The sequence below is a fragment of the Sciurus carolinensis genome, unplaced genomic scaffold, assembly GCF_902686445.1.
Source record: "Sciurus carolinensis unplaced genomic scaffold, mSciCar1.2, whole genome shotgun sequence".
Classification (NCBI taxonomy): Eukaryota; Metazoa; Chordata; class Mammalia; order Rodentia; family Sciuridae; genus Sciurus; species Sciurus carolinensis.
The window spans coordinates 4,624-140,773 of record NW_025920209.1 but is presented as its reverse complement, the minus strand read 5'-3'; the positions used below and the strand labels follow the sequence as shown (position 1 = coordinate 140,773).

The 136,150-nt window shown below is 35.1% G+C and overlaps 6 protein-coding genes and 5 pseudogenes across 6 annotated transcripts; all 11 read right to left on the bottom strand.

The window, feature by feature from the left end:
- Positions 1-11,248: 11,248 nt before the first annotated feature.
- On the bottom strand, positions 11,249-12,181 carry LOC124975067 (olfactory receptor 8J3-like). The gene has a single exon (XM_047537947.1). The coding sequence runs from the start codon at positions 12,179-12,181 to the stop codon at positions 11,249-11,251; it is 933 nt and encodes a 310-aa protein (XP_047393903.1).
- Positions 12,182-21,478: 9,297 nt separating this feature from the next.
- On the bottom strand, positions 21,479-22,462 carry LOC124975028 (olfactory receptor 8K3-like). Its single transcript, XM_047537925.1, has one exon. The coding sequence runs from the start codon at positions 22,460-22,462 to the stop codon at positions 21,479-21,481; it is 984 nt and encodes a 327-aa protein (XP_047393881.1).
- Positions 22,463-28,194: 5,732 nt separating this feature from the next.
- Positions 28,195-29,163, bottom strand: LOC124975064 (olfactory receptor 1086-like). Its single transcript, XM_047537943.1, has one exon. It carries the CDS (start codon positions 29,158-29,160, stop codon positions 28,195-28,197), a length of 966 nt encoding a protein of 321 aa, XP_047393899.1. The 5' UTR covers positions 29,161-29,163.
- Positions 29,164-48,071: 18,908 nt separating this feature from the next.
- LOC124975058 (olfactory receptor 8K3-like) lies at positions 48,072-48,998 on the bottom strand. Its single transcript, XM_047537939.1, has one exon. It carries the CDS (start codon positions 48,996-48,998, stop codon positions 48,072-48,074), a length of 927 nt encoding a protein of 308 aa, XP_047393895.1.
- Positions 48,999-61,504: 12,506 nt separating this feature from the next.
- On the bottom strand, positions 61,505-62,444 carry LOC124975071 (olfactory receptor 8K3-like; annotated as a pseudogene).
- Positions 62,445-78,002: 15,558 nt separating this feature from the next.
- LOC124975057 (olfactory receptor 8K3-like) lies at positions 78,003-82,277 on the bottom strand. The gene is made up of 2 exons (XM_047537938.1): positions 82,250-82,277; positions 78,003-78,934 (listed from the first exon to the last, which is right to left on the bottom strand). Exons 1-2 carry the CDS (start codon positions 82,275-82,277, stop codon positions 78,003-78,005), a joined length of 960 nt encoding a protein of 319 aa, XP_047393894.1.
- Positions 82,278-86,477: 4,200 nt separating this feature from the next.
- LOC124975027 (olfactory receptor 1086-like) lies at positions 86,478-87,428 on the bottom strand. The gene has a single exon (XM_047537924.1). It carries the CDS (start codon positions 87,423-87,425, stop codon positions 86,478-86,480), a length of 948 nt encoding a protein of 315 aa, XP_047393880.1. The 5' UTR covers positions 87,426-87,428.
- An 8,357-nt stretch (positions 87,429-95,785) lies between these two features.
- LOC124975026 (olfactory receptor 1086-like) lies at positions 95,786-96,735 on the bottom strand (annotated as a pseudogene).
- A 10,534-nt stretch (positions 96,736-107,269) lies between these two features.
- LOC124975025 (olfactory receptor 5D18-like) lies at positions 107,270-110,379 on the bottom strand (annotated as a pseudogene).
- A 3,349-nt stretch (positions 110,380-113,728) lies between these two features.
- Positions 113,729-114,676, bottom strand: LOC124975024 (olfactory receptor 5L1-like; annotated as a pseudogene).
- A 5,223-nt stretch (positions 114,677-119,899) lies between these two features.
- LOC124975059 (olfactory receptor 5L1-like) lies at positions 119,900-124,677 on the bottom strand (annotated as a pseudogene).
- Between the last annotated feature and the right edge of the window lie 11,473 nt (positions 124,678-136,150).

Below are 136,150 nucleotides of genomic sequence, written 5' to 3'. Positions count from 1 at the left end.
TCCAGAGTGGCTTCACCAATTTACAACCCCACCAGCAATGTAAAAGTGTGCCTTTTCCCCACATCCTCGCCAACATTTATTTATTTGTGTTCTTGATAATAGCCATTCTAATTGGAGTAAGATGAAATCTTAGAGTTGCTTTAATGTGCATTTCTCTAATTACTAGAGTTGTTGAACCCTTTTTCCTATATTTATTTATCTGAAATATGAATCAAACAGAAAGTCTAAGAGAGTTTTTAACTTCCTTTTTCTGGGAAAAGTGGCAGAATGATTTCATGTTCCACAATGTCAACATTTGCACAAATCAGGTTCTCTTATTACATTCCAAAAATACATTTAATTCCCATCCCAGTGTAAAGAGTAATACAACATTTTTATATAATTTCTTGATAACAGGTTGCCATTATCCAGTTAGAAAACATTGAATAACATAAATATCAACCAAATTTCTTATTTCTGCATAAATCTGAAGGAGACTATTGCTATAGAAAATCTTAGTTCAGAGAACACCAACTTGGTAAAGTGTTCTCTTAAGTTTTACATCTTAAAAGACTTGTGTACTTGAAGAACATGAATACACCTAGTATACAAAGAAGTCAGTAAGGATTAGCATCACAGCTAAACAGATGTCCTTATATTGTCTAACTTGAACTTTCTAACTTAACACTATACAAACTTGTGAGTCCATACCTTGAATCAATTGTTCTTATGGTTGTGCAAATATCAATAACCTTATAATTTAGTATTATAATCTATTATATCTTTAAGCAATATGGTATAAATTATTTGTAATCATCAGTAACCTATTCATATTACTATTCATTATTCTTTTGTGTCTAGCATTTCTTTTAAAGAAGTAGATTTTTGAAATTTCCATATTTAACCCAAGTCCATCTACATTTTTGAGAGGAAGTAAAGAATTTTCTAACACAACTACCACACCAGCAAAACTATTCCAATTCAGACAATTGGTTGTTGTTTTAAAAAGTATCTTAAGAATTACAGTCAGCAGTAGGGTGTGGAGGTGAACTCCTGTAACCTCAGGGGCTTGGGAAGATGAGGCAGGAGGATATCAAGTTCAAAGTCAGTCTCAGCAACTTGGTGAGGCCTTAAGCAACTCAGCAAGAACCTGTCTATAAAAAAAAAAATTAAAAATAGGGCTGGGGAAGTGGTTCAGTAGTTGATCCCCTCTGAGTTTAGTCCATGGTACAAAAATAAATAAATATTAGTGTGTCACCACCAATGCTGAATGGTAACATGGAGCGAAAGGTAATACCTGGAGGAATAACTTGGGAAAGGACCTTGAGCTTCATAATGGAATCTCTTTGTGCAATAAAAGTTTGGAAAATTTCAGATGCAGAAGGAAAAGAAAGGAAATGGAGAAGAAGAGCAAGAAAGGAGTCTGTATAATGACTTAAACTGGAAGAAGGTATAAGAAGCGTAGTGGGAATTTTGCTCAGTCACTCCAGGATTATGAAGGCTTGAGGTTACAATACAAATCTTACTTTTCTCTTACCATCAATAGCTATGATTTTCTTCAAAGCACATTCCTATACTAAATGATTTGGTTGAAAGAATGTTTTCTTGTCTTTGAAGGTATGTCATGTAAATAGGCCTTTGAAAAGTACAGATTATAGGTATGACATTAAATAATATTTACTCGATCAGATTATCATGTAATACATGTGAATCAAGTATGATGTGGTGTTTCAATTCTGGTACACATCAGGTCATGATCAACTCATGGCAATTAGCATATACATCACCTATATTTCATCACTGTTTTTGGTACTGACATTCAAATTTCCCTCTCATAACAATTTTGAGATATTTAATACATGATATTAAAATAGTATAAAATTATATTAATTATATTCACCTTTCTGTGCCATAGAATACCAGAATCAATTCCTCCTATGAAGCAATGTCATTTATGCATTGATGAACTTCTGCACCTCCTTCCTTCTCATAATCTCTCCAGACTGGTAATCACTATCACTCCCAACTGCTACAGCCTGCACGGCTGTTAATTCAGATAACCAGATGAGGGGTGAGGAAGGGATAAAGAAAAGATTAACAAACATATAAGGAGAGAAAAAGTTGGGGCCTGGTGGATCACTAAACCCTGGTGGGAGAAAGTGACCAAGAGCCAGCTCAGCAGGTTTATTATGTAGATTTTATTATTAAAAAGATTATTGCAAAGATTTGGGCCTACGTTTTCTTCTATTAGGTGCAGGGTGTCTGGTATAATTCTTAGGTCCTTGATGCATTTTGAGTTGAGTTTTGTACAGGGTGAGAGATGGGGGTTTAATTTCATTTTGCTGCATATGGATTTCCAGTTTTCCCAGCACCATTTGTTGAAAAGGCTATCATTTCTTCATTATATGTTTTTGGTACCATTGTGTAGTATGAGATAACTGTATTTACGTGGGTTTGTCTCTGTGTGTTCTATTCTGTACCCTAGGTCTACCTGTCTATTTTGGTGCCAATAACATACCATTTTTGTTACTGTTGCTTTGAAGTATAGTTGAAGGTCTGGTGTTGTGATGCCTCCTGCTTCACTCTTCCTGATAAGGATTGTTTTTGCTATTCTTTGTCCCTTATTCTTCCAAATGAATTTCATGATTGCTTTCTCTGTTTCTATGAGGTTACATCATTGGGATTTTAGTTGGAATTGCATTTAATCTGTAAATAGCACTTTTGGTAGTATGGCCATTTTGACAATATTAATTCTGCCAACCCAAGAACATGGGAGATCTTTCCGTCTTCTAAGGTTTTCTTTAATTTCTTTCTTTAGTGTTCTGTAGTTTTCATTGTAGAGGTTTCTGACATCTTTTGTTAGATTTACTCACAAATATTTGTTGATTCACAAATATTTTATTTTCTTGGGACTATTGTGAATGTGGTAGTTTTTCTAATTTCTTTTTCAGAGGATTCATCACGTGTGAATACAAATGCATTAGATTTATGAGTGTTTATTTTACATCCTGCTACTTTGCTGTATTCATTTACTAGTTATAGAGGTTTTCTGGTGGAATTTTTTGGATCTTCTAAATTTAGAGTCATGTTCTCAGCAAGTAGTGACAGTTTGTGTTCTTCTTTTCCTATGTGTAATCCTTCAATTTCTTTTATCTGTCCAATTGCTCTGGCTAGAGTTTCAAGGACAATGTAGAATAGAAGTGGTGAAAGAGGGCATCTCTATCTTGTTCCAGTTTTTAGAGGGAATGTTTTCAGTTTTTGTCCATTTAGAATTACATTGAGATATGTTCCTACTATCCTTATTTTTTCTAGTATTTTCAGTATGAAGAGGTGCTGTATTTTATCAAATGCTTTTTCTGCATCTATTGAAATGATCTATTCTTAACTTTAAGTGTGTTGATGTGGTGTATTAGATTTATTGATTTCCAGATGTTGAACCAACCTTGCATCCCTGAGATGAAACCCACTTGATCATGGTGCACTATCTTTTTAATATGTTTTTGTTTACAATTTGCCAGAATTCTGTTAAGAATTTTTGCATCTAGGACCGATCTTCCTTAACAAGATTCCCAAAGCACAAGAAATCAAAGCAGAAATCAAAAAATGGTATAGATAAAAACTAAAAAGCTTTTTCTCAGCAAAGGAACAAAACAATTAATAATGTGAAGAGAAAGTCTACAAAGTGGGGGAAAATCTTTACCACATCCACTTCAGATAGAGCACTAATCTCCAGAATTTATGAAGAACTCAAAAACTTTACAGCAAGATTACAGATAACCCAATCAATAAATGGGCTAAGGAAATGAGCAGACACTTCATAGAAGATTTACAAGCAATCAAAGATATATGAAAAAAAATGTTCAATATCTCTAGTAATAAGAGAAATGCAAATCAAAACTCTCCTAAGATTTCACCTCACTCCAATTAGAATGACTATTATCAAGAATACCAGGAACAATAGGTGTTGGTGAGGATGTTGGGAAAAAGGTACACTCATACATTGCTGGTGGGGTTAAATTGGTGCAACCACTCTGGAAAACAGTATGGAGGTTCCTTAGAAAATTTGGAATGGAACCACCATTTGACTCAGCTCTCCCACTCCATGGCCTGTACACAAAGGACTTAAAATCAGCATACTACAGGGATATAGTCACAGCAATGTGTATAGTAGCTCTATTCACAATAGCTAGATAGTGGAACCTAGATGCCCTTCAACAAATGAATGGATAAAGAAACTGTGGTATATATTAACAATTAAATATTATTCAGCCATAAAGAAGAATAAAAGTATGTCTTTTGCAGGTAAGTGGATGGAATTGTAGAATATCATGCTAAGGGAAAGAAGCCAATCCCCAAAAACCAGAGGCTGAATGCTTTCCCTGATGAGTGGATGATGATACATAAGTGGGGTCGGGTGGTTGGTAAGTGAAGAATGCAGCGACTTTGGATTACACAGAGGGAAATGAAAGATGGTGGAAAGAGACAGACATCATTACCCTCTGTACATGTATGATCACATGAATGGTGTGAATCTAGTCATTTACAACTATAGAAACAAAAAGTCGTACCTCATTCATGTAAAATGAATCAAAATGCAATCTGTAAAAAAAAAAGATGATAAAAAATAAATAGGTGTACACACATACACAAAACAGACAAGAAACAAAATTTTGTGACTTTTTGTAAGTGGTGCTCCACAGTTAGGAAGCAATGTTACAGATGTTTATTGAAGCCTCTATTAGATTTACCTGTTAGAAATTAAAATAGAAAAACCTGTCAGATTTTTACATTATGATTTAAATATAATGCAGGCCTACAGTTGAAAATGCCAGGTGTAAAACCTAACATCCAGGAAAAACATTGAAAGCAACTGTTTCAGGTGGCCACCTGTGCTGAAGACTAACACATTTGTCCCAAAAACCACCGTACCTTGTACATTTGGGATCTATGCACTTTTCCTTCCAGTACTGTAGCATTAGAGAAGAGCCTGTTAATAAAATGGAGTAGAAAAGATAGCCAGCCAGGCCAGAAGGGATTTGGATTTAAATGTGACACTTTTTTTTTTTTCCTTTTGACTTAACCAATTCTCTGAAGACTTTGTAAATCTTGTATGTTTTGTAGGCCTTCACAATTTACATTTTAAATGCAAACCTAGGAAAGACAGAGATCTAACAGAAACTAAAAAGCAAAGAGGTCTGTTGTTTTATAACAATTTTTTCTTCTGTAAAATTATTTTCTTAAGATGTGTTGTGATAGTGCATGTTTATTCTGGAAACCCTGTTTTAGCAGTGATAACATTACTGGAGGCCTCAGATGGGGGAGGAAGAGGTGTTATTGGTGGAGAACTTGTTGTTAACTATTTAGAACTTTAACAGTGTTTTTAAGGTCAGAAAACTTATCAGAAGTCCACCACTTGACACCTTCATGAGATGGGTGTAGACAATCACATACTAAGACAACAAAGTGAAATTCCTCACAGGGATTTTGTCAAGACCCTCAGATGCCTACTTAGCATGGTGTTGTTTATCAAGTTCTCCCAGAAACTTGGGTACCAGGGGCAAGTTTTGGTGACAAATTCTAAAAATCGTGACAACTGTGTCCTCTTTGATTGAAATATAGTCTTAAGCAAAACAACGTGCAGATCCCTTTCTTCAGATCCTAGTCGTCCCATGTTTTACACCAAGCTATAAAGTCACTCCTCATCTTCTTTTATCTGACACTCATCCTCAGGAGCATCCCAATTATCTGACAATTTGGAGAAGTTCCCCTGGATCTAGTCCTTGTTCAGGAGCCAACTGCCATGACCTGCAAGGCCATTAATCCAGTTAACCAGAGGAGAGGCAGTAAGGGGATGAAGTAAAGACAAACAGACACACCAAGAGTGAAAAAGCTGAGTCTTGGTGGATCACTAAACCCTGGTAGGAGATAGGGACCAAGAACAGCTCAGCACTTTATTATACAGGTTTTATTACTAAAAGGAATTGTGAGGAAATTTCTTCAAAGAACTCAGAGTGAATGACAAATTTCTGTGCAGCCCAAATATAATTATCTGCTTGCACCCATAATTCTCTACACCTTCAGCATCTGGTGTCTGAACTTGAATTCAAGAACTGATAATTCCATGGCATGAATGGAACCTCCTTTTGAATAAGGTTCCACCATAGCAACTGGGCATTCTTATCAGCAGCTTGGTACTGAACGTTTCCAGAAGAGGCATCGCTTCTGTAGCTGGAAAGTTCAAGGATCATAATTCAGTCACTACTCCTGACACAAAACCCCTGTGAAATCAGATTTTTAGATTCGTCTTATGAGTGTTTGCATAAACTGCTTATTATTGGTGCCTGACTTCTTTCACCTAACATAATGTCCCAGGACTGATCACATTGTCACAAATGATAGGATTTCAAGCTTTGTTATGGCTAAATAGTATTTCCTCATGTAACTACATTTTCTCTATCCATTCAATTATTGATGAGCATTTCAGTAGATTCCATATCTTGGTAATTATGACTTGAACTTCAGTAAACAAAGGAGTACAGGTGTCTTTTCAACAGTTTGGTTTACTTTTCCCTCTATATGCAATGGGTAGTACGATTTTTGGATTGCATGATAGTTTGTTTTTAATTTCATAAGCAGTTTCAATACTGTTTTCCACAAGGACGGAACTAATTTATATTACCATCAACACTGTATGGCAATAGTCTTTCTCAACAGGTTCACCAGCAGTTGATAATTGTTTGTCCTTTTGATAATAACTATTCCCACTAACATGTGGTAGTATCTCATTGTGATTTGGATTTGGATTTTCCTAATAATTAATGGCATTGAGCATCTTTTCATGTATCTTTTGGACACTTGTATTTCTTCTGAGAAATGTCTATGCAGATCTTTAGCCAACTTTTTCACTGGATTATTTTTATATTTCTGCTCTTAATTGGTTGAGTTCCTATATATTCAGGATATTAACCCTTGCAGAAGAATATCTTGCAAATATTTTCCCCATTCTATAGGTTGTTTTCTTCCTCTATGTATTGTTTCCTTTGTTCTACAGAGCTTTTTGGTTCAACGTAGTCTCATTTGTCAGGTGTAGTTTTATTGCCTGTTCCTTTGGGGACATGTCCAAAACACCTTTACCCATTACAATGTCCTGAAGTATCTGCCCTATGCATTTTTCTGATAATGGTGTGGCTTACCAAATGTGGACAACCTGAGGGAAAGCCTGAGGATTTCCAGGGAAAGAGGAATCAAACATAAAAGGCAAGAAAATCTTATTGGAAATGTTAAAATCCCTCAACATTTTTGAATTGTAAAAATTCTGATGTATGTCAATTAAAATCATATTTTCAGGATTATTAGTATAGTGGAGAAGCTATTAAATCTAGAGAGTCTTGGTATTTAAGCAAAGTATTGAGATATATGTTCATAGTCTTTCAAAACAATGAATTCCTTAAAAAAAGTATTGTGTCCCTCTAGCCAATGTTTAGGTTTAAATTTGTAAAATGGAATTTACTAGTCTTCTGAATTTGGAGACATTTGATGGCTTGTGTTATACTTAAGTTTTTGAGAGGTTTTGATGTTTGCTCCACCTGAGATTTTTATACTTGTGATGCTTTATGTACAGAGCATCCTTCAATAATGGTATTAAGTCAGAGCTACTACTCTGCTACAGATATACTGTGAAGAACTTCTATGAATTCCTTTTCAAGTCTTCCTGAACTATCACAAGTATGCTCAGAAAGTACCTCACTTCATGAAAGTATGTTATATCTCCTATCTCCTCTAGTTCTCCAAAACACTAGGACTCACACAGGATATGCCATAGAACCTTCTGGGCACCAGGCACAACCTCAAAGATCAGGGGAGTTAATGGTATAATCTCGCCTTGACCAATAGGGAAATCAGAACTGATCAACTACTTTCTTATCTTGTTTCATTAAATATTTGTGATTGGCAAGCGTACCTGCTTGGGTTGATGGAGTTGAATTCATCACATCTGAATGAAAAGTTTGACAAATATGTGAGTGTGTACCTATGCTTGTGCATGCATGCAGGACCTTTGAATTAAATGATATTTTGTTTATTCTTTATTTAAGCAAGGCTCTGTGTATGGTGTTTTTTTGGCAAAAGTTTTATAGGTAAACAATATAGAAAGTGTAGCTGTAGGTAAACATTTGTGAGCTAAAATATTGAACACTAGTTGATAAGATAGCTACCAAATTTTAGGATGTCTAGTTTCATAAAACACGTCAAAAGAAATGTTCTGGGGAAAATAAAACTCCCATCCAAAAAGTCCATGTTCTGATTTCCAGAACCTTTGAACATGTAACCTTGAATGGAAAAAGAAATTTGATGATGTGATAACACTAAGGATCTTGAGATTGGGGGTGGTCTCATGGATCACCTGTAATGTATAAAGCTGCTTCCCCGCCCTTTCTGTTGCAGCGATTTTCCCCACCTCCCAAACACTTGTCAATCTGTGAACATCCTAGCTAGCTATTGGTTCATCAGTCAGCTTGCAAGTATCCTTCTCCGATATTGGTCCCCTGTTAGCCGGGTGGGGCTTCACTGTAGCTACCCTGCTATCTCTCCTCATCTTTCTCTCTTTCCTACTCACTTTCTCTATCCTCCTGGCTTTCACACTTTCTTGCGTGCACCCTTTCTAGTTCCCTTTCTTTCCTCTCATTTTCTCTCTTACCTTGCAGGGAGACACTCTGTTTGCTTAATAAACTCCCTTATGTAATTTCCCATGTCCAGCGTGGTTTCCATGGGATTCCTTACAACCTACCTGGGTTAATCATAAAAAAGACGTTGAGGGTCATAGGACATGTGACCACAGAAACGGCAATAAAATAGCTGGTTGCAAGTAGAGCAGAGGTCAAAGGGAAACTTCAAGAAGCCGAAAAACTATGGAAACAATCCCCTTGAATTTTCTGCAGGAAGAGACTTCTGTAAACTAGAAACACATATGCAAAATAAATAAATAAAAATGTCCACAGCTAAAACCATTAAGCTATTTCTACTGTTGTCCCTTGAGACCAGAAATAGTCATTAGTTGTGTATATTTTTTTCTTTCACTTCTTCTCCTTTAAGATTAGATTTAGATGATGACTCATTGATCTGAGTCTCAGAGCTCCTAGATTTTGTTTATTTCTAATTACCCCCAAATTCTCATAAATTGCGGGGGCATCTGGAATTCTATCCAGTGCTTGAGAAAGATCCTCTGGAGGATGATTGCAAAGGCTCATCCTAAAAGGAATTGCCACATGTTTTGCTCTGGAGCATAGTGTTTTTTCTGCTGTGTTTTTCTGATAATATATTACTCATTTCAGTCTGAACAGATTACTTAAGGGGATGAGGGGAATACAACAAAAATTCCAGAAAATATTACCTACAATCTGAAAAACAATGGGTCTTTACCCCTAACAAAGTCAAAAACAATTTTGCAACCATGCAATGAGTCCCTGAAACCCTCTGGAGAAAATAGTTATAGATCTGCCTTTGTCTCCAACAGGCTGGTTAAATTCTAATGATGGTTTTGTTTATGTGTGGTGGTGAGGTAAGAGAATAAGATTTCACAACATTCCTTCCTTCCTACAAAGAATAGGTCACCCCTATAATAAACGTTGGTGCACAATGCCCTGTTCTGGAAAAAAGAGCTACATAAGACAAGGTAATCTATTCAGTAAAAAACTTGGCCAAGAGAACCACTGCAACCGCTGCCCTCCTGTAGCCCTTAACTCAGCAATTTAGATATTAACCAGATGGACCTAGTAGAAATGGTCACATGAGATTACTTGTCTATCGCTTTAACCGTGAGAATAATGAGAATAGTCTTAGGTCACATAGAGTTTAGATATTAAGGAAATAAACATTGTATTAGCTCATCGATATAGTTAGATATTCTTAAAACAATTGTGATTAGGTAAGGATAATCTGTAAGGTTGCTGTTTTCTGCCTATGCTTTGGAAACTTCTTTAATATTAACCACAAGACTGCCATTATAGCCTGAAGAAAAATGTATATAAACCCAGCCTTCCCCAGAATAAAGTGGGATTGATTGCACCAGAACTAGAGTCTGTGTCTTTCATTCTCCATCCATCGCCGACGCTGTCTCCCCATACCCTGTTTACCTGTGTGGAACCCATGGACTCCTGCTAGGGCTGGACCCCGGCAATAAATGCAGTTTCTTTCCAGATACTACATTTACATCAGGTTTCTGGTTCTTTCTCCTTTACTCCATTGTATATTGGTAACATTTTACTCATACAGAGATTTGGCCCATGGCCGTATTAACCTCTTTTGTTGTTGTTCAGGGGAGCTCTTGAGAATATGTGACACTTGCAGAACAATAGGACAATGTCTTCTATGAGGGAGGGTATAATTTTATTTCATTCCCAATTACATTAAATGAAAGTATTAAAAGAAGTGATATTGAGTGTTATGGCTTCAACAAAAATAAAATCAACTTTAAACAATAACGTTAGCATGAGGTAGAAAAATTGGTCATACATTTTTTTGGGTGAATGACAGAATTTTGCTTTTTGTACATGCACCCAATGAGAGAGATGAAAGAAGAAAATGCTTATGTTGACTTGTTTTGGTTTATTTTTCTATGTGTTCTTTCCCATGTGTACTAAATACTTTTTGTTTAGTATATATCTTTTGCTAAAAATTTACTTTTTCTTTGATACACATTTATTACTAAAAACAAGATAAAATGATACCTCAAAAGTTGAGAACTCAATGAAGAAACTGCTGCACAAATAAAATATATCATCTTTAGTAATTCAACAAAGATGTCAGTGGCAAAGAGGGTAATCTCATATTGGACCCTTTCCCAAGAAATTATTTTCACAGACCTTCTAGTCCCCTGTTATAAGCCATCTCTTACTTAGAAATCTTAAGAACTCCTTGGTATCTCCCATTTTAATTTAATATGTCCTTCTTTTATAATTATTATCTAGTTTTTTGTTTGTTTGTTTGTTTTTGAGGAAAGGGAAAAAGAAGTTTTATTGCTTTGCTAGCAAAGGAGAAGCACAGTGGACTTCTGTTCCAGAGACTGTGATTCTCTTATAATTATTATCTATTACATGCATAGGATTTTCTCTAGTTTCAGTAATTAAAGTTGGAATGAGGACAATTTAAATTTGTCCTACTGAAATAAGTGGAGTTTCTAATCACTTACTGCCGTTTTGGAAAAGAGAAGAGATTTCAGGAGGAAACAAAAACCAGTAAGATAGTTGTAGTTTTAAATTTACATTGGTTTGAACTATTTGCATGGACTATGCAGGAATCCCTTCAAAACGTCTTTTACATCTTTATTCCTTAGACTATAAATTACAGGGTTTAGCATGGGTATCACTAGGGTGTAGAAAACTGAAGCCATTTTGTCCGTGCTTAATGAGTGGTTGGTCCTTGGTTGCAAATACATGAAAAGGAGCGTCCCATAGAACACAGTGACGGCCACCATGTGGGAAGCACAGGTGGAAAAGGCTTTTTGTCGTCCCTTGGAGGAACGTATTCTCAAAATGGCAAGGACAATGTTGAAGTAGGATATGAGAACGATAATCATGGAGAAAAACAAATTTGTCCCTGAAAAGATAAACACCACTGTTTCTGGTATGTAGGTATCAGAGCAGGACAGGGCTAACAAAGGGATGTTGTCACAGTAAAAATGGTTGATTTTGTTGGACGAGCGGTAAGACACAGAGAACACACAAGGCGTAACCACAGTAGCTGTACAAAAGCCATAGAGGTAGGTGAGGGACACCAGCAGAAGGCAGATCCTGCGAGATACCACCACCATGTAGAGCAGGGGGTTGCAAATGGCCACATAGCGGTCATAGGCCATCACCGCCAGCATGAAGATCTCAGCTACAATGAAAACCAGGAATCCTCCCAGTTGGGTGGCACATTCATAGTAGGAGGTGGTTTTCTTACTTACTAAGAAGTTGACCAGCATTTTAGGGGCAATGACAGTAGAGTTGCCAAGATTGATGACAGCCAGATGTCGGAGGAAAAAGTACATGGGAGTCTGAAGTCGAGAGTCGACACTCGTGAGGATGATGATGCCCAGGTTCCCTGTCACAGTCAGTCCATAGATGAGCAGGAAGAGCAGGAATAGGGGGATCTGCAGCTCTGGGCGGTCCGAGACTCCCATGAGAACAAACTCCGTCACGTGGGTGAGATTCCCAGAAACCATTTATAATGTTGTGTTTGTCTTTTAATGAGGAAAATGGAAAGATATCAAAGTCACTTTCTCTGTTATGTGCTAGGTTTTTAAGTGCATCATTTAAAATCAGTTTATTTTGATTGACAAACTTTTAAAATGTTTCAATACTTAATTGCTTTTCTCCCCTTCTTTTCACAAATCATGGAAACAGAAACCCACCAGAGATAATTGAGTTTCTTAGATATGTTTGGATAACAAATTTATTTGTTCATTGTGTGTGTATGTATGTATATATGTGTGTACATATGTATATATATATATAAACATAAATATATATATATATATATACAAAAAAAAATATATGTATATATACACACACACACCAGGGATTGAGCCCAGGGGTGCTTAAGCACCAAAATACATATATAAATATATAAGTGTGTGTGTGTATATATATATATATATATTTTTTTTTTTTTTTTTTTTTTTAATTTGCAGGCAGCATCTCTCTAAGATGCATAGGGCTTCACTGAGTTGATCAGGCTGGATTTGAAATTGCAATTCTCCTGCCTCAGTCTCCTGAGTCGCTGGGATTATTATAATATCAGTCATATAGGAACCAAACTTGATGAATATACATATGTGTGTGTATATGTATGCCCACACCTATGTGTTTTCCCAGAGTGCTCTTTAAGAAATCAGTGAACAGGCGTTACTTCCAGTTACCTTTCCTTGGCTTCTACAGGTGTCCTTTTCAGGCTACTTTTATCATCAGTCAACCTGGAGAATTTCAATATTTTCCTTTCTCCTTATAAATTGCAGCATCACTTTTTTTCAGCTGCCTAAAAACAGGCCTGAACCTCAATACTTCTTTTTTACAAAAAGTTTTATTCTATTACTTCTACTTTTAAAGTATCAAGCCCTTTTCAATATATTGGAAGAGAAGATGTTCCACATGAGAACTGCTCCACTATGCACAGAGCACTGTTAACTGAAATTGCACACCTAACAAAGTCCATCATCTGAGTTGTCTCCTAATGTTCTTGAAACTTTCCCTCCTCCTCACTTCCTTCTCTCTATTTTCAGCCCTGTGGACAAATTCAGGCATTTGTAATGCTCAGAAATGTTTGAATAAATTCACATCCAGAAGTCACTTACAGAGCACAAACTTTCCTATGAATTTCAACACAAAATTTGCAAAACACGCTGATTTTACTAACTATTTGGTCATACGCTGACAATCTCTTTAACATCTAAAGACTAAATATTTAAAAATTGTTACTCACTTTTCCATTATACACACTATATACACAGCAAATCAAAATGCATAAAGCATATAGAAATCTGATGTCTGAAAATGTCCAAATACGGACACACTAACAAATTACCTTTTGCAACTGCCTCCCTCCCACCTCCTCCACATCACTGAACAAGTACAACAGTACTGTACTGCTCACAGAGGTGGTTCAATTATTCCATTCCCCAAAGACCATATCTCATATGAATTTTAGCAAAAAGATATTTACAAGTGAAACTTTACTAACTCTAATGTCCTTACCTATTGCTAATTCCTTCCTCTACTGAAATATGACTGATAAATACACGGTTGCTTTACAGTAGCGGTGAGTACACCTGCTGAAATAGTTCCTATAGGACAGCACCAGTTTTCTCATTTTTTTCCCCGCCCCTCCAGTCTTATTTGACTTAGCATTTGTGCTTGAGTTAGTTTTATTTTCTGTATTCTTTTCAAATTACTCATTAGTACAAATATTTCATAAGTCTACTACTACAATAAAGTCATAGTAACAAAAAGTTTCAAAATATATAAGTAAAGTTAGTCATCTTAATGTCCTATTTTATTTCCAAATGTGACAAAATATGAACTAGGAATTATAATATGAATTATTAATTAACTTCTCAGATAATTTTAAAAATTATAGCCCATTGCTTTCTACCACAGAATGATTTCTTTTTTCACTGAGAATCAAACTCAGGACTTTATTCATGCTACATGAGTACTCTACCACTGAGCTATATCCCAAGTCCATGGAATTTGTTATAAACTTATTTAGACATGTATTGTATTTGGGATAAATACTGAATGACCTCATGTCTCCCAGTGCCCACTGTGAACACAGAGATTGACTATTGGCACCAGGGAATATTTCCATCTTAATTTTCTATCATGAGCAAAGCACAGATTCAAAAGAAGAAAGTTTATTTGTTCCTCTGCATACTCAAGCACTCTAATCTATCAATAGAGAAGTTAGACATAATTATTTAAGTTCTATCACCATATCTGCCACTGAGAAATCTGTAGGCAGACAGTTGAGTCACTTGGAAAGAAAATACACCGTTTCAGTCTAGAGTCTAATTTGAATGTCAACATTTCAAAGTAGTTGGACCTTATATTTAGACTAAGTGATAAGTAAAATATTTGATGTAACCTACCTGTGCAGAGAGCGCTGGTGAAGTCCCCAAATCAAGGTTGCTTTGGAGTATGATGAAGACTTACGAGGGTCCGGTGTCCCTGAAGACCTTCCCCCTCAATTATGTTTTCTACTGGGTTCAAATCCCTGGACATGAGAAATACATCTCTCAAATAAAGGCTTGATTCCAGAGGGAAAGCAACAAATAGAATGCTCATTAGTCAGGTAGGAATGAAAGATGAAGATCATGGCTTCCCTTAAGCAATCAAACTGGGTAACAAAAGGCGCAGTAATGACATCAATTTCTTTCTCCTTCTCTTGAACTGTACCCCTGCACCCTGTGTTAACTGGGAAGTGCTGCTGCTGGTCCTGGGATGAATAAAATTCAACAGTTAGAAAGCACAGAACTGTGGCACTAATGATCATATGTGAATATAGGAAGTAGAACTGAATATAAGCCGCCATTTTTATTTCAAGAGTAACTCCCCCATGAAGGTAAACTTGAAAACTAGATGATATGCAAAATAAATTCAAAATGTTAATTATTTTAAATAGACCCAATATCAATTGTATTGAAATTTTTAAGATACCCCTCATATACCTGGTCTCATTTCTAGTTTTTAATTAAATAATTAGGATGGAAAAATATTTTTTTCTTCCAAGTTAGCAATGTTCCCTCAAAGCATGTTATCTGTTGTAATTTAAATCCTTACAACATTTTTATGTTTCTTATTGTGTGAATTTTTTTATACTATGAACAAAATAAGTGAAAAAGTCATGTCAGTTCACCTATTATCAGTCTCTAAAAAAAATACTCAGTAAAGAGATATTCAAAATATTTTTGTTGACTAACTGATGCAATACATAATGGAGTAAAGGAATAAATAAAATATCTATTCTAAAATTCTGCTCCAATATGCATGTTTTATTCCCTATAGGATAACAAAAATGTAAATGTGTTTTTAACTTTGCATAAACAGTATTCATTTTCATGTCATTATCTATATTATTTACTCCTTTTTGGTAGAACAAGAGTGGTCTCTCTTCTTCTTGGTATTTTTTAAAAATATATATATGTGTGTGTGTGAGTGTGTGTGTATACACATATACATATACATATATATGTATATATATATTAACTCAGAATCTCAAAAAGAAATCATATGCTATCATGTGCACTTCCTCACTATTCAAAATGTCCAAGATGTAGATAAAACTTAAAGTCCATAGATGGATGACTAGATGCAGAAAATGTGAAAGGTTCAGAAATGAAATATTACTTAGCTTTAAAAGATAAAGGTAACTTGCAATATTTCACAATGTGGATAGATAAACCATGAAGACATCATCTTAGTGAAATAAGCTGGTCACAAAAGGACCAAATTACACCATTCCACTTTTATAAGTATCTGAAACAGTCATTCTCATAAAATCAGTAACTAAAATGGTGGTGTCTAGGGACTAGGGAAAGGAGATACATATCAAAAGGTACAAAGATTTTTGTTTTTTGTGGGGGAGCGGACCAGTGGTTGAAACTCAGGGACCCTAGACCACTGAGCCACATTTCCAGTTCTATTTTGTCTTTTATTTAGAAACAGGATCTCACTGAGTTCCTTAGTGTCTTGCTTTTGCTGAGACTGACTTTGAACTCGAGATCCTCCTGCCTCAGGCTCCCAAATCACTGGGATTGCAAGTGTGCACTGCCGTGTCTGGCTAGGTACAAAGTTTTAGTTGTGGAAAATTAATAAGTTGTGGAGACCTAGTGTCCAATATTGTGCATACAATTAATATTCTATTGTACACTTAAAAGTTTAAGGGTGTATATTGCATGATAATTTTTTCACTACAATAAAATAAAAATTTTAGAAAAGTAGTGAATAGTTATAAGTAGTATTAGAAATAAGTATGTATGACTATTTAAACTAAAATATTCAAAGTAAAAGATGCCATGCAAAATAAGCTAAAATTCAGTATGACTTCATTTTTATGAACTACCTAAAAAATACAAATCCACACCAACGAAACAAGTTTTGTAGTACCCAGGGCACAGAAAGGAGGAAAATTTGGAGAAAAATTAGTGGATATCTAGGAGTGATGATAATGTTGTAAAACTGTAGAGAAGTGTTGATTGAACAAACTATGGATATGATAATTGCTGCTAAATGGTTGTATTTAAGATAGTTAATAATATATTATGTGAATATTATCTCAATTTAAAAAGTGAATTTAGAAAAGTTCAATAATCAGATTACTGATCAATTTGTTCTGTGCTTTTAAAATGAAGTTTATTATTGAACTGTAACACTTGTATACATGCCTAAATAAATTTTGTTATTCTATATAATAAAATAGATTTTCATTTAGTTTATGATGTCTTTTGGGTTGTGGAAGATTTGCATTTCTCTGTCAAATATTAAAATTGCTAAATGTTTTCCTAAATTAAACCATACTTGATCTTCATAATGAATTTTAAATAGAAATAAAATTGAGTACATATTCACATTAGTGTTTGATTTACTATAATCATTAAAATTACATTTTATGAAATTGAAACTTAACACACTATTTCCTCTTCCTTTTAATACTGGCCCTGACCCTTACAAGTTATTAGCATTACCTGAGGAAAGTTCCAACTGCAATGTGTCATTTATGTGGAGGTTGTCATTGGCAACTTTACATTTACGTACTCATTAAAATTACATAGTATGGCCAGGCATACATGCCTGTAATCCCAGCAACTCCAGAGACTGAGTCAGGAGGATTAAGTTCTGGGTCTGTCTCAGCAAGAGTCTTAGCTAAAATATCAGGAACTTAGTGAGACCCCTTATCCCAAAATAAAAAAATAAGTTGAGTGTCCCTCTGTTCAAGCCCTAGCAAAAAAAACCAAACAAACAAAAAACCAAAAAAAAAAAAAAACAAAAATAGAATATGATTTTGCACATTTTAAGTTAATTTTTAAAACACTGAATGTCTGTGTAGTAGTGAAAATTTATTTCTTCTCTCAGATATGTATTTTGAACTTTTCCAAGTCATTCTATTTGGATATTAATTGTTCCTAGTTTTGCTGGATCTAGAAATACATTACATGTCTGCAAATTGTCTAACAATTTTGCACTCCCACTAGGAGAGTAGGAACGCTTTCCTTAATCCATCTCCCATCATTCTTTGGTTTTCCTTACTGTATACTTTTGTCAATTTTATGAGTTTGTAAAAGTATTTTATGTGCATTTATATTTTCACATTATTACAAAACTATATGCATAAGTCATAAGATACTATCATTTTGTGATTTTTCCGTGCATATACATCGTTTCTATGGATCTTAGGTCTATTGTTTATTAATCCAACAAATGAGCAATGGTACCTATTTTCCCTAGTCCATAGCTTCCTCTATCATTATATTTGCTATTATTTTTGTGCAAACTTCAGAAACTTTAAATTGCAAAATGTATCAATCTTTGTGATTTTCATTTGTGTTTAAGGATCTTTTCCATGCTCTGAATGATACACACACACACAAGAGAGAGAGAGAAAAGGGAGAGAGAGAGAGAGAAGCACAATTTGTTTGTCCTTGTTTGCATGTCCTGCATAAGCATGGATAACATGTGTCAGTAACCATGATTTAATTCTGACATTTGAAGAGGGAACTGTGTGAGATGTTCTGAATAGGAACCCGCCAAACAAAAGCAGAGACACTGTGGAAGGAATTGATGATAAGAAATATTCTGTTTATGTATTTTTTCATGTATTAGTTGAACATAATAACATTTTATGGATATCCTTGATAAAATTGTTTCATAAGGGAATTTTCCTGTTCAAATTAAAGAATAATGTTTCCCCTTCAGGAAGAAAGTAGAATTAAAAAAATAAATAAATAAAAATGATAAATGAAAAAGAAGGAAATGAGAGAGAATACTAACAGTCTTAGAAACTTTCATTTCAACATTAGGTGGTCAAGGGCTAGGGAGATAGTTCAGCTGGTAGAGTGCTTGCCTCGCAAGCACAAGACCCTGAGTTCAACCCCCAGTACTGCAAAAAAAGAAAAAAAAATTAGTTGGTCAAAGTTTATATACACTGGAACTTATAAAAAATTTCCACATCTATTGAAATGTGATAGACATGCGTTCTTTTTTAGTCTCTTATTAAGGTGAATGACAATATGATATTTGAATGTTAAAGCAATATAAAGAATCTGTAGAAATAGTTATTCCTTTCCTCCTTAGCAATTAATAGAACTCACCATTCAGGCCAACTGGACCTAATCTTAAGGTGGTGGTACAGTTATTTTCAGTATAAATTTCCATTTCGAGAGTCTTAATTTTTTCTCATTTATATCTTGGTATCCATATAAATGAAAAACACAATACTCTGCTTTTTATGATTTTAACTTCAAGTACAGATTGCTTTTATAAAGACATTCTAAATATCATGACAATTTTTGTATACTTCTTATTCTAAACTGCATTGAGCTTCCTGAATCATTATTGTACAAATGGTCGAACATTGTTGACACAAACTACCTTAGTAAAGGTTTTACCAGATTACAATTCCTGATTTTTAAAACTATATTTTATAGAAAAATATGTAACTGTCTGATATATCTTATACATCTACTTACCAATGAAAAACAGAGTAACTTTCAGAATGAATAAAATATTTTACCAAAATTTAAACCTCAATACATTTTGTTCTGTTTTCGATTTATCATTTGAGGGATTATGAAAAGTTACACTAAGGTCTGGGGATTCAACTCAGTGATAGAGTGCTTGCCAAGCATTCAAGAAGACCTGGGTTTGACCCCCCAGTACAGAAAAAAAAAAAAAAAAAAAAAACAAAGTCACACAAAATTTGTAATAAAAGCGAAATAATGTTTTAAATTAATTTGGAGTGTTTTTTCAAGCATAGCTATTAGAAATATGTATCTTTCTCATACATTTTATTCACTGAATTAATTTTAGAAACATAACATAATTTAAAATACAGTGAACATGAATTTGAGGAAACAATCGGTCCATACGTAGCATAAAGTGCCATGAAAACAAATCAATGAAAATAATGAAAAAGTGTTCCAGAGTTTAGAGAGGTTTACAATGAATTAGGTCCTGAAAATGACCAGTACTACTATCAATACGGAGCATAATACACTCTTATTAGAAGTAATTAGGGGGGTAGGGAAAAATAGAGGTACTTTGGATTAGGCTGGGGGAGTGAAGGAAGGTGAGTGGGCATAGGTTTAGAAAGGATAGTAGAATGAACCAGACATTATTACCCAGTGCACATATATGATTACATGACCTGTGTGATTCTACATCATGTACCACCAGAAGAATGAGAAGGTATACTCCATTTATTTTTGAACTGTCAAAATGCATTCTACTGTCATGTATAACTAATTAGAACAAAGGGAAAAAAAGAAAAAAAAAAAAGCAATAAAGCATAGAGCAAATTGTAGGATTACCTGTTTGATTTTTCCCAGGCAGAAAATCAAATCAACTCAAAGAATGGATCCTAAGTGACATATGGATCAAATGTGAGGAATGTCAGTCACAAGAAACAGCAGCAGACTTACTTTGTCATAAGAGTAAGCATATAATGAAAGAAAAATACAAGTAAAGTGTGACTTTTCAACAAAAATTTTTCTTTTACTTTACAGAGGTAAGGAAGAGTAACTAGGCATTAGGAATTATTTGCCATCAGAAATCAGTATCAACTCAGTAAGAAAAGTCAAAGGGCAAAAGTCTGGAAACTTCTTTGTCAGAACTCAAGAAATCTCTCTCAATGTGAGTATTCACTCACATATACACATGCACTGAAATAGAATCAGATGCTGTACTGAAGTCATGAGCTATTGATATTCAAATACAAATCATTAAAAAGACTGTGTTAGATTTAGACAAAAGTAAAGAAACTGTCAAGAAAAGAGTAAGACCCTAAGATGCCCCTGTGGATTATGGAATTTGAGCACATACATATGACTGATTTCAACAAATAACCATGTTATGCTGAACCTCCCAATTCTACAACCAACCCTGATTTTAACATAATCCATAGAAATGTATGAAGCACTGTATAGAGGGAAAAAAGGGGAGAGGGTTGGGGGGGAAGGGAAAAATGGCAAAATGAATCAAAAAACATTGCCCTGTGTAAATTTATGATTACACGAATGGTATGCCTTTACTCCATGTACAGAGAATCAAAATGTATCCCATTTGTTTACAATAAAAAAAAGAAAAAAAAAGAAATGTATGAAGCATAAAACACATGGAATGTGCTTACCTCCCCCCCAAAAAAGAAAAGCCAAATACACATGGAGATGCTGCAAATTTTACTGTAATAGTTGAGAATGTTGCAGAAACCACTAAGCTGCCCAGCAGTGCCTACTCTTCTTCCTCACTCCCATTCAGCAAACAACTCTGTAAATGCCCTTTTTGTCTTTAAATCTGAAGACCATACTATGGTACATTTTTTCAAGCATCACATTCAACCCTATGTACTTGTATGATTATGCAAATGGTATGAATCTACATCATGTACAACCATAGAAACGAAATGATGTACCCCATTTGTGTACAATGAATCAAAATGCCTGACTATAAAAAATAAATAAATAAATAAATAAAATAATTAAAAATATAAGTCATAAAATGTAACAGCATGTAATTCTATGATAAAACTAGAATAAAAATATGGGTACTACAAGAAAAAGAAAATTAAAAAACTTCCAACTGGTAAAAGAAAAAAAAAAAGATTCAGTTTTTGTCCCCAAAGAAAAATCTTTTAAATATTTTGTTTCACTGATTTTTATGGCATTCTGATGTCTGACTATTACTAAGACAGCCAGTGTTTTAATATGTTGAACTCATTTGTACTTGCTACAGATTCTAGAGGAAACAACATGTTAACATTCAAATCTTATTTGATGGGTCATAAGGTTTATGAACTTTAGTAAAAAAATATGTATTTTTTTCCATGTCCTCTGAAGAGCATACTTTACATCTTTGTTTCTCAGGCTATAAATCAAGGGATTTAACATGGGGATGACCATAGTATAAAATATGGAAGCCACTTTATCAGTGTCCAAGGAGTGACTGGACTTGGGCTGCACATACATAAATATCAAAGTCCCATAGAACACAGTGACCGCTGTCAGGTGGGACCCACAGGTGGAGAAAGCTTTGCGCCTGCCCTCAGCTGACTTCATCCTGAGAATGGCTTTGAGAATGAACAGATAGGACACAAGGACAATCAGAAGAGAGGAAATCAAATTAAAAGCTGCTAAAAACAGATTCATCACTTCAATCTCATGTGTGTTTGAGCAGAGCAAAGATAACAAGGGGAGACTGCCACAGTAGAAATGACTGATGACATTGTAGCCACAGAAGGGCAAAGTAAAAATCTTTGTGGTGATTAGAAGTGACACAATTGTGCAGTAGAGATAGGGGATTGCCACCAGAACCCAACATACCTTCTGTGACATGATGACAGTGTAGAGGAGAGGGTTACAGATGGCCACATAGTGATCAAAGGCCATTGCAGAGAGAATAAATAGCTCACAAGCAATGAACACAAGAAAGCAAGCAAGCTGTGCAGCACAAAAATAATAGGAGATTGTATTTTGATCCAGAACAAAATTTGCTAACATTTTGGGACCCACAGCTGTAGAATAACCCAGATCTGTAATAGCCAGGTGCCTCAAGAAAAAGGACATGGGTGTTTGCAGGCTGTGGTCCACCTTGATGAGGATGATCATGCCCAAGTTTCCCACCAGTGTGCTCATGTAGATGATGAGGAAGAACCCAAACAGTGGAGCCTGCAGCTCAGGGCGCGAAGTGATGCTCTTCAGAATGAACTCATGTACCACTGTGAGGTTGTATTTCTCCATCCAAGTTTATCACAAAACCTGTTCTGGACAGAGACATCATCAGAGTCAATAGATTTCAAATATTATCACCTGGGGACTTCTATTAAGCAAGGTTGATGTAAATAAGATAGATGGAAAGTTTTCCATTTAAAATTTTTGAAAATAAACTCACCTTCCTTAAAAGAGAAAGATAAATAGTGTTAGAGACAGAGGCGGATCAGTGATGCTATTTAGGGTTCTTTACTCACAATACTATTCACTGCTGAAGATAATTTGCCCCAGTTCGTTGGTGACAGGCTTTTGGCATCTAATCAGAAGCTAGTTAGGCCCTAAACATCCCACTGTATTCAATATCCACCCCCAAATTATCAATAGCTCCAAATGTAAAGATTTGAGAGAAAGAGAAAGAGAGAGAGAGAGAGAGAGAGACAATAACTGGAGATGATAGATAGCACATGTGAATATTATAAAAGAATAAACACAATAGTAACTTTGGGTGATAGGTATATCAGAAATTATAGCACTTCTTTAAGTTTTATATTTACCATTCATGTAATTTTAATTAAATAGTAACATTTATTAATCAAGTTCAGTAACATGGTACAAAAAACATATACCAATTCTGTAATAAGAATTTTGAATGATAAATATACATATAACTCTCTAATTCAAATATTGTTCTTTCAATCCTTGTACCTACAGGTATTATAGCAGAAGATGATAAAAACTTTGGTAGATATTACATAGATGTAAAAATAGGAAAATCTTAATGGATCACATTGCAAATTGTCTTTATGCCAAGAAAAAAACCAAAATATATGTATGTACATACGGTCTCAGTTATACTTGAACTTAGTGTATATACCATAGTAGTTTTTGGCAAATAATTTATCTAAAACTATTCCTTCACATATACAAACCCACAGGTCCTTGCAGGCTTTGGGGAAGATTAAAGGAGGATTAATTATTTTAGTATAAAATTTTAAAATAAAGTACATTGGGTATGATAATTATAAATTTTCATAATTGTGGAAAGATAAAAATGTTTCATCTGAATAGTGTATGAATTATTTTAAAGTAACAAATTGCTTTATCCTAGTTTATTATCTTTGCTGTACACTTGAATTTTCATTTTTGACACAATAGTTTTGAGAAAAATTTACTCAGATTCCACTGCAAAATGAGTAACATTTTATCATCACTTTAACAGCAGATACATAAAGTATCCTGATACTTAAATAATGCTGTGCAAACCTCAGTGTGAGGAGGACACTTCATTTCCTCATCAGGACATCCGGAATGGATCACATTTATACATTTATCTGCACAATCACTAAATGTTCAACTACTTTCTGTGGTATCAACAAAAGTGTCTAGATTTACTATTTGCAAAGACACCATTGAGTCTCAAGTTTTGCAAATAAAGAGGTTATGCCCCTTTATTTAATCTGTATCTCCTCTGAGTTTTGATCTCCATTAAATATAAAACTATATTTATATGAAATCAATTCTTTTGTGAAAACACACATTATGTGTGTTTCAAAAATGCTTATGAGAGTATAGATAAAATATTCACAAATTACTATGAAGGAAAAAAAAACAGGTTCTATTTCTGCAGCTGTTAAGCAGTTGTAGAAAGCACAGAATCAAAAATGGCCATTTAGTTACATGGCAAATCCATAGCAAAATATGACAATTCCTGAAAGTTCTGGTAACACATGGCACCACCTAAACCTCTGTCTTTATTACCTGCAATGAAACCTCTCCCTTGATTTTCAAATGTGTTCCTGAACATGGGGTTTTGAGAGCAATTTGTGCTTTTTTATTTTATTTTTTTTTAATTTCTAATAATCTCCCTGAGGAGATGCCAAAGTAATTTGTTCATTATATTTAAAGCATTTGAGAGCTTAATGAAATGCCTGGAGGTTATTCACTAATAATCAGAAACAATTTATAATTGAGTATGACTTTACCTCTGTATTCATTTAATTATTTATTTACATATTTATTTTACACTTAAATCTCACTTATAGGTTTTATCAAAAGTGTAGGTAATAAGATCTCAATGAGACTTTAGATTCTTATTTTCATTGCAGCATTTTTCTAAATAACCAATATATGCAAGCAACTTAATTATCCATTCATTGTTAAATGAATAAATTGAAAATAGTATATAGAAAAGAGGTAATATTATTTCAACCTTAAGAATTACACCCTGTAATCTATGACAACAAGGATGAACCTGTAGAACATTATGTAAATTAAATAAGCCACTCGCTGAAACACTGCATAATCTGCCTTACATGAGATATTTAAAATATTCAACCTTATTAAATCAGAAAATCTGTAATTAGTTGCAAAGAACTGAGGACTGGGAAAAATGAATGGTTGCTAATAGGTAGACTTCAAAGTCTCAATTATGTAAAATAGAAGAGTTCTAGAGATTTGAAGAAAAACATCATTGCTATAATTAACAGTATTGTATTGACAGAGTTGAAAATATTGAGAGGGTGTCACTCATGTTAAGCACACCAAACTTTTTTTTATATAAGTCATTAAGTGTCAATACATTCTACTAAAGATAAGAATCTTGATGATCATGTACTAATTCAAAGTACGTGGGCAACAATGATCATCTTTACTGTGAATCCTTTACATGAAATGTATGATTCAAAGAGATGGAAAAAATATTACTGGGGTGGAAAGAAGTGAGGATGGGGAAATTGCTTAGTGGAAATGTTGTAATGATGGAATCCTTGGTGCACTAGATAGAGGTGGCGGTTGTGTGGCACTCTTAATGTAAGAATTGCCACTAAACTGGTCCTTTAAAATAGCTAGTTTTGTGGCCTGTGAAATTTATCATGATGAGGTCTTTTTAAATTGCATATAATTTTATACTTTTGTTATTTGTATCTTATTTAGTAACAAGCCTAATTTTGCTTTTTGCCCATATAATTTGTATGCATTCTTAATAATAAATTGTGTATATTTTATCGATACAATGAATGTCTTCTCAGTTTGCCATAGATTTTGCTTTACTGAAGATTTGAATTTGGGGTACTGAAAAGTGTTTGTATCTGCAAATTATATAACTTAAAAATATATGTAATTAACTACCAGGATCATGGTAACCTTAAATTTCTGACAAATATTAACAATATTACTATACGTTTTTCTTAAGTCAAAACATGCTTTCTTTTCTTAATGAATATTAGGTCAGAGCAAAACCTACTTTAAATGTTCATCTTTGTCCTTTTTCTTTCTTCCTTCCTCCCCCTCCTTCCCTCTTCCTCGTCTGTCTTCCTCCCTCACTCCCTCCCTCTTCCTTCCTTCCTTCCTTCCTTCCTTCCTTCCTTTCTTCTTCCTTCCTTTTCTTTCGTTTTCTTCTTTCATCAGTGTATATGATTGAATCTAACTGTGCTTTACCATTGAGCTATATTCATAGCTCATTTTTATTTTATTTTATTTTGTTTATTTGGAGGCAGAATCTCCCTAAGTTGCCTAGGCTGACCTTAAGCTCAATCTTGCCTCAGCCTCCTACATTGCTGGGATAATACACAAGGCCACCATACCTGGCTTACCTTAATCAGTCTTCATTTTTACCATAAAAATCACATTTTTCAAAATTGAAACTATTGGACATATTTCCTCTTCCTATTAATCATGATTTTTAACCTGTCAGTTTCTTTCTGTGGTCTGAGGTGAGCACTGTCTACCATTTGTCATTCTCTTGCATTTATCATTGGTGAGTCATACATTGGTGTATTTATAAAACATACTTTAACATTATAGATATTTTAAGTGAAATTGTATAATATGCTACTGAAATTCTTATTCTACATATTTATTTTTTTAAATTTGGTCGTTTGATTTTGGAATCATCCATCTTAATTCTTCTAGCAGGATCATATTCTCTGCCATTCCTGAATATATAAATACTAGAAATTAATAGACTGTTCAAAACAACTTACTTTTACATTCCATAAGCAGAGAGGAAATGTTCCTTTAGTCCAACTTTGCATAATTACTTTGAAGTTTCCATCTTTCTAATTACTGTCAATTTTAAGTACATATAAAAGTATCTAATTTCATTTTACATTAACAGTTTCCAAATCATTATTAAAATGCATACACTGTAGACAAAAAGTTTCTTTTTCCATGAATTGTCTATATGGATGCTTGTTCATTATTTCCTTAGTCAATTATATATTTAATCAACAGATGTATCTATTTTCTCAAATAGTGATTTGTACTTTTAGTATATTTGTAATTAATTACTATAATCCAGATGAAATCTTTAAAGCATAAAATTCATCTTTTGAATTTTGAATTGTGTATAAGGAACTCTCCCATACTTAATTTTAAAACATGTATTTGCAGGTTCAATAAAAAATTATATGATTTAGATATGTGGAGATGATAGAAATCAATATCCATGATTTGGATTTGACATTTGAAGGAATGAGTCATGTGATATAACAAGGGAGAACCCTCTAAGAGATGAAAACAAATTCAAATGCATTAAGTAGGAATACATTGTATATGAGATGCTCTGTAGTTTTACCATTGTGTTATCATTTAAATTTATTAGTTACATATTTAGAAAGTATCCTTCATATAATACATAATAAAGATTTTGTTCTGCTATAATTAATAAATAAATGTGGTCTTGAGGGAGAAATTAATTCACAAAATAATTAGAAGTAGTGATAACGAAAGGAAAAACAGTATCATATAAACTAAAATTTGAGGCCCATATTTTCAAATAAAATGAGGTATATTGGAAGGAGGGTTAAATATGAGTTTACCAGAGTTCTTTTCTGTTCTTTTCTTCCAGGAACATGACAATAAGGAAGAGGTGCATTTGCAACAGACTCACAGAGTATTAGCAGTTAAAAGAAAAATAAGTCAAAACTGTGGGGAGTTTCCTAATGGTGGATGTGGGCTTAGTCCTAGGTAAAGCAAAATCTGTTAACCAGCAGCACACGACTCTGAAATGTGTTTTCCTTCAGTTATTCTTGTGTGAAAGTGTAATTTTGAAAAATGCAGATGTATACTTAACTGCAATTGGTGAGGAATTAGAGAATAGTCTTAAAACAGTGTTGTTGAAGATACCAAAAAAGAGAAAAAATAATTCACACTCAAAACAGGGGCCAGTGATGAAACCCTGGAATTTGATCCAGTTGCTTGTGGTGTCTGAACCACAAGCTGAGTAGTGTGCTGCATAGACATAAGGATGTAGCAGATTGCTTTGAACTAGAATCAGGTACAAATGACTATGCAAAACACCCTAGGATTATGAACACAAAATTATTTTCCTTGTATTAAATGGTGTTGGGTCAAGCCAGACAGATATTACTAAACAATAATTTGTAATTCCAAATATAAGAACCTAAAATATGATCTAGATGGAGGTTAAAGTAACATACCCAGAATTTTAAAACAAATATTATGTAAGTATTCACCAGCATGTGTGGATCTTTTAGCATTTCACTTAGTATCAGCATAGATGCTCATAGGTATGTATGCATATTCATATATTAGTATGAACATTGTAAAAAGCAAAAGGATGTTAAAAATTTTTCTGCATGTAAAACAACATAGTGGAGATCATCAATGAACTTTATTTTCAAATGTCTTCAAACAAGAAATACACTAACACATTAAAATACACACTTTCATTATATCCTCTTGACACTGACATACCTATCACACAAATTTTTTCAATATAATTTTAGAGGGAAAGATATACTTTAATGATAAACTAATTTTGCCCAAAAACTCTGCATTGCTTCTTTTACATCCTTGTTCCTCAAACTGTAGATGAGGGGATTCAGCATGGGAATAACAATGGTGTAAAATATAGACACTACCTTGTCGTGCTCCAAAGCATAGTTGGATGTTGGTCTCACATACATGAATACAGCAGTACCATGAGAAATGGACACTGCAGTTAGGTGGGAGCCACAAGTGGAAAAGACTTTCCTCTTCCCTTCAGCAGAGCGGATCCTCAGAATTGCCAACAGAATGAAACCATAGGAGATCAGGACGATTAGGATAGTGCATATCTCAATGGAGCCAGCAAAGTAGAAGAGCAGAAGCTGGTTGGGGCGGGTGTCAGAACAAGAAATGGCAAGGAGAGGAGGGATGTCACAGAAGATGTGTTTGATTACATTGGATCCACAGAAGGACAGGCTGAAAGTGGCAGTCGTGTGTGTTATAGCATGCACAATCCCACCAACACAGGAAGCCACCATGAGTGGCACATAGACCCTGGGTGACATGCTCACTGAATAGAGAAGTGGGTTGTAGATGGCCACATAGCGATCATAAGCCATGGCTGCCAAGAGAAAGCACTCTGTGGTTCCACAGGTTACAGCAAGGAACATCTGGGCTGCACATGCACCAAATGAAATGGCTTTCTCCCTTGACAGAAAGTCCACCAACATATTTGGAGTGATAGCAGAGGAATAGCAGGCATCTACTGAAGACAATACACCCAGAAAATAGTACATTGGGTTGTGCAGCTGGGAATCCACAATGACTAAGGCAATCAGTCCTAAATTTCCCATGAGAGTAAACAGGTAAAGTGCTAGAAACAGGAGGAAGAAGAAGATCTGCAGTTCAGGATTGTCAGTGAAGCCCTTCAGCACAAATACAGTTACTTCAGTGACATTCTTCATGCTGAAATCCCATGGAGCACACTTGAAGATGACCATAAAATCACACCAACATAACTAGGAAAGAATGAACAGCACAGTGAACCTAAGGAGCATGGACATGCACGTGTGTGTGTATGTGTGCTTATTTGTCTGCATAATTTCCAAGCAGTAGATCAGAAGACAGCCATGATGGTGAATGGACAGCTCCCAGTATTCCCTGGAGAGTCACGTAGAACACAAGGCTGTTTACACAGTGACTATACCCATGTCATTTCTTATGTCATCAGGTAAACTGATTAATATACCATTAGATTCTATTAACTTATTACAAAATTATTCACATTGAAACACAAGGTAAGTTGGAGAAAAAAAATTCCTTCTGACGTCTAAAAACATGAGTTTTTGGCTGGGGTTTGCCTCAGTGGTAGAGCACTTGCCTAGCAGGTGTGAGGCAGCGGGTTGGATCCTCAACACCACATAGAAACAGAAATAAATAAAATAAATTTATTCATTGTATCCATCTACAAATAAAAATATTTTTAAAATTAGCTATTATGTCAGGGACATAGCATTGGAATAGAATCAGAATTTTATATTGGTTATCAACCATGAAGAATGATTTGCTATAATCTACTCACCTATACAATGTTAAATTTAATATTTAATTTCAATATTACAGTTAATATTCAGTGACATTATGTTAAATTTAAATCTTCTGAATAACTTTAATTATAGAATGTGCTAAATTAGTTCATTCACAGGGTAACTTATTAGGATTAAATTCAATGAAACACATTTTGATATATGAATTTTTCCAATGAATACATTTTATATTTCTCAATTACTCTTTAGAGAATAATAAATTGTGTGAATTGAGTGATTTGGCAAAAACAACATATGTGAAAATTATTACAGTTCCCTTTTCTACATTATAGGGGCTTACTTTTGCTTTGAATATATAAGATATTTCAGATAAATTCTTCTTGGGACAGGCATTCCTATTAGATATTAAAAGAAAGTTATTCTGCACAGTAAGTCAATAATGACACATATTCAAAGACTTCAGAGAACTAAAGAGAAGATAACTATGATCAAGTTATAAAATAGTGTTCATTAATCCACTTTAAATTGAAGGTAAAGCCCACATATCTTGAGCTCCATGAGGAAGCACTATATTTGCAATAAAGGGGAGAAATCATAACATCCATTTGCTGCATGAACTTTCGTGAACATTACATTGTTTTACCTAATAGCAAATTTTCTAGGTACTGTTTTCCAGAGTTAAAAGGCAGTCCCAGTTCTCCTTCAGGAGTGCATGCTCTTTTCAGTATATTCAACTGGATCCCATTACACTGTGGCTCCCTTATGCAGCTGCACCCCTGCTTCTCAGGGAATTAAAGCAGAGACTGGGTCAAGATGGGTTTGGCTATTTTAGATCATTAAAAATAGAGGCATGTTAAGAGAAAGTCACAGATCTCATATCTAGGTTCTGCTTCTTAACTATTATATCAAAATACAAGAGCTCCAATGGTTCAATATATCAAACATTTTTTATAATCCAGTGATCAAATTCATAACTATCCTTACTTTGAAATATATAAATCAGAAAAATTAAAATGTGTACCTGATAAGGAACACAGTTATTTACTTATGGAAACACACAAATTCAGTATTTTCCTTTTTTATTTTTTCTTACCAAGAAGTTGGTTTAAAGTAATAAAACAGATTTTGTTGAATATATGTGATTTATATTTGTAAGAACTAATGTGTTTAGTACTTGAAGTTTAGCAGCTAAAATGTTAAATACAAAATAATATAGTTGTACTTGAAAGTCCAAAACATCTGTCAAATGATCTGAAATTTTCCCTTACCCAAGACACAGCAACACAGACTCAGGTACACTGTGATTACGGCTAATTTAGATTGCTTATATCCACTTACAGAACTATTGAAGAAGCCCACAGGGGGTGTCCCAAGGGGGATATGCCCCAGTAGTCACCTGCCTTAATACAGCAACATAATGATGTACTTCATAACAAAAAAGTAAATGTTTCCAGAATGGGTCTTACCTGCTGCCCATTCTGGAAACATTTTTTTTTTGTTCCCTGTTAGTTATTGTTCAAATGTTTCAGATTTGCATTTCCCTGATGATTAGTGACATGGAGTATGGAATATCTTTCAATATACCTGTAGGCCATTGTCTTCACTGAAGAAAAGTATTTTCAAGATGTTTGCCTACTTGTAAGTCAGATTTTTTTTCTTTTTTAGAAGTTTCTTGTATATTTTCAATATTGAGTTTCATATTAGAAATATGGTTTGCAAATATTTTATCCTACTTTTATAGTTTGCTTTTTTGCACTATGGTCACTATTTCCTTTGCTTTTCAAAATCTTTTAGTTGGATGCAGACCTAGACCCACTTGTCTAAGTTTTGTGTTGCTGTTTGTTTATTATGTCATTTCAAGAAATCATGGACACCCCACAGTCCTGAAGATTTTCCCTGATGATTTATTCTGGGCATTTTAGTCTCAGGTGTTTAGTATAAAATTTTAATGCATTTTTTCTTTTCTTTTCTTTTTTCACTTTTCCCCTGTAGACCTGGAGATTCAATCCCAAGGCACTCTACCACTGAGCTACAATCAGCTCTATTTATTTGTTTGTATGTTTATTTCTTATTTTTCCAGTCCTGGGAATTGAACTCTGGGGTGCTTTACCACTGACAACCTTAGCAGCCTTTTCTTTTTAATTTTTAATTTTGACAAAGGGTCTCCCTAAATTGAGGAAGCTGACTTTTAACTTTGATTTCTCCTGCCTCAGTCCCCCAAGGAGCTGGGTTTGCAGGAGTGCAGCACCAAGCCCAGCACCTTTGACCCATTTTAAGCTGATATTTCTGTATGTCCTTAAAGAACTGTCTCATTTCATTCTTTCACTCTATTGTTGAAGAGAACGTCCTTTCCTCATGTTTTATTTTCAACCCTTGTTGAAAACCGGTTGGCCATACGTGTAGGGTAATGTATTGGGGCTCTCAATTGTGCTTCATTGCCTAAAATGTCTTCCCTACACCCATTCCTTATGTTTTTATTCTGTTTTCATTATAACTTCATATTATCTGATATGTAAATCCCCAAATTATCCATATCAATGATGATAAGGTGGGCACCATGCACTGTTTCTATGCATGAATGCATTGTGTCGTGTTTCACCATGTTGAATGTGTTTTCCTCAAATACCTGTCCTTTCTTTATTATGCTATTCAAACTCTTTTACTTTTTGAAATATACATTAATTATTGCTATCTATCATCACTTTTCTGTGCAGTAACAAAACAATAAGTTTTATTCCTATGTAAATATAATTTAGTGCTCATCAGTCAACATTTCTTTTCCTTTCTCCCTCCTTCTGTTGTTCCTGGTCCCTGAAAAACCATTATTCTACTCTCAAAGTTTGTGAACACAAGTATTGTATATACCAACTATGATGAGGAAATGAGATATTTGATATTATGTACCTGATTTATTAAAAATATAAAGAAATTGCTTTAATAATGAAATTTTAAAATATTGAAAATAACAAAATTTTTAAAAAACATAATGAAATGTTGTCAAGAGTGACTGGATGTTATTCCTGTTTATAGCTAAATAGTGCTCCATTGTGTGTACATACCACATTTTCTCTATTCATCCCTCAGTTGATGGACGCTTAGTTTGCTTCCATTCGATGGCTGTTTTGAACAATGCTACAGTGAACATGGTGTGTAGATGTCTCTTCCACACTCGGACTTCTTTTCTTGGGATATGGAACTAGTAGTGGGGTTGCTGGATCAAGGGAAGGCTGTCTGGAGCAGCAAATAAATCATTGCTTTGAACTCTACAGCCTTGGACAGGAGACTGCTGCTTCTGGGAATCGAGGGGTGCCAAGGTGCTAAAAGACACACCCATTCGCAGGTGGTTGCTGTAAATGGGGCAGATTCCATGCCTGGTGTGACATTAATGGGTTCTATAGCTTTGAATTCAGATGCCTGCTGCTCTGGGGTTGAAGAAATATGGGTGCCCTCTCTGACCTTGAGGCACCAGCAGCCTGGAGCTGGAGAAGACATTATGCAAGTAGATAAGGTCCAATCAGCCTCTTCCTGCTCGACTTCCCTTTTTGTTTACCTTGAAAAAGTTTCTTTTCAAAATGAATCTTTTGATATGATTTCCTATACAATAAAGGACTGGGGCTTTTCTTCTTTGGTAGAAGTAAGACCCATCTGGCTGACCAACACACCTGGCCCTGCTTTTTAAAATATTTTCATGTCTTTTATCTTTATTCTTTATTATTCTTTCTGACCTTTATTTTCTCAGCTGGCTTACAACCTATGCGCAGTTAACTGCTCACTCGCTGTGCAGGCAAGAGGAACTCCAGAGGAACTTCTGTAAAATTTTTCATAATGATTGCATTAATTTAAATTCCCACCAATGCTATGCAAGTTTCCTTTTTTTCCACATGCTTTCCTGTACTAGTTTTATTTTTGATAATAATCCTTTTTACTGTGGTGAGGTGATATCACAATTTGGCTTTATTTTGAATTTCTCTGATTATTATCATATTTAAGCATTTTTTACATACCTCTTCTTCATTTGTATATCTTTCTTTGAGAATGTCTATTGATTGCCCATTTTTAATTGGGCTATTTGTTGTACAGCTTTAGACTTTCGAGATATTCTTATGTATTCTGGACATTAGACCCTTATTAGATAGATACAAATATTTTCTCTAATTCTATATATTGTATCTTCACTCTGATGATTATTTCCTTCATGGAACAGAAGCATTTTAGTTTGGCATAATCTTGTTTGTCTATTTATGATTTGCTTTTGTTATGTGCTTTTTTGTTTTTTGTTTTTTGTGGTCTTCTCCAAAAATCCTTGTCAATTTCAATATAGAGAAGCGTTTCTCCTATGTTTCTTTCTGATGGTTTCATAGTTTCAGGTCTTCCATTTAGGTCTTTAATCCATTTTGAATGGATTTTTGTTGCTAATGAGAGATAAGAATACAGTTCCTTTTTCTTCATTCTGGTATCCAATTTTTCTTGTTATTTTTTTAGTTATACATAATGGTAGAATATATTTTGAAATATGTATACAAACATGGAGTACATATTATTCTAATTAGTATCCCATAATTGTGGTTGGATGTGATGTGGGGTTTCACTGTGGTGTATTTATATATGTACATAGGAAAGTCATGTCTTATTCATTCAAATCTCTTTCCTATTCCTGTCCCCCTATCCAATTTTTTTTATTCATTTTTATTGTAAACAAATGTGATACATCTTGTTTCTCTGTTTGTACATGAAGTACAGGCATACCATTTTTGTAATCATACATTTACCTAGGGTAATAGTTTTTGACTCATTCTGTTATTTCCCCCACCACCACTCCCACCCTTCTTATCTCTCTATACAGTCCCTCCTTCCTCCATTCTTGCACCCCTCAAAACGCCATTATGTGTCATCATCCACTTATCAACAAGATCATTCATCCTTTGGTTTTTTGAGATTGGCTTATCTCACTTAGCATGATATTCTCCAATTTCATCCATTTGCCTGCAAATGCCATAATTTTATTATTTTTATGGCTGAGTAATGTTCCATTGCATATTTATACCACAGTTTCTTTATCCATTCATCCACTGAAGGGCATCTAGGTTAGTTCCACAATCTGGCTATTGTGAATTGACCAGCTATGAACAATTGATGTGGCTACATCTCTGTAGTATGCTGATTTTAAGTCCTTTGGGTATAGGCCAAGGAGTGGGATAGCTGGGTCAAATGGTAGTTCCATTCCAAGCTTTCTAAGGAATCTCCACATTGCTTTGCAGAGTGGCTATACTAATTTGCAACCTCGTCAGCAATGTATGAGTGTACCTTTTTCCCCACATCCTCACCAACACCTATTGTTGCTAGTATTCATGATAATCGCCATTCTAATTGGAGTGAGATGGAATCTTAGGGTAGTTTTGATTTGCAATTCTCTTATTACTAGAGATGTGGAACATTTTTTCATATGTTTGTTGATTGTTTGTAGATCTTCTTCTGTGAAGTGTCTGTTCATTTCCTTAGCCCATTTGTTGATTGGGTTATTTGTATTCTTGGTGTAGAGTTTTTTGAGTTCTTTATATATTCTAGAAATTAGTGCTCTATCTGAAGTATGAGTGGCAAAGATTTCTCCCACTCTGTAGGCTTTCTCTTTGCATTGCTGATAGTTTCCTTTGCTGAGAGAAAGCTTTTTAGTTTGAATCTATCCCAGTTATTGATTCTTGCTTTTATTTCTTGTGCTATGGGAGTCCTGTTAAGGAAGTATGATCCTAAGCCAACATGTTGAAGATTTGAACATACTTTTTCTTCAATGAGATGCAGGGTCTCTGGTCTAATTTCAAGGTCCTTGTTCCATTTTGAGTTGATTTTTGTGCAGGGTGAGAGATAGGGGTTTAGTTTCATTCTGTTAGGTATGGATTTCCAGTTTTCCCAGCACCATTTGTTGAAGAGGCTATCTTTTCTCCCTTGCATATTTTTGGCACCTTTGTCTAGTATGAGAAAAGCAAATTAAAGGGATAGACATAGGAAAAGAACTCAAACTATGCCTATTTGCTGGTGACATGATTATATATTTAGAAGAACCAGGAATTCTACCAGAAAACTTTTAGAACTCATAAGTGAATTCAGTAAAGTAGCAGGATATAAGATCAATGCTCATAAATCCAATGCATTTTTATACATAAGTCATGAATCTTCAGAAAGAGAAGTTAGGAAAATTACCCCATTCACAATAGGTTCAAAAAAAATAAAATACTTGGGAATCAATCTCACAAAAGAGGTGAAAGACCTCTACAATGAGAACTACAGAACACTAAAGAAAGAAATTAAAGAAAACCTTAGAAGATGGAAAGATCTCCCATGTTCTTGGATAGGCAGAACTAATATTGTCAAAATGGCCATACTACCAAAAGTTCTATACAGATTCAATGCAATTCCAATTAAAATCCCAATGACGTACCTTACAGAAATAGAGGAAGCAATCATGAAACTCATCTGGAAGAATAAGAAACCCAGAATAGCTAAAGCAATACTTAGCAGGAAGAGAGAAGCAGGGGGTATCGCAATATCAGAACTTCAACTATACTACAAAAGCAATAGTAACAAAAACAGCATGGTATTCACCAAAAGAGACAGGTGGATCAATGGTACAGAATAGAGGACACGAACACAAACCCAAATAAATACAATTTTCTCATACTAGACAAAGGTTCCCTATCCAATTTTTAAGCACCAGTCATTTAAGAAACTGTCCCTCTTCCTTTGTGTGTTCTTAGTGCTTGCTGACATTGAGTTGACTGTAGATGCCTGCATTGTCTTCTAGGGTTTCCGTTCCTCTGTTTTGTTTTCTTGATCACGCTTTATTCTAAACATGCTGAGTTTATTAATTTACATTTTAGTATGATTCAAAATAAGGTATTGTATATTCTCCTGTTTTGTTTCTTTTTTCTTGCTCGCTTTTTGGTTCTATGTAATTTTTCGTATTGTATTTTGTACTTCCATGAAGAAGGTTATTGGTATTTCCACAGGGGTTGGATGAAAATGTAGGTTGCTTGTGGTAGGATGAACATTTTAACAATTTTCACTCTAAGTGTATAAACAAAGGATATGTTTCCTTTTTGCAATCCTTTGAATTTTTCATTAATGGTTTTAGTTTTCACTGAAGATATTTTCAGTTTACCTCTTAGAATTTTTTCTAGATTATTTATTTGTTTATTTTATTTATTTATTTATTTATTTATTTATTTATTTATTTTGCAGTGTTGGAGATTGAACCCAGGGCCTTACCTACTGAGCTATATCCCCAGCCTGAGATATTTTATTTATTTTTCAAAACTCTTGTAAATCGGATTGCTTATTTTGGTAACTATTATAAATGGTCTTTATGAAGTTGAGGTACATTTTTTTAAACTTTATTTGTTCTTTATTTTATTTATGAAGGAGTATTAAATTTTATTAGACACTTTTTCATTCTCTACTGATTTAATCATACCTCATAACTATGAGGTGTAGCACATTTATTCAGTGGCATATGATGAACAATCCTTACATTCATGAGATGAATCCCACTTAATTATAGTGAATAATCTTTTGAATATGCTATTGGATTTGGTTTGCTGGAAGTCTACTGTGGAATTTGCATCACGTTGATCATGGATATTGGCCAGTACCTTTGATTTTTGTTTTCATCTTTTGTGATTTTTTTTTTTTCAGGGTGTTGCAGGCCTCAAAGAAAGTGTTTGGCAGTATCTACCTTCTTTTTTCTGCAATAATTTAAAAAGTAATAGTATTAGATATTCTGTAATGCTTTATAGTTCAGCAAGGAAATAGCTTGTCCTCCACCTTTCCCTAATGGGAGGCTTCATTATTGTTTTCAACTCGTTCAGATTTCTAATGTCTTCACAATTCAATCTTGGTGAGATGTATGCATCCATAATTGTCCATTTCTTTTAGGTTATAGAAAATATCATGCAGCATTTTTCAAAATAATCTCTCTCAGAAGAAACTTTATGTTTCTGCAGTGCCATTTGCAATCGTCCCCTCTCTTTATTTTATTTTATTTTTATTTTTTGATCTGGGAATTGAAATCAGGGTCTTGAACTTGCAGGACAATTACTCAACCCCTGAGCTCTATCTTATGCTACTTATCTATCTCTTATTTATTTGAGACTTCTTTTTCTCTTGTGGTTAATCTAATTAAGGGGCATTTTTATTTTGTTCATCTTTTTCAAGGTACTGTTTTATATCGATATTTTGTGTTTTTAAACTGTTTCATCTATTTCTCCTCTGACTTATGTATTGCATGTGTCTGTTGAATTGTTTTTTTTTCTTGGACTTCTAGATTCTGGAGATACAGTGATAGGCTGCTTTTCTGAGTCCTTTTTGGAGTCTCTTCCACTTTTTGGATGTAGGCTTAGCTAGCTATACACTTTTCTCCTGTTTTTTTTTTTTTTTTGTGTGTGTGTGTGTGTATGCCATATTTGTTTGCACTATTATCTCCATTTTCATGAAATTTTAAAATTTCCCTCTTGATTTCTACTTGATTCATTGGTTGTTACAGAGTAGGGTGTTTTAAAATTTTCCATTTATATGCATTCTTTACAAAATAATTTTTCAATTATCTAGGTTTACAGTATTGTTTCTGGAAAAGATAGTCAATATGATCCCATTTTTCATAAATTTGTTGACACCTGTTTTGTGGCCAATTGTGTGAGTATCTGAGGAATACTCTATATGTTTATGAGGAGGGTATTTATACTTTAGGTTTTGGATGGAATTTTCTGGAGATGTCTGTGCAGTCCACTTTGTGTCTGGATAACTATCATTGTTAAAAAATGGGGTGGTAAAGCTCCCTGTATATTCACGAATATCTCTCTCAACCTTTTGTTGTATTATTACTTGCTATACGTATTTGGGTTCTCCAATTTGGGGTACAGACATAATCAGAATTATTTTTTGTTCTTGCTGAATCATTATATAATGACATTTGTAGTCATTTTTATAGTTCTGTAATTAAAGTCTATTTGACTGATACAAGTATGGCTACTCCTGCTTTTTTGAGGATTCCAATCACATGGAATACTTCATTTCTTTCTCTTAATATCATCCAATTCACGTAAAGTGAGTTGTTCAAGAGCAATGTAATTATTGTTGTCTTTTTTTTCAGTCCACTCAATTACTGTGTCTTTTACTTGGAGAAGGTAATCCATAATAATTTATAATAAGTATCAGGAGGTAAGGTGTTACTCTATCCATATTTTAATGTATTTTCTAGTTTGGCTATAGATTCTTTTTTTTTTTTTTTTCAATCTCTCTCTCTCTGTGTCTCATATTCTTCCTTCAGGGTTAAGTTATTTGCTCAATAATGTGTCCCTATTCCTTTCTTTCTATACGGGGTTTGTAACTTTTATATTTGATATCATGCTTACCTTCCCAAAATTTTGAACTACCTAGAAATAATAGTAATATTACATGAATATAATGCTTAAATGAAATTAAATATTATATAGAAAATAAATTAATAAAAATGTCTCTGCATTTGAGCTATATTCCTCTCCACATTTTGAGTTTTTAATATCACATTTTATATCTTCTTCTGTTGCCTATACCTTAAACTAAAGTGTTATCATTACTGCTTTTCACTGTTTTTTTGGTCTTCATATAAGATATGAGTGGTTTATGCATCTGGTGTACAACACTAGAGCATTCTGCATTTGAGTGTTTTGTTATTACTAGTGAGTTTTCTGTTTTCCCATCTCTTCATCTTTTTAGTGTGTCTTTCAGTGTAAAAACATAGTTCAGTTACTATTGTAGGACAGGCCTGGTGGGATATATTCTCTCGGTTTTTGCTTTTCTGAAATATCTTTATTTCTCCTTCACTTATAAAGCATAGGAGTGCTAGGTGCAAGTTCATGTTTTGGCAGTTTTTCATTTTCAACACTTTGAAAACCTCCAGTCTCTCTGTCTTGTCCTGTAGGGGTCTGCTGATAAGTCCGCTATTAGGTGAATTGGAGCACTCCTCAGAGTTACTCAGTTTTCTTTTCTCTTGATGTCTGGGAATCTTCTTATCTTCACATGGGAGAGTTGGATTATAATATTTCTTGGAACAGACTTAGTTAATATTTATTTGTCTAGTGAACTTTAACCTTTTCAACCTGGTATTAGGCATTCTTCTTTAAGTGTGGTAAATATTTGTATGATCTCTTTGAATGAAGATTTGGGATTCACAGGTCCTCCTGAACCCAAATAACTAGAATAATTTCCTCACTCTTTTTTTAACTTAATTTTATTTTTTTAAATTAGGTCTGAGGACTGAACTCAGGGCCTTTCATATGCTGGGCAGGTGCTCTGCCACTGAGCTAAATCTCCAAATCTGAATATTTTGTCTTTTAATTTTATCCCAAATGGACTGAAAATCTCCCTCACTACTCCTCATTCTTTATTTTTCCTCCTCCAACTATGTATTTTCAAACATCCTATCTTCATGCATACTCTCTTACTGTGGATACCTTCTATAACACTTTTAATTTTATTTAATGTAGTTTTTAGTTCAAGGCTTTCTGTTAAATTTTTTAATTGTTTCAGTTTCTCTGCTAAAAGTCTGCATTAAAATATAGTCATGGAACCACCATTTGACCCAGCTATTTCACTCCTCCATTTATACCCAAAGGACTTAAAATCAACATACTACAGGGACACAACCACATCAATGTTTATAGCTACTCAACTTACAATAGCTAAACTATGGAACCAACCTAGGTACCCTTCAACAGATGATATATACATATATATATATATATAAATATATATATATATATATATATATATAAACAAGTATTACTCATCTTTAAAGAAGAATGAAATTATGCCATTTGCTGGTAAATGGATGGAGTTGGAGAATATCATGCTAAGTGAAAAAAGCCAAGTCCCCAAAACCAAAGGCCAAATGTTTTCTCTGATACGTGGATGCTAATTCTCAGTGGAGTGGTGCTAGGGATGAACAGAGTTACTCTATATTAGGTAGAGGAAAGTGAAAGGAGAGGAAGGGGTATGGGGGTAGAAAGAATAATAGAGTGAAACAGACATTATTACCTCATGTACATGTATGACTGCATGACCAATGAGACCTACAATATGAACAATCAGAAAAATGCAAAATTACACTTCATTAATGTATGAAAAATATATAGTAATTGATTTGTGTTTCCTTGAAGATCATTGGGTTAACTTTAATGGTTGTTTTTGGTCAGTTTCTGAAAACTTATTTTGACTATTAAGTCATTATTTCCTGAATGCTCTTGTCTTGTTAATATATGATGATATGGGGGAAAAATATGTATTCTAGCTTCATAAATTAGGCTTGTCTGTGTTTGTTTTTCTAGGATTCTAAGCAGTGTGCCAACTGTGATTGAGGCTATATTTCCTTCCAGTGCCTCACAAGTAGGTGGCAACCCAACTTCAGGTTTCCTCAAGTCAGCTATTGCTCTTTTGACACAAAGCTATATTGCACCCTTAGTCCAGAACTCACCAAAATCATCACAGCACTGAGGGAAAACCAAGTCCTACAATGATCTGCACTGTGTATTGATGAGATGTTCTCTCATGGCCCAAGTTTACTGAAACCAGACACATTAGAGCTGTCATGAATTAAATAATTTGGAACTGTATTTATTTTCTCATACTAGACAAAGGTGCCAAAAGTATGCAATGGAGAAAATTTAGCCTCTTCAACAAATGGTGCTGGGAAAACTGGAAATCCATATGCAGCAGAATGAAACTAAACCCCTATCTCTCACCATGCACAAAAATCAACTCAAAATGGATCAAGGACCTCAGAATCAGACCAGAGACCTTGCATCTTATAAAAGGAAAAATAGGTCTAAATCTTCAACATGTTCGCTTAGGATCAGATTTCCTTAACAGATCTCCCATAGCAAAAGAAATAAAAGCAAGAATCAATGACTGGGATAGATTCAAACTAAAAAGCTTTCTCTCAGCAAAGGAAACTATTAGGAATGCAAAGAGAGAGCCTACAGAGTGGGAGAAAATCTTTGCCACTCATACTTCAGATAGAGCACTAATTTCCAGAATATATAAAGAACTCAAAAAACTCTACACCAAGAATACAAATAACCCAATCAACAAATGGGCTAAGGAAATGAACAGACACTTCACAAAAGAAGATTTACAAGCAATCAATAAACACATGAAAAAATGTTCTACATCTCTAGTAATAAGAGAAATGCAAATCAAAACTACTCTAAGATTCCATCTCACTCCAATTAGAATGGCAATTATCAAGAATACAAGCAACAATAGGTGTTGGTGAGGATGTGGGGAAAAAGGTACACTCATACATTGCTGGTGGGGTTGCAAATTACTGCAGCCACTCTTGAAAGCAATGTGGAGATTCCTCAGAAAGCTTGGAATGGAACCACCATTTGACCCAGCTATCCCACTCCTTGGCCTATACCCAAAGGACTTAAAATCAGCATACTACAGAGATGTAGCCACATCAATTGTTCATAGCTGGTCAATTCACAATAGCCAGATTGTGGAACCAACCTAGATGCCCTTCAGTGGATGAATGGATAAAGAAACTATGGTATATATATGCAATGGAATATTACTCAGCTATAAAGAAAGATAAAATTATGGCATTTGCAGGCAAATGGATGAAATTGGAGAATATCATGCCAAGTGAGATAAGCCAATCTCAAAAAACCAAAGGATGAATGATCTTGTTGATAAGTGGATGATGACACTTAATGGGGGTAGGAGGGGGGTAAGAATGGAGGAAGGAGGGACTACATAGAGGGAAAAGAGGGGTGGGAGGTGTGGGGGGGAGAAAAAAATAACAGAATGAATCAAACACCATTACCCTATGTAAATGTATGATTACACAAATGGTATGCCTTTACTTCATGTACAACCAGAGAAACAATATGTATCCCATTTGTTTACAATAAAAAAATAAAAAAATAAATTAAAAAAATAATTTAGAACTGTCTTTCTCTGATAAACAATAGAATTGTTTTGGGCTCCATTCTCAGACAGGCCTGAGTTTGGAAGCTGTTAAGTTCTGATCAGCTTTCAGTTTCACCAGCCTAGTAAGAAGTTCCAAGCTGAATCCTGTGCTGAGTACACTGTCCTACTATGAGCAAATGGAGTCTTGCTCCAAGTTATGCTGCCCAAAGGTTAAAATAGTTTTGGTGAAGGCAGTCCCTTGACCTCCATGACTGATGTTATGTTGGGACTTGCCTGAGTTTCACAGTTACAAGGACCTGCACAATCTCAGGAGTGCATCAAGGCTCAGGACTCAGCTGGCACTGAAGTTGGCTATAATACCTGTGTATCCCTCTGAGGCACTGGTCTGTGCCTGGTGCTGAGCAGACCTGTAGGCTCCTTTGTACAAACACAAGCTTGAGATAGTTGTGCTGTCAGAACTTAGTGACACTCTTTCTTCTTCTCCTTTTTCAATTTTCTGGATATTATAACAAAATTAGGCTCAGTGGTCACTCCCCTGGCTTCCTTAGCTACCATGTAGGTAATTTGCTGCATGAAGAGCTATTGTAATTTATGTAACTTTGGGAAGAGGATGACAGGAACATCTTTTCTCACCTGCCATCTTTATCTTCTCAACTTTGAACATATAAGTTACCTAATTGATATTCTTAAATTCCTCTGTAAATTATTAACAATAGAGCCACATATTTTCTTGTATTAAGTCATACTGTTTTATAATGAATTTTATATAAGAAAAAATGACTTCACTTATTTAAATTAGTTAAATTTGTTTTACTTGAAACTTAATAATTTTTCATGCCAAATGAAATTAACCAGACTCAGAAAGTCCAAGGTCAATAGTTTTCTCTTATTTGCAAAAGCTAGAGAGAAATAATAAATTGGAAAGGGGAGGGGAATTTCATGAAAATAGAAAGGAGAACAGTGAATTAAAGTAAGGGAAATAAGAGAGAGGGAGGGGGGTGAGAAAGTGGAGGAACTGCAGAATGAAATTGACCAAATTATGTTATGTGCATGCATGAGTATATCACAATGAATTCCAATTTATGTTTAACTATAGAGAACCAATTTAAAAAAACAATAAATAAGCAAACATGAGGAAATTCAGTAGTGTAGAGGAAGGGAATTGAGGAGGAGGAAAAATGAAAAAAAACATAGAATGAAATTCACCAAATGATGTTATATTAATGTGTGAATATATTGCAAAGAATCCCACTTTTCTGTATGATTATAATGTACTAATTAAAATAAATAAATAAATGGAAGGAAGCACAGCAGAGTAGAGAAACGGGATTAAGGGACAGGAAGAAAGAAGGGGAAGAGGAAATTCTGGACTCGGAATGAGGCAAATTGTTACATGCATTAATAAATACGTGAAAACGAACCCACACTATTATTATGTATAAATATAACTAATAAAAATGTAAAAAAGTATATTTTTATTATCCAGTCTTTATGCACCCTTTCCTCTTTCTTTTTAATCCCTGTCTTGATACTAACAATTTACCTCCTTTACCAGAAGTAACCCCTATCTAACAGTTTTTCATTCATGTGGTTGTAGCCATTGGTAACGTATATGTATGTTCTCATGAATAATATGCCATATAGTTTTGCAGATACATTAAATTAATATTTTAAATGGTGACAGTTTTATTTGGCAATTTTTTTTTTTTTTACTTAGGTATGTTTTGGACGAATCCATGTTAACTCCTCCATAAACAAAAATTGTTCTTTGATTTTGCAGTATATCTAAACTTATTAGATTTTTGTGAGATGTTTCCCAAAGAGAGGACAACTTCTTAGACTCAGTGATTGAGTGGGAATATTGCCTTTACTCCAACTCATTGCTATTATTTGGTAGCCATGTACTTTTAAACTTTTATCAGTAATGAGCTTGTAATAGCACTTTATATAAATTTTCATTCATCTTTTTTCATTTTATTGAAGTATTATATTTTCTGTATATATAATTTTTCTTTGTTCTATGGATTTTAGATCTACCAACTAATTAATTGTGTATGTACACATTTGCATGTATTTTCTGCAGTCTGTGGCTTTTTTATTTTATTTATGATTATTTTCATTGTATGGACATTAGAAACATTAACAACTAAATGTATCAAACTTTGTGATTTTCAGTTTTTTGAGGGGGTGGGAGTGAGGTACCAGAGATTGAACTCAGGGATACTCAACCACTGGGCCCTCTTTTGTATGTTATTTAGAGACAGGGTCTCACTGAGTTAATTAGTGCCTCTCTTTTGCTGAGGTTGGCTTTGAACTTGCGATTCTTCTGCCTCAGCCTTCCGATTCACCAGGCATGCACCATTGTGCTCAACAAGGGACATTCTAATGCTGAGTCATACCCACACATTCACCCACACACATCTGCTTAGACACACATATAAACACAAGCACACACACATGCACAGGGACAGTCCTTGTTCACAAACCTAAGAAATGCACAGATAATGTGTAACTATCACCCTGATTTAACTTTGATATTTGAATAAGGAAATTTGATTAGTGGTAAAGACAGTCTGTGATTTAAAAACAGAAATTATGGTAGGATTTGTGATGGGTAAAAGATTCTCTTCTTATATAAATTTGAGGTATTATATAAACTTCTAAAAATCTAAACTTAGAGAAATATCATTTGATGGAATTCTGTCTTCTGAAGAGATTTTTCTGTGGAATTAAAGAATGAAATCTGCGCTTGAGAAAAAAAATGGCTCTACCATTATAATTATAATGAAAATTATTAATAAAAAAATGGAGGAGAATTGGAAGTAAACGAGATGTCATTACATGCTTTCTTTTTTAGTTGGTAGGTATGGTGAACGGCATTGTGTTTTTGAATGTTGAGACAATTAAACTGTATTATAGGAGTTTCATGTGATATTTTTTATCATATTAAGATATGATATAAAACTGTGCATAGTGCTCTGTATTCAGCAGTTAACCTTCGGTTTAGAGTTTTACACCTGTGATACCTTTAATATCAGGGACTTTTCACAAAAATGTTAGAAAGTACAGCTTCTCTTTACATTTCTGGAAGATTTTTCAGATAATGTTTGCTCTTTTTTCTCTAAATATGTATTAGAATTCTCCAGTTCAGCAGGGATTTGGGGCAGAAAAGGTGAGTTTTTTTTAACACAGATTTCATGATTGACATCCTCCTTACCATGATTTTCTCCTCATGCCAGTGCAAGTGAAAAATCACACTACTTACATCACTGGCAACCACAGAAAGTTTTTCCTTTCTATTTTTTTCTTTTTCTTTTTTTTTTTTGGGGGGGGGGCTGCTGGGGATTGAACCCAGGGCCTTGTTCTTGTGAGGCAAGCACTCTTCCAGCTGAGCTATAGCCCCAGCCCTCAGAAAACATTTTATAAACACTTAGCATCACCAAGATTTCTTTGAATTTTTTCTTTTTCTAAATGTGTTTTGAAGTTACTCCATAAAATATGAAAATACATTCACACAAATTATTTTTGCAAACAATAAAATCATAAGTCAGATTTTTTTTATATTCCATGAAAAATTTCCTGAAATAACTTTTAAATCCATATAATGATGTAAAAGAGAGCCACTGTGAAAATGAAAACATGTATCAAATATTAAATATTAACCCATTATTTTGTGGTTTTATCATTTGAGGACTATATAAGCTCCATGAAATTATTTTAGAAATGCTATATTGAGTTATGTTTATTGATATTTTTAAATTTATATATTAGAAGCTCTTACCTTCATCTATTATAAAAGTCAAATATTTTCCATGAAGTTAATTTGATATAACAAAAAATAGCTAATAAAAATTAATAAAAAAAATTTTAAAGCTATTACAATCTTGTGTCCTTTACCAAACCATATTAACATTTTATCTGACTTCTATCCAACCCCAATTTCTAGCCAATCCCAGAACTTTATATATGCATATGTGAGTAAATGCATAGCTAACAACTAGGTATATTAAGCTTTCACAGGGAACAAAAAATAAAACATGTACCCTCTGTAGTAATGTTTATATCCACATGAAAAATATTTGTATGCTTTTACTTTTCCAATTAATTATTTTTATGCATATGCTTAGATACATAGATAAATATTTTACTTGCGAGTGTAAAAAGGAAACAGATCAATCTAGATATGATGCAAATAAAATTCCATGAATGTTAAATGAAAAAAAAAAAATAAGAAAGAAAGCATGAATAAGTTTGGGGAGGCTTTTACATGAAATGTGCCAAAGCAACAAAAAAAGCATTTGTGTTGACACAGCCACAGTACACTCTCCCTACAAACACAGATCAGCTCAAGTCATGGTTTGTCTGTATTTGATTCTTTCAAGTCATGTTATCAAATCTATGCAAAGAACGAATACTAATGAAAAGACCGGACACTCTCTTTGGGACCAAATAGTAGGGAAAGCATTCACTGAACGAGGAGCAAGAGACTTGCTTCATCACACAACATGAGACATGGACAAGAAAACGTAAAATATAGGCTGCGTTTTAGACAAAAATTATTCTGTTCTTTTGGAAAGGTGAGGACAAGTAACCATTTATTAGACAAATATAGTGAGAAAAATTTAAAAGAAAAATGAAAGTGTTGGAAGCTTATAGTAAAAACAATATTATCTCTTAAATATGTATTCATCAGTGTCTATAAAGGACCAGATTAGATGGAATTGTATTAGCAGCACTGAACCTCTGATTTTCTGAATAGTAAGTTAGGTTAGGTAAATAGGCTCTTTTGAGCTCGTACATGAAAGAAAGGCCACTGATGAGGAAAAACTGGAGCCTAGAACCCCAGGTAGAAGAGGGCCGCTGAGTACTGGCATCTGACTCAGTCATTTAAATCACTGTGCTACAGTGAGCTCCTGATGACACATGCAGTTTGATTTTAACACAACCCATAGATCTGTATGAAACCTAGAGCAGAAAGGTTATGCTTGCACAAAAAGAGAAACACACAAACACATGCACTGTCATTGGAAGTTTATTACAATAGTTGTGACTATAAAAAAAAAAAAAAATCTTTTTCCACAGGTAATATTTTTTTCTCATTTCAGTACAGCATCAAACTCTGACAACTCCCTGTGTAGACTTTAAACCCTAAATTCATTCTACTTTATCATACAGTTTATTTAATATTTTTTCAATTCATCTTTCCCCATTCAGAAAAGCAGATCTTGCTGTTCTGCTCACTAATGTACTTTAAGCGTTTAGAAATTTTACCGTTGACTACAATAAAGGTAATTTTTTAAATATATGTTGTTTGCCGAACATGATAAACATGGGAAGACAGACCTGTTTCACAGTCAAACCATATTCATGCAATTCGTATTCTATGCCCTTTAAGAGATGACACTTCATATCCTTTTCCATGTGTTTTGTAGAGCATACTTTACGTCTTTATTCCTCAAACTGTAGATCAAGGGATTCAACATGGGGATGATCAGAGTGTAAAATATGGAAGCCACTTTATCAGTGTCCAAGGAGTGACTGGACTTGGGCTGCACATACATAAATATCAAAGTCCCATAGAACACAGTGACCACAGTCAAGTGGGATCCGCAGGTGGAGAAAGCCTTGTGCCTGCCCTCAGCTGACTTCATCCTGAGAATGGCTATGAGGATGAGCAGGTAGGACACCAGGACGATCAGAAGAGAGGAAAGCAGATCAAAAGCTGCAAAGCTCATAATTATTAGTTCAACATCATGAGTATCTGAACATAGCAAAGATAACAAAGGCATACAGTCACAGTAGAAATGATTAATGACATTGTAGCCACAGAAGGATAAACTAAAAATCTTTATAGTGACTGTCGGTGACATAAATGTACAATAGAGATAGGGGATTGCCACTAGCAACTGACATAACCTGTTCGACATGACGACAGTGTAGAGGAGAGGGTTACAGATGGCCACATAGCGATCGTAGGCCATTGCAGACAGAATAAAAAGTTCACTTCCAATGAAGAAGAGAAAGAAAGCCAGCTGGGTAGCACAAAAATAAAAGGAAATTGTATTTTGATCTGCAACAAAATTGACCAACATTTTGGGGCCCACAGATGTAGAATATCCAAAATCAGTGAAAGCAAGGTTTCTAAGAAAAAAGTACATGGGTGTTTGTAGCCTGGAGTCCACCTTGGTGAGGATGATCATGCCCAGGTTGCCCAGCACTGAAACCAGGTAGATGATGAGGAACAGCCCAAACAGTGGAGTCTGCAGCTCAGGGCGTGACGTGATGCCCTTCAGAATGAATTCATGCACCACTGTGAGATTGTGTTTCTCCATCCAAGTTTATTAAACAACCTGTTTCAGATACAGCATCAGTGCAATCAATGGATTGCAAATATTATTACTTGAGAAACTTTTATTATGGAAGGCTGGTATACCTAAGATATATTCAGGCTTTCCAAAGTAATAAACTTGAATTCATATGCATAGGTACATGTACAAATACATAGAAATAAATTATCAATAGTTCTAATCTACGGTGATTTTACTCACAATAGAATCCTATTCATTGTTTAATCATATTTGGGTTGTCCCAACCTGGAAGTCAATTGCCACTGACATTTACCAATTAGAGGCCAGTTAAGTTGCTAAACATTCAACTCTCTTCGATGTGCAGCCCAAACGATATTTGCATCACTTACCTTCTTCCAAGGATGAGAAACCCTGATGCATAGAGAGATGTACAGATGTATATAGATAGATATGTAAAGCAAGTAGGAAAATAATTTAAATTTTGTTAATTTTTTTGGTATTAGATAAAAGTACAATTATAGGTTTTTTTGTTTTTAAGTTTTTATTTTCATGTACTTAATTACACAGTCACATTTAAAATTGCATGAAATAATATCAGATAATGCACTACAGTTACACAGGAAGGATTCCTAAAGAGAAATTATAAGATTGTATACAACTCCCTACATTAAAAGTTACTGAATAATTTTCTTGAAATAAATGGTGGAAGAGGTCCACCTATTAACTCAGCTGGTTGATACTAGAAAGATGTATGAATAGACAATGTGCAATTGTTTTGGATTAATTATCTTCTAATCAAAACAACTATTATAAAAATAAATTAACATATACTATCATAATAGAAATTAACAACATATTATTCATCCCCTGTGATATTTTTATTTTAAATGAAATATGCTTACTTGTGTGTAACAAATTAGATTCACTTTATTGTGCTATAACATAAGGGAATATTAGGAAAATATGAACAAATGTGGAAAAAGAGATATTTCATTGATGTTGTACAATGAGGACATATAATCTCATTTAGATACTTTACAGAAAAAATGTTCAAATATTTTTAAAATAAATTTTAAAATGTTCTATATTGTACAATTTTTTGTGACATATAACACCATGTAGACAAAATAAACTATAATAAAGATGAAATAAAGATATTTGGATGTGTTTTATAGTGCTCTGTACATTTAAACTAAAATAATTTCTTCCAATATAATGTATCACACTTACAGGTGTATGTGTGCATCACAAAATAAAATGTATCTAAACTTTTCTAATAACCCGGAAATTACAAGGGGTGGCATAATAGCAGGTGTTTGGCAGGTACATCTTTAGACTGATGTAAAAGCTGTGAAGAAGCATTTTTTTTCCTTCATAAAGAAGGGAAAGGGAAATGACCAACTGTGCAGTGCAAATTTTAGTGACAGGCACTTTTTACAAGAAATACAAACTAACAATTTTACAATGGTCTAAATAAAACTGTCTACATGTAATTTACACTTAGCTCAAATATAATATTTCTTATATAGTTGTGGCTGCTGATATCTTACCCTTAATTAAAATAATAAACTCCCTCATTTTGTTAGAGAAAAACCTTCAATAAAAGAATAGGAAATAGATTGAACCATGTAATTTATTTTTTCTGTTTTGGTTTGGTTAGCAATCATGAAATACTACAACACAACATGAATAAAATAAATATTAATTAATAATCTTATAAGATAAAGAAAAGTATTATTATTAGCTTAGTTGAAACATTTCACATTATATTGAAAAGTCATAATGCCATTTTATGTCCATACATGTGTATACCTGTAATTGTCAATAAAAAGTGAAAAATAAAGAAAGTTTTATGTTCAACAGTTTTGAGGTTCCATGAAAAGAACCAAACTGCTTTTCACAGTTTACTCATCTTTACCAAATATTCAATTTTCCTTTTAATCTTATGCTCTGAGAAAAAATTAGTAAGATCTCACTGCAAAATGTGGAAAATTTTGCTCTTTTTATAAAACCAGGTCTCCTGATATTGAAAAAATGCTTTTTATATCTCAATGTGAAGCAGTAACTCCAATCTCTTAGTAAGAGATCTGGAATAAATCACATGTATTTAATTACATAATTTTAAATATTAAATTATCTTAGGGTCATAAGAGAGCCTAGAGCCACTAAATGCCTAAATATTTGGGAGGAAATAAAAATGTGGTTATTAATCTCTGTTGTTTCAATTTTTTGCCATTTTGTGGTCTTTTAATTTACATATCATCCTCAGGTTTTGGTTTTTTTTTATTGCTTTTACATATTAAATTGAATGTATGCACAATTAAATTATTTTATAAGCCCACACCTTGTGTACACACTTATGAGCTTTTAACTTCTCAGGTGTCAATATTCCAAAAAGATGAAGGAAACAGAGAGAGGTTCTATTGCTACTGAGGTATTAAGGAGCTGAAGAAAACTCAGAAACTGAAAGAGAAATGGTCACTTGCAAAAGATTACAATGTCACAGCAAAATGTATCTACTTCAGTAGCTCCTGCTAACACATACAAAACCTTCCATCTTTGTTACCTGCACTGAAGCCTCCCTCTTGATTCTCTCATGTGTTCCTAACATTGCATTATTGAGGACGATTTATGGATTTTTTTCATCATTTGAGACTCTCCCTCAGGAGATGCCAAGCAACTAGTAGATTATCCCTAAAGCATTTGAGAACTTAATGAAAGGCCTGGAGTTTGTCCATGAATTGTCAGGGACTATTTGTATTCAATATTTATTTATTTATGACAGGATGTAGCAAACTCTCTTTTGAGTTTTGTGCAGATTTGAAATTAGGATCTCAAATAAATGCCTGTACCCTCTTGTTTTTTGTAGCATAATTTGAAATAGATGAGATATGGGGAAACATTTAATACTATTTCTAGATTAATAAATTTGTAAAATGTGGCATAAACACAATGTGGAATATTAATTACCCTTAAGAATGATAACCTGCACTATGCACATGGATGAAACTGGTGAACATTGTTGTGCTGTATGAAAAAATCGACTCACAGAAAGACAATTCCCCATGCTCTCCCTTACATTAAATATGGAAAATAATCAAACTTATGGAATTAGTATTGGAATGGTGATTACCAAGGGCTAAGAGTTTGGAGGAAAGAGGAGATGCTCAAAAATAGAGATGAAATCTTGATTATACTAAATAAAAATTTCAAGAGATCTGTTTTAAACACAGTCTTGTTTTCTGCTTTGAAATTATTAAGAGTCTGAATCTTACATTAAGCACAACACAGTTATCTTTAAAAGGAACTGTTTCAATACATGCCAGATATGAATATAGAAATCAAGCTAATTCAAAGTAGAAAAGAAACAAAGCTACCTTTGCCATAAATCCTGTTTTAAGAAATATGCATAGTAGAAAAATACATAGAAATGGAAAAGAGTTAAGGAGGAACAGAAGGAAGTGAAGAAGGGGGAGAGGTAACTAAATGGGTCCTTCATAATAATAAGTGCATCAATTATTAACAAACCTTCAAAGGATTCAGTGTTATAACGAGTAAATAAGTATGAATGTTAGAGATTGAATATTACAGGATCAACTTCTAAAATTATATAAATCTACTTCTATTAATCCAAATAAATAGTACTTGGAAAACAAAATATCTTAGGTTTTTGTTTTTTGATGAAGTTCTAAGTTCACAAAAGATGAGAGAAATTATAGCGATCCTATTGAGCATGTGCTGCAGGAATGAGCTTTTGCTGTTTACTTCTTTTCATAATAAAGTCCTCAGTCTATTTATAAATTAAATTGTTCTTTACTATCGAAAGTACTTCAATATTAGTTCCATTTTAGATATATATTCCTGAAGATTTTCTCCTGTTTTGTAGCTTGCCTTTCACTTTGCTGATCATTATCCTTTGCTTTGCAGAGGATTTTAAGTTACATGTGGTGATACTTGTATGATTTTGTTTCTTTTGCTTGACTTTGGAGTTATATCCTTTTAGATTATAGCCAACCTCCAGTCTTGATTTAACTGACCATTCTTTCTCCATTATGTGTTCTCTGCACCCATTTGAAAATCAGTTGACCATATAAGATGGTGTTGCTTCTGGACACTCCATTTTGTTGCTTTAGTCTACCTCTGTCTTTAAGCCATTTCCAAAATTCTTAGTTACTGCAGCTTTGTAACTTATTTGCAATCAGAAAATTTGATTCCTGTAGCTTTGATCTTTTTCAAAATCATTTTGGAAGTCAATAAACCATATATGTGTGAGATTGTTTGTGGTACATATATTGAATTCCAGTACTCAAAATGTCTCCTTTTTGCCAGACCCACAAGTTTTTAAACAATTTTATTAAAGTTAAATTCATCTTAACTCACACATAAAATAATACAAAATAATGAAGCACTAGGTGATGTTTCTATATGCATATGATTGGGTAATGTTTAAATCAGTTGAAGAAAGTTCATCCTCTTTAACACATCATTTCTATGAACTGAAAATGTTCAAAATTCTTTCTTCTGGTTTTTGAAACCTACAGTAAACTGCTACCTACACCATCCCTACTATAAAATAGCACAACAAAAATTCTTCAGCTTATCTAATTGTAATTTAGCGCACAGAGATCAGTATTTCCTCAGTGCCAACACCTACCCTTCTTCCTGGCCACTGGTAACCACCAGTCTACTCTAAACTTTTATAAGAATAACTTTTTAACATGCCACACATGTGTGAAAAAATGTGGCACTTGACTTTATGTGCCAGGTTTATTTCAAACAACCTAAGTGTCTCCAGTTTCATTCAAGTTGTCAGAGAGGTCAGGATTTCATTCCTTTTGAGGTTAAACACCATCCATTGTGCATATGCACGTTTTTTTCTGCACATTCACCAGGGGATGGATGCTTAGGCTGCCTCCCTTGGTGACTGCTGTAAGTAATGATGCCGTGAACACAGGAGCACAGATGCGTTGTTGCCCAAATACTAATTTCAGTTTTTTGAATACCAACCTAGCCATATGATTGCTGGATCATGTGGTAGAGGGATCACTAACTTTTTGAGGAACCTCCACGGTTTTCCATAATGGGTGTGCTAATTGACATTCCCACCAACAGAGTGCAAGTTTCCCTTTCCCCCATGTGCTTCCTGATGTCTACCATTTTTTTCTGCCATCTGATCTTCATTTGTGTATCTTCTTTTGATAAATGTTGATTTTGGTCTATTGTCTATTATATTTTTGGGGCTATTTTGGTTTTTAAGTATTATTTGGAGTATCCTATGTCTTTGGGACATTGACCTTTGTTTAGTATATACATGGCAAATATTTTCTTCCTTTCTTTGTGTTGGGTCTTGATGATGTTTTTCCCTGAGAGCAGGAGGTTTAGTTCAGTGTAATCTAATTTGACTATTTATATTTTCAATTTGTGCTCTTCAAATCTCCAAAAAATTCTTGCCCGTTTCAATATTCTGAAGAATTTTCTTTCTGTCTTCTGGAACTTTCATGGTTTTTGGGTCCTTGATTTATGTTATTTATTCATTTTGAGTTGATTTTCATAGCTGTTGAGAGATAGAGGGCTAGTTTCAGTGTTCTGCATGTGATTGAACAATGTTCTGAGCATGATTTATTGAAAAGATTTTTCTTCTCCATTGCATGTTTGTTAAGGTTTGGATATGTGATGCCACCAAAAAACTCATGTATGAGACAATGCAAGATTCTTCAGAAGTGAATTGAGTGCATTATGAGAATATAACCTATCAGTGGATTAACCCACTAATATGGAGTAACTGGGTAATAACTGTATGCAGATAAGGTACGGAGGAGATATGTAACTAGGGGTAAGCCATTGGATTTATATTTTGTCCCTGGTGAACAGAACTCTCTGTTTCCTGTTTACCATGTTCTGAGCTGCTTTCCTCTACCATGTTCTTCCATCCTGATGTTCTGTCTCACCTTGGGCCCAAAGCTATGGAGTCAGTCATCCATGGACTAAGACCTCTGAAACTATGACCCCCAAATACTTTTCCTCCTCTAAGTTGTTATTTCCAGGTCCTTGGGTCACAGTGTTGAAAAGGTGACTAACACAGCAAGATTAGAAGACAGATGGTGAAAAAAAAAAAAAAAGAAAAAAAGACAGATGGTGAAAAAGTCCTTTGTCCATTAAGACTGGTGCTAAGCTGGGTCACAGTTGACTCTCACAGCCCAGACAGCCTTGTTTGCTGTGTGCCTGACCCACTCTAAGTCTGGCAAAACTTAAATTTGCCTCACAAGCATGTAGATCTCAACCTGATGTCAGTGCTGTTCTTAAATTTCATCTTTGTGCTCTGGCCTACATATAGGGCCTTTTGTTTCTGGCTCTTGCTGGTTCTCTCTGCAGTGTGCCAGGTACTGAGCTCTACAACAAAGTCTTCTGGTGGTATTTATTCTGAGATTCTACGTGGGTAGAATCTTGTTTCCTACATTGCTGTGAAAGGTTCATGGAGGATGATGGAAGGAGTCGCTTTACAGACTGGATAACGCTGTTCCAGTAGGTAGAGGTCAAAGTGCTCTGCCTAGGACTGGGGTCCAACCTGGCAAGGCTTGATGCTGGGTTCATGCATAAGGTCTTGATTTAATTCCCCTTTTCTCTCCCATATGGGAGGTAGCTCTCTCCACACTGCAGTTTTGGGGGAGTTGGGAGAAGACCACCCTTTCTTTGCTGCCTTCTTTAACTCTGCTTTTTTTTTTTTTTGTAAACAAATGGGATACATGTTGTTTCTCTGTTTGTACATGGCATAAAGTCATACCATTTGTGTAATCATAAATTTACATAGGGTAATGTTGTTTGATTCATTCTGTTATTATTTTCCCTTCCCCCCCCCTCCCACCACTCCCTTCCCTCCATACAGTCCTTCCCCCCTCCATTCTTGCCCCCCTAACCCTATTCCTAACCCTAACCCTAACCCTAACACTAACCCCTCCCACCCCCCATTATGTGTCATCATCCACTTATTAGCGATATCATTCGTCTTTTGGTTTTTTGAGATTGGCTTATCTCACTTAGCATGATATTCTCCAGTTTCATCCATTTGCCTGCAAATGCCATAATTTTATCTTTCTTTATGGCTGAGTAATATTCCATTGTATATATATATATACCACATTTCTTTATCCATTCATCAATTGAAGGACATCTAGGTTGGTTCCACAATCTGGCTATTGTGAACTGAGCAGCTATGAACATTGATGTGGCTGTATCTCTGTAATATGCTGTTTTTAAGTCCTTTGGGTATAGGCCAAGGAGTGGGATAGCTGGGTCAAATGGTGGTTCCATTCCAAGTTTTCTAAGGAATCTCCACACTGCTTTCCAGAGTGGCTGCACTAATTTGCAGCCCCACCAGCAATGTATGAGTGTACCTTTCTCCCCACATCCTTGCCAACACTTGTTGTTGCTTGTATTCTTGATAATCGCCATTCTAATTGGGGTGAGATGGAATCTTAGGGTGGTTTTGATTTGCATTTCTCTTATCACTAGAGATGTTGAACATTTTTCCATATGTTTGTTGATTGCTTGTAGATCTTCTTCTGTGAAGTGTCTATTCATTTCCTTAGCCCATTTGTTGATTGGATTATTTGCATTCTTGGTGTAGAGTTTTTTGAGTTCTTTATAGATTCTGGAGATTAGTGCTCTATCTAAAGTATGATTGGCAAAGATTTTCTCCCACTCTGTAGGCTCTTTCTTCGCATTGCTGATAGTTTCCTTTGCTGAGAGCAAGCTTTTTAGTTTGAATCTATCCCAGTTATTAATTCTTGCTTTTATTTCTTGTGCTATGGGAGTCCTGTTGAGGAAGTCTGGTCCTAAGCCGACATGTTGAAGCTCTGGGCCTACTTTTTCTTCTATAAGATGCAAGGTCTCTGGTCTGATTCCGAGATCCTTAATCCATTTTGAGTTTAGTTTCGTGCATGGTGAGAGATATGGGTATAGTTTCATTCTGTTGCATATGGATTTCCAATTCTCTCAGCACCATTTGTTGAAGAGGCTATCTTTTCTCCATTGTATGTTTTTGACCCCTTTGTCTAGTATGAGAAAATTGTATTTATTTGGGTTTGTGTCCGTGTCCTCTATTCTGTACCATTGATCCACCTTTCTATTTTGGTACCAATACCATGCCATTTTTGTTACTATTGCTTTGTAGTAGAGTTGAAGATCTGGTATTGCGATACCCCCTGCTTCACTCTTTCTGTCAAGGATTGCTTAAGCTATTCTGGGTTTTTTATTCTTTCAGATGAATTTCATAATTTCTTGCCCTATTTCTGTAATGTACATCATTAGGATTTTAATTGGAATTGCATTGAATCTGTATAGCACTTTTGGTAGTATGGTCATTTTGACAATATTAATTCTTCCTATCCAAGAACATGGGAGATCTTTCCATCTTCTAAGGTTTTCTTTAATTTCTTTCTTTAGTGTTCTGTAGTTCTCATGGTAGAGGTCTTTCACCTCATTTGTGAGATTGATTCCGAAGTATTTTATATTTTTCGAATAAGATCGATGCACATAAATCTAAGGCATTTTTATACATAAGCGATGAATCTTCAGAAAGAGAAATTAGGAAAACTACCCCATTCGCAATAACTCTGTTTTCATTATACAAAAACCAGGCTCCATGTTCCCTCAGGTGGCTTCCTTAGCGCTAGTGATGGTAGGTTTGTTCACTCAATATCAATTACAATTAGTGTGACTATAGGAAGGGAAGCACTGGACAGTAATCCTCACTGGTTATCTTGTTTCACCCCAACATTTAAAATACAATTTAATTACTAAGGGAATTCTACTAACCTTAAATGCCCTGGCAGATTGCTACTGGTAGAATTACAGGTTTTTTCTATATTAAACCATGGTGGATTTCTTAATGAATATTTTTACTTCTTCTTTACTTCAGTTAATCTTTGATTTATTTTTATCATAAAATTATTCTTCATAAAAATTCATTTACACTCTTTCATCAATTTTGAATCCTGGTTCTGATCCTAATAAGAAGTCTTCTTTACCCTATTTCTAATTCATCATGTGTATGGAAGTAGCCTTTTGTAAGATATATTTGCATAATCATTAGAAATATCTAGTCTAGTTTTTCAGATTAAATTTGTATTTAAAATTCTAAATCTCACATTATACAAATTTTTTCAACCAGATATATTTTTGTTTCCATGTGAATTTATTTGGATCTAATTGGTCTTTGATTTTTTTTTTTAGGACACTTAAATTTACTAAATATGTGTAGATTATTTCCCAAAATGACTATAACTTGTATACCTCCATGGCAGCTCTACAGTTTAAAGTATGTTCCAATTTTATGAAACTGTAAGAGCAGTTGATATAAATTTTTACTTATTTTGTTCAGAATATTATTGAAGTGCAAACATAGAACCGAAAATATTTCTAAATTTTTAATTTCTCTATATATACTCTGCTTGCTTTTCTATGGATTGTAGACATTTTAATTAGTAATTCGATAGATGCACAATTATATTTCTTTTTCTAGTCTGTGGTGTGTATTTATTTTACCTTATTTGGGATTCTTTTCAGTGTACATACTTTGTAATATTTAATGCATAAATCTATCAATCTTTGTGATTTTCAATTGTATTTAAGTGTCATGTCTGTGCTGAATCACACTCATCTACACACACAGACACACACACACACACACACAGCACACACATGCAGACAGTCCTTGTTTGCAAGCTTAGAAATTCAGGGATAGTGTGAAACAGTGACCATGACTAAATGTTGACACTTAAGGAAAGAACCATCTGAACAGTGGAGAAGAGAGCCTTCCAAAGCAAAGCAAAAATATTGCAGTAGAAATATGTGAGGCTGTGTGTATATAATATTGGGGATTATTTGAACTTAACAATATCAATTTAGAGTAATAAACTTTGAATTCTGCTTTCTAAGGGATTTTCCTGCAGGAATAAAATAGTAAAGTCTCTCCTTGAAAAGGAAATGAGTCTTGCAGTGTAATAAAAATTAAAGAACCGAAGAAGAGACAGAAAAAAGGGAGAATAATATATTAGGACATTCCATTTTAATATTACTCAGTGTTTTTGTTATTAATGCATATTCCAGCATTTGCCTTTTTTATATTTATTGTGATATCATAGGTGTTTTTCTTTTTAGTTTCATTATATAGTGAATGTTGCAATTTTGAATATTGAACCAAATACAGATGCCTTGCTTACACATAACTTGGTGTATTATTGATTGTACTTACTGCTAGATTTATTAGCTAATATTTTATTTAGAATTTTCAGACAAATGATACCTTTATCTGTCTTTGATATCAGGGAAGTGGTTCTCAGAATGTCAGAAAACATAAAGTCTTTTTAGATTTTGGAATTTCTAGAGTGGTGATTCCTTTTCCCTTTGACACAGATTCATCAAGGCCACCGAGGACTGATTTTTGAGTCAAGGAAGAAATTTATTTTTAACACAAACTTCCATTTTCAGCCCATTTTCAACATGAAATTTTTCCTGTGGTGCATCTCAGTGACTCTGTAAATGGACAGCTGCAGTACACCACTGCTTATCACCTTGAGTAGTTTTCATAGACATCCTGATGTGCATACAGTTTTTGTATTTTTCTTATACTAAATTGAAGTTTCTGAATCTGTATTACAAAATGTGAAAATTTACTGATTCAAATTATTTCAGCAAATCATAAAATAATATGACAGATTCTAGTTTTTAAGTGTTTTATGCTGTACGGAAAAATGTCTAAACCCTTCTAAAATAACTTATAAATTCATGCATTAATGAAAAAGAAACTAATTTTTAAAATGAAGGTGTGTTATGTTATCAATTGTTAAATGTTAGCATATTGCTCTGTGTTTTTTGTTTATCATTTGACACACTATGAAAATCCAATCAAGGCATATTTTAGTTATAGGGTTTGGTATTATGTTTATTCATATATTTTTGTTTGTATTTTAAAGCAGTTTACCTTTCTATATCATAAAAGTTATAATTTTCAAAATAATTAATTTGGTGAAACACATAAATGATTTTTAAATATATTGTTTAAACTTTGTATAATCTTGCACCCACAGAAAAACAATGTAAGTATTCACTTTAAATCTGTCCAACATACACTTTCAAAAAAATTACAGTATTTTCTTAGATATTTGTGTATATATGAATAAAAATATAGTGAACCATAAGGTATAAAATTGTCACAATAAACATAAATTCAGTTGTGTAAACTATTTAGGAGTATTTATTACCGGGTGAGAATATACATGTGCTTTTACAATGCTACTTAATTATTCCACTCCTATTGATCAGCTGTATAAATAAATTTACTACATATTGGCATGGCAAGAAAAAAATAATTCTTTCTATTATATAAATAAATGCAATGTGTATCTAACAATAAAAATAATGAAAACAAATACAGGATTTTAGAGTGTCATGGATGAAGAATGTTCAGAGAGAAGAAAAGTACATCAATTACTACATATCAAAGTATACTCTCACTAGAATTATAGCATATATCAAACCCTGGTACTATCTTTGTTACTGCCCACAATTCCAAACATTAATTCCATATAGCCAAAGAATGGATTCTAACAAAAAATGTTACGATGATATATGGGGCAAATATAAAGAATGTTGGCTATAAGGAAGAGGCAAAACAAATCCATTTCATCATTAAGGATCAACTTATATGGGAATTAAACAACAGAGTATGCCTTTTAAACCAGATGTGTTCTTTTCATTTAGAGAATAAGGCAGAGCGACTGACTATCTATTAACAAAAACAAGCAATGAAAAGGGAAACATCCTTCCAACTCCCAAAATCTTCTATGGAAAAACTTAAGAAATATATCTTAATTGGTTTCTTCACTCAAATACATACATATTCTGAATGAGAGAGAATTTGAGGCAGCATTTAATGAATCAGGTGCTACATAACCAAATATGTACATTTAATAGACTCTCCCAAGTTCATGTGTGAGAGAAAAGGTACTAAGGAAAACAAAGAAGAGTCTAAGATCCTCACATAGAATAGGAGCATCTGAACACATTCATGTGACTGAATGCTTCAAATTAGCCCAGTACAGCGAGCTACCTGATACCTTTGGAAGTACATGACCTAAAATGGAAAGATTGTGCTCACACACACAAAAAGAGGAATTCATACAAAACAGACGTGGGAACTGGAAAGTTATTTGTAGTTGTTTAGAATAAATACAACTATTTAAATCCTCTTCTGTAAATACAAATCATTCTTCCTCTTCTCCAACCTGCTGCTCTGCTACCTGATCTATGCTTGATAGACCCAAAACCTGTTCTAATTCACTCTAGAATTTACTCCATTATTATGATTAAAATCCATCTCTCTCCCTCCAGGAAAACAAAGACTTGACTTTCTTTGTTCACTAATGTATTTTCAGCCTTTAGAAGTTTTACTTTTACTCCATGCTGAACCCATTGGTACTTACTCTACATTCTGCATCCCTTGTTTGTAGAACTCCTTTTATATTTAACTTTTAAGAAATAACATAGCTTATCTTTTTCCATGTGCTTTGTATGGCATGTTTTACGTCTTTGTTCCTCAAGCTATAGATCAAGGGATTCAGCATGGGGATGACAAGCGTGTAAAATATGGAAGATACTTTATCATTTTCAGAGGAATGACTGGACTTGGGCTTTATGTACATAAATATCAAAGTCCCGTAGAACACTATGACCACTGTCAACTGGGATCCCCAGGTGGAGAAAGCCTTGTGCCTGCCCTCAGCTGACTTCATTCTGAGAATGGTTATGAGGATGAGCAGGTAGGACACAAGGACAAAGAGAAGAGAGGACATCAAATCAAAAGCTGCAAAGGTCATGATAATTAGTTCAACATCATGAGTATCTGAACAAAACAAAGATATCAAGGGGACACAGTCACAGTAGAAATGATTGATGATATTGTAGCCACAGAAGGATAAACTAAAAATCTTTAGGGTGACTAGAAGAGACACAAATGAGCAGTAGAGATAAGGGATTGCCACCAGGGCCTGACACACCCTGTTACATGACAACAGTGTAGAGGAGAGGGTTACAGATGGCCACATAGCGATCATAGGACATGGCAGACAGAATAAACAGTTCACTTCCAATGAAGAAGAGAAAGAAAGTCAGCTGGGTAGCACACAAATAATAGGAAATTGTATTTTTTTCTGCAACAAAGTTCACCAACATTTTGGGGCCCACAGCTGTAGAATAACCAAGATCGGTGAGAGCCAGGTTTTTGAGAAAAAAGTACATGGGTGTTTGCAGGCTGTGGTCCACCTTGGTGAGGATGATCATGCCCAGGTTGCCCAGCACTGTGATCAGGTAGATGATGAGGAACAGCCCAAATAGTGGAGCCTGCAGCTCAGGGCGCGATGTGATGCCCTTCAGAATGAACTCATGCACCACTGTGAGATTGTTTTTCTCCATCCAGGTATTTTATAAAGCCTATTCTGGGTAAAGATACCAGCACAGTTAAAAAAAAAAATCAGATATCATCAACTGGGATTGCATTATGCAAGGCCAGAGTAAATAAGGTAAAGAGATTTTTCAATTTAGAATATTTAAAAATGCACGTATATTTGCACTTACAATATGTATAGAGATAGTGGTAGATATGAGGTGCTCATCTTTTTTATTCACAGAATATTAATCAGTCTATCCACATTTTGCTTGTCCTAACTGAGGGTTGAACTGCTGCTGGCATTTAATATTTAGATAGTATTGTTGAACTGCTAACCATTTTATTATATCCAGTACCCAACACAAACCAATATTCACATAAAAGTCTTGTAAATGCTTTAAGATAAGAAATCCTGATATATATATGTAATATATATGTATGTATATGTACATATATGTAAAAGATATAGAGATAAAATATATAAAACAAAAATGAAAAAATATTTTGATAAATGGATGATTATTGTACTCTAAGTTTTCTACACGTTCCTTTTTAGTTGTATTCCCAGTGAAATTTAATAGATACATTCAAAAACGTACATGACACTATTACATATAGCATAAGAACCTTTTTGTATAATCCTCCAGAATGTAATAAACTACCTACTTCAAAGTATAGTTCTATAAAATTTTTAGACTTAAACCTGTTGCAACTTAAACTTTTAATGCATTTGATAGATTTGGATGAAAGAATGAATGAATAAAATAGTAATGGATTACACTGAAATTTTCTCTATAAGAAACAAACCAGGAGAAATATATGTAGGTAGATATAAGCTATATTATACATTAACTTGTATATTACAACAGGTCAAGTAGTACTTAATACGTGCAAATTCTTCCATTCTCTCCTTAGTACTGTTCCTCCCCACTCCATGACAACAATTAGACAATCAGTGTGCTATTATTTTGGATTAATTATTTTCTGTTTCAAAATAATTTAATGACATTTCAATACATGTTATCTTGATATGAATTTACTTAAAATATTATTTTCCTCAGTAAGAATATTTGTTATGATTAAAATATGCTTGTATTTAATAAATCAGATCCACTTTTTCATACCAAAAAAACTTAAAGACTATAAGAAATTTTGAACAACAACAAAGATATGTCATTGCATTGATTTTACACAATGAAGTCTCATAAAATTCATTTTGAGCATTTTGAGTGAATACACACACACACACATTTCTTTTTTTTTTTTTTAACTTTTTTTTTTTTATTGTAAACAAATGGGATACATGTTTTTTCTCTGTCTGTACATGGCGTAAAGGCATACCATTTGTACAATCATAAATTTACATAGGGTAATGTTGTTTGATTCATTCTGCCATTTTTTCCCTTCCCCCCCTCCCCTCCCACCCTTCCCCTCCATCTATACAGTACTTCCTTCCTCCATTCCTGCCCCCCTCCCTAAACCCAACACCAACCCCAACACTAACCCTTCCCACCCCCCATTATGTGTCATCATCCACTTATTAGCGATATCATTCGTCTTTTGGTTTTTTGAGATTGGCTTATCTCACTTAGCATGATATTCTCCAGTTTCCTCCATTTGCCTGCAAATGCCATAATTTTATCGTTCTTTATGGCTGAGTAATATTCCATTGTATATATATACCACATTTTCTTTATCCATTCATCAATTGAAGGACATCTAGGTTGGTTCCACAATCTGGCTATTGTGAACTGAGCAGCTATGAACATTGATGTAGCTGTATCTCTGTAATATGCTGTTTTTAAGTCCTTTGGGTATAGGCCAAGGAGTGGGATAGCTGGGTCAAATGGTGGTTCCATTCCAAGTTTTCTAAGGAATCTCCACACTGCTTTCCAGAGTGGCTGCACTAATTTGCAGCCCCACCAGCAATGTAAGAGTGTACCTTTCTCCCCACATCCTCGCCAACACCTGTTGTTGCTTGTATTCTTGATAATTGCCATTCTAATTGGGGTGACATGGAATCTTAGGGTGGTTTTGATTTGCATTTCTCTTATTACTAGAGATGTTGAACATTTTTCCATATGTTGTTGATTGTTTGTAGGTCTTCTTCTGTGAAGTGTCTATTCATATCCTTAGCCCATTTGTCAGTTGGATTATTTACATTCTTGGTGTAGAGTTTTTTGAGTTCTTTATAGATTCTGGAGATTAGCGCTCTATCTGAAGTATGATTGGCAAAGATTTTCTCCCACTCTGTAGGCTCTTTCTTTGCATTGCTGATAGTTTCCTTTGCTGAGAGAAAGCTTTTTAGTTTGAATCTATCCCAGTTATTAATTCTTGCTTTTATTTCTTGTGCTATGGGAGTCCTGTTGAGGAAGTCTGGTCCTAAGCCGACATGTTGAAGCTCTGGACCTACTTTTTCTTCTATAAGATGCAAGGTCTCTGGTCTGATTCCGAGATCCTTAATCCATTTTGAGTTTAGTTTCATGCATGGTGAGAGATATGGGTTTAGTTTCATTCTGTTGCATATGGATTTCCAATTCTCCCAGCACCATTTGTTGAAGAGGCTATCTTTTCTCCATTGCATATTTTTGGCCCCTTTGTCTAGTATGAGAAAATTGTATTTATTTGGGTTTGTGTCCGTGTCCTCTATTCTGTACCATTGATCCACCTTTCTATTTTGGTACCAATACCATGCTGTTTTTGTTACTGTTGCTTTGTAGTAGAGTTGAAGATCTGGTATTGCGATACCCCCTGCTTCACTCTTTCTGCCAAGGATTGCTTTAGCTATTCTGGGTTTTTTATTTTTCCAGATGAATTTCATAATTGCTTGCTCTATTTCTGTAAGGTACATCATTGGGATTTTAATTGGAATTGCATTGAATCTGTATAGCACTTTTGGTAGTATGGCCATTTTGACAATATTAATTCTTCCTATCCAAGAACATGGGAGATCTTTCCATCTTCTAAGGTTTTCTTTAATTTCTTTCTTTAGTGTTCTGTAGTTCTCATTGTAGAGGTCTTTCACCTCATTTGTGAGATTGATTCCCAAATACTTTATTTTTTTCGAAGCTATTGTGAATGGGGTAGTTTTCCTAATTTCTCTTTCTGAAGATTCATCGCTTATATATAAAAATGCCTTAGATTTATGTGCATTGATCTTATATCCCGCTACTTTACTGAATTCACTTATGAGATCTAAAAGTTTTCTGGTGGAATTTCCTGGTTCCTCTAAGTATACCATCATATCATCAGCAAATAGGGATAGTTTGAGTTCTTCTTTTCCTATTCGTATCCCTTTAATTTCTTTGGTCTGTCTAATTGCTCTGGCTAGAGTTTCAAGGACGATATTGAATAGAAATGGTGAAAGAGGGCATCCCTGCCTTGTTCCAGTTTTTAGAGGGAATGCTTTCAGTTTTTCACCATTTAGAATGATATTAGCCATGGGTTTAGCGTAGATGGCCTTTACAATGTTAAGGAATGTTCCCACTATCCCTATTTTTTCTAGTGTTTTGAGCATGAAGGGGTGCTGTATTTTATCAAATGCTTTTTCTGCATCTATCGAAATAATCATGTGATTCTTGACTTTAAGTCTATTGATATGGTGAATGACATTTATTGATTTCCTGATGTTGAACCAACCTTGCATCCCTGGGATGAAACCCACTTGATCATGGTGCACTATCTTTTTAATATGTTTTTGTATGCGATTTGCTAAAATTTTGTTGAGAATTTTTGCGTCGATGTTCATTAAGGATATTGGTCTGAAATTTTCTTTCCTCGATGTGTCTCTGTCTGGTTTAGGAATCAGGGTAATATTGGCTTCATAGAATGAGTTTGGGAGAGTTCCCTCCTCTTCTATTTTCTGGAATACTTTGAGGAGTATTGGAATGAGTTCTTCTTTAAAAATTTTGTAGAACTCGGCTGAGAACCCATCTGGACCTGGACTTTTCTTTGTTGGTAGGCTTTTGATGACTTCTTCTATTTCATTACTTGAAATTGGTCTATTTAAATTGTGTATGTCCTCCTCATTCAGTTTAGGCAATTCATATGTCTCTAGAAACCTGTTGATGTCTTCGAAATTTTCTATTTTGTTGGAGTATAGATTTTCAAAATAGCTTCTAATTATGTTTTGTATTTCAGTCGTGTCTGTTGTGATATTTCCTTGTTCATTCCGAATTTTAGTGATTTGGGTTTTCTCTCGTCTTCTCTTTGTTAGTGTGGCTAAAGGTTTATCAATTTTGTTTATTTTTTCGAAGAACCAACTATTTATTTTGTCAATTTTTTGTATTGTTTCTTTGGTTTCAATTTCGTTGATTTCAGCTCTCAGTTTAACTATTTCCTGTCTTCTACTACTTTTGGTGTTGGTCTGTTCTTCTTTTTCTAGGGCTTTGAGCTGTAGTGTTAGGTCATTTATTTTTTGAGTTTTACTTCTTTTATTAAATGCGCTCCATGAAATAAATCTTCCTTTAAGTACCGCTTTCATAGTGTCCCAGAGATTTTGATATGATGTTTCTTTGTTCTCGTTTACCTCTAAGAATTTTTTAATTTCCTTCCTAATATCTTCTGTTATCCATTCATCATATAGTAGCATATTGTTTAATCTCCAGGTGTTGGAGTAGTTTCTGTTTTTTACTCTTTCATTTATTTCTAACTTCAATCCATTATGATCTGATAGAATACAAGGTAGTGTCTCTATCTTCTTGTATTTGCTGACCTTAGCTTTGTGGCATAATATATGGTCTATTTTAGAGAAGGATCCATGTGCTGCTGAGAAGAAAGTGTATTCGCTCTTGGTTGGATGGTATATTCTATAAATGTCTGTTAAGTCTAAATTATTGATTGTGTTATTGAGATCTATGGTTTCTTTGTTCAATTTTTGTTTGGAAGATCTGTCCAGTGGTGAAAGAGGCGTGTTAAAATCACCTAGTATTATTGTGTTATGGTCTATTTGGTTTCTAAAATTGAGAAGGATTTGTTTCACATACATGGATGAGCCACTGTTTGGAGCATAGATGTTTATGATTGTTATATCTTGCTGATTTATGCTTCCCTTCAGCAGTATGAAATGTCCTTCTTTATCCCTTCTAACTAACATTGGCTTGAAGTCCACATTATCTGAAATGAGGATGGAAACTCCAGCCTTTTTGCTGAGCCCATGTGCATGGTATGTTTTTCCCCATCCTTTCACCTTTAGTCTATGGGTATCTCTTTCTATGAGGTGAGTCTCTTGCAGGCAACATATTGTTGGATCTTTCTTTTTAATCCAATCTGCCAGTCTATGTCTTTTGATTGATGAATTCAGGCCATTAACATTCAAGGTTATTATTGAGATATGATTTGTATTCCCAGTCATTTGGTTCATATTTAAAATTTTTGACACATCTTGGTTCCTCCTTTATTTGACAGTTCCTTTAGGATAATTCCTCCCTTTGCTGATTTGCTTCTTTGTTTTTTATCTCTTCCTCATGAAATATTTTGCTGAGAATGTTCTGTAATGCTGGCTTTCTTTTTGTAAATTCTTTTAGCTTTTGTTTATCATGGAATGATCTTATTTCATCGTCAAATTTGAAGGTAAGTTTTGCTGGGTATAAGATTCTTGGTTGGCATCCATTTTCTTTCAGAGCTTGAAAGATGTTGTTCCAGGCCCTTCTAGCCTTTAGGGTCTGGATTGAAAAATCTGCTGATATCTGTATTGGCTTCCCCCTGAATGTAATTTGGTTCTTTTCTCTCACAGCCTTTAAAATTCTGTCTTTATTTTTATGTTAGGTATTTTCATTATAATGTGCCTTGGTGTGGGTCTGTTGTAATTTTGTGTATTTGGAGTCCTATAAGCCTCTTGGACTTGATCTTCCATTTCATTCTTCAGATTTGGGAAATTTTCTGATATTATTTCATTGAATAGATTGTTCATTCCTTTGGTTTGTTTCTCTAAGCCTTCTTCAATCCCAATAATTCTCAAATTTGGCCTTTTCATGATATCCCATAGTTCTTGTAGATTCTGTTCATGATTTCTCACCATCTTCTCTGTTTGTTCAACTTTGTTTTCGAGGTTAAATATTTTGTCTTCAATATCTGAAGTTCTTTCTTCCAGCTGTTCTATCCTATTGGTTATGCTTTCTATGGAGTTCTTAATTTGGTTTATTGTTTCCTTCATTTCAAGGATTTCTGTTTGTTTTTTTTTCAATATCTCTAATTCTTTATTGAAATGATCTTTTGCTTCCTGAATTTGCTCTGTTAACTGTCAATTGGTGCGATCGTTCAATGCCTGCATTTGCTCTTTCATCTCATTGTTTGCTTCCCTAATCATTTTAATTATGTACATTCTGAACTCCCTTTCTGTCATTTCTTCTGCCATGCTGTCGTTGGATTTTATTGATGTAACATCTAGATTTGTTTGGGGCATTTTCTTCCCTTGTTTTCTCATATTGTTCAGGGATCAGTGGGTCATTAAGATGTTGCAGATTTCCTCTATCAACTTATAATGTCCCTGAAGATTGCTAGTATATCCCCTCTTATCCTTCAGTAGCCTGAAGTCTTGGAGGAGGTTGATAATGCAGAGCTCCATGAAGAAGCTGCCTCTCTAGGTGTGGTAACCCTCAGGTGGCGTATATTCCCTGCTAGTGGGCAGAGGTGCCTCCACTTGTTGACCAATGGTCATCCAATGGGGAACTAGACTGTGGGCTGAGGCAAGGCCTGTTTGTGCCTATGTCTCTGGCTTTACCGTCCCTGTGGGAAAACCTCCCCCGGCCGGGCCGGGAAGAGTCACTCGGTGGGGACGTCTCGCTGGTCAGTTGCCCTCCTAGAGGTTCCCCTCAATCTACAACTACCACCTGGGCTGGGCTGTCTTCCTTTGCAATGATCCCAGGGTCCGAACCTACGTCCTGGGCCTGGGAGCCTTGCCCTTGGCAGGCGAGTCTCCTTAGGCTGCCTCTCCCAGAGAATCTGCCCGCCGCCCTGGAACCTTCGCTCCGCCCCTAGGCGTGTCTCTGTGCGGCTCTTCTAGCCAGAAGCCACCTAGCTCCTGGGACCCTGCTCTGCACCAATCGCCTGGCTATGCAGCCCCTCCCCTGAGTCACCACCTGGAGCCCCGTACAATAGCTCCGAGACCCAGAGACCCGCCACACACCTCCTCCTCCAGACAGCCGCCCGGTTTCCGACACAGTCACTAGGAGTCCAAACAACTCACTTCAGGTCTCCTCCTCCTCCCGCACCAACCACCCGTAGCCCTAGGCAGTCGCTCCAAGTCCAAGTGACCCGCCCTGTTCCTCCTCCTCCTCCTTGGGGTAGCCCCCCAGGTGTTCAGGAGCGGTGGCTCTGAGACCAGGTGACTCACCACGCTCCTCCTCCAGGCAGGCCACCGGTGTTCAGGAGCGGTCGCTTTTAGTCCAATCAACTCACCACTCGCCTCCTCCTCTGGTAACCGCCTGTGGTTCTGATGCAGTCACTCCCAGACTAAGCGTCCCACCGCTCTCCTCCTCCAGGCAGGCCAACAGTGTTCTGGAGCAGCTGCTCCAAGTTCAAACAGCTCGTCACGCAGCTCCTCCTCCGGCAACCGCCCGTGGCTCTGATGCAGTCACTCCCAGGTCAAGCAACACGCCGCGCTCCTCTTCCTCCTCTGGGCAACCTCCCGGCACTCAGGAGCGCCCACTCTGAGTTCAAACAGTTCACCACGCAGCTCCTCCTCTGGCAACCGCCCGTGGCTCTGATGCAGTCACTCCTAGACCAGCGTCCTGCCGCGCTCCTCCTCTTCCTCCGGGCAACCCCCCGGTGTTCAGAAGCGGTTGTTCTGGGTCCAAACAGCTCGCCACGCAGCTCCTCCCCAGGCTGCTCTACGATGATCCCAGTTGTCCGTGTTTACCGCTCCAGCGGGGGGAGGGGCGTCTCGCTGAGCAACTCTACTTCACAAATTCCCTGCGTTCCGGGGCTACCGCCCCATCCGGGACGCCTCCCCAACAGGAGAGACTCACCCGGCAGCTTTGAGTTGGTCCCAAGTCTCTCACTATCTCCTCTTTTGAATCTTGCTTCCTGGAGCAGCGTGAAATGCAGCCGCCCTCTAGTCCGCCATCTTGACCCGCCCCCCCCACACATTTCTTTTTTTAAGTATTGGCGATTGAACCCAATGCACTTTACCAACTGAGCTACATCCCAACCATTTTTAATTTTTGTTTTGAGACAAGTCTTGCTAAATTACCCAGATTGGTCTCAAACTTGCCATTCTCCTACCTCAGCCTCCTGATTCACCTAGATTACAGGCTGTAACACCACGCACAGTAGAAATAATGTATTTTAAAGAAAAGAAGTCTAATTTAAGTACCTATCCTTGACTAAATTATGCGATGTGTATGTACAAATATGTGACAATATTGGTTACTATGTTGTATCGATAATTTTAAAGGTTGAAATGATTATAATAATTTTTATAAAATTTTATATCCTATAAAATTCTATATTTTATATTCTATAAAATTTTCTATGGTACACAATAGGGACTCAATAAATAAACTAGAGTTGAGATACACATTTACTGTTGGATACATTTTGAAATCTTCTGCCGCAAGGCCACAAAAACTTCTTCCAAATATGACAGAGCACGTTATGCTAATAAATGTGCATATGACCAAATAGAATATATTTGATTATCTCGAAGAGCCCAGGTATTAAAAATCTAGCATACTAGCAGATAAATGGCATTTAAGTAAAACAATTATTATTCTTTTGTTATTATTTATGAAGAAAATTAATACCAAAATGTTCTAGATAAAAAGAAATTGTAATTGGCACAATTTGCTTAAATATAGTGACAGTCATCTGTACATGAGCTACAAGCACATGAAATCATTCAGTTTTGCAACATGTACTTGTACAGATACCTTTCTCACATTAAATATTTCAAATTTGTCAGATATAGCATTAGATAAATATCTTCAATGGATGCAATAATAAATAAGTTTTTTTTTATTATTTTTGTTTGGTTCATAATAATGAAAATACCTCTAAATAGGGTGCATATGATAAATCAGTACCAATATCCCTTTAAAGCAAAGAAAGATAAACATGCTTCCTTTAACCAGTTTTGGAGTTTAATGGCAAGAATTAAAGAAAAGCTTTTTCATTGTTCATTAATCCTTATTGAATTTTCAAGTTTATTTTTTAAAATTAGATTCAAAAACATGTGGTGGCATCTAAATACATTTTACTATTACCATTTCTTTAAAACTGGTCACTTAAAGTCTCCTGATACTAGAAAAATGTTTTCATATGTCTAAACAAGAGGTCAATTTTTTTCCTTATGAAGAGATCACAGATAAATCTCTTTCATACATTTATTTACATAATTAAAATTTAACTACTTTCTGAGAGAGTTCCCAAAAAAACTAAGAGCCGCTAAGTATGGAAGGACATTAAAATGGGATAAATGATCCTTGCTGTTACAATTTCTCCTTAAAAAAATAGTTTTTTATTTATGTTTCATCTACTATCACTTTTCCCATCCATTTGATATGAAACTGAATGTGTTCAAAATTAAGTATTTTCTCAGTACATACAATGTAAGCATTTCATGCTTATGAGTGCTTACCAGTTCAACTTGGGTGCAAATAATATTTAATGTACAGAGAGAAGAAAGAGTTCCTATTCTGAATGTTGTTCAAGCATTATGGAGTAGTAGAAGCATAGAAGCATAAAAGCTAATCAGATATAGAATAGATGCAATAGCCATAACAAATGTGATAATTTCTAAAGAGACATTTACCACAGTGTGACCTCATAAAACCTACCTCTGTTACCTATAATGAAGCTTCTTTTGTGATCCTCCCATGTATTTCCGAATTTGGCATTTTCAAGGATAATTTATGCATTGTTTCAACTTTAGAGATGCTCCCTGAGGAAATGCAAAGCAATTTATTTATTATCACTATGGCACTTGAATGCTTAATGAAATGCCTGGAGGCTGTCCACAGATTGTCAGGGGCAACGTTTTTCACATTTGATTTTTTTCCTTCCTTCCTTCCTTCCTTCCTTCCTTCCTTCCTTCCTTCCTTCCTTCCTTCCTTCCTTCCATCCTTCCTTCCATCCTTCCTTCCTCTCTCTCTCTTTCTTTCCTTCCTTCTTTCTTTTTCTCCTCATCATAGAATCCTCCAAACTTAATTCTGCATTTTATCCAAGAAGCATCTGAACATTAGGGTTCCAGAAATATTAGTGCTCTCACTTTCCTTGCAGCATAATTTGAAGGAGCAAAGCTGTATAAACGGCATAAATATTCATTGATGGATGAATAAATAAAAAGTGATATATGCAAACAATGGACTATCTTTCAACCTTAAAGATTTCTATCCTGATATGTGTGGTAACATGGAGGTACTTGGAGAACATTATTCTGAATAAACCGATCATTGAATGATGAATACTGCATGATGCCATTTACATGAGATATTCAAAATACTCAAACTCACAGATTCAGAAAGCGGAAGGATGGCTGCAAAGGACAGAGAGTTGGGGGAAATGAGGAATTGATAATAAATAGGCATGAAGACTCAATTTTTTCAAGATAATCAAATTCCAGAGATGTGTTGAAAAACATTGTGCCAATTGTTAACAGTACTGAATTGCGTAGTTTCAATATTAAGAATGCAGAATTCATGTTAAGCACAATGACTGGGCATGGTAGCACAGGCCTCTAATCCTAGTGGCTCAGGAGGTTGAGGCAGAAGGATCACAAGTTCAAAGCCAACCTCTGCAATTTAGTGAGGCCTTAAGCAACTTAGTTAGACACTGTCTCAAAATAAAATGTAAAAAGGGCAAATAAAAGCACTATGTTTTTAAAAGGAATAAAGTATTTGACGTAGAAATATCTTTGCAATGAAAACAAGATGTGCTGGAAAGCAAGGCTAGATAGAACATAGTAAAGAACCTTTTCTGATCTTTCCATCTTGGATTTCAGCAATGAGAAAGTGTATCATCTGTAAAGCTCTCACAAAGTAATAATGTCAGAAAAAAACACAGCTAAAAGCTGAGTAGGGGCCAGACTAGTATGAAATCTCACATTAATAGATGTTTGCATTGTTCTGGCAAAAGCAATATCTGCCAGGTGTTTCTATTTTATTTTGTATTTGTTTTTCTTGAATTTAAGACTAATCTTGATGAAAATGCTGTATAGTTTCTGTATTCTGTGAGGAATTAAAAATGGATCTATACCTCTGGTACAGATGATAAAAAGGGGGGAGGGGACACAGCATCATGAGTTAACTCAGGGATAATACTTAGGAATTTCAGTCCATTACCTGAACCACAGCCTGCGATTGAGAATGGAGCTCATTGCTTTGAACTGAAATCAGGTGCTGGTGACTTCATGGAAAGTGCTCTGCGCTTATGGCAACAGTGATAAGTGTTTGGATTAGAAGTATTCGATGAAGTTATTCAGATACATCAGTATCAGCATTTATGTACCCACATACTTAAATGCACATATTAGTATAAATATTGGAAAATGCAAATAGAGGATTTTTGTTCTGCATTTTAAATGAACCAAGACAAAATTCACATTAATCTTTATTTTAAAATATCTGCAAAAGAAGAGAATTGCAGATAGTTGTATATTGTTCCATATACAACCCAGTGGTGCCAGGACAGTGGTGCACATTGTGGAAAAGCGAAAGGAAGTGCCAGAGATTGTGTGTGAGACCTATGATTTATTGAGGAAAGCTTATGAGATCAGTGATTGCTCCAAGAAGAGTTTGGTGGTGAGAGGCTGAAGATATGGCACCTGCATCCCTGAAGGAGCTTCAGCAAGCAATTCCTCTTCTCTCTCGTGCTTTGTCCAGTGATACCTGACTGATCAGTGACTCATATCCTTTCTATGGTGTCCTCAGTTCCAGCCAGTCACCATTGAGAGAGGAACAGAAACAGTGACATAATTAGCAACAGAATGCTTAGTTTTATTGTATGACCAGCATCCCAAAGGAACAGTACCCTAGCATACATGCAAGAAAGTAACTTTCTACAGGTAACACTAACAGGGCCTAGTTCCTGCTGTGCATGAAAAAGCCAGTTTCCTCAATGATAATATGCATCTGGTCATCTTGACCCAGGCTTGTTCTCATTTTCTCCTTAGCTTGGCAAGGTTTTAGGAAACATAAAGGGGACATGTGTGGTTATGGTGTTTAACTTCCCCCCTTTTCTTTAACAGTTATGCATATTAATGAATCAAAACAAAAATTTCACTTTACCCACTTGATATAGACATATGCAACATCATTTTTTAAAATGTGGAAAATGTGCTTAAACGATAAACCATTTTCTTTCAAATTTTTCTGTGTTGCCTCTTTTGCATCTTTATCAAATTATAAATGATGTGACTCAGCATGGGAATCACAATTATATAATATAGCTATTTTATTAAGTCATGATCCAAAGCCTAGTTGGAATTTTAACTCTCATATCTGAAAAGAAAAGTCCTATGAGAAATGGATACACATTAGGCAAGAACCACATGGAGAAAAGACTGTTTTCCTTCAGCAGAGTATATCCTCAGAATAGCCAACAGAAGGAAACCATAGGAGATCAGGACTACTAGTACAGTAGATATCTCAGGAAACCTGGCACAGAACAAGAGGAGAAGCTGGTTTGTGCTGATCTTAAAATAAGCAATAGCAAGGACAGAAGGGATATCACCGAAAATGTGTCTGATCTCATTGATCCACAGGATAGTGTGAAAGTGGCCACTGTGTGTATACTAGCCTGCAGAATTCCTCCAACATAGGACACAAAGATGAGTGTCACATAGCCTGTCTGATAAGCTCACTGAATTGTGTAGTCAAAGGCTACATAGTTTCATAAGCCTTTGCAACCAAGAGAAATCCTTCTGTGTCTCTGAAAGTTATACCAAGAAACATCTATGCTGCATATCCAAGGAAGTTTCCAACTTACAGTTTGTTCAAAGTTTGTGTCATTAATGCATATTGGAACTTCCACTTTTTTTTGTATTCATTAACATGTCACATACATTTTATTTCTTTATTTCTAGTTTCTCAATATAGGTAATGACCTTTTGATTTTCAAATGATGAAACTTTAGATTCTGGCTTAAATCCAGCACAGTGTATTATTGTTTGTATGTTCTGCTAAATTCACCTTCTAACATTTCATTAAGAATTTTGAAAGATTTGATGCCTTTATTTGTCTGTGATATCAGATGAGTACTCCTCAAAAAGTTGAAAAATGTACCACCTTCTTAGTTTTCTTTAAATGTTTCTAAGAATTAGTTACTCTTTTTTTTCCCCTATACATTTTGAAGAATTTCAGATTGAATCACCTGGACCTGATTTGGGGATGGTGTGGGAAGATTGCTTTTAATACATTTCCATTTTGAGACCCTCTTCATTCATGATTTTTTTTTCTAACGTGTTGTTTAGTGTCTCTGAAATTATTCAGTATAATACCCCACAGCTTATGATTCTAATCGTAACTACAGATTTGTTTGTTTAAATACTCAGAGGGCTCTTAATTTTCAAAGTATCTTATTCTAAATTGTATAGACCTTTGGAATCATTATTGTATACAATATTTAATTCTATTGACTCAAATTTTCCAATCCAGTATTTAAATCATATGCCTTTCTTGGCTTTTAGAATATTACATTCAATGAAAAAAATCCATGAAATACCTTCTAATTCCACATAATAATGCAATAAACACCAATTTTCTAAATGAGCAAGATGTTATAAAATGTTCAACCAGAGCATACTAATAACGTGATAATTTGAAGAATTATCAAAAAGCTTGTCAATGTTTATTTTAGAAGTAACATATTAGGCAATATTTATTCACAGTGTGGTTTTTGAAATTTAAATATTAGAATTATTTTTTTCTTAAAAAGTTATAATTATCACTGAAATTAATTTGAAGGAACATAAATAATTAGGAATTATATTAATTTATACATATACAGAATTTGTATTCCCAAACTACTAATTAGAAACATTTCATTTTATCTCTGTTCAACGTAAGGTCTCTTGGGAATTAAAATATTTTTTTAGCTAGGTACAGTGGCACACACCAGTAATCCCAGTGACTTGGGAGACTGAGGATGGAGGATTGCAAGTTCAAAGCCAGCTTCAGCAGCAACTTAGTGAGATCCTATGTCAAAATAAAATATTAAGTAAGGGCTCAGGGATGAGGTTCAGTGTTGAAACATCACTGTGCTTAATCCCCAGTACAAACAAAAAGAATATATATATTTATACATATATATATATATATATAAACAATTTGCAGAAATTTTGTTATATATAAGCCTCTTAGTTATATATACCTACACATGAAAATATACAATTGCTGTTAGTATTCCAATGAAATATTTTTATTCACATTTGATAGGTTCAAAGATAACATTATTACCTGATGGTGTTCTAAGAAAATAGACCAGTCCTTACATAATATAAAGGAAATGCTACAAATGTGAAAGAATAACAATAATAATAAAGCACGGATAACTTTAGAGAGAGTTACAAAGTGTGTCCAGAAGATAAGACAGTTATATATAGATACATATCATGCTAATCTCTATTGGAAATATATTATGGTTCAAATTGTGAGACTATCTTTGTTTGCTTCCATTAACCGGGATTATGAAATAATGGAGGTTAACCAAAAGATAGTACACTGTCATATGTACCAAACCTAAAGAATGTTATCCAAAGGGGAAAGAATGAGAGAGAGAGAGAGAGAGAGAGAGAGAGAGAGAGAGGCCAAGAGTCTATTCCATAAGAGACAGGTTCCTTAGGTAAGAATAAAATAATAAATAGACAATGATTTTTCAAACAGGATTTATTCTTTGCATTTAAACCTGGTAAAGGAGAGTAAATAGCATGAGACAAAAGAAAGCTCTAATGAATCAAGACTGAGCCAGGAAAGAAGTGGGAGCAAAACCCAGAAGCTTCAAGGGCAGAACTTAAGAGATCTGCCTTATTGGTGCATTCACTTCCATACACAGATGCGGTGAATTAGGTAAGATTACATACAGCACTGAACCTGTAGGCTACTAAATAGTCAAATATGTTAATAGAATGTCTTGGACACATATAAAACTAAGACTATTGATAAGAAAAGAGAAAAATCTCAAGATCCTCAAGTGGAAAAGGAAAATGAGCAGATTTTTGTGACTGATTCCTTCAAATAATCAAGCTACACAACTTATAGAAATGTGCTTAAGACAGAACGGTTACATTTACATCAAAGAACAACAAGCATGTGAACAGAAAATACGTTTCATAGTTGAGATTACAGAAAAGTACGACTCCTTTTCTGCACATATTACTTATTCTCACTCTCCTACTGCATACACTTTAAAGTATATAGACCCTAAGCCCATTTATTCAGAATTTCCTTAATTTTCATACCACAATTCATCTCTCCCCCTCAAGGAAGGCAAAATCTTTCAGTTTTTGTTCAATTAAATATTTATAGTATTCAGAAATGTGAAGGTCAATCTTTAAAGATATGTCAAACCCAGTTATGCTTACTGTTCTGGAGGGAAACAGAACAGGTTAACAACCAAACACAATTTATGACTCATAGAATATATAAACGTCAAGAAAATACATTGCATATCTTATTCCAGGTTCTCTTTAGGGCATACTTTACATCTTTGTTCCTCAGGCTGTAGATCAAGGGATTCAACATTGGGATGACCATAGTATAAAATATGGAAGCCACTTTATCGGTGTCAAAGGAGTGGTTGGACTTGGGTTGCACATACATAAATATCAAAGTCCCATAGAACACAGTGACCGCTGTCAGGTGGGATCCGCAGGTGGAGAAAGCCTTGCGCCTGCCCTCAGCTGACTTCATCCTGAGAATGGCTATGAGGATGAGCAGGTAGGACACAACAATGACCAGAAGAGAGGAAATCAAATTAAAAGCTGCTAAGATCAGAATTATCACTTCAATTTCATGTGTGTTTGAGCAGAGCAAAGATATTAAAGGGAGACTGTCACAATAGAAATGACTGATGACATTGTAGCCACAGAAGGATAAGGTAAAAATCTTTATGGTAACTAGAAGAGACACAAATGTGCAGTAGAGATATGGGATTGCCACTAATACATGACATACCCTCTGTGACATGATGACAGTGTAGAGGAGAGGGTTACAGATGGCCACGTAGCGGTCATAGGACATGGCGGACAGAATAAAGAGTTCACTGATAATAAACACAAGAAAGAAAGCTAGCTGTGTAGCACAAAAGTGATAGGAGATTGTATTTTGATCCACAACAAAATTTACTAACATCTTGGGTCCTACAACTGTAGAATAACCAAGATCTGTAATAGCCAGGTGTCTGAGAAAAAAGTACATGGGTGTTTGTAGGCTGTGGTCCACCTTGGTGAGGATGATCATGCCCAAGTTACCCAGCACTGTGACCAGGTAGATGACGAGAAACAGCCCAAACAGTGGAGCCTGCAACTCAGGGCGTGACGTGATGCCCTTCAGAATGAACTCATGCACCACTGTGAGATTGGGTTTTTCCATCCAATTTTATTAGAAAGCCTGTATTGGAAACACACAGTAGCAATGTCAGTAGATTACAAATATCATCATGTGGAGATTTATTCTAAAAATCTGCAAATAAGATAAATCCTTAGTTTCTGAGTTATATTAAAAAATAGACATCTTTACAAATGAAAATATGCAGAAATTGAGACTGAGATCAACTTTTTCTGATATAGGGTGATTTGGCTTACCAATGAAATTTGTGCAATGTCTGGAGATATTTTGATATTTGCAACAAGAAAATAAATTGCTACTGTCATCTGATGATTAAAGAGTATCTGTGATCCACAATATCTTGCCCAAAACAATATCCACACCAACAACTTGTACCACGGTTGAGAAACCTACATAGATAGATAGATGATAGATAGATAATGATAGATGCATAAATAGATGAATAAGCAGAGATACTGATGAAGTTATACAGAATTATAAAGCAAAAATGGCCACCAAAGTTTAAATAACCTAAATACTATTTTTGTTAGATAAATGGATAATTGTACTATTCTTTAATATTCTGTATAATTGCAATAACATCTTGACATCTGTTAATTTCATTTAACAAATGAACATTGTATTGTTGTAAATTACACAAGTAAAATGTCTAATAATCAATTTTCTAATGCATACAACTCTCTCTTTCAATACATGGTCCTTTGAAATTCAAATTCTCATAGGTAGAGTTGAAAATGTACCACAATTGGCAGTTATGAATAGGAAACTCTAAATGATCACGTTGCTAATTGTTTTTATCAAAAGAAACAAATCAGAAGAAAGATATACATATGTTAATACTGTTTTATTTGCATGTAACCATTTCATCTATAACTCTGTGACAGTAATTTAGCCTAAACACTTTATTCTCAGATACAAAATCAGTATATCCTTCCAGATTTGTTGAGAAGGTGATTAAATAATTCAGTGTGCACATATTACCCACTAATAGCTCTCAGGATTATGTTCTTGATGCTGGTGTTTTTTGTTTGGTTTTGTTTGTTTTTTTAACAGCAAACTACTTGAAGAAGTTTTCCTTACAGATGAACATGAACACTCCTCAGCACTTTACTCACCAAACTCAGATGATGAATAGGTGAGGAACAGGTCAAGGTAGGATGTAAACTTGCAACCTGTCCTGATCTCTGCAGCTGCCCCAGTTTCTTGAAGACTTAAATTGAACCAACTAGGCTGTGGTTTTGGATGACCTACCACCTATAGTTTTTAAATTTAATAAAATTTTAATGCAAGATATTATGATTCAAATTCACTTAAAATATTAATCTTCCCCTGGGTACACTGTCAGAGTAATTGATATATATTTGTTTACATGTAACAAATCCAATATATAGTACATGCAAGAACACAGGGTGAGTATAAGGAAGTCTGATCAAATTAGGACAAACAGGTGCATTCTGTCTTTATGCAAAAAAGAGTCAAGAAACTGAATTTGGATGAAGGGACACTGTACTTTAAGGAGAAAGAAAGTTTCATATGCTTTTGATTTTATAAATTTCTATCCTGTATAAAACTTATAATATGATATATAATATCATAGAAATATAATGAAACACATTCAAAATGACATATGCATGGAGTCTTAGATGTTATTTGAAATCCCTCTGTCCACAAAGTCCACAAGAACATTTTTTCAAATGTGATAATGCATTTTGGGTAAATGAACATGTGTTAAAAATCAAGATATATCTTCATGGTTCTAATAGACTGACTGGACATTGAAAGGAGTAACATGCAAGCAGGCATTTCACAGTGAAGGCAGAATAATTATTACCACTTGTGTAAAATAATGTGAGCACCAATCTCTCCTAAACTACCAAAGAAGAATAAGGGCATACTTTACACTGAAAATTATGACAGAAGTCTGTAAGCAATGCATAGGAAAACAGGCAAAATCATGACATTTGACAATGTTAAATATACAGCTGATTAGGTACAACTTCCATTTACTGTGTGTAAAATCCTGCATACACTGTTATGACTATCTGAAATTCAACCTTGCCCTATACATACATTACATACATGCTTCTTTAATTAGAAATATGAAAGTGCACCAGTGTAAAGCATTAGAGAAATACTTTTGATAAATCCAATAAGAAAAAGGGTATATCTTGTTTTTGTTGTTTAATTTGCTGGAATCTGTAATCATAAGAAGCTAAAAGACAAAGTGCCTTGTTAAGTACCAATCTCCTAAGAGGTAAGCAGAGATAGAAGCTGCTTCCTCTCACCAGTCTTAGAGTTCAATGGAAAAAATAACAATCTGCTTTTATGTCTGTCTGTCTTTCCCTTCCTCTTTACTTCCTTCCTTCCTTTCTTTTCTTTTCTTTCTTTCTTTTTTTTTTTTTTTTTTTGTATCAGGAATTGACCCCACTGAGCCACATCCCCAGCCTTTTTCTTGTATTTTATTTTGAGACAGGGTCACACTAGTTTGCTTACAACCTCTCTAGGCTGCTGCCATACTCTGCCTCAGCTGCCCAAGCTGCTGGGATTAAAGGTCTGCAAAACAATCTACTTTTTCATAGTTTGCTATTTTTACTGAATATTAGAATTTAATTTTTAACCCTATGCACCAAGAAAAGTTGAATCAGATACCACTCCAAAATAAAGAACATTTTACCATCAGTATACAACTGGGGACTTTGTCTCCTAATCGTCAAGAAAGGCTTTCCATCTCTCAGTGTAAAGTGGAAACTCCCATTTGCTTATTAAGAGATTGAGAATGTATCACATTTACATATAATTTACATAATCATTAAATTTTAAATTACTTTTGAAAGGGTGACAAAAAGAGCCTAGAGTGACTAAATTAGTATTTGGGAGAACTTCAAAATGAATGACTGAATTTTGGCAGTCCTTCAGCCTCTTGGGTTGGAGTTGTCATTCAGTGGTGCAGTACTTGTCCAGCAGGAATGGGGCCCTGTGAATTGCCAGCAACAAGAAATTCGAATTTTGCCTTTCACCCCCCAAAAAATCCTTCGGGGTTCATCTCCTCATGTCCTGTTTCTTTGAACTTCTGTCATTCATACACACACACACACACATATACACACATAACATAATACACACATGAATGTATACATATGTGTATATATAATATATTATTATATATGTGTTTATATTTTTCAACCTCACAATCTGTTTCAAAAATACTCAATTTAAAAATATTCAATATTAAAAAATTAATATGAAGAGAAAAGGAAAGAGATCTTATTGCATTTAAGGCATTGCAAAGGAGATAGACACTTTCATTAGATGGCAAAGCCAGGGAATATTGTGTCCATTTCTGTAGATATTATTCATATACTATACCCCTTGAAACCTTCATTCTTTGTTACCTGTAATGAAATATCTCTCTTGATTCCCCCATGTTTTCTTAACATGGCATTTGTGAGGATGTTTTATAGATTTTTTTTTTTATATTTTGAGACTCTCCCTGAGGAGGAGTCAAGCAACAAGTAGATTATCCCTAAAGCATTTGAAAGTATAATCAAAAGCCTAGAAGATATCCACTAATTATCAGGGACAATTTGTATTCAACTGTGGATTCATTTATTTATTAATAGTATAGTATGAACCAGCCATCCAACTTCTGGATTTTGTTCAAAAGAATTGAAATTAGAACTCAAGGAGTTATCAGTGCCCTCCTGTTCTTTGAAACAGCCCAAAGTGGAAGTAACGTAAATATGCATTCATGGTGGAAAACATGAATACAGTTTATGTACAATATGGAATATTCATAAGACTTAAAAATGATATACTCTGCTGAATGTGGTGGTGCATGTCTGTAATCCCAGTGACATGGGAGGCTTAGGCAAGAGGATTGAAAGTCCGAGGCCAGTCCCTGGAACATAGCAAGACTCTATTTTAAAATTTAAAAAACAAAAATTTTTAGGATGTAGCTTAGAAGTAAAGCACCTCTGGATTCAATCCCCAGAACCAAAGAAAAGCGGGGAGGACAGGTTTTGGCTCAGTGGTAGAGCACTTGCCTAGCACATGTAAAGCACCACATTTAAAAAAATAGATAAATAAATAAAATAGAAGTATTATAAAACCTCTTTAAAAAATATATCCTCTAACATATGATATCACAGAAACCTTGGAGAAAATTATGTTGAATAAAATAGTCACAGACAAATAATTAATGATTTTCACTTATGGTATTAAAAATTATGAAATCTGAATGTAGGATGATAGTTTCCAAGGGTTAGGGGTTGGGGGAAATGAGGAGTTGCTAACAGATGTGAAGAGTCAATTACTGAAATCAAATATGTTCCAGAGGTCTGCTGTGAAACATTGAGTTACAGTTAAGAGTTCAGCTTTATACATTTGAAATTATTAAAACTGCAGCTTTTATGTTTACTACTATGAAATGAGTATTTAAAAAGCATAATGAAGTACCGTACAAACTCTTAACAGGTGTGACTCTCGAAAATATAATACTCAAAGCATCTGGGGAACAAGGTCACCTCTATTATGAATACTTTTGGAGTTATACAGAAAAGAAAAGGAAAAGAAAACACATGAGGAAGGATGAGCAAAGCCAGAATGAGGAGAAATTAACGTTCACTGGTGGAAATACTGCTCTAGAGTTGGTGGCTATAAAGCATTGTGAACATAATTGGCACTAAATCATTACCTTTTAATTTAAAATAATTCACTTCAAGGAAGGTGAATTTTACTTCAATAAAGTATCTTTAAATGAGTTTAGATATAACCTACATGTTTGTTGTCTATGTCTTTTATAAGTAGTGCCTATTTTTATAATGTGTCTATGTAGTATGTATGCATTCTTGATAATAAATTGTGTATTTTACATGCAATAAGTAATTGTCTTTTTATTAGTCATAATAGTTTTGGTTTACAGAAGTTTCCCAGGTAGTGTGCTTACATTAGTTTGTGTTTAAAAATTATTAATTTTTAATGAAAAAACAAAAGGGATTCTACTTAAGAGTTCTGGTAAATGTTAAAATATTAACCATAAAAATATACCTTTTTTTTTTTTAAGTACTGAGGATTGAACCCAAGCGTGATTAACAACTGAGTCACATCCCCAGCCCTTTTTTATATTTTATTTAGAGACAGGGTCTCCCTGAGTTGCTAAGTACCTCACTAAGTTGCCGAGACTGACTTTGACCTTGGGATACTCCTGCCTCAGTCTCTGGAGCTGCCAGAATTACAGATGTGCGCCACCTTAGTTGGCACAAATAAAGATTTACTTTTCCCTATAATTTAATGGATTTACTTTTTCCTATAATTTAATGGATTTGGTTTTCCTAACAGATATTAAATATAAGTGTGAGTGCCTTTATATATTAATGTTATTCTTTTTTACACATAAATATCATGTTTTATAAAATTTGAAGTCTTTGTACATCTGTTTCACTTTGAGTTTCTTCTGGTACAAATCCCACTCAGTTCTCTCCTTTCCCAGATGTAAGCACTATTTACTCTTTGTCATTGGTTAAATCAAAATTTACTCACTCTTCAGCAAACATGCTATAAATTTACAGAAGCTCTAAGTAAATATTTGTAACATATTACTGAATGTCTTAGTGTGCAAATTTCTTTCTTCACATGGTTATTTTTTACTATTTAATGTTACTTCATCTAGTTAGAGATTCTCCTTGTGATTCTGTTGAATACATAAATTTATCAGAAATTTGATATATTCTCACATCTCATATTCACAGCACAAGACTTTTTATTTATTTGTTTGTTTTACTTCATCTCCTCCCCACCTATATGAAATCACCAACTTTTAAATTTGTGTTGATTTAGGGCATTTAGAGTTTTTAAAATGACTTTACATTTAAATTTTTCAAGTCATTAAATTTAAGTTCAAACATTAACCCTAAGAGGTTTATTTCTTTGTTATTTTCTTTGGTGAAATATGCTATCTAAATGTCCTAAAATTAATAGTCATTTAATTCAGCAATGTGTATTGTAGCTATTTTTAAAAGTATGTGGTGTATTTCACTATTGTTGTGATTACTATGAGGTAGATGCAGAGCTGAAAACGTATATGCTTAAAATTCTTGGTAGGTTTGAACAGTGATTAAAGAACTCTTGCATCCTTAATAATACATGAACACACACACATTTGCATACACAAGGTCAGTCCTGATTTTCATCTACTGGAAATGCACAGATATTAAATGCCAATCATCAGGACTCAGTTTTAATACTTGAAGGGAATACTCATATAATGTTACAAGAGAGCATAATCTAAGGGAGAAAAAGTCTTAAAAGTATTGTGTAGGATTACACTGTGGTAGGAGATAGACTGTATTTGTCTATTACAAAGTTATTTAAGTGTATTCATTCCATTTTAGGAACACACCTTCAGGTTGAATTCTTTGTTATAAGCATGATATTCTGCATCAACTAATGAATAAAGGGGACCCTTGAGGGAGAAAACAAGTTTACAAAATAATTCAAAAACAATAGAGGAAAATGAAGGAAGAAAAGAAGAAAAATGTCACTGAAACAAATTTAATGGAGACATATCTGTGTAGTGAAATTTGGAGTGTTGGAAGTAGGATTAAAAGGGAGCACAGTAGAGAGGCTAGAATGTTCATTCTTGTACCTTGCGTGGCGAGAAAGGGCGCCGTCTTCAAGACCTTCACAGAGTGGGGGCATCAAGAACAGAGCCAAAGCTGAGTATGCACCAGGCCTGTAGGGAATCTTATAATGACCCATGTGTGCTCCATTATGACAAGAGCAAAAGCCGTCATTCGGTTGTACATCAAAACTTTCTGAATCGTGCTTTTCTTTTGATTTGTATTCAAATTTAACCTTGAAAAATGCTGATAGTATCAATGGTCTAGTATCAATATCTACGAGGAATTAAAGGATGGGATTAGGCCTATGATGTGGAAGACAGAATAAAAGGAGGAAATTCACCCTCACAAATCAGGTCAGTGATCAGACCCTGGAATTCAAGCATGCTATCTGTGGTGTAGGAACAACAAGATGAATAGATTGCTCACAGATATAACATGCAGTAGATTGCTCTAACTGGACTGAAGTACTTATGACATCATGGAAGATTTCCAAACATTCTGGGCTTATGAAAACAGTGGCTTTTTGTGCGTGTTCTTTCTGGGTTAGCATGGTGCTTGATCAAGCTGGTCAAACACTATCTATTAAAAAATTGATAATTGCAACTAAAATATAATTTAGATAGAAAACAATAAAACAATACACAGAATATTAAAGAATATGTAAATATATTCAAGTGTGTGTTGGATTTTGTGCACTTCACTTATATCAGCACTATGTATATGCATATGCATATGCATATAGAAATATGACCATTGTAGAGTAAATGGATGATGTAGGATTTCTGCATTTAAAATAGCACAAGAGAGGATTGAGTATGATCTATATTTTAAATATTCACAATAAGAGAATAACAATGATAAGAGAAAACAAACATTTTCACCATACTGTCATGAGACTGTCAAACATGTCACTCTCAATTTTTTCATTGAATGTCTTCTATGAAAAACAGACTTTATTGATAAACCAATTATTCCCCAAAACTCTCTTCACTGCCTCTTTTACATCTTTGTTCCTCAAACTGAAGATGAGGGGATTCAGCATGGAAATAAAAATGGTGTAAAATATCGACACTGTCATGTCATGCTCCAAAGCATAGTTGGATGTTGGTCTCACATACATGAATACAGCAGTACCATGAGAAATGGACACTGCAGTTAGGTGGGAGCCACAAGTGGAAAAGACTTTCCTCTTCCCTTCAGCAGAGCGGATTCTCAGAATTGCCAACAGAATGAAACCATAGGAGATGAGGATGATTAGGATAGTGCAAATCTGAATAGAGCCAGCAAAGTAGAAGAGCAGAAGCTGGTTGGGGCGGGTGTCAGAACAGGAAATGGCAAGGAGAGGAGGGATGTCACAGAAGACGTGTTTGATTATATTGGATCCACAGAAGGACAGGCTGAAAGTGGCAGTCGTGTGTGTTATAGCATGCAGAGTCCCACCAACACAGGAAGCCACCATGAGCAGCACATAGACCCTGGGTGACATGCTCACTGAATAGAGAAGTGGGTTGTAGATGGCCACATAGCGATCATAAGCCATGACAGCCAAGAGAAAGCACTCTGTGGTTCCACAGGTTACAGCAAGGAACATCTGGGCTGCACATGCACCAAATGAAATGGCTTTCTCCCTTGACAAAAATTCCACCAACATATTTGGAGTGATAGCAGAGGAATAGCAGGTGTCTATTGAAGACAATACACCCAGAATATAGTACATTGGGTTGTGCAGCCGGGAATCTGCAATGTCTAAGACAATCAGTCCTAAATTTCCCATGAGAGTAAACAGGTAAAGTGCTAGAAACAGGAGGAAGAAGAAGATCTGCAGTTCAGGATTGTCAGTGAAGAGCTTCAGCACAAATACAGTTACTTCAGTGACATTCTTCATGTTGAAATCCCATGGAGCACACTTGAAGATGACTCATAAAATCACAGCTGACATAACTAGGAAAGAAGAACAGCACCATGACTGTAAATTTATAGGCATGGATCATGCCTATAAATGTGTACAAATGTATTTCTGACAGTGTGTAATTTCCAAGCTGCATATCAAAAGACAGTGTGAATCAACCGATCATTTCAGTAACTGAAGAATCATTTGCACGTTATGGATGTTAATACACTGATGCATCTCGTGCCATTTTCCTGAAATGATCTGATCAAATGATTGTTGTACCACTGAGTTCCATTAACTCTTTCCATTTAAAATCAGATTAAAGCAAAAAGGGCATAACTAAAATGTGTGTGTTGAAGGATGTGGATTCTGATTCCATCCAATGTTTTGCTCTCACATAACAACTCAAGTATGCAGATATCAAATACATATATTTAATATATATGATAAATATATATTTTTGAAAAGTATATATTTGAAATATAGTTGATATATATTTCATAAGTATGTATTTGATAATGTTTGGTAATTATATATATTTGGTATATATTTGATAAACATATATTTGATCACACTGGAGATGTTGTCAGAGATGAGTATTGGAACAGAATCAGAATTCTACATCATTTCAACAATTGCATTCATTGATTTGCCATAAAATACTCATGTGAAGAATCTGCACACTAATATTTATTTTACAATTTTGCAGTAAATGTTCAGGAATAAACAACATAGTTTCAAGAATGTGGTGAATTAGTTTCCACTTACGGAGTATTCTTTGGGGATTAAATGCATTTAATCACACAGGGTGATTATATTTTTCCTGTAACTACACTTTATATCCCTGAATTACTCTTTAGAGAATAAAAAGCTCTGTAAATTGTGTTATATGTGAAAAAAACTCATACGCTCTTGAAAATTGCATTTCCATTTTCTATGTTACAGAAGACATACTTTTGCTTTGAGGAAATTATATAGTTTCAGCTAAATTTTTTGATGAGACAGACATTTCTTCTATGTGCTAAAAAAGTCATATTATTTCAATACATCAGTATTCACACATGGCCAAAGGAATCAGTTACCATAAGAGAATAACTATGATACTTGCAGACAGTATAAATTCAAATTATAAATTTAATCTAGATCTACTTCTTCAAACTACTTTTTCTAACCTCAATTGTTAGAAAACAACAATCATGTTGGGCTTCTTGAACAAATACTGAGTCTGCAAAAGAGGAGAGAAATCATAATGCCCCCTTATTGAGCTCCTGGTACAGAAACATTTCTTTGTGCATATTATGCTCTTTTACCTTTTGTGACTTTCACAGATAATAATTGTCAGAAGCAAGATACAGTGCCAGATCTCCTTCCAGAGTGGATGTACTTGACAAACTCTTTTCCTGCCTCCTTTAATATCTTGTCTTCATTGTGCCACTGAACTCTGCCCCAAACAACACCCTGCCCCATGTAATTAAAGTCTCAATTTGATCTTTTGGGATTTTTAAGTCATTAAACCTAAAAGAAATGCTATGAAATGATTAGCCATTGGAAGAGACTAGGAGATTGTGTAGCAGTTACCTGACTTTTACCAAATTACTGTTCTTTTCCAACTATATCAACATAGAAGACCCCACAAAGTGGAAAATGTCCTTTTTCTTACGCCGTGTTGATAGATTCCTAATTGTCCTTACTTTCAACTATTTTCCTTCATCATCAGCATGAAAGCACACATTCCTAAGGAGCATACTTATTGTGTAGGAAACAAAAATTCAACAATTTCCACTTTTCTTTTTTTCCCAGTAGTTTGAGTTTAAATTCCTAGATAGAAAAAACTTTTACTAAATCAGATCTTAATATACGTGATGCACACATACAAAAGGAAAGAACTCCTTATTACTTCGTTAGTAGCTAAAATGCTAGAAATAAATAATAGTCTTGTTCTTGAAATCCTAGGTTCTAGTGCCCAAAATACCCTTCAAAATTTCTGAAATTTTCTCTTTCCAATGGATCAGCAAATAGAAGTTTGGGTTCAAGGTGAACACATTGAATTTAAATCGTTTATAACAACTGAAGGAGCGATTGACAAAGCCCACAGCAGATACCCCAAAGGGAATATGCCCAAATTATCTTCTGTTTCCACAGAGCAGTTTAATGATTTGCTTCATAACAAAAAGTAGATCATTCCAACTGACACTTGACCTGATGCTCTTTATTGAGTGAATAGTGTTCTCTGTCCTGTGTTTTAAGTATTTCAGATTTGCATTTCCCTAATTATTAGTGATGTTGAACATCTTTTCCACACAACTTTTGGTCTTTTTCTTCCTTGCAGAAAGTATATTCGGCTCTTCTGATTATTTATAAATAACTGATTTTGATATTTTCTAGGAATTTCTATTTATTTATTTATGTTTGCTGGAGATTGAACCCCAGGCTTTATGGATTCTAGACTAATACTCTTCCACTGAGCCACATCCGAGGCCTTCATTATGTGTTTTTAATATTTCTTTCATATTAGAGTGTGGTTTGCAAATATTTCATCCAATATTGTCAGTTGCCTTTTCACACTATTGATTGTGTTGATTGGATCTTAGCCTGGCAGGAAATTTTTAATTGAATGTAGTCTCACCCATTTTTTTTGTTTGTTTGTTTGCTTGACTTGAAATGGTCACCAAGAAATTATGGTCAACAGCTTTTCTATTATAAGTTTTTCTTTTAGGATTTATGTTTAAACCTTCAATCCATTTTATGTCCATATAACTAGATGATATAATTGGAGAGTCTGATTACATCCTTTTGCATGTACATATTTAAATTTACTAAAACCACTTCCTAATGATACTATCTTTTGCCAATCATGCATTTCTGAAGTCATTGTTAAATATCAGTAGCCATATATGCATGGCTTTCTGTCTAATTTGCCGATTGTGTTCCTTTGCCCAAAATTTATTTTTCATGGCAAAACTTCTTGTAGTTATTTTAATGAATTCATTTTCATGTTACACATTAAATTGTAAATTATGCATACTAGTTGGTGACCATGTGGTGCTTCGAGGTATGTATTCATTATGTAATATTAAATCTGGTTGAAAATTTATAGATATATATTTATATGGTTTTTCAAATAACATTGATCACCTGTTCCATCCATGTTGTTCCAAATTAAAGCATTTCGTTGCTTTCTCTGTGCAAATCACATTCCATTGTGTCATCTACCACATACTCTCTATACCTCCATCAGTTGGTGAACACTTAGGTTGCTTCCAGCTTTTGTCTATTGTGAACTGTGTGCAAAGAACACCGGAGTGTAGATGTCTCTTCAATATGCTGATTCCATTTCCCTTGTGTGTGTGCTCAGCTGAGGGATGAATAGAGAACCTTGCAGATCTATATTTTATTTTGCCATAATGCATATTCTGATTTAACATTCCATCAACAGTGACCAAGTCTTCCCTTTTGTTTCATGCCTTTACCTGATTTTGTTATTGTTTGTACTTATTTTTGTTTGTTGTTGTTTTGAAAATAGTTGCTTTTACTTTTTTGAGGTGACATTTCATTATGATTTTGATTTGAACCTCCCAGGTGATTCGTGATGCTGAACATTTTTTTCATTTTTCTGTTCTCAATTTATATGTCTTCTTTGTAGAAAAGTCAGTGTAGATCTACTGTCCATTTATAATTTGTATTATTTGTGATTTTTAGCTATTGATTGTTGACATTATTTATAGTCTGTACAGTTACCCCTTGTCTAATACATAGATTTCTTGCATTTTCTCCCACTCCACAGGTTGTCTCTTCACTCTGAGGAATATTTCCTTTACTTTGTTGAACCTTATGGTTTGAAATAAGCCTATTTGTCTGCTTATAATTTTCTTTGGTGCTTTGCATTGTCTCCTCATGATACCCTTCCCCATTTCAATGTTCCGAAGTATTTCCCCTACATGATCTTCTGGTAGTTTCTTGTGTTCAGATCTCCCATTTAAATCTTTCATAAACCATTTTGAGTTTATTTTAGTAACTAATGAGAGATACAGGTCTAGCTTTATTCTTCTGAATACAGATATCCTTTTTTCCCTGCCCTTTTTCTTGAAAAGACTTTTTCCCTAATGTGTGTTCTTAGCACTTCTTTGGAAGTTCAGGTGGCTTGAGATGCAAGGTCCCTGTCCCATGGGTCTTAGAGTCGGTTTCTAGGTGAACTGCAAGTCATCTGACTACTGTAGCTTTGTAGTATGTTTTGAAAGAAGGCAGGGTACTGACTCCGACTTTGTTTTTCTTGGTCATCGTGACTTTGGCTGTTGGGGTGTGTGTGTGTGTGTGTGTGTGTGTGTGTGTGTGTGTGTGTGTGTGTTTCCCTATAAATCTTGGGCAACTTTTTCTGGTTATTTGAATTAGGGCAATGATATCTTCATAGGGATTGCCTTAAATTTATGAATTCTTTAGGATAGAATGGGCATTTTGAGATTATATATTCTTCCAGCCTAGGACGATGTGATTTTTTAAAAAAAATTTTATTGTGACTTCAACTTATTTCATTAATATTTCATTTGCTCATTTTAGGAATTTTTTTCACTTTGTTAATTTTCTCCTAGATCTTCGTTTATATTTGTATCTTTTGTGAATGGTACTTTTGTCTCCATTTCCTTTTCAGATGATTTTATGTTTTCATAAAGCAAAGCTCCTGGTTCTTGTATTTTGATTTTGTGCTTCATAACATTGCTGCATTTTTATTAATTTTAAGAGTACTTTGCTGCAATCTTTTAGATTTTCTATGTATATGATCATGTTGTCTACAAACAGTGACAGATTCACTCCTTCTTTTCCAATTCAGGTGACCTTTTCCTTTTTTCTTACCTGGTTGCTCTGACTAGTGAATAAAAATGGAAAAAGTGGACATCCTTGTTCCAGATCATGGAGAGGAAGACTTCAGTTTTTCTCCTTTTAGTATAATGTCAGTAACTGGCTAGTTACATGTGGTCTCCATGATCCTGAGGTGTCTTCCTTCCATTTCTACATGTTCAGTGTTCTTGTTTTAAGAAACACATTTTCTGCACATGTGGAGATAATCAGACATATGGTTTTGATTTTCATTCTGGTGATAATGTGTAACACATTCATAGTTTTGTATATTGACACATATCTGAATCCCTGGTATTGATGTCACATGATAATACTGAAAACACTTTTCAACATGTTGTTGCATCTGATTTGCTGGAATTTTTTTAAGGATTATTGTCTCATTTTTTATCAAGGATATTAGCCAATACTTTTTATGGCATGTCTTGTATGGTTTTGGTGTTGGGGTATTGCTGGCCTCATTGAATGTGTTAGAAAGAATTACTCCCATTTTTATTTCTTGGAACAAATTAAGAAGAGTTTGTGTTAGTTATCTTTTACCTCTTTAGAACCCAGAGGGAAATTTTTTTTCCTGAGCTTTTCATTCATGAGAGATTTTTATTACTTATTCAAACTTGTTGCTTCTTACAGGTTTACTCAGGTTTTATATTTCTTCTTGATTGGTTGGTTCTGTTGCTTCTTGGTCAGGTATGCACATCCAGGATTTTGTCCATTTCTTCTAAATTATAAACCCTGCTGACATAGTGCTGCTCATAAAAATCTCTGATTACCTTTTGCATTTCTGAGGTGTCATATGAAATTAACTCCCACTATTTTTTCTTCTGTATTGGGTTTGAACCCAGGACCTTGTGCATGCTAGGAAAATGTTCAAATGACTGTGCTCTATCTCTGCTCCCTATTCATACATTTTTTATTTAATCAACTCTTTTTTCCCTTTTGCTAGTCTAAATATGGGTGCATCAATTTTTCTGATCTTTTTTGAAGAAACAATTCCTCATTTATTGATTGTTTGCATTTGTGTTAGTCTCAGTTTCACTTATTTAAAGTCTATTCTTTATCATTTTTTTCCTTTGAAAATCTTTGTTTGCTTGGGTTTGTTTTGTTTTCCTTCTTATTCTTGTTTCATGAGTGGTACTGGTAGAGTGTTTGAGTTCTATTTTTTTTTTATGTAAGCATTGCTTGATATATAATCACCTTTTGATATTCATTTTCCAAATCCCACTGTTTGTTTATTGTATGTTACATCTGTCTCTAAATTTATTCCATGAATCATTTAAACTTTCTTCTTGAGTTTTACCATGATCCATTAGTTTATCCAAGGTAGACTATTTCATTTTCATGTAATTTTACTGTGTCCAACATATCTCCATCCAATGATTTCTAGTTTTCTTATATTTAGATTGAAAAAGATAATACGATTTCAACTAAAACATTTTTCACAGTTGTCTTTAATTGGTCATGTGAAGAATTCTGCAGAACATGTTATGTGCTGATGAGGTGGAGGTGTAGACTCAGAGTGTGATGGAATTTTCTGTGAATGTCTATTAGGTCTGCTTGGTCTGAGAAGCAATTTAACTCTTGTTTCTTCTCTGATTTTCACTCTGCTCAATATATCCAAAGCTGGAAAAGGAGTATTAAATTCCCTTAGCATTATTTTATTACAGTATTATTATTATCTCTAAAGAAAAAGAGAGAAACTGTAATCTTCCTTTAATATTTGTATATTTGGGAGCTCTGATTTTGGATACATAAATATTTAGAATTTTTATTACCTCTAGCTTAATTGACCCCTATATCATTTTATAATTATCCTTTTGTAGTTTTGTGACTTCTTATTTTAAGTACATTTTATCTGATGTAAATATGGTTACCTCTTTTCTCCTGTGGTTTCCATCTGCATGGGATATCTTACTTTATTTTTCAAAATCAACCCCAGCATTTACTTAGATGTAAAGTCAACCTCTTGAAAGAAACATATAGTAGTTTCTTGGTTTTTAAAAATTATTCAAACACTCTACATCTTTTAATTGGAATATTTAATCCAATTACATCTATGGTAATTATGCACAGGGTCTTCATTTCCATGTCATGGCTAAAATGATGAATAACAGGGATCACATCAAGCAGAATGAAAACAGGCAATTTACCCCAATCTCTATCTTCCCCTCACATATCCAGACAAAAACATTGGGCAATTTCCAGTTGTTTTGTTTTTCTTGCTTTGTTTTTTGGTGTTTAAGGGAGATTTTAATGTAAATTAACTTGATATAAATTTACATAAAATATTCATCTTCATCTGGGGAATTATTATAATTGAGATACTCTTACTTAGGTATAATAAGTAGGATATTCTGCATTTTCTGTTACAGGCTTATTTGAATTTATTAATCCCATTCTAGAAAAATATCTTTTGGTTGTTTTCTATGTAATAAACTCCTTGTCCTACAGCAATTAATGAAAAAAAGAATCCTTCAGAGAGGAAATGGTGTTACAAAATAATACAATAAAGAAAAATGAAGGAAGAAAGGAAAAAATATCACTGTAACAAATGTAATAAAGACACACCTGTACAGTGAAGTTTTGGTTTGTTGGGAGCAGGGTTAAAGATGAGCACAGTAGCCATTCTAGAGTATTCATTCTTGTAGCTGGGCAAAAAGGTGGCACACCATTTGCAAAAGCTTCTCAGAATGCCGAATCAAGAAAAAGCTGAACAGGGGCCAGGTCTGTAGGGGATCTCATCATGACCCTGTGTGCTCAGTTCTGGCAAGAACAAAATCTGTTATCCAGTAATACATTACTCTCCAAATTGTGCTTTCCTTTTGTTATTCTTGTTTAAGTTTAATCTTGAACATTGCTAAAGTCTACATCAATAGTTTGTGAGAAACTAAAGAATGATTTTATGCCTATGCTAGGGAAGGTACAAAAAGAAGAAGAAATCCCCCTTCACCAGTCATGGCATGGAAGTGATTCTGGAATATGAGCATGTTATCTTTGGTGTTTAAACCATAGACTGAATTATGGGTATTGCATAGAGATAAGAATAGAGCAGATTGCTTTGAACCGCATCCAAGTACCTATGATTCTACGGAAAACATCCTGGGCTCATGGAAATGTGACTTTTTTCCCATGGTTTAATATAGTACTTGACCAAGTCGGTTGACATAATGTAATTATTCACAACTACAAGGAATATAGTCCATACATTATGATTTAGGCAGAAAAAATATACAGAATCTTAAAAATTACATCAATAAATACAAGTGCGTATTGGAGTTTTTTATATTTCACTTAGTACATGATGTACATACATATGTGTATACATGTTTAAGTATGATCATAGCAAAAAGCAAATGGATGATTCCACATTTACAACAACACAAGAAAGAATGACCATGACTGGTATACCAAATGGCCACAAATCAGAGAACTATCAATACCAGGAAATTTTGAGGAACCCTTATGATCCTGTCAAATGTATCTCTCTTAATTTTTTCAGTGAAAGCCTACTGTGAAAAACAGCCTTTATTGATAGGCTGATAATTCCCAAACACTTTCTGCATTGCTGCTTTTATATCTTTGTTCCTCAAACTGTAGATGAGAGGATTCAGCATGGAAATAAAAGTGGTGTAAAATATAGACACTACCATGTCATGCTCCAAAGCATAACTGGATGCTGGTCTCACATACACGAATACAGCAGTGCCATAAAAAATGGATACTGCAGTTAGGTGAGAGCCACAGGTAGAAAAGACTTTCCTCTTCCCTTCAGCAGAGCGGATTCTCAGAATTGCCAACAGAATGAAACCATAGGAGATGAGGATGATTAGGATAGTGCAAATCTGAATAGAGCCAGCAAAGTAGAAGAGCAGAAGCTGGTTGGGGGGGTGTCAGAACAGGAAATGGCAAGGAGAGGAGGGATGTCACAGAAGACGTGTTTGATTACATTGGATCCACAGAAGGACAGGCTAAAAGTGGCAGTCGTGTGTGTTATAGCATGCAGAATCCCACCAACACAGGAAGCCACCATGAGCAGCACATAGACCCTGGGTGACATGCTCACTGAATAGAGAAGTGGGTTGTAGATGGCCACATAGCGATCATAAGCCATGGCTGCCAAGAGAAAGCACTCTGTGGTTCCACAGGTTACAGCAAGGAACATCTGGGCTGCACATGCACCAAATGAAATGGCTTTCTCCCTTGACAAAAATTCCACCAACATATTTGGAGTGATAGCAGAGGAATAGCAGGTGTCTATTGAAGACAATACACCCAGAAAATAGTACATCGGGTTGTGCAGCCGGGAATCCGCAATGACTAAGACAATCAGTCCTAAATTTCCCATGAAAGTAAACAGGTAAAGTGCTAGAAACAGGAGGAAGAAGAAGATCTGCAGTTCAGGATTGTCAGTGAAGCCCTTCAGCACAAATACAGTTACTTCAGTGACATTCTTCATGTTGAAATCCCATGGAGCACACTTGAAGATGACCATAAAATCACAACTGAGATTACTAGGAAAGAATGAACAGCACAATGACTGTAAGGAACAGGATCCATGCCCTATAATGTACATATGTATGTTGTTGAGATTTTTCTGGGTCCTCTCTACCATATCCCACCTGGAGGAGGAAAGGGTTGACTGCTGGAGGAGGCTGTTGGCAGTTTTTCTATTAACCTCAATATTTATCTAGTCAATAAACACACAAGAGCCCATACTCTTTTTATGAGAGGGGATGTGATGGGTCTGGCCATACCAACTCCAGCCTCTTTACCACAACCGAGTCGCCCAGCTCTCCTTTATTTATAACATACAGGTAAAGGGGGCCAGGACTGGGAGGAGCTTCTTCTGTGATGGACAGGATAGGGTGGAATTAGGGGAGCCATCCTCTTATGGGGAAAATTCCAGAAGGAGACAGAGAACCACTCCCACACAGTGTCACATACTTCTTGGCAGTTCCTAGAAGCCAGGCCTCTGTGTCCCTTGGCTCAACCTAGTCTGTCTCTGCTAAATAAGGGAAGGCTTTGCACATACATTGTATAAATTCTATACAGCAGATCAGAAGACAGTTTCAATGGATTTTTCATGCTGATCACTGCAGAATCATGGGAAATTTATCGGTGTTCTCACAGGATAGATATGTCATTTTTTAAAAGTAATCCTGTCAACAGGTTAATGTACTACTGAGTTCCATTAGGCTTTTACTTTTTCTTTTCTTTTCTTTTCTTTTTTTTTTTTTATTAAAGCACATTAGGGCAAATCTGAGGAGCAAAAAAACATGTATTTGATATCTACTTACTGGAGATATTATATCAGGGCAAAGCATTGGAACAGAATCAGAATTCTACATCTTTCAACTATTGAATAAAATGATTTCATATAAAATACTCATCTATAAGTATCAGAGCACCAATATTTTTTTCAGGATTGCAGGGATGAGTAATTTTAGAGGAAGTGCTGCATTAGGTTGCCTTTAAAGATTATTCTCTGTGGTTAAATGCATTAAATCACACTTAGGATTTTTATACTTTTTCATGCTAATGCTTTATGTTCCTGAATTCTTTTTTTTTTCCTTTCTTTTTTTTGTAGCAGGGATTGAACACTGTGTTGCTTAACCACTGAGTCACAGCCTCAGTCCTTTACATCTTTTTATTTGGAGACAGAATTTTTTTAAAAATTGCTATGGCCTCACTAATCTCTTGAGGCTCATTTTGAAGTTGAGATCCTCCTGCTTCAGTCTCCTGAGTGACTGAGATTACAAGTGTACCCCACCGCACCTGGATCCTGTATTATTCTTTAGAGAATAAAAAGCTTTTTGAATTGAGTGATTTTTAAAAAAACACTTGAAAATTGCCATAATTCATTTTTCTACATTACAAGGGGCTTACTATTGCTGTGATAAATTATATTTCAACAAAATTCTTCCTAGACAGACATTTATCCTAAATTAAAAAGGAACACTATTTAAATTGAATCAATATTAGTTTATATTCATGCAATCAGTTAGAGAGAGAAAATAGCTATGATTCTTGAAGATAATATAAGAGAAAGTTATAAATTTAATCTTGATCTACTTCTACAAATCTAATCCCAGTTGAAGGTAGATAGCATGGATTAGTTTGGGATTCATGAGCAAACATTGAATCTGCAAAAGAGGAGGGAAATGACATAACCCACTTATGGAGCTGTTGGTGCAGAAATGTTACTTTGTATTTTCTGCTATTTCACCTTTTGTGAGTTTCCCACATAATAATTGCTAGAGAGCAGATTTAGTGCCAGATTTCCCTCCAGAGTGGATGCATTTATGGACACTTTTTTCTTGCCTCCCTTAATATATTGACTTCATTGTGCCATTGACCCAGGAAATTAAAGCAAGTCTCAGTTTGATGTTTTAGGATAATTGTATCATATAGTAGTGTCAGGGGCGGGCTCTGAGGGCCCCAGAGCCACACCGTGGCCTGATCTCTAAGATGGAGCCTGGCAGCTTGCCAGACATAGCTGCACTCATATACAAGTTTTAGGAAGTAACTCTGGTTGGCTGTTGTACCAACAACAGTCCATGATTATGGAGTTTACTTACAAAGGAACCAGGGCAATCCTGTTATCTGCCTGGAGACTGTTCCTTGATAGGCTGACTTTCCTGGTAGTCTACTCTCTGATAGGCTGATGTTCTCAATATAAGTCTGAGACTTGCAGAATAAACTCCTTTTGGTTCATGTGATCAAGAAAGGTGTACGCGTTGTGTTTGTCAACCACAGGCGGTGGGCGATCGTAAGTGGTGCCGAAACCTGGGAACGAGTTACAAGAAGGAACTGATCAGGTAAATACAGGGTAAGTAAAGTACAGTCTGGCCAGGTTAAAGTTTGCGGGATAAGTAATGGAGACTAAGTATTTGTGTGTGCTTTCACTTTTGTTTTATTAGTTAAAGTGGTCTGCCTTTTGGTTTGTTTAGCGGTAGCTAATGGGCACTGAAATGTCACGAATGCACATGGAAGGTCCTTAAAGGATTTGCCCTACAGACCTAAAAGTTCCCTTACCTCCTGATACTGTTGGAATTTTATTAGGTAGGAGCTCTAGTGCATTCAGGGGACTTAGTTATCCCTGGAGTTATTGACTCTGATTTTAGAGGAGAAATAAGGTTCTTGCACATTCTCAAGGAATTATCTCCATATCACCTGGGGACTGCTATGGCCAGGGAAATACCCAGCAAATTAGTGTTAAGGGCAATCAAGGTCGCCAAGGCTTGGGTTTTCCTGGGGCCACTGAACAAAAGTATGTAAAAATAACTTGGAATCCAATGCAGCAGTATGGGTCTCTCAGTGGTCCCTGACATTAGAAAAACTTAAAGCAGCCCAAGAACTGGTACAACAACAATTAGAAGCAAATCATATTAGACCTTCAACTTCTCCTTGGACTACCCTATTTTAATACTCCAAATATATTATTATGTCACTCTGAGGAAGATATTTAAAGGATATTTACTCTTGAATTAATAGAACAACTCAAATTATGGGGACTCATTATAGTCCCTGAAAAGGTTCAAGTTGGTACTACTCAAGAATTCTTAGGAGCCCAATTACTATCGTACAAGGGGATCCACATCCCACATCTCCCAGAGAGCTCACTCCTGAAGCATGTCTGGCTTTGAATATTATACAAAAAGATTAGATTGCGGCCCAAGTAGATCGTATTGATCTCTCTCAGCCATTACAATTCATTGTTATTCCTAACAAGAAACTACCCACGAGTCTTTTGGCAAGAGGGTCCCTTGTTTGGGTCCATCTAGCCTGTTCAACCAAAAAAATTCTCTTACCCTACCCTGAAGCAGTAGCTCAAGTAATCTTAAAGGCACTTAAATCATCTATCACCAGTGTTTGGAATTCATCCAGCTACTATCATTATTCCCTATGATAAGTATCAACTTTCTTGTTTATGTAATGTCATGGATTCTTGGACTGTTGTTAGATGCTCCACTCAAGCTAACTTTGATATTCACTATCCTAAACATCCTTATATACAATTTTGAAGTAATAATTCTGTAATATTCCCAAGAGTTACCTGACAACAACCTATTCCTAAGGCTCCTGTGATTTTCACTGATGAATCCAAAACAGGGACTGGAGCTATTTGTTATCTAGATAAAGTCTAAACAATCCTTTTCCCTTCTCAGATAGGTTTATATGTAGTTCAAGCTCTCAGTAACTTAGAATGTGCAGGACTTATTGCCTCAAACTCTACTATTTTTTATCCTTTATGGACTTTACAACCAAATGATTTAGGATTGTTATAATTCTTTCTTTATTGGACATATCAGAGCTCATGCCAATTTACCTGGACCTTTAGCTCTAGGGAGTAATGTAGCAGACATAGCAACTAAGGATTCCCCATTTTTTCTGCGTGTTGAGGCAGCAAAAAATTATCATCAATAATCCTTGTTTATTCTACAACATTAAAACTGAAGTTTCCCATTACTAAAGAAACTGCACATGCTATTGTTAAATCTTGTGGCCAGTGTACAGTCCTCCATCATCCACCTTCTATAGGAGTTAATCCTAAAGGACTGTTACCTAATCATCTATGGCAAATGGATGTTACTAGTCTGCATGGTGGGGAAACTGAGGAACCTTGCAGGAATAGGGCAAGGGAAAATTCAAGATCCACCTCCGGGAATAGGTACAGCAGGAAAAGTAGGAACCTCACAGGAGTCTCTGGCCAGAGCAGTTTAAGGGCGAGGGATAGTAAAAAGAAATACGGTCAATCAAAAACTAAAGGTTGCAAAGGACACTACAGTTGAAGTGTAAAAATGCATGTATTTTGTGTTTGTGTGTTTGTCAAATTCAAGAGTCTTGCTCTAAGTAGTGAGGTAAGCTGAGGACCCTGTCTCTTTCTCTGAGGCAGTTAGGTACTCAGGTAAGCTGAGGACCCTGTCTCTAGGGCAGTTAACCCCTGTCCTAGGGCAGTTAGGTACTCAGGTAAGCTGAGGACCCTGTCTCTAGGGCAGTTAACCCCTGTCCTGGGGCAGTTAGGTACTCAGGTAAGCTGAGGGCCCTGTCTTCTAAGGCAGTTTGGCACTCAGGATAGCTGGCCAGGTGATGAAATATAAAGAGGATGATAAAGGAGCTCTGGAGTATGTGTATTGAGTGTTGTTTGTGTGTTTGTACTGCTGTTAGTGTGGCCTTTGTACAGTGAAGGATAGATTCAGAAATATCATGAAATCAATATGAAAGGATAATTCAAAAAGGAGGTATGAAAAATATATTACAAGGAGAAGAAGTGCTGGGAGAGATTAAAGAGGAAGTTAGCTGGGGTAACCACAAACAGGAAAGTTCTGGGGAGGAAAGAAACACTGGGGAAGAATTAGAAAATAAGGAAACCACTGTATGATCATATGTTCAAACTTCGTAGAAATAAGCCCAGGTTTATAGAAGAAAAGCTGCTCAGTGTGCCACAGGGGGATCTTCATAAACAGGATCTAATAGCAACAGAAAAAAACTCTTAAAGAGAACAAAGTGAGGAAGGATTGAGTGGTAGTAACCTAGAAAACAATTACTCAGAAAATTTAAGAACAAGGGAAAAAGGAGAGCTAAATCTAATACAAAGAACCACCAAAAGAAATAACCAAGTGGTAGTGAAAACTTAAGAACAAGGGGAAAAGGTAGTAGAAAGCTAAACCTAATATAAAGAGCTTCAAAATTTGTAGAACCTGCCCGTATTTGAGGACCAAAATAGAGATACCATCAACCATTAGAAAAACTTCAAAGAGGCAGTTAAGACTGATTGGAAACAGGTATGCAGAGCAGTGTTATCTGGAGGACAATGTCTAATTGGAGAGCTCAGTGGCAAGAAATAGCTGTTGAAACTGCTTGCAGAAACATAGTAGCAAGGTTTCCTGGTAGAAATGTTGATATGCTAATAGAAGGCTAATATGATACTCAAAATCAATATGATCCTGGAGTGTATGCACAGATATACAGCAGCAAAGAGACAATGCCCTAACAAGATAAGAGATAACTATAGTAAGTCTGTTACACCTTATGCCCCAGGTCTTTGTCCAAAGTGTAGAAAAGGAAAACATTGGGTTAACGAGTGCAAATTACTGATGTTGAGGGCAAGATGTTACCAAATCATTTAAGAAACAAGGCACAGGGCTCTTCAACTCAAGGCTCACAAAATGGAAGCAGCTGTCATAGCCCTTGTAGAGTTTAAGGAGTAACAGATCTTTTTGCTGATAGTGATTGCATCACTCGGGCAATTCCCAAATTGGAATTGGTTGGACCCATAGCCCCTCATATGCTGATTTAGCCACATAGATGATTTTCATCTTTTTCTCAGTAAAGCAAGCTGCTTATTTTCATCCTGTGTAACTTTTTAATTCTTCATGTTGGTACCTCACCTTTAAGGAGGGTTTATAAGTAAAGGGAAATGCACTGATTAGAAAGTTAATGGAGTTAATATTGAAAAATGTAGAGAGGGTGAAATAGTTTTGTCAGCATAATTTGGCACCAAATTTTGGGGATTTTTAGGTTTTACACTAATAGGCTTTGGTGTGCTTGTATTATTTCTATTCTGCATCTACAAACGCCTCAAAGTCAGTCAACAGGCTTATAATGTGATCATAAAACAGGCCATGGCCACCCTTGAAGCAGAACAATCTCCCAGTATATGGCTTAGTATGCTGGATCAGTAGTCAAAGACGGGTAAGATTCATGGGGAGCTCATACCAACCTAAGACAGGAAATAAGGGCTAGAGCCTCATTATCCAATGACGGGTAAGGATGTTGCTCTGCTGTGGACAACCTAAGACAGACACAATCCCTGCCAGCTTTCTTTTCATTTTATATAAAGAAGGGGGAATTGTTGGGGGCTATGCCATGTGAACTCGCTGAAGATGGCGCCTGGCAGCCAGCCAGAAGCTGTTTTGATCACATTGAAGGTACGCGTGCACAGGCATTCTCAAGTGCTCCTGCTTGCGCCTGCTCGTGATTGGGCAACTGGCTCCTCGCCTGATCTCAACTGGCATGGCTGCGCCCTCCACCTCTTGGAGGGAATATAAGCGGACAGTAGGTAGAAGAGTAAAGAGCAGCAGCAGGCAGAGAAAAGTGACAATGAGTAAGGAGCGACAGTATGAGGAGCAGCTAGCAGAAGGAAACAAAGAAGCCATTAGCAGAAAGGAAGAAGAAGAAGTGGCAAGCAGATAGAAACAACGAGTAGGGGCAGTGGTGGAAGGCAGATCGCAGAGCGGAGAGCGGAGAACTGAGAACACATCTTTAGGTTGCAGATCACAGATTGCAGTACGTGGGACACATCCCTAAAGCACCTTAGGTAGACGGACCCTTAGTTCACAGGATGCAGGACGCACCTTTAAGAAGCAGCAGCAAAACTAAGAAGATAAGATTTCTGAAAGCGTAGTCTCTCTCTCTCTTAAGCAAAGTCTTTCTCTCTTATGCAAAGCCTCTCTCTTTTCCCTTAAGGCAAGCAAACCTCAGTTCCTCTATCCTCTATACCCACGCAAAGTGTTGCTGCAGCTGGTGACAAATTGCCATGGGCAGCGACAGTTACTCACATCCCTGAATTTGGTAACCTTAAACAACTTGATAATGGCCCTGCTTATACTTCAAACTCTTTTAACCAATTTCTCACCAAATTTGAAATAATTCTAACTACAGTATACCTTATAATCCACAAGGACAAGATATTGTTGAACGTGCACATCTCACCCTCAAAAATACTCTTTATAAACAAAAAGGGGGAATAGGGGAGACCTTCAGGTCCCCTAAAGATAAACTTTCTCTTTGCCTCCTTATTTTAAAATTTTTAACTCTGGATAATGAGGGTCGCTCTGCCACTGAGAGACATGGCAATCATAAACAACATGATAGAGTGACGGTAAAATGGAAGGATGTTCTTACTGGACAATGGAATGGCCAGGACTCGGTGCTTTACTGGAGCCATAGCTCGATTTGTGTGTTTCCACAGGATAAAATGTCACCTATCTGGGTTCCTGAATGGCTGACTCGACCAGTGGCAATGCTACCAACAAGTAATTTGGATCAACAAAATGAAGACGCCAAAGACACTCCTGACGATCATGCTATTGACCGTCTTTCACCCCTTAGCCACGCTTTTTTTTTCACCCAGATGAAAATGGTTCTACATTTCAAGAATACATAAAAAACTTAACAGGAGATGCTGTTTTACTTTCAGGATGGGTACCTCGCAGACATAATGCTACAGGAACTACTTTCAAAACCCCTAGAATCTTCCCTCCTTGTAATCCTAAACACAGTACACCTCCTATATGGACAGGTTGTCAACATGCAGGACCAGCGACTCCTGTACAAAATGGATTTTTTTTTCACTCCCAATTTCACTTCTTTCACTGCTAATGATAACTTCACTAATAATGTTCAATTAGGCATGAAACGTGTCAACCCCTTTGACAATTGGATGCTTTTCATTGCAGCTTCAGGATATACTAACTTACAATCTTTTTTCAGTCTCTTAGGAGGGGCATTTCGGCTATGTACTTGGAACTCCTCTACATGGACAAACAGTTCTAGGTTCACTGGTGCTGCCTCACAATCTACGTGTACCAGAAATATTACCTTTCCACCTACCCCAGTTTGTGTGTCCCCCCCTTTTTTATGTTTTTAACTTCTCTTCTCAATTGCACCTCAAGCAAATGTGTATTCCTACCTTCCTACCTGTTCCAGTCTCTGTTACAGATACAGAACTGCCAGTACTACTATCTAGAGACAAGAGAGATTTTGGCATCACAGCGGCTGTGGTCACTGCAATAGTGGTTTCTGCAACAGCAGCACTAGCAACTGCCATACCTACAGCAACAGCAGTCAATCACTTGGCCAAAAATACAGCTACAGCCTTACAGACTCAAGAAGCTCTAAACAACCATTTTAAGGCAGGCATACTCCTTGTAAATCAAAGAGTGGACTTACTGCAAGAATGAGTGGATATCTTGCAAGAACTTTTGGGACTGGGATGTGTTTATCCTTTAAGAGCAGTGTGTGTCACCCCTATTGCTTATAATAACCTTAGCTCTTCGGCTATGTTATTTAAAAATCTCTCTGTCTACCTTACTGGCAATTGGTCATCTACGTTTGATAATTTAACCAGTCAGCTACGAGCTGAAATACTCAGAGTCAATGCCACCAGGGTTCAAGTTGCATCGGTTTCCGAGATGTTCTCTTTGTTATCTAAAGCCCTGGGATTGACAAAACAGTGGGCTGGAACAGTAGCTGGTCTGATTATTATCTGCTTAGGGATAGCCTATGTTATACGCAGCCAAATCAGAGCTCGTCCAGATGCCCGACGTCATCGACGGGCTATAGTACAGGCTTTGACAGCCATTGAGACAGGCACATCCCCCCAAGTATAGCTAAGCATGCTGGACCAGTAGTCAAAGATGGGTGAGATCCGTGGAAATGCATACCAACCTAAGACAGGGTTCTGACGCCTGGAGGTCAGAATTCCAATGACGGGTAAGGATGTAATTTGCCATGGACAACCTAAGACAGGCATGGTCCCAAGTCATCTTTTCTTTATTTAAAAAATAAGGGGGAGATGTCAGGGGCGGGCTCTGAGGGCCCCAGAGCCGCACCATGGCCTGATCTCTAAGATGGCGCCTGGCAGCTTACCAGACATAGCTGCACTCATACAAGTTTTAGGAAGTAACTCTGGTTGGCTGTTGTACATGAGGCAATCCTGGTATCTGCCTGGAGACTGTTCCTTGATAGGCTGACTTTCCTGGTAGTCTACTCTGATAGGCTGATGTTCTCAATGTAAGTCTGAGACTTGCGGAATAAACTCCTTTTGGTTCCTGTGATCAGGAAGAGTGTACGCGTTGTGATTGTCCCCGTGGGCAGTGTGTGATCATAGTGAACTTAATGTTACATTCAAGTCCAACCAAGGTAATTAGCTCTCAATATTCACATCTACACTGAGGCATTTTATAAAGACTATCTAAACAGTCAAGATGAAGAGAATTCTCAAATACCCTGTGAATATTTATCCTGAATACTTGGTCATAGAAAAGAGGAATAGACATTGAAAATGAGCACATCATTTCTGCATTTTCCCTATTCTAAGTAGCAATGCTAAAAGCCTCTTATGTCCTTTTATTCTTTGCAGTGAAACCCTTTTCTGAAATAATTTAGAATACCACCCATTTCTTATTAAAATGTGTCTTCCTTGGATTAACTTACAATATAACTTGTATGCAGATAGCATAAAATAATAGTTCAAAATATTTATTATTTCAAAGCCATAATTATAATCACCTCCTGAACATTTTTCTTGCTCCTGAATAAAACTTCATGCCTTCATGAAGCAGTGGATGAATAAGAATTAACTCCAGAATAAAATGTCTGTCTTGATTTTTTGTTGTTGTTGTTTGTCTTAAAAAAGAGAAAAATATGCCCATCTTTCAAGGTCAAGGTAAATAGCAAGGAAATATGACATCATCATCATTTATCAGATGAATTTGAAAAGGATATCACCACAAACTCACTTACTATATTTATCTTCAGGAATAAATTTTGAGTTCCTTGGAAGGTTCAACAACCTTTCCCTTTCATTTATTTCACTAATTTTACAAAAGCAACTGGTAATTTAGTACTTTAACTCTAGGAGTCACCAGGAATGAGAGAAGGGCAGCATTAGCCTGTGCTACACATACATAATATGGGAGATACATCATGTACATTTTCATTTGCCACACATAATCAACTTGTGAACTAAATGACATTATATAATTTTGTAGACAAAGACAGAAGTCAAGATCAATTAGTTTTATCTGGCTTATACAAGCCACACCATTGGTTTAAAGGCTCATTGGTTTAAAGTTCATATTAAAATGTTTTCGGTTGCAAAATGTTTTCTCCTTTTGAAATCTAAAGTGATTTTAAGAAAAAGAAACTTGACACAGAGTTAATTCAAAAAATCATGGTGTGATAGCCATATTAAATATATATAGTTAATATTTAAAAAGTGTGGTGTGCATTAATTTATTGACTGTGTCCTTGACATCCTTATTTCTCAGACTGTAGATCAGGGGGTTCAACATGGGGATCACCACTGTGTAAAACACAGGCCACTTTGACCGTGTGCCTGGAGTTCTTGGAGTTGGGCACACAGTAGAGGAAGAGGATGGTGTCGTGGAAGATGGAGATGGCCGTCAGGTGAGAGGCACAGGTGGAGAAGACTTTGCGATGCTCACTGGCTGATCGCATCTTCAAGGCAGTAGTGATAATAAACATGTAAGAGGTAAGAATGATGAGCAATGTGCTTATCTCATTAAAAGTGGCAACAGTGAAAAGCAGCAACTGACTGAGATAAGAATCAGAGCAAGAGAGGGATATCAGGGAGGATAACACACAGAAGAAGTGATTGATAATGTTGAAGCCCTGAAAATACAATTTTAAAGCAGAACATGTAAGGGTTAAGGAACACGTGACTCCCCATGCATAACATCCAAACACCAGCATGGCACAGAGTCTCTGGGACATGACCACAGTGTAGAGCAGTGGGTTACAAATGGCCACAAAGCAGTCATAGGCCATCACAGCAAATGGAATCAATTCAGTAACTACACAGGTGCAAAAGAAAAAGAACTGGACCATGCACCCTGAAAGTGAAATGGTTCAGTCTTCTACCAGTAAATTCAACAGCATCTTAGGAGCAATGATAGAGGAATAGCAGAAATCCGCAAATGAGAGGTGACTGAGGAAAAAATACATGGGAGTGTGCAATTTTGGGTTAATTCTGATAATCACAATCATCCCAAGGTTCCCTACCACACTGAAGGTGTAGACTGCCAGAAATACCAAGAAGAGGGGACCCTGCAGTTCTGGGTGATACAAGAAGCCCAAGAGGGTGAAGGTGGCTTGGGAGGTTACATTTCTCTTTCAGAAACATGTTTTCTTTCAGTGAGATCTGAAAATCATCTTGGAAATAAAAGAAGGAACGTGATTGACACCAAAATCATGCTGAATCACCCCCTCAGCAGAATATGAGGTGAAACAAGATGAATCTTTTATGACCCCCAAAATTATCCAGTATCAAGACCAAAAGAATTGAAGTTTCAGAAATATGATTTGAGTGAATTTTACTTCCTCAGAAACTGTACTACTAATTATTGTCATATTCTGCAAAGTAATTTGAAAACATGCAAAGATGATCATTATTAGCTCAGCAGTTTGAAAAGAAACATGTGATCAATTCCTCATGTACAATATTCAAATCTCAGTGAGCTTCATTAACTCTTCAAGAATGTCTAGCAAAATGAAATAGTTATTTTGGTTCTGTGATTACTCATAAAAAAGTGCAAGCATTTGAAATAGATTCTACAACTAGTTTATCTAATAATGATTTTCGCTTACATTATGACACTCCAAAAGAATAGTCCATCTAATTTTCATTTATATGCATGGTTCAATTATTCATTTAGCATCTTAATCATTATTCTGCTTTAATTGAATATATCAGACATAGGAGTCTGTAATTTCCTTTTTTTAGTATCAAAAATTATCTGTTAAACTGCTCTGCTCTCTGGATGAACAAAGGGAAACTTGAAGAAGCCATAATTAGCTGAGGCAGGAGTATTGCAAGTTTGACCCTATCCTCAGTAACTTAGAGACACTGTCTCATGTTTTTAAAATAAATACAGGGCATGGGGATATAACTCAGTGGCAGAGCACTAACCTTGCATGCACAAGCCCATAGGCTCCATCCCTAGCACTACCCACACCCCACACAAAAATCCCACCATGACTTGACCAAAAACTTACCAATATTAGATCATCAATGAACCCAGTTTTCTTGAATCCCTATCAAATTGTTATCTGGTCTCCACTGCCATTTTGATTTGCATTGGAGATATAAAATTTAACATTTTAATTTATAAATATCACATTTTCATACTTATTTTTCTAATTATTATTATTTTGAGGTGGGGACTGGGGATTGAACTCAGGGGCAATTGACCACTAAGCCACATCTATTTTGTATTTTATTTAGAGACAGGGTCTCACTGAGTTGCTTGGTGCCTTGCTTTTGCTGAGTCTACCTTTGACACTGTGATCCTCCTTGTCTCAGACTCCTGAGCTGCTCTATTTTGATTACCTTTTAGAGAACCTTAATGTCAAATGGGAAGGAAAGTGATGAGAGTCTTAGAGATGTTGTGAATGTTGGCACTAAGCTGAAACATACAGACTGGAGATCACAGAAATGTCTCACTTGGATATGAATAGGCATGATGAAAATCCATAATCACCCACAAAGACATTTTCTCTTTCTTGGATCCTCTATTCTTCATCCTATTAAGTCATCTGAAACACTCATTCTGCCCCTCTAATACCTCTCTGCTCCAACCCCCTGAAAAAATTGGAAGAAAATGTTAAGATGTTGTCACTAAATTGAGAAGACATTCAGGAGCAAAGGGTTATTGACACAGATTGTAGGTCTTTCTCTGGTGCTCAGGTATCATTGTCAGATAAATTAGAGAACCCTAGTTAAATTTGAGTCTCAATAAATGATGATTTTTTTTGTGTATGTCCTAAATATTGCATGGTGTATACTCAGAGAAAATATTTGTTTATCTGACATTCAAATTCAATTTGGTATCCTCTATTTTTGCTAAATCGAGCAACCCTATATCCAGAACAACCTAGTGTTTTATGGCAGTCAGCACAACCAGTTCACCTGAGACCTTTCTTTAGTACTGTGAGCAGGGTTCCCTCAACCACATTTCCTTTAATGAGGACCCTTTCTCATACTATCATTTCTGGTAAAACTTCTTTGGTTCTATAATCAAGAGACAGTTTCCAGATGTTCCAACATGGAGGACTCTCTATGGGCCTATGTTCAGATATCCAAGGACTTAAATATCTTTGGGAAGACAATCTTTTTATAGTCAATTCTGTTTAAAATTATTTCTGATTGTTTCATCTTACTATTTCTAAACTTCAGTAGGACTTATCTTCTGTGCTGGATTATTCTGTGTAATAGGCTAACTTGTGAATTGTACCAGGTACAGCAGAATCTCTGGCCTCCGTTCACTGGAAGTGTCTCACTGACTTCACCCATTTGTGAAAAACAAAAATCTCCAAATTTATTTGAAGAAGAAAGATTCATAATGTTCTGTAAAGAACTATTTCTTTATTTCCCTGATTTGGATAGCTTTTTGTGTTTCTTCTGATTGCTACTTAAGACTAATGTACAATTTCCATATCAGGATTCCTTTTCCCTCAAATGATAATATTTTACAGATCGAACAATTTGTATTTTCTTTAAATATGGGTAAATGTGATATTTAAAAATACTTTTTATAATTTTTTTCTGATAGTTCTTGTTTTGTCCCTCATGAATCAGCTTTATGTCCATGCTCTAAAAACATATTTAGATCATGTTTTCTTTGTTAGATTTCCTTAGAAGGTTCACTTAGTCCTTTCAAATACATTTCATTTAAATACCTATTTCTCTTACAAACTCCTTTAAATTCTACCACACACAACGAGATATATATTCCTGAAAACTCACAGTGGCCTAACTTCTCCCACTCACAGTGTACTTCTTCAAAGCGAGTTTCTCCAAACAAAGCTCTAGAGAAAGAGCACGCTTCCTATTCCCTCAGTAACCCCATACATAACGTGTGCAGTGGCTCAAAATTTCCCGAAATTGTTTTCCCATGAAAATCTGACAAAACCTAGCTCATCTTCTAAAAACCTTCCTTAGAAAACATCATCTGCACCTTCTCAGACCTGTGAACTTGCCTCCCGGTGGCAAAGGCAGCCCCACTGGTCTTGAGAGAGCTCATTTGGTTAGACACAGTACCCTTATTTCTATTCCATCTCCCTTTGGGGTCTTGTCCTAGAGGAAATTGGTTGCCTTTTCTCCAGGGGCCTCAAAACAGCAATTAACACTAAGGACTCATTTCTGATGTAATTCTTGTTTCATGGAAAATGTAAATGAGGTCAACAGCATCTTTAGAAACATTTTATGTGAAAGTTAACTCAGTTGAATACGATCTCCCTCTGCTCCATGAATATTCTCCCACTCTACAACTTTTTTTAGAATGACAAAGTAGAGCAGAGATTATAATTTTTTTTTATTTATTCAACAATTATCTCTTAAATTTCTGCTATGCCTCTGTTCTTTGCAAAGTTTCAGCGCCCTTTTATTACTCTAACCAGCAGCTGGTAGATTCTTCCATTATGTCCCTTGACTGCTTGATTACGTTCTTGCCAGAAATACTATGTGGATAACTTTCTTCATATATATTCAGTATAAGATTACAAATGCTTGGAATTTGTTTCTTCCTGTCCTAGGAGCTAAATCTTACTAGAACCAGTATTCCCTGATGTCTAATGTTATTACAATATCTCAATATCCTACAAAAATATATGCTATTATTTATAAAATGATTTCTTCTTTGCTTCTGATTTAGAACATGACTTTCAGAAATTTATCCTGAATATTACAATCCCAAATATCTACAGAAGTCAAAATTCTTGATTCTTTTTTCCATCTCCAGTGACATTTGTTTTGATTATGCTTTTGTTACTTTTATATTCATACATGTGTTTTCATATATGCCTAAGATGCTGTCCTATAATCACTCTTTACAACAAGCAACATAAATCTTTTTGGATATACATAAATATCATTGGATGGATACACTTTTTTCACATGGTTGAGAAAAGAGGGAATGGAAAATGCAATCATATCACTTGTTACCAAAATAAATATGTTCAAACTAAATCAAAATAAATCAGTGAATACATTATATAGAGACCAAGTTATTCTCCAGTTAGTAAATCTGAGTGCATATTTAAGATCCTAATACTGGCTCTCCATGTCTGGTCTAGTCAATTTAATATATCTCAATTTTCTTCACAAATTTTAGTTCCTATAATTATCAGTAACTTTTTATGTATCTATCTACTGTTAATGTGTATTTGTCAAACAGATCTGTGAGATATCTCACCTATCTTTAGAGTATCATTTATGTTATTTATACATCAAAATATTATGGAGGTAGGGAAATTTCTATGCAACACATTATGATTCCTCATGACTACTTTCATTTTATGCATATTGTCACAATTTCTGCAAATTAACCCATACTTAACCATCACTCAGACCTTGGTAAGGTGTGGTTGTCTATATATACATTGGTATGGTTTTCTCTCCAACCAAAATGTGGATTTCTGGTGATCAGAAAGGGGTTTCCCCTGTGTCTGTCCTCACATATCCACATGGTCTCTCAAGACTGGACATTACAGAGGAAAGTATCAAGCAGGACACTTGTCTTTATTCCCTTCCTCTGGAATGTTTGCTCTCACTCTGTTCTCACCTTGTTGGGAATAAGAATGTGTCCAAAGTTAAAGTTTATTTATTAATAGTCAAAGTTACTCAGGATCGCAAAACATATCTTCTACTCTTCTAGGTTTATCTTACCTAATAGTGCCCTTAGGTTTTTGGTATTACGGTATAAATAGTGATAAACTGGAAAGTATGCGTGAAATGTGAAAATTCAGTATAAGGAGAGTGTTAATATGGGCTCAATATGGACTCAAATTCTTTCTCCTGACAAAATTCTACATAAGAACATTGATAACTTGAATCTGTACCACAATTTATCTATTCTAAGACAGTTTCATCTCTTATGAAATCTCTATAGTTGAAGATACTCTGCAATTAATAGTAAAGATGTCATTGTAATCTCAAATCATTAATTAGCAAAGTTTATTTCTTATGAGATTGTGAACAGTACTGAATATACCTTGTCAAAATTTAAGCTCAATAAAATCTTGGGACGTTAGAACAATGAGTAAGTGTTGAAATGTAGGAAAGCAAGAATTGAAAAAGTGAAGATAAAATTTCCAAATTAAAAAATGAAGGTTGAAACACCAATTTAGTTATTTGAATTGGGTCTATTGATTTTCTAACTTTTTATAAATACAAGGTTAGAAACTTCATTTTAAAAGCAAGTCCAATTAGAAATGGTCATAATTCATAGTGTATTTACAAAGGAAGAATCGATGTTCCACAGGAGAAAAGGCTGAATCAAGAAATGTTCCTGAGAAAGACAAAAAGTGACAAAGATTATCTTATGAAGACTAAATACACATGTAAGATGAAGGTTAGAAATCTACTTACAAGTGAAAGTATTTTATCCTCAGTGTACTTAGATGTAACATGAATATAAGAAGTTCAGGCATGGTAAAAGCAGTAGTCTGCTACTCATAATTATGACAATTACCTGATTAACAGTGATGAATAAGAACAGATACAGAATCCATAGAGACAACTATAGAATGTATTATAAATAAATGAATATAAAAAGTGTTTACCCATGACATGTAACTTTTCTCCTAAGATTTTTATGAAATTACTATTATCACGATACACATTTTTCATCCCTTAACCCAAATTATGTTAACACCCTGGATAACATTTTGGAATCCACCACTTTTCTGAGAGCTTCTTTCACATCCTTGTTCCTCAGGCTGTAGATCAGGAGGTCTAGCATGGGGATCACCTCGGTGTAGAAGACTGTGGTCACTTTGTCAATGTCCAGACTAGTGCCAGGACTGGGCTGGCAATAAAAGAACAGGATCGTTTCATGGAAGACGACGATGACTGTGAGGTGGGAGGCACAGGTGGAAAAAGCTTTGCACCTCCCCTCTGCAGAGCACATCTTCAGAATGGTGATGAGGATGAACAGGTAGGAGGTGAGGATGATGGTGATGGTAATGACCTCATTGAAATTGACCACAATGAAAAGCAGCAATTCATTCACAGTGACATCAGAGCAAGCAAGATTTAAGAATGGGGGTAGGTCACAGAAGAAGTGGTTAATCACATTTGACTTGTAACCTGGGATGTCAAGAGTTAAGCAGAGATGAATGAGAGCAGACACTGATGCTAAGAGGTAACAGCCAGAGACCAACTCTGCACAGAGCTTCTGGGACATGATGACCATGTACTAAAATGGGTTGCAGATGGCCACAAAGCAGTCATAGGCCATCACTGCCAGCAGGAAGACCTCTGTGATTGCATAAGTACAAAATAAATAGAGTTGCACCATGCAGCCCTGGAAAGAAATGACTTTGTCCTTGGAAAAGATGTTGGCCAGTATTTTGGGCACTATGATTGTGGAGTAGCAGAAGTCCACAAAGGACAAGTGACTGAGGAAAAAGTACATGGGAGTGTGCAGGTGAGAGCTGAGCTGGATCAATGGGACCATGCCCAGGTTGGTCAGAACCGTGACTCCATAGATGAGAAGGAACACCAGGAAGAGAGGGACTCTCAGCTTGGGGACATCTGACAATCCCAGGAGAATGAACTCAGTCACAGTGGTGCAGTTTTTCTCAGTCATTGTCACAACAATTCAAGGAATACATATGAGAAGTTTTGAGCTAGTTAAGGGAGGAGGTCAAAGAGAAAATATATTAATATTATACACATTCATCGATTGTAAGAGAAACATAACTCATGTTTTCAAAATGTTCAAGTTTTATGAATAATATAAAATACGAATCTGTAGATCTTACTAGTGAAAATTAATTTAAACATGAGCAACAATCTTGAATGATTGTCAGTTAACTACGACCATGTACAGTTAAGATGATTCATTGAATTAGGTGGTTTAGCAGAGTTTGAATAGATTCAAAGACATACTTTAATGCTGCTTAGAAATTAGCTTGGATTCACTAAGAAGTTATGATCATGAATTGTAAAACTAGTATAAAATTTTTGGTGTACTTTTTTGTTGAGGTTTAAAATCTTTCAGTAACCTAAATCTGCATGTATGATTTACCTAAAATTCTATTGTAGTGTATGAACATTTTCTTTGAAACTTGTAGTTCATGAAGACTCTCTATAATTGGAGTTAGTCAATGAAAAAGGGCCTTAACACATACACTCAAAGACACAATTGTTTTTATTATCAAATTAGCAAAGTTATGATTTCATTGTAACAATAATTATGAAGTCCTATAATGTCACAGAAAAAAAACATTTGCACATTTTTTAATAAATTAAGCAACATTTATTGAAAGTCTTAACATTTCAAATAGTAAAAGTTGTTATTTTAATTAGATATTTTATTCTTAGTAAAACAATATCAGAAATGATTATATTGAAAAGTTATGGAAAATTATGTTCAATGGTACATTATTGTCTGTGACTGTTTTGACAATATTCAAAAATAAAGTTGTTTAAAATATGCTTTATCATATCTATGGTAGAAGTGTACTTTCAAATTGTTTTAAAATGACAAATTTTAAAGAACAGTCACCAGTAATACCTAGAGTGCAAGGGTTTACTTGTAAATGAGAATTATGTGTAGAAGTGAATACAGGTAGATACACCATATGTGATCAAATTAATTTGACTACAACCCTGATATAAAATATTTTAATCACATTAAAATAGAAGTAAGTGAAAACTTTCTAAGGTCCTTCAAAGAGTTATTTTGGTAAAGGGGTAATATTTTATATTTCATGTAAGTGGAAACTACCATACAGACCTTTCCCTTAAGAAAGAGGTCTATGGAAGTGGAAAGATCTTACTTTATGCCTTCCTTCTTACCTTGTAGAAATAGAGACTTTGCTGCGCCATTGTAATCCAAATTGATTGAAGATGGTCTGGAAGAGAAACAGCCTGATATTTTCTCTGTATCTTTAATCAGTTTTCATGAAATGGCAATAAATTATTCTCCTGAAACCATGGTTTTCTTGTGTCTTAAACATTTAAAAAAGAGGAAGAAAGAAAATGAGAAGGAGAACAGAAAAGAAAGGAAAAGAAAAGTTAAGATATTTGCCTGAATGCAAATGAAAAATCCTCTTTAAAAATTCTATTTCAATGTTCTATGGTAATAGGGAACTAAACTACAACAACTCTGTAGAAAATCTAAAAGTATCCTCTGCTAAGCAGAGGTAGTTCATTACCAGCTTGCAGGAATATTAACAAAACCTTCAAAATTAGGGTGGCAGTGGTAATCATGAGTTCATCTTTGATCATTAAAAATCTTATGAAGGATACTGGTGTGGCAAAAGTTGGGAAAATAAGAGGAAAAGAGAGAGTCTACCATTTTTTAGTTTGCATTTTTATATGCATTGATGTTTTATGTTGCAGAAGAAAAGGTTCTAATTTCTCTCCTGTCTCTTAAATACAAGAAACAAATATTTAAAAAGTAAGGGCATGAGATAAGTGTTCTCATAAAAATTCTTTAAGTCTAAGACAAATGAGTTAGACATATCATTAATTATGACTGGTTGCTCAGAAAACACGTCTTTTCATTTTCAAGTAACTAGAGTCTAGTTTTAGAGAACAAACCTGTGATATAGATGTTTCCTCACTGGAACTGAATGTGTTAGATGTGTATAGAATGCTATTATACTGTAAATTAAACTCCTGGGAAATGGATCCCTTACTTAAAACAATTACTAATCTCTATGGCATAAGAAAACAAATGAAACTCGAAGTAAAAATTGATGTCACCGAAGGCTCAAAAATAATGAATCTCTGTGGAATGTGATCAGAAAATCTGGTTTAAAACCACCATACTTGGTGCTATATTACAGAGTAGGGTGAACATAGTTAACAATAATGCATTGTATATTTTAAATGGCCAGAAAAGAGAATGTTCAATGTTTTCATGACAATAAAATGACAAATGTTTGTGGTCAAAGATATATAATTGCCCTGATATGATCATTGCATCATGTATACATGCATAGAAGCAGCATACTGTGTCCTATAAATATGCACAATTTTGGGCCAATTAAAAAGAAAAAAATATCCTGAGTGGGGAAAAAATAATTTGACACCAAACCTTCTTTTTTCTAGACTTTATGGGTGATTAGAATTCTGTATCCTAGTATCTGATATATGAGGCACAGCTTGTATTGCATTGGAATTATGATGAATATTTCTGACGAACTTTCCCTTTCTCATAAGATTACAACATCCCTCAGATTCCAGGAGGGCAGACTGTGTACAGCTACACTGGAGTTTCTTCCCATACAGTGAAGGTAATGGATCTGCTGGTCAGATCACTCTAATCATAGGAAACACTTATAGGGCAGGCATTGTGTGTCAGAATCTATCTAAATATTTTCTTTCTTTTTTTTTTTTTTTTGGGGGGGGGGACGGATCAGGTATTGAACCCAGGGTGCTTAACTACCTAATAAAATGCCAAGCCCATGCTCTGTGTTTTATTTATTAATTTTGAGACAGAGTCTCACTGAGTTGCTTAGGGCCCTGCTAAGTTGCTGAGTCTGGCTTTGAATTTTCAATCCTCCAGCCTCAGATGCTTGAGCCACAGGAATTACAGAAGTGAGCTACTGTGCCCCGCTCTAAATCATGTCTATCTGTTGTACTTTGAACAAGGCAAAGAGTTGCTGGAGAAGGCAACTGCTTCCTGTTTTTTCCCCAACCTTGTGACTGTATGGAGTAAAGAACAGACTCAGAGCCAGTGTTAGGACCTGTCTCATGCAGGTATTTGGACTATAGGGCAGAATAAGAAAGAAAGAAAGAAAGAAAAAAAAAAAAAGAATGAAAAGAAAAAAGTGGAACCAGAGGAACTTTCCATGCAATGTTTCCTGATTCCTCCAGACCATATTCATTATTATGTAATAGTCACAATTTCTGTGAATTAGCTCTTGTTTAACTGATGTGAGCATCTCAGTGTAACTTAGTTATTCATATATACATCAGCATGGTTTTCTCTCCCAACCAAAATGTGTATTCTGGTGATCAGAAAGGGTTTCCCCTGATCTGTTGCCCTCCTCACACATTCCCATGTCCTCTCTAGAATGGACACTTACATAGGAAAGTTTCAAGCAGAACACTTACCTTCATTCCCTTCATCTGGAATGTTTGCTCTTGCTCTAATCTCTGCCTTGTCAGGAATAAGGATGTGCACACAGTTAAAGTTCATTTACTAATTGCCAAAGTCACTCTAGATCATAAATCTTATCTTCTATTCTTTTTGGTTTTGCTTACCCTATGTTGAACTTAGGTTTTGGTGTAAAGATCTTATAGTTGTGAATCATAAAATCTTGAGTGAAATGTGAAAATTCAGTATGAAAAGGATGATATTGTGGACTCACTTGCTGCTCTTCCTCCTGATGAGATTTTAAATAAGAGCACTGATAATGGAATCTCTACCAAATTTATCTAGTTTAAGACAGTTTCATTTGTTTAAAGATTTCTATGGTAGATTGTATCTTATAATTAATAGTAAGGAAATCACTCTGATTTCTAATTATTAATTAGCAAAATGTATTTCTTGTGACCATGTGAACACCACTGAATACATGTTAAAATTTAATATCAATAGGGGCTCGCATTGTAGCTCATTTCCTAGCATGTGTGAGATACTGGGTTTCAGTTTCAATAACACATATAAATAAACAAAATAAAGATCCACTAACAATTTTTTAAAAATTGAAAATATTTAATATCAATAAAATTCTATGAGTTAGGCAGAATTAGTTATTGTTAAAATGTAAGAAACCAAGAATTAAAGAAATTATGTTCCAAGTTATATAATTAAGGTAGAAAAAACAATCCTAGCTTTTATGAACTGGATCTTGTGACATTTTAATGTTTTATGACTGGGAGAATCTTAATTTAAACAAGGGAGTGCAAAGTACAAATTTAAGTAAATCATAATGGATTTATAAAGGAAGATTCAATGCTGCATATGAGTCAAGTATGAATTAAGAAATGCTGCTTAGGTACACAGAAAATAGTGATAAAAGATCTTTATATGAAAAATAAATACACATGGAAGAAACAGAAAGAAAGTTAGGGTTATGCACTTACAAGGTACAGTACACATTTAATCCACAATGTATTGAAGAGGTAGCATGAGAATCAGAAGATAAGAAAAAGTGAAAAAGAAGCCTAAGTAATAGATGCACCTGCTCATAATAATGGTGATTCAGTGACTAATAATGAGGAAGAGACATGAGGCAGAACCCACAGAGAAAGAGATAGAATGGATTATATATAAGGAGTTATAATAGATGCTTGCAAAAGACACATAATTTATTTATTCTAATATTGTGAAATGAATATTGTCTCCATTTATCAAAATAATGTGCAGAGTTCTAAAAATAATGGACATTGCAACAACTACAATGGCAATAAAGGAAATAAGAAGAAAAAAATAACAATTAACAAAATATGTGCATGAATGGAATTCTCATGCTTGCATAAACTAGTTGACAAGAAGCTGTTCTTCATTATAGATATCAGGAATTTAAGTTTTAAAAATATTATGTTTTCCCTAAAGATTACCGAAACAAATGACTTGTGAGTTCTTCATTAAAGTACATGATAGATTAAAACGTTAAACATTCATGTCCTAAGAGTGCTACTACTCATACCACTTTACAATATTACAAATTGAAGACAAATATATCAATAATCTGCACCTTTTGAAAATGCTGAATCCTGTCTTTATGAATTGAAAATGCACAAAGATTAGAGAACCAAAAGACTCTCTCATACCTGCCTACCTCCTCCTCATCTTCCACTTTTCAACTCCTAGGCCCATCTCTTCACCCTTATTACAAATTATGCTTTATTAAATTGCCTGGTATAATATTTTGGAGTCCACCACTTTTCTGAGAGCTTCTTTCACATCCTTGTTCCTCAGGCTGTAGATCAGGAGGTTCAGCATGGGGATCATCACGGTGTAGAAGACTGTGGTCACTTTGTCAATGTCCAGACTAGTGCCAGGACTGGGCTGGCAATAAAAGAACAGGATCGTTTCATGGAAGACGACGATGACTGTGAGGTGGGAGGCACAGGTGGAAAAAGCTTTGCACCTCCCCTCTGCAGAGCACATCTTCAGAATGGTGATGAGGATGAACAGGTAGGAGGTGAGGATGATGGTGATGGTAATGACCTCTTTGAAACTGACCACAATGAAGAGCAGCACTTCATTCACAGTGACATCAGAGCAAGCAAGATTTAAGAGTGGGGCTAGGTCACAGAAGAAGTGGTTGATCACATTTGATTTGTAACCTGGGATCTCAAGAGTTAAGCACAGGTGAATCAGAGAGCAAATAGATGCATAGAGATAACAACCAGAAGCCAGCTCGGCACAGAGCTTCTGGGACATGATAACCACCATGATATCATCAATGGGTTGCAGATGGCCACAAAGCAGTCATAGGCCATCACTGCCAGCAGGAAGACTTCTGTGATTGCATAAGTACAAAATAGAGTTGCACCATGCAGCCATGGAAAGAAATGGCTTTGTCCTTGGTAAAGATATTGGTCAGCATTTTGGGCACTATGATTGAGGAGTAGCTGAAGTCCACAAAGGACAAGTGACTGAGGAAAAAGTACATGGGAGTGTGCAGGTGAGAGCTGAGCTGGATCAGTGCAACCATGTCCAGGTTGGCCAGAACCGTGACTCCATAGATGAGAAGGAACACCAGGAGGAGAGCTTGGGGACATCTGGCAATCCCAGGAGAATGAACTCTGTCACAGTGGAATAGTTTTCCTTGGTAATTTTACCAGAAATCAGGTTTAGAAAAACATGGTAATTTTTTGCTAGTTCAGGAAAGAGAACAAAAAGAAATTATCATACTCTTAAACACATGTATTCATGGATTGTGAAACATAACTGCCAAATTTGGAAATATTACATAATTATGCAAATAATCAAAATTGTGTATCTCAGTAGAGTTCACTGTTGAAATGAATTTAACCATCAGGAGTAATAGTAAATGATTCTTAGTCATTAACTACCCTGTACAATTCTGATGATCCTTTGAATTTGGTGGTTTGGCAGACTGTGAAAGAGATTTAATGACGTGCTCTTAGCTACATGGAAATTTACTTCAATATACAAAAATGTTAAAAGTTATGTCCTAGTAGTGTAAAAGATACCATACACTTTATTATTTTTTTAAAATCTATCAGTAGCATAAATTTACACCATAAGTTATCTCAATTGTGTTGTTGGGAAATGTAGTTTCTATGAAACTTATGGTTCATGAAGTCCATTTAAAATTATAATAATTAAGAATGAAAAAGGAGGCTTAACATATATATTCAAAGATATAGTTTATCAAATTAGTGAAGCTATGATTTCATTGTAATATTAGTTATGAAGTACTATAATGTCTCAGAAAGAAGAAACAGTTGAATAATTTTTTAATCCATTATGCAACATTTATTGAAAGTCTTAACATTTTGAACAATAAATACTAAATGATTTTTAGATATTTTATTCCTAGTAAGATGATATCAGAACTAATTATATTGAAAAAAACAAGAAAAAACTATGTTCAAGGGTACATTATTGTTTGTGATTGTTTTGACAATAGTCAAAACTAAAGTTTTTTAAACTATGATTCATCAATTTTAAAGAACAGACACCAATAATACATAGAGTGTGAGGTTTTATTTGTAAATGAGAATGCGGGGAATACAGATAGACACACCATGTGTCATCAACTTTATTTGGCTACGACCCTGATATAAAAATATTTTAACCACATTAAAAAATAGGTAAGTGAAAACTTTCTCAGGTCCCCACAGAGTTATTTGGGTAAAGAGGTAAAATTGTGTATTTCATGTAAGTGGAAACTACCCTCAGATCTTTCCCTTAAGGAAGAGGCCAATGTAAGTTGAATGGTCATACTCTCTGCCTTCCTTCTTACCTTGTAGGAATAGATGCTTACTTCATTAAACCATTATAATAAAAATTGAAGATGGTCTGGAATAGAAAAAGTCTGATGTTTTTTCTGTATCTTGAATCAATTCTGATGAAATAAAAAAAATATTCTTCTGAATTTGTGATTTTCTTATGTCTCATTTATTTAAAAATTTAAGATATTTGTGGGAATGGGAATGAAAAATCCTCTTTAAAAATTCTCTTTCTAATGTTCTATGGTAAAAGGAATAAGACTATGATAAATCCATAGAAAATTCAAAATTATCATCCTATGCTGAGCAGAGGACATCATGACTACCTTGCAAGGCACATTCACAAGACCCTCAAGAGTGTGGTAGCAATGGCAATCACCAGATCAACTTTGTTCACTTTAGATCTTGAAGAATGTTGCTGTGGCAAAAGTGGGGGAGAAAGAGAAAAAGAGAATGTTTACCATTTTTACTTTGAAATTTTTGTATGCATTAGTGTTTGATGTTGCAGAATAAATAGACGTAATCTCTTCCCTGTCTCTTACACAAAAGAAAAAAAACACTTGAAAAGTAAGGGCATGAGATAAGTATTCTCATAAACATTCTCTAACTCAAAGAGTGAGTTAGACATATTAATTATTTTTTACTCAAAAAATACATGTCTTTTCAGTTTTAAGTAGAGTCTAGGTTTAGTGAACAAACCCGTGGTATAGATGTTTCTTCCCTGGAACTGAAGGTGTTAGATGTGGATAGAATGCAATAAAGGACTTTATATTATGAATTAAGCTCTTGGGAAATGGATCCCTTACATAAAACAATTACTATTCTCCATGGCATAAGAAAATTTTAAAAAAATGGAAATAAAAGTTGATGGCATATATGGCTCAAAAATAATTAATCTCTGTGGAATGTGATCAGAAAATCCGTTTTAAACCACCATAACTTGGTGTTCTATTGCAGAGTAGAGTGAACATAGTTAACAAAAATGTATCTTATATTTTCAGTGGCCAGAAAAAAAAGAATGTTCAATGTTTCCACCACAAAAGAATATATTTTAAAAAACTGACAAATGTTTGAGGTGATAGTTATACAAATCACCTTGATTTTATCATCATATACACACTATAGAAACAGCACTCTGTGCCCTCTAGGTAAGTATAAATATTATGTGTCAATTAAAAAAAAATTTAAATTTGAGGTAATCAAGAGCTCATCTTCTGTCATTAAAGCTCTTAAAAAGGATGCTGGTGTAGTAAAAGTGGGGGAGAAAGAGAAAAAACAGAGTCTACCATTTTTAGTTTCTACTTTTAATATACATTACTATTTGATATTGCAGAAGAAATGGTTGTAATTTCTCTCCTGTTTTTTAAATAAAGAAAAAGATTTGGAAAACAAGGGCTTCAGATATGTGTTCTCATATTCTCTAGGTCAAAGATAGATGAGTTAGACAAAGCAATAATTATTATTGTTTGCTCAGAAAATATATGTCTTTTCATTTTCAAATACCTAGAGACTAGTTTTAGTAAGCAAAACCGTGGTATGGGTATTTCCTCCATGGATAAAATACAATAAAATACTTTATACTATAAATTATGCTCCATGGAAATGAATGCCTTACCTAAAACATTGACTGATCTCTGTGGCGTAACAATATAAATAAAAATTGATGTCCTAGAAGGCTCAAAATAATTAATCTCTGTGGATTGTGATCAGAAAATCTGTTTTAAAACCAACATAACTTGGTATTCTATTACAGAGTAGGGTGAACATAATTAAAACTAATGCATTGCATATTTTAAATAGCAAAGAAAAAATTTTTAATATTTTCACCACAAAAATCAAATGAAAAATCTTTGAGGTGATGCATATGCAAATCATCCTGCTTTGATCATCATATCATGTATATATGCATAGAAAACACACCGTGCCCTAGAAGTAGTACAAGATCTAATTGTTTTTGTACCATGGAGTGAACCTAGTGGTTCTTACTATGGAACCACATCCTCAGCCTATTTTCTGTGTTTTATTATTATTGTTATTATTCTTATTTGTATTTTGAGACAGGGTCTCATTAAATTGCTGGGGTCTCACTAAGTTGCTGAGGCTGGATTTGAAATAGTGATCCTCCTTCCTCAGTCTGCTGAGCACTGGGATTATAGGCATGGTTTACTGTACGCAGCTCAAAATCACATCTATCTAAGGGTTAGCTTGTGTAATCGTCTCAACAGCAAGTGAAGAGATCATTTTGTTCTTATGCATTTCTTACCGAAAAGGTGATGGAGGCACAATCAGTTATAATTCGAACACAGCAAAGAGAGCTGCTAGAGAAGGAAAATACTTCCTGGATTTTCCCAATGACATGACTGTACAGAGAAAAAATGAGACTCAGAGTCAGTGTTAGGATCTGTCTCATTCAGATATGTGAAAGAGAGACCAGGAAAAAAAAAAAAAAATGGAAGAAGAAGAAGAAAACAGGACCAGGAGAAACTTCCATGCAATGTGATGTGATTCCTCCAGACTGCATTCATTATTCTCCAATATTCACAATTTCTCTGAATTTGTGCTTATTAACCACCACTCAGACCTTGGTGTGATGTAGTTATCCATAGATTCATCAGCAAGGTTTACTCTCAAACCAAAACCTGGTTTCTGATGATCAGAAAGGGTTTTCCCTGATCTGTTGCCCTCCTCCCACATTCCCATGTCCTCTCAGGAATGGACACTTACATAGGAAATTATCAAGCAGGACACTTGCCCTTATTCCCTTCATCTGGAATGAACACTCTTCTTTATTCCCTTCATCTATCACTCTGGTCTTCACCTTGTTGGGAATGAAAATGTGCCCACAGTTGAAGGTCATTTATTAATTCCAAAGCCACTTTGGATCACAAACCTTATATTCTATGCTTCTTGAATTTTCTTACACTTTATTAACCTTAGGTTTTTGTTATAAGGATCTAAAAGCCGTGAATTGGAAAGTCTTGGGCTAAATATGAAAATTCATTATAGAATAGGTGATAACAAGTTGAATCAATTGTTGTTCTTTCTCTTGACACAATTGTTAGGACAATAATGACAATTAAATCCCAATTATATTTACTCTGTAAAATCTCTATGGTTGAATTTATCTTACAATTAAAAGAAAGAAATCATAGTGCTTTCAAATTATTAATTAACATTTATTTCTTTGAGCATGTAAAATACACTGTGTCAAATTTAATCTCAATAAAATGTTGTGAATTAGCCAGTATTAAAATACAAGAAATTGAAGACTGAAGAAATTAAGCTCCAAATTAAATAATCAAGATTGAAAAATCAATCCTAGTTTTTATGAACTGGATTTGTGACTTTCTAATGTTTTATGGGAAGCAGAAGTTTTATTAAAACAAGTTAGTACAAAGTAGAAATTGTTATAAATTATAATGTGTTGGGGGCTGCAGACCCCATCTTAGCCTGGCTTTCAGGATTTCAGTGTGGCCCTATTGCCGAGACAGTGGATAGCAACAAACAGCTGACAAGGACTTCCACACTGGCACTGAGCCGGGGCAACCTGGTTTGCAACAAACAGCTGACAAGGACTTCCACACTGGCACTGAGCCGGGCAACCTGGTTTGCAACAAACAGCTGACACTGCTTAAGGAAGTTGCCCGGCACTAAGCCAGTGCCAGAATGAACTGCTCTGATTGACAAGGTGACCCATGCCCATCATGAACTCTCTTGATACATTAAATTGAAATCTTGTTCTTCCGTGTGTATACCTTCTAGGAGTTAAACTTAAATGTTTATACAGTTGCCATGCAATGCCAGACAGCAAGCAGACCTGAGCCTCTGATCTGTTTCCTGATTACTTATTTTCTTCTTCTTTGCCCATTATGGGTGCAGTATAGTTACATATGTAATATGAAAATGTTGTGGAACTTTTGTACATTGTTTACTTCATACAAATAACCTTCATTTTAACATTAGCCAATTTTTGATGAATTAAACAAGCTCATACCCATTGCTTCTCAACATTCATACAGTTCAACCTCTACTGTTAACCCTGCCATCCATTCAATAAAAAGAAAACTAAGAACATTTACCATATGCCAGAGTTAAAAAGATAAAAAGTTAAATAGCATCAGAAATACCTCAATGACAGCATTGATACACACCTTATATATTTTCCAGAATTTTGTGAGTAAACACACATTATCAAAATTAAATTTGATGAAATACTGTGAGGTCAGTAATATTAGTCAAAATTAGGATGGAAGAAACTGAGGATTGAAGAAGTTAAATTTTGCCAAACTAAAACTCAGAGTCAAAGTACCAAGTCAGGCTTTCATGAACTCAAGCATATTGTATTTCAAACGTTATTATAGATAAAGGACACAAACTTCATTGAAACAAGTGAATGCAATTTAGAAACTAAAGTATTAATGCAGCTACAAAGTGTCAGTGGTATACATCAATCAAAAATGAATGAGTAGATATGATTTAGAAAACAGTTTCCCTATTTTCCTGGTGAATTATTTGAATGCGTAATTTTATTGAACCCAACACATGAAATATAGGTGAACATGAACACCAGATCTGCAAATTTATGTTTCAGTTATCTGTGCCTTTGCTTTGCCTCCTTCCCACATTCTAAATCACCCTTTCTATGCTAAATGAAATTTGCAAACGAAGAATATATTATCAGACCAAAGATACAAGCAAAGAACTTGAACAGAGGTTAGAAATGCACTTGTTTCATCAATCATTTCATCTACAATGAATTGCAGTGTTAGTACGAACAAAAAGAGAAAATCATGAAGTGAAAAAAAAGACAATTCAGAAATTTTGTTGCCCATAATAATGTTTTCTAAATGGTTACAAATATGTATGAGGGAGAGAGAGAGAAAGACAGATATAGAAGGATTAATTATCTACTAGGGATCAATCTACGTTGATGCTTTCAGGTTCTATAATTCAATATTCCTAAATTACTTGTGAAATTATTACTATATTCTACATGAAATGAGATATTATCTCGGGTTCAAACAATAATGAACATCTGGATGACTGAAGTAAAAAGGAAAATATAGTAAATAATACATATACATATATATATATATAAAATAACAAAACAAAAACATACATGATTACGTATGTACATATAGATTTGTCATTCTATGGGCACACTCTCAATGCTATCATCTTCATTATAAAATTACAGAGATGCTTTTCTGACAAGAATTATAGTTTCATGAATCATGGAAACTGATATAATACTGTGATTCTTATGTTCATCTTTAACTTGAGAAGATTTTATACCAAACCCAATATGTGTGTCTTAGTAGGCCATTAACCATATTCATTTAAACATTACTGATTATTTTAAACTTTAAAAAGGGGCTAAATTTTTTGAAGAATATATAAGGCCACAGTTGTAAATTAAAAAGACACAAATATAAATAAATCAGAAAGACTCACTCATGACTGTTTAACTCATTCCTCTTCTCTCCACTCCAATGGTACAGCCCACGAATCACCCCTCCAGTTACCTCTGCTTTGCAGCCTGAGTCCTGGCAAGCTCACATTCTCTAGGAATCTGTATTAGAGCTGAGAGTTTTACTGAGAGCTTCCTTCACATCCTTGTTCGTCAGGCTGTAGATCAGACTGCATTTTGATTCATTGTACACAAATGGGGTACATCATTTAGTTTCTATGATTGTACACATTGTAGATTCATATCATTCATGTATTCATACATGTACATAAGGTAATGATATCTGTCTCATTCTACCATTTTTCATACCCACCCCTCATTTCCTTCTACATCATCTAAAGTTGCTCCATTCTTCTCTCATTCCTCAACCCCTCACCCCCATTATTTGTCATCATTCACTTATCATGGAAACATTCAGCCTTGTTTTTTTGGGGGATTGACTTATTTCACTTAGCATGATAGTCCTCCAATTACATCCATTTATTTGCAAGTGCCATAATATTATTCTTCTTTATGGCTGAATAATATTCCATTGTGTATATACACCACAGTTTCTTTATCCATTCATCTGTTGAAGGACATCTAGGTTGGTTCCACAATCTAGCTATTGTGAATTGAGCTTCTATAAACATTGATGTGACTGCATTAAACGTTATACTTTATTATGTGATCCAATTTAGTTTAGGCTGGTATAAATACATAAATAAATAAATAAATAGATAATTTTAAAAAACAGAAGCAATAGGATAGTTAATATTATCCACAATGAAATAAAGCATCTTTCATATGAAATTTATCAAAAGTTAAGCGCAGCATAATGGAGATTCATAGCATCTTTATTTTAATTCTGAGATTACATGAAATCATTAAAATTTATAAAAACTTTTATATATGCTTTGATTAGTTTTCAAAATTTCTAACTTGGTATTGAGTCTTGAGGGATCATGTCACAGTTTTATTTGATCGAACTTTTTTCTGTATAATATTCAAAGCCATTTTACCTAGCTTATTCTATGATCAATGCTCTAAATATTGTGATTGTAGGAAATAAATTTTATAATCTAGGGTAACATTTTCTGAGTTTCCACTCTGACAGCTGACGAGATAGACTTCTTTGTGATTATTACCCACAAGAGTTTATGTTTTATTGATTTATTTTATATGGGAAAGTAGTTAGTTATTATACTTCCTATCATCATTCATTTTTTCAAAATTAGCCTAGTGTTTAAGATTGTCTAATGTTGGCCATGGTTCAGGGAATTAGTACTCTTGAGAACAGTCTTTCTATATTGATGCATTTTCCACCTTCAAAAGATGTTTTTGATAACTAATTTACTTTTTGGACTGTATCTCAAGAACTTTCAAAGAATTGTACAAGACGTAATTGAGAAAAATGACCAAAGCATCATAGCATTGTTCATGATACAAAAATTTTAGGAATGAACAGTCAGGTAGAAGGAAATGTTCAAAATCAAAATATATATATATATATATACACACATATATCTGAGAAAATACACTTCTCTTTAAATGACCATGTCAAATAATTTAATGACATAATATTGACCCTGATAAATTAATGCTTTGTGAACAATAAAACTGAGGGACAGCTGTAATATTATGTGTACGTAATCATATGCTTTTCTTTCTCTAAATGACCAGGAAAAGTGATTGTCTTTCTCTCAGTGCAAAGTAACACATAAATTTGAGAATGTTTTCCTGTTTTCAATTTTGAACAAATAAATCAGGTGATAGTTTGCTCACAGAGCACTGCTTTTACGCCAAGAATGAATGTAACTACTATGTGACTTTGGTCGGTGACATTTTGGTTGTCACCATGGCAGGTGGCATGTGCTACTGACATCTAGTAAGGATCCTGCTAAACACTCTACAAGGTACATGACCACCCCTCCCTCACCCCCACCTCCAACACAGCCAAACTCCACCAGGATGATACTGTAAGTCATTCCACAGTTGAGAAACCTGCCGATAAGAGATATTCTAATGTGCTTTATACAGAACTAATGTAAGTCTTCCCTTTTCTGCTTCAGGGATGATTCACTTGTATATGTCCCTCCATGGAAGTTCTCATGGGTGTCTCATTGCCACCCTCAGCATTGGGGTGACCGTCAGGATCCTCTCCATGCAGACTTGACCAGGTTGCACAGATGGACATGTTATAAGAGAGATGTGAAGGGAGGGTGAAAAAGGCATTTATCCCCCTTGTTCACATTGATTTTCCTCTCTTGCTGGCATTTCTTTTTTTTTTTTTTTTTTTTTTTTTTTTTGCATTTTTCCTTTTTTTTTTTTTATTGTGAACAAATGGGATATATGTTCTTTCTCTGTTTGTACATAGAGTAAAGGCATACCCTTTGTGTAATCTTACGTTTACATAGGGTGATGTTGGTTGATTCATTCTGTTATTTTTTCCCCTTCCCCCCACCCCTCCCATCCCTCTTTTCCCTCTATACAGTCCTTCCTTCCCCCATTATTGCCCCCCTCCCTACCCTCACTCTAACCCTAAAACTAACCCCTCCCACCCCCATTATGTATCATCATCCACTTATCAGCGAGATCATTCTTCCTTTGGTTTTTTGAGATTGGCTTATCTCACTTAGCATGATATTCTCCAATTTCGTCCATTTGCTTGCAAATGCCATAATTTTATCATTCTTTATGGCTGAGTAATATTCCATTGTATATATATGCCACAGTTTCTTTATCCATTCATCAACTGAAGGGCATCTAGGTTGGTTCCACAATCTGGCTATGGTGAATTGAGCAGCAATGAACATTGATGTGGCTGTATCTCTGTAGTATGCTGATTTTAACTCCTTTGGGTATAGGCCAAGGAGTGGATAGCTGGGTCAAATGGTAGTTCCATTCCAAGTTTTTAAGGAATCTCCATACTGCCTTCCAGAGTGGTTGCACTAATTTGCAACCCCACCAGCAATGTATGAGTGTACCTTTTTCCCCACATCCTCGCCAACACCTGTTGTTGCTTGTGTTCTTGATAATCGCCATTCTGATTGGGGTGAGATGGAATCTTAGGGTGGTTTTGATTTGCATTTCTTTATTACTAGAGATGTTGAACATTTTTCCATATGTTTGTTGATTGTAGGTCTTCTCTGTGAAGTGTCTGTTCATTTCCTTAGACCATTTGTCGATTGGATTATTTGTAGTCTTGGTGTTGAGTTTTTGAGTTCTTTATAGATTCTGGAGATTAGTGCTCTATCTGAAGTATGATTGGCAAAGATTTTCTCCCACTCTGTAGGCTCTTTCTTCACATTGCTGATAATTTCCTTTGCTGAGAGAAAGCTTTTTAGTTTGAATCTATCCAGTTGTTGATTCTTGCTTTTATTTCTTGTGCTATGGGAGTCCTGTTGAGAAAGTCTGGTCCTAAGCCAACATGTTGAAGATCCTGGACCTACGTTTTCTTCTATAAGATGCAGGGTCCTCTGGTCTGATTCCGAGGTCCTTAATCCATTTTGAGTTGAGTTTTGTGCACGGCGAGAGATATGGGTTTATTTTCATTTTGTTGCATATGGATTTCCAATTTTCCCAGCACCATTTATTGAAGAGGCTATCTTTTCTCCATTGCATATTTTTGGCCCCTTTGTCTAGTATGAGGAAATTATATTTGTTTGGGTTTGTGTCCGTGTCCTCTATTCTGTACCATTGATCTACCTTTCTATTTTGGTACCAATACCATGCCGTTTTTGTTACTATTGCTTTGTAGTACAGTTGAAGTTCAGGTATTGCATACCCCCTGCTTCATTTTCCTGCGAAGGATTGCTTTAGCAATTCTGGGTTTCTTATTCTTCTAGATGAATTTCATGATTGCTTGTTCTACTTCTGTAAGGTACATCGTTGGGATTTAATTGGAATTGCGTTGAATCTGTATAGCACTTTTGGTAGTATGGCCATTTTGACAATATTAATTCTGCCTATTTGCTGGCATTTCTTATGAGATATGTGCTTCTGCAGATTAAGTTGTTCCCATTTCCCACTGAGAATGTCCTTTACCTCAAAAGGAGAAGTATATTTTCTTAAAGGAATGATTAAAACTTGTAACTCTCAAGGATTCTTCAGAGGGGAGGGAATAGTACACAGATTTAAAAACAAATCTGTAATACTATTTTCCTCCTTTACACATCATTCTTCTATCATAAAAGAAATCAACTTTCTAGTTCCCAGAAAATATTATTCATGTCCACACCCGACAAAGTAATGAGCATGTATTCCAACCCACCGAGGAGTAGATATTCAATTGCTTTCCCTGTTTCTGAAGATGTTATGATGGAAAATGTCATAGACTTAATGGTTCTGGATGTTTCTCTGGGATGCATGTTCCCTAAGCTTCTCAACACAATTACTGATCTCTGTGGAACATCCACAAAATATTAGGAAAACTCTTGAGATTCAAACAATTTTTTCCACTGTGGGATATAAATGGGGAAAAATAATAATGTGGTACACGTTAGAGTTGTTTTTTTCATATGTTTATTATATTAACACCATCCATTCAGAGTTTCTGATGATTGAAACACTGCACGCCACATACAACCATTGCATCTTTGAGATCTAACCTTGGCATTATGAACTGTATGAATAAATCTATTTATTTTAATTGTTTTGAATTGTATTGCTCTTTTTAGTTATACATTATGATAGAATGTGTTTTGGCATATTATACTACATAATTAGGATTCTATTTTTGTGGTTGTGCATGATGTAGATTATACTGGTCATATATTCAAATACAAGTCTAGGAAATTTATGCCTGATTAATTCTCTGTCCTTCCTATTTTTCCTCCCCACTCCTTTCCCTTTGGTTCCCTTTGTCTAATCCAGTGGACTTCTGTTCTTCCCCTCCCACCCCATTTGTGTTGAATATTTGACCTTTTTGTTTAGGGATTGACTTATTTCACTTGGCATAATATTCTGTAGTTCCATCCACTTACTGGCAAATGCCATAATTTATTCTTCTTTATGACTGAGTAATATTCCACTGTGTGGAATAATACATTTTCTTTACCAATTCATCCATTGAAGGACACCTACATTGGTTCCATAGCTTGGCTACTGTGAATTGAGCTTCAATAAACATTTCTGTGACTGTATCGCTGTAGTATGTTGATTTTAAGTCCTTTGGGTATAGACCAAGGAGTGGGATAACTGGAGAGAACTGTGGCTTCATTCCAGGCTTTCTAAGGAATCTCCATACTGCTTTCCATAGTGGTGGCACCAAAGTGCAGTCCCACCAGCTGTATGAGAGTAACTTCCTCCCCACGTCCTCACTAGCACTTATTATTACTTGCATTTTTATTTACTGTTCTGACTTGAGTGAGATGGAATCTCAGTGTAGTTTTAATTTGCATTTTTCTTAATTGTTAGAGATGTTGAACATTTTTTCACATTTCTTATGATTATTCCTATTTCTTCTTCTGTGAGATGCCTGACCAGTTCCTTTGCTCATTTATTCACTTGGTTATTTATTTCTTTGGTCTTTAGTTTCCTGAGTTCTTTGTATATCCTGGAGATTGCTTTTCTGAGGTACAGGTGATAAAGATTTTGTTCCATTTTGTAGGCTCTCTCTTCACATTCTTGATTGTTTTCCTATAAGGTGAGGGTCTCTGGTCTAATTCCAAAGTCCTTGATCAATTTTAAGTTGAGTTTTGTGCAGGGTGAGAGATAGGGGTTTAATTTCATTTTGCTACATATGAATTTCCAGTTATCCCTGCACCATTTGTTGAAGAGGTTATCTTTTCTCCAATGAATATTCACAGTGCCTTTGTCTAGTATGAAATAACTCTGTTGATGTGGGTATGTCTCTGTGTCTTCTATTCTGTTTCATTGGTCTTTATCTTCATGTTTGTTCCTGTGTCAATACCATGACATTTTTATTACTATAGCTCTGTAGTATAACTTAAGGTCTGGTATTGTGATGCCTCCTGCTTCAATTTTATCTCTAAGGATCACTTCAGTTATTCTGGGTGTCTTATTTTCCCAAATGAATATCATGACTGCTTTTTCTATTTCTGTAAAGAATGTCATCAGAAATGTAATAGGATTTGAATTAAATCTGTATAGTGCTTTTGGTTGGTAGTATTTCTGTTTTGATAATATTAATTCTGTCCATCCAGGAACAAGGTAGAACTTTCCCTTTTCTAAGGTCTCCTTCAATTTCTTTCATTAATCTTCTTCAGTTTTCATTGTAGAAGTCTTTCGCCTTTTTGTTAGATTGAATACATTTTACTAGTTTTTTTCTATTTTACACAACAGCTTCTTCCTGCAAAGTATAGAGTCTGAAGATACATCATTCTCCATAGAAAGAATGGGGACAATGAACATTTATTAGTGAGAATATAGCCATTTCTCACATTTACTGAGCAATTCCTACATGCCAGGTACTTTTCCAAATCCAACATATTTCTTCTCTATAAAAATAAATGATATCAGTGATTTTATGTCCCTTGCAAATGAAGTGACTGAGGCATAGACAAGTATAATTTTCCCAATGTCACACGGGGAATTCCTGGTGGAAATGGACCACATGCTGCTTGTCAGCCTGCACTACCACAGGACTGTGGGAAGAGCATAGTTGCAAGGGCTTCTGGAGATCAGAGTCCCTGTGCAATGCCAGAGGCTGTTGTCCTGGGAGCCTCACCAGCTCTCCATGACGGCACCTTTCCTGACTATAGAACTTTGATGTGAACTCAATGTTCAACTACAGTCTGTGCACCCCTCGATACAACAAAATTTAAACATTACATGAAAGTAAGTTGGTACAGATAAGCCTTTCCTAAATTCTCAAAAACTCTCCCTAGATTGATCTGAAGATTTTCTGAATTTAAGATATCTTGGGTTTCTTTTCAAAGCTATCATTCCCACAATACCTTTTCTCCTATTCTTCAAATTCAAGGACTTTCTTTATTCAGTAACATCTTCCTCTGGGAATTACTCTAATATGAAAAGAACAAAAACCAACAGCCAAAATCTAAGGCAAAAAGGCAACTTGAAATGTTATTCATGAACTGAAATTCTTTCATCATGACAATTCAAGTCTTTTTTTCCTCTGGTGCACACAAATGTATTTTCATGGAAAAGAACATTTTACATGTATTCTAGTTCATGGGGGAATATTTTGAAATTAGATATAAATTAGACAGATGAAAATATTTGCTTAATACTAATTCAGTGTGCTCCTGGTAAACCCAAAAACATTTGTCACATGATTAATTACTACTGAAGAGGAGGTTGACTGATAGCAAAGTTAAAAGACACCCGTAAAGACCATGTTTGACTATGATGCCTAATTCCTCTAATAAATGCCACACAGAAAGCTATTGCTTTTCAAAATCTTTTACTTAAAGACACGTGAAGCATTTGTGAAAATTGGGTGATTGTTATTGCTTGAAGACAATTGTAGGCTCACCAATCCAACATATTGGAACAGTCATCAACTTCTTTAATGAGACTCCTTACAGTGCCAAAAATAGAATCAAAACTCAATAAGTGAAATAGAATAAAACTAAAATGCTTTTCTGCACAGCAAAGAAAACAAGTAAGAGAATGGAGAGAGAGATTGTGGAGTGGGAGAAAATCTTTGCCACCTGCTTCTCAAGGTATTAATATCTAGAGTATATAAGGAAATCAGAAAAGCCTAACACTAAAACTACCAAAATAGTTCAATTAATAAACGGCAAAAGGACTAAACACACTTCTCAAAAAGAAAATGCAGATATCACAGAAATACCTGAAACAAAATCAAAATTTCTAGCAAGCAGGAAAATACAAATCAAAATCACACTGAGAATTCATCTCACTCAAGGCAGAATGACAATTACCAAGAATACAATAATGATGATGAGGATATGGGGATAAAGGTACACTCATACATTGTTGGTAAAACTGTAAATTAGTACACTTACACTCGGAAACAACTATGAAGATTTCTAAAAAAAAGCTAGGAATGGAACCACCATTTGACCCATCTTTGCCACTCCTTGGTAATATCCAGAGGATTTAAAATCAGCACACGACAGTGACACAGCATCACCACAATTTTTCTAGCAGCACCATTCACTGTAGACAAGCTATGGAATCAACCTAGGAGCTCTTCAACAGATGAATCGATAAAGTGTGGTACATATACCCAATGGAGTATTATTCAGTCATAAAGAAGAATAGCTTCATGGAATTTGTCAGTAAATGAATAGAAGTGAAGACTATCATGCTAAGTGAAATAAGTCCAGCCCAGAGAGTCAATCTAAAGTTCCTCCATTCTTCTCTGAGCCCCCACCCTCCTATCCCCATTATACATCATCATCCAATTATCAGGTAAGCTTTATGACTTTGGTTTTTTGGGATTGGCTTATTTCACATAGCATGACTATTCTTTCTACAGCATCAATTCTTTAGTTTCAACATATAGGTAAGAACCTGTAGTACATTTTCTGTACTAGTTTATTTCACTTAGTTTACTTACTTCTTAGGCTCATTAACATTTGTTACTTCTCCTATTTTAGGTAACTGACATTCTAAATGGGGTAAGATAACACATCACTGTGGTTTTAATTTATATTTTCTGATAATATTATTGAGCTCTTCAGATCATTTGGCCAGAGTTAATTGCATCATTTATGGGTTTGCTGTGTTGTTCAAGTCCCTCATGCATTGTGAATATTAATCTCTTTTTGG

Bases quoted from the DNA above. Each gene is read 5' to 3' on its own strand.
- LOC124975067 (XM_047537947.1), bottom strand. From the start codon at position 12,181: ATGGTTTCTGGGAATCTCACCCACGTGACGGAGTTTGTTCTCATGGGA.
- LOC124975058 (XM_047537939.1), bottom strand. From the start codon at position 48,998: ATGGAGAAACACAATCTCACAGTGGTGCATGAATTCATTCTGAAGGGC.
- LOC124975027 (XM_047537924.1), bottom strand. From the start codon at position 87,425: ATGAAGAATGTCACTGAAGTAACTGTATTTGTGCTGAAGCTCTTCACT.
- LOC124975057 (XM_047537938.1), bottom strand. From the start codon at position 82,277: ATGAATAATATCTACAGAAATGGACACA. The intron at 78,935-82,249 runs ATATTCCCTGGC...GGATGGAAAAAC, and splicing joins TATCTACAGAAATGGACACA to CCAATCTCACAGTGGTGCAT.
- LOC124975028 (XM_047537925.1), bottom strand. From the start codon at position 22,462: ATGGAGAAATACAACCTCACAGTGGTACATGAGTTCATTCTGAAGAGC.
- LOC124975064 (XM_047537943.1), bottom strand. From the start codon at position 29,160: ATGGTCATCTTCAAGTGTGCTCCATGGGATTTCAGCATGAAGAATGTC.